The sequence below is a fragment of the Arvicanthis niloticus genome, chromosome 3 (genome assembly GCF_011762505.2).
Source record: "Arvicanthis niloticus isolate mArvNil1 chromosome 3, mArvNil1.pat.X, whole genome shotgun sequence".
In the NCBI taxonomy this organism is placed as follows: Eukaryota; Metazoa; Chordata; class Mammalia; order Rodentia; family Muridae; genus Arvicanthis; species Arvicanthis niloticus.
In genome coordinates, this window is record NC_047660.1 from 56,881,133 (window position 1) to 57,006,112 (window position 124,980).

General features: G+C 44.2%; 2 protein-coding genes across 15 annotated transcripts; one reads left to right on the top strand and one right to left on the bottom strand.

Annotated features, from left to right (window-relative positions):
• Window positions 1-1,888: 1,888 nt before the first annotated feature.
• LOC117705549 (guanylate cyclase soluble subunit beta-2) lies at window positions 1,889-55,846 on the top strand. 7 transcript variants are annotated; one of them, XM_034498278.2, is made up of 16 exons: window positions 1,889-1,906; window positions 8,305-8,378; window positions 19,926-20,020; window positions 28,874-29,034; window positions 31,743-31,842; window positions 32,712-32,908; window positions 34,613-34,724; window positions 35,931-36,034; window positions 37,710-37,926; window positions 40,313-40,633; window positions 43,363-43,511; window positions 44,246-44,392; window positions 45,845-45,999; window positions 47,556-47,707; window positions 50,218-50,313; window positions 55,544-55,846. In XM_034498278.2, exons 1-16 carry the CDS (start codon window positions 1,904-1,906, stop codon window positions 55,687-55,689), a joined length of 2,229 nt encoding a protein of 742 aa, XP_034354169.1. In that variant the 5' UTR covers window positions 1,889-1,903; the 3' UTR covers window positions 55,690-55,846. The 7 variants fall into 7 exon arrangements, with proteins under 7 accessions (XP_034354169.1, XP_034354168.2, XP_076786997.1 ...); XM_034498277.2 differs by lacking the exon at window positions 1,889-1,906 and adding an exon at window positions 6,203-6,319; XM_076930882.1 differs by lacking the exon at window positions 1,889-1,906 and adding an exon at window positions 7,614-7,723.
• A 14,765-nt stretch (window positions 55,847-70,611) lies between these two features.
• Rnaseh2b (ribonuclease H2 subunit B) lies at window positions 70,612-120,929 on the bottom strand. 8 transcript variants are annotated; one of them, XM_076930888.1, is made up of 13 exons: window positions 120,807-120,909; window positions 117,084-117,190; window positions 104,679-104,750; window positions 102,663-102,770; window positions 100,656-100,732; window positions 97,536-97,650; window positions 94,201-94,401; window positions 92,071-92,135; window positions 91,177-91,282; window positions 87,515-87,593; window positions 85,905-85,947; window positions 80,693-80,773; window positions 78,989-79,139 (listed from the first exon to the last, which is right to left on the bottom strand). In XM_076930888.1, the coding sequence occupies exons 2-13, from the start codon at window positions 117,154-117,156 to the stop codon at window positions 79,026-79,028; spliced, it is 1,134 nt and encodes a 377-aa protein (XP_076787003.1). In that variant the 5' UTR covers window positions 117,157-117,190; window positions 120,807-120,909; the 3' UTR covers window positions 78,989-79,025. The 8 variants fall into 8 exon arrangements, with proteins under 8 accessions (XP_076787007.1, XP_076787006.1, XP_076787003.1 ...); XM_076930887.1 differs by having other exon boundaries at window positions 87,515-87,596; window positions 120,807-120,904; XM_076930892.1 differs by lacking the exons at window positions 78,989-79,139; window positions 80,693-80,773 and adding an exon at window positions 70,612-71,259 and having other exon boundaries at window positions 120,807-120,917.
• Window positions 120,930-124,980: the final 4,051 nt, after the last annotated feature.

Below are 124,980 nucleotides of genomic sequence, written 5' to 3' on the forward strand. Positions count from 1 at the left end.
CAGAGCAAGAACATTTGGCAGGGCCGAAAGAGCTGTCAGCTGAATGTGGTGGGAAGGATTTGGGGAGCATATTTATGGAAATCATCTATCCTGGAGACGTTTTCTCGGGACCACATGTCCTCTCCATAGAGATTCACTCAGCACAGAGTCTTCTAGCTTTTGCAAATATGCAAAATCACTCGTTTGGAGTGAAGACGGGCTTCACTCAGTGCTAGTGTCTTTGAGGGTCTGGCCTCTCCATAGAGTAGATGGAGCTAGTGAAGACAGGAACAATGCACTGGGGAAAGTCCAGGACAGAGATGCCAGAAAGCGTTCTCAGGCAAGCTGCAGCTGGGTGGGAGAGGGCTCTGAGAGGAGACTGTGAGGGGCACTTGTGCCAAGCTGGAGCTCCTGAGACACATGGCCAAGTGCCTTCAGAAGCCTGTCTGAGCACTGATTTCAGTGAACCACCTCAGTCTCCAGCATGGTCAAGTTTACAACATGCTGTCTTAATTGTGAGTCACATTTTAGTAGCTGCCATGGCCCTCCATCCCAGGTACCCAGGAGGGTCTAGCAACCCTCTTTCTTCAGTTTGTAACATGTATTTATTGGTCATCTTGCCTTTGCACCACAGAAGCCAGGTTGGCTGGAACAGCCTCAGGAGATACTCATTGGATCTGGTTAGTGGCTGGGTTTCTCCTATGTGACCTCAAGAAATACTCAGGAAGTAGACAGCAGGCAACAGTTTACCAGGTCCTTCAACAGATCACCAGCCATTCGGTGGAAGAATAAAGTTTTCAAGCCCCAGCGGACTCCACATGATAGCATGTCAGGGTCAAGTGCTGGTTGAGGCAGGCATTTCTTGGATGACATCCAAAGTAGTTTAATTAGAAGCCTCCCAGTAGACAGTATCCTGTAAGAGGCAGCCTTCCTGAGGGGTGTACTTGAAGCCAAGTTCAGGCGTCTGGGAACATGCTTATGACCTGACTTTCAGAAACAACCCTGCAGGACTCAGTCCCTAGTGTCCTCAGGCCTATGGTTCGTGAAAAATGGCTTTGTCAAACAGCAGGCAAGAATTTGTGCATCTCAGAAAGGACCAGGCATGCCTTTGATCCCAGCACTCTGGAGGCAGAGACAGGTAGATCTCTGTGAGTTTTAGAATAGCCTGGTCTACACAGTGAGTTCCAGGACAGCCACAGCTATTTAAAGATCCTGTCTCAAAGGAAGGAAAGGAAAGAAAGAAGGAATGAAGGAAGGAAAGAAAGGAGGGAGGGAGGGAGGAAGGAAGGACAAATGGACAGATGGAAGGAAAGGAGGATGGGAGGAAAGAAAGGAGGGAAGGAGTGAGGGAACAAAGGAGAAAGGAAGAAAGAAAAAGAAAGAGAGAAAGGAAGGAAGGAAGGAAGGAAGGAAGGAAGGAAAAGACACTAGGGACCAGAGACCCTGTGCAGAGGAAGGGGCATGCACAGCAGAATCAGTAGGAAGAGTCACCATTGTCTTGAAGGTCCAACAGGACTGGGGCACTCTTCCTTCAAGACCCCTGACTTGCCACACACACAGGTGGTAAGGTAGTATGGCCAGCCCCCTGGCACTTTGCTGGTCTCTGCTCCCTGGGGTACAGCTTCTGCAGGGACAGCATGGCATGGTTATTGTGTTGACACCTCAGGGGCATAGTTTGGGCTTTACACTCAACTCCTGAGAGAGCTTAGCATTGGAGATATGAACCCCTGGGATGCCAGGTGGCAATACTGCTTGCTCTCAACAGGGGCAGCTCAGCTTTTACTCCCTGGGCAGGGATCAGCAGAAGGCCTAGGGCAGTTCCTAGCTTCACTGTGAAGTACCACAACTGCTGCAAGCCGACTTCCAGAGACTTGGTAAGACACTGGGTGTGCAGCTCTGGCCTAGAGACACATCGCTGGACATCATGGTAAGCAGCTGCCAGTGGCCTCTGTCCTGCTGAGACAGAGTCTCCCTCACCCCAGGTCTAGGTTACTTTACTCAAGATTTTGACAAAAATGATCCAAAAGTAATACAACTCTAGACGGTAAAAGTCTAGATGGGGACCGGGCGGTGGTGGCGCACGCTTTAATCCCAGCACTTGGGAGGCAGAAAGAGATTTCTGAGTTTGAGGCCAGCCTGGTCTACAGAGTGAGTTCCAGGACAGCCAGGGCTACACAGAGAAGCCCTGTCTCAAAAAACCAACCAATCAACCAACCAAACAAACAAAAAGTCTGGATGGGGAATTTCAAAAGAACAGTGATTTCAGCTTCAAGTTAAAAGTCAAGCACGTTTTATGAGTCCTGAACGCTATCTGCCTTCCTAAGTCCATTGCTTTTCAAGGTCAGTCTGCCAACTTGGCTCTTCTCTTTGTCACTGAGTATGGTCCCTGGATCGCCTCACTTTCTGACTTCTTCATGTCTACCCATCCTAGATATCCTGTTAAAACTAAATGTCAATTTGAGGTGCAATTCAATTCCTCTTTCCAGAAGAATCCTAAAGAAATAGGAAATCACCATTGGATCACACAGTAGCAGCTGCCACTAGCAAGCTTTGCCAGGAGATGGTAGGAAGAGGGGCAGATTTCCAAAAAATAGGACATTTGCATCATCTCAAATTACCTTTAGCAAATATTCAGTAATTACTGAGGAAATCGGGGTAGGCTTAGCATGGAGAATCCTAGTAGATGTTACTGTAGAACAGTGTGCTGTGTGCAGCACATTCGTCATCTACGGTACACCGTCACAGGGTGGTCAGTGGAAAGTGATCCTGAATAGCTCAAAGGATGTTAGCAAAGCAAACACACACAAAACAACAAAAGGTTGTCCTTCAGGGCCCTGGGTGAGCTAACACTGACGGCGCTGTGAGAGAGGAAGTCCTCAACTCTGAGAGACGCTTCAGTTACACATGATGTTATCAAGTGGAACTGGACAGGGGTACCCAGGAGGATTGATTGGCATCCTCACAACGCTTCTGAAAGTTTAAAATTGTGACTCGTGACTCATTTAGAATTCTAACACGTGTGTGTGTGTGTGTGTGTGTGTGTGTGACACATAATATATTGTAAAAAATCAGGAGTTGGTGGGTTGGCATTGGGTCAGCAGTGTGTAGACGGGAAGGCTGTCTTTGGAATGAGTCACTGCCTCGCTGCTGACAGGGCTTTAAAGTTGCTTCTCCTACAGTTTTATTCTGAAGTATAATTCTCTGGGTTTTACTGAAAACCTTTTAAAAACACTACTATATTAGGCCAAGAAATATTGGCACCAGGGCTGAGAAAGAGCTCAGTGTATGGCTTGCCCGGCACACACACAAACCCTCAGTCTTGATTCCCAATAACGAAGGTCTATACCTCTAATAGCAGCACCCATAAAGCAGGGAGAAGGGTCAGAAGTTCAAGGACAACCTATGCTACAAGTTCAAGGCCAGCCTGAAGTGCTACTTGAAATTCCACATCAAAAATACAAATAAAAATTAAAATACTTTTTATAGAAAAATCATGCAATACGTTCTGATCATGGTTTCTTCTCCCTCATCTCTTCCCAGATCCTTCTTACCTACCCCCACTCAACTGCATACCCTTCCTTCTTGCTCTCTTTAGAAAACAAACAGGCAAATAAAATGAACCAACCAGAATTTAAAAAGGAAGCAAGAAAAAGCACAAGAAACACACACATACACATATACGCACACACATATGCACATACACACATACACACATATACACACACATACACATAGATACACACACACACACCCAAACCTATAAAAACCACAAAATCAGAAACCATAATATATAAACAAGAGACAAGAAAGATTAAAAGTGTCCAAACAAAGCAATATGAGACAAACTAAAACCAAAACAACCAAACAAACAAACAAGCACAAAAAAAGAATCGACAAAGGCGCCACTGAGTTGGTTTTGTGTTGACCATCTACTGCTGGGTGTGGGACCTGCCCTTAAACCATGGTTAATGTACCCAGTGATATTCCATTGGAGAAAACTGATTTTTTTTCCTTCACAAGTGGTTGTTGATTAGATACCTTCTCTGTTAAGGATGGGAACTTGTGTCTACATTCTCCTCTTAGCCATAGGACAAAAAAAAAATAAAATATTCTTAAACAGAAAATTCTTTAATAAAGTTGTCACATTTTATATTACTTACTCTAAACATGAAACCCAGTCAATAATTTTGTTTGTTTCTGGATAAAAGTTCTCTTGTAGCCCAGGCTGGCCTTGAACTCACCATATAGCTGAGGATAACTTTGAACTTTGATTCTCCTATCTTCACGTTCCAAGTGCTGAGACCACAGATGTGCACCAGCATGCCTGGCTTATGAAGTAGTAAGGATGAAATCCAGGGCTTTGTGCACATTAGACAAACACTCTACCAACAGAGACACATCCTCAGCCCCCAGCCAACATTTTACTGTAATTCTTCTCATTATATACTGTGTGTATTGATTTGATTCTATACTTGAGTGGAAGATACAATTCTTGATTTGGTGTCTATATATATCTAGAAAAATCATTTTGATATCTTACTAAGAAACTTCTGGTTTTGTAAAAGTAGATACTATATACTAGAGCAGACCTCACTTTAAGTATAAAAGATAAATTACTCACCTGTGAGACAGAATCTCATATAGCCCAGGCTTGCCTTGCATTCATTGTGCACACATGGATGACCCTGAATTTCTAGTTCTCCTTCTGCCTCCAGAGTGCTGGGAGGACAGGCATGGACCATCATGCCCAGTTTCTGTGAGGCTGGAGATCAGTCCCCAGCTCTCATGCATGCTTAGCAAGTGCTCTACAGAGTTGCTCTGTCCCCAGCTTTCTGGTGCATACTCTCTGGAGAACGTAACTCTTGACACAGTTGTCAAGTGCTTCTGTCCTATCCTGTCCTTTAGCTCCAGGAGGAAGGATTATTCTGATCCTCATTGTGAGATTTTGAGAGGGGCCAATGTCAAACAGCACTGACGTTAGCTTAGCAATCAGCCTTGTTGGGTTGACTCCAGAACTACCCTGGGACAAGCCAACAACAGCCCCTCCTCCATGCGCCCATCTACCAGACGCTATCATCTCCACCTTAGCTCACAGAGCACACTGGGATCGTAGGAGTTAGACAATTCACCCTAAATCATGCAGCTCTAAAGTACAGACAGAAACTGTGTGGCTCTAGAGCCTTTCCCTCTAAGCTCCAGGATTCTCCCGGCCTCACTGAAGCTGAATTTCAGGATGGAGCATGTACCCCAGTCAACAGATGGCAGGCACAGACAGCGGGAGAAGGAGTTAGTTAGTCCTCACCATTTTCAGACACCTTAGCACTTCTTTCAAACACAAGCCTTCCGGGTGCGCTTCAGGTAGGATCTGAGTATGTTTTGAAAGACTGGAATAGCACAAGCGAGCAGGAAGCCCTGCTGACTTGTTGATCTGACTGGATAGCCATGCTGGAAGCAGAGCTTCAGGGAACAACGCTAAGGCTGGCCAGTGACTCTTGCCTATTTCCACATAGTCCTTGAATGTCTATAATGGGATGGCGAGAGTGTCCCCTGCAGATTAGGGAGCAGCAGCCCCAGTAGCCCCAGAAGCCCCGGACTGTCAGCTGCGTTATGCTTTCCTCGGCAGCAACATCTCCTGTCTGCAGTTAAGGAGAACATACTCCTTTTATCTTCGTTTCTTCTCAGCTGTATGGTGCTGAGCTAGAACTCTGAGGGTTTGTGCAGACAAGGTCAGCACTCCCTTCTAAGCCCTGGATGCAGCTGACAACATGACAAGCCTTAGAGGCTGTGTGGGATTCTCTGTGACCTATGGGGCTTGGGAACCCCAGGGACTAGTTATGTAACCACCAGGCATTGCTGAAGATCAAAGACAAAAAGCTAGGTCACTTGTCTTACTGGTCAAATATAAGGTGTACTATCAAGTGCTTAAAACCCAAAAAAGAAGATGGGGCTACTATCCAGCAGCTATTGAACTCCCCTGAGCCTCAGTTTCCCTCGCTGTGCACTGGGAGGCATTTATGGTCATTTGGATGCAGGTAATAGGCACAATGCTCTTATCTGATCTTGCATCCATTTGTAAAGATTAATAGTTAGGATCTTTGTTAAGCTGGATTGATTTGGAATACCTGGGGGTATTTAAGGATTTCCGGGAGTTCAGACTTGCGGCTTCAGTTAGGTGCTCACTAGTTAGTGTCTTTATTAAGTACCTTCTGTGTGCCAGGTACTATCTTGGGACTTTAAGTCAAAATTTAGGGAAATGATTCGTGCATCATCACTTTATGGAGCTTATGATTTAGCAAAAGAAGAAGAGGGACCCTTGTCTGTTGCAGGAGCCTGCATGGAGGTGAGCCACGGTTGGAGGAGTGTACACAAAAGTGAAGCTTGTACTTTTTGTGTATGGGTGATTGGTGTCCTGCTAGGGTAAGGGTACATCTAGGGGCTGGGGGAGGGGCATGGATCGGGGAGGTGAAGGAGTGAAGATGACAACTGTTGTGGAAACTGGAACTATAGCAGGACAAAGGTCTGTTTCCAGGGCAGAGCCTGCCAGTGTGGTCCCTCTGTGCTGCAGCATCTTGTCCTTAAAACCTCTGTCATGGGGCTGAGAAACTGGTTCAGTTGACAAACTGCTGGTTACACAAAGAAGAAGGTCCTGAGTTCAGATATCCAGCACCTGTGTAAAAACCTGATCTATATATATATATAGATTGGGGTGAGAGACCTATGATTTTAGAACTTGGAGGTGGAGACAGAACAACCTCTAGAGCTTGCTGGCCAGATAGTTCAGCTAATCAGTGAGCTCCAAGTTCAGTGAGAGACCCCTGTCTGAAAACATAGGTAGAAAAGTGGTTGAGGAAGACACCATACCATACAACTTTGACCTCTGGTCCACACAGAGAGAGACACGCACACCCAGAGACACAGAGACACAGAAGAGACAGAGATAGACAGAGACACTGAGGCACAGATACACACCATACACGAATAGAAGCACACGTACACACATAGCACACCACACACACAGACAAGCACATATACACCAGAGAGAGAGAGGGGGAGAGAGAGAGAGAGAGACTGAGAAAGAAAAATAGAGAGACAGAAACAGAGACAGAGACACAGACATACAGAGACACCAAGGCACAGACACACACCATGCACAAACAGAAGCACACGTACACACATGCCACACCACACATAGAGACAAGGACATATACACCACACACGCACAAGTGCACACACACAGACAAGCATACATACACCACACACACAGACGCACGTACACACACATACACAGAGGACTCTGATGGCACACTACAGCACTTGAGAAATAAAGGCAGGAGAACTGGGAATCCAAGGTCATCCTTGCCTACATAAAGTTTGGGTCCAGCCTGGATAAGAGGAGACCCTGCCTCAAAAACCTAAAACAAGAAAGAGAAACACTCTGTGAGAATCCAGACATATACAGCCAACTTCCAGCCAGGCAGTGGTAAACAAAAAGATCCTTTGCTTTAGGAAGAAAGCTTCTAGAACTCAGGTCATTTGGTGAATAGAACTCAGGCCTGGGGTAGGGGCTGGAGCTGGGGAGGGCAGGGCGACCTGCGTTGGGCACCGATGGGCACTAAAGGGAGGCGCTCAGGAGCCCGTCCTCTGGTTCTGCTGCAGCACAGACAAGAACAGAGGAGGAACCTATTGCAACGTTCTCTGTTTCCCTGTGTTATCTTTTAGGGAGTGAGCAGAGGGGCAGAGTCAGGTTCACTCTTCTAACATTATCTTTTTCTCTTCTCTTCCTTCTCTCTCCCTCCTCCATCTCCCCTTGTCTTTCTTCATTCTAGTGAGGGAACCCAGGCTCTTGCACGCACCAGGCAAGTGCTCAGCCACTGAGCCATACCCCAGCCCAGCTTTCTCAGTCTGTACGTTTGGTTCCTATTTTCTCTACTCTTTGCTTCCTGGACACATCCCCTGACATAGATTCATTTTTTACAGTAAACAATGCGTCCTTTCACTTCTTTTTGAACCTGACATGGAATGTGTGCCCGCGGGTTTCCAATGTCTGATATAATGGCTCTAACTCCTCACCTAACTAACAACCCCCTATTTTTAGTGAGATCCCAGGGAGCAGGAAGCACCTTCTGAGGGCGGTACGATTGGAACTTCAGCTCACAGGAGTGCTGTATGCATGCCACCAGCTGCGGGCAGCTCAGCTTTCCCTCCACCGGGAAAGGGTGGTAGCTTCTCAGCGTATACAGAACCCCAGAAAAAGAAACTCAGTCGGGTCTAGAGTGGAGTTCTTCGTTCTTGGTTCTTCAAATTCTCCCTCCTTTTGTATTCTAGTATGGATTCATCAACACCTGTCTGCAGTCTCTTGTGACAGAGAAGTTTGGAGAGGAGACGTGGGAAAAGCTGAAGTAAGTACCCCTGCTGCTGCTGTTATTATTGTTGTCCTTTGTTTTGAATAGTTCTAGTATTTTATTGACTTCCGGACTGAGACAGTTGAATCTATAACTATAGTACTTTAGCTCTCAGTGAGGTTTAGTGCCTAAGACATCAACTGTAAATGCCTTAAACACACTAGCCAGACACAGAGAAGACTCCTTAACCCATATCTGGGTTCTGTATGCCCATGTGCATTGTATATGTGCATGTATAAAGTGTGTGGGTGCATGTGTGTTTGTAGGCATGTGGAGGTCAGAGGTCACCATCATAGGCCTTCCTCAGTCAATCTCCACTATCTTGTTTGAGACAGGGTGTCTCTCTGAGTCTGTAGCTCACTGATTTGGCTAGACTAGCTGGCCAACAAGTCCTAGGGATATATCTGTCTCTGCCTTCTCCCAGCCCAATGCTGGGGTGACAGACATGGACTACCATGCCCTGCTTTTATGTGGGTTTTAGGGACTCAAACTTAGGTCCTAATGCTTGTGTGACAAGCACTCTACTGGCTGAGTCAGCTTCTAGTCCCCCCCCCCATCTTCGCTATCTCTAAAATAAGCCTAAAACCAGGGACCCCCAAGTGTTACTAAGAAGTCACATGATTCTAACATATATTTCATGAATGAACTTCCATTTGCTTTCTCGCTCTCTCTCCCTATCCCCCGCCGTGTGTGTGTGTGTGTGTGTGTGTGTGTGTGTGTGTGTGTGTGTGTGTGTGTGTGTTTAATGTCTGTCTCTCTCCACCCCTTCCTCTCCTAACAGTAGGTATTAAACTTAGGGTCTTGGGCCATGCTAGGCTCATGGTAGGCTCTTGGCACTGGCCCACACTCCTCTTCCATTGTTTATAGTCACTGATGAGAAAGCAAATCATGTGTTGGGGGAGGCAGAGGGAGAGGGGAGAGAGAAGGAGAGCGAGAGAGACTAGGAATTGAACGGTCTTGAATGCACTAGACAAGCCTGCTCCTCCTAAGCCACCGCCCCCTCCTTACACTTCTTTAGATCGTTCTTAGTTTTCCCTTCCTGATTCATCCAGCAGTTTGTTTTTAATTCTGTCATTTACATCTCCAAATACTCCCTCATTTGATTTCTGCAGTCTTTCTGGCTCGACATCTTCAGGTGTTAACAGATTGGGGTCTAAAATTCTCAGAAATCACCTAGTTCTATAGAGAGAAATAAATTAAAAACTGTGGAAGATGATTGGCTTCCTCAGTTAATCAAGAACAATTAAATTAAGATAATTAGGCACAGCTTTGCTTATTAAGTCTCCAAAGATTTTACATGATAACAGCCAATCCTGGTTAAGATGCAGAACAGTGGGAACTTGCCCATTGGCATGGACAGTCAGTGCTGCCCCATGAACCAAAGGCTATGAGGATGAGTACATGCTCTGACATGGGAAGCCAGCATGTGACATACGATCTTATCCTACATCACACATATGCACATATATGTGGAGGAAGTGATAGCAACACATCCTCTTCTAGCCTAGGCCATGTCTCTGGGTGTGAGCAGAGGCCATCTCTGTGAATGTGCATTTTCTGACCTCCGTTGGTATGTCTGGTGCTGTGAAAAATGCCACAGGGTTAATGAATCCAATAAATCACTTCCCCAGATGATGTCACCATCTGCAGAGACCTTACCTTATAGACCTGGAATGCAGAAAGCAGGGCGTCATAGGTCCATGTCCCATGGGACACTGAGATCATTTGTCTTGCCACAAAATGGTCAGGCAGGAGTCACTTAGAGCTCTATGCCCCTCTATCTCTCCATGTCTCAATCTATTCGTAGCAGTATCAGCCTTGGGAGGAAAATGTGAGAGAGCAAGCTCGTGAAGGCTGAGGGGTACACACTGCAGTAGGGCGGGGAACCTCTCTGAGAAACAATAATTGATACTCCCAGAAGTCACAGCATTTGGCTGTGAGTTTTTATAGCAGTGGGCCCAGGGCTATTGTCACTGGAGGGTCAAAGGTCAGAAATATGATTTACAGTCTGCCTGGCCACAGCACAGTGTCTAACCACTCAGTGAACCAAGTGTTTCACCATAAAAGAATGATCATTGCATGTAGGTGTGGGGGAGGTGTTAGGAGATGTGTAAGTCAGACACCCAAAAAGGTCCTCAGCCAGAAGCGAGCACTCAGCGAACATTAGCTGCTGCCACAGGAGGCATGGTTTGCTGTCAGCTTATTTTCCTGGGATCAGGAGGTAGAGGGACTGTGGTCGTGTGTCCATGAGCCACAGACCCCCTTTACCTGAATCTCTGATTCTGGATGGGAGAAGGCTAGCACACCTGTCTTCTGGAGTAGAGAAGAGGACTGAGCAGAACAACACATCCTGAGGAATCTTGTAGGAACGTCACCGTGTTCTCCCTTCCTCTAAAGCATAGGTGCAACAGGAGGCAGCCACAGTCAACACTGTTAGAAGCTGTTGGTCTGCTTACTGTCTCCACAGCTTCTTCTTTGCCCAGAGATCTGGCTTCCTAAGATCAGCATGGTCAATGGACCTCTTTTTCAGCCTGGTCTCCCTCGCGCTCAGTGTTAGCCACCATAGCCAGCAAGAGGGAAAGAGATTTTTGGTGTAATGCTCTGTATCATCACATTTCTTGTTTAGGACTCAGCTTGGCTGCCATTGTCAGTCCTGCCTAGGAAAAAAGAAAGAGTTTTGGAAATTGCTGAAAATAACCAGGGATTTGCAGAAGTTCTCAGAAGCAAGTCCTGTATTCGGCTCTGCCACTGGCTGGCAACTGAGATGGCCTATCTAAGGCAGGCCTTGCTACCCCTCTTCCATCATAAAGCTGTTGTGCTAATAGCATGGCCACTGACTGGCACTGCCTGGCTCAGTATCCCCAATCCAAGACAGAAGTGGGTTTTCATGTACAAAGATAACAGAAAGGACTTTCCTTCTTTGGCCCTTGGTGTGGCCTCACTAGAAGGATCATGCCATTTCTTTGTGTCATCTTCTCTTGCTCTGTCATTTGGATAAACTACAAAAGATAAAGAATATTAAAAGAGAATCATGGGATAATTTGTTAATCATCAACATGCTTGTATTTAAAAAAATGTATAGGGTATAGACTGAGGTATACTTTTGGGTGTGTCTATGAGGGTATCTGCAGAAAGGATTAATGGAAAGAAAACCCCACCCTAAACTTGATCGGTGCTGTTCCTTGGGCTATCAGCAATGCTAGGAAGGAGCCTGTGGATGAAACATCTTCATCCACCTCCCTCTGCTTCCTGATTGACCCAAATGTGTGCACGTTCCCATCCCCACGTCTCCCCGCTGTGGTGGACTGTCCATGCCTCCCCGCTGTGGTGGACTGTCCATGCCTCCCCACTATGTTAGACTGTCCCCTCTCGGACTATGTTCAAGGGTAAGCTACATTTTGTTGGGCATCTGGTCACTGCAATGAGAAAGAAAAGTTATATGACGGTGTATAAGCCTGCAGGGGGAATGAGGAAACACCACCAGAAGCAGAGGACCTAGCAAGTCAATAGTCAGGGATTGTGTCACCTGGTTTTAGCTCTTTCATTCTAGTCTGTCTGCTTAATCTAGTCGTGAGGATGTGCTCATACGGTCAGAACTAACTAGACATTTATGTGATTGCCCTGGGAAAGCCAAGAGTAAGATATATCCAATAGGCTCAGCTATGAAACTAGATTCATTTAGGGAATACTATTAAAAAGAACTCCATAATACAGAAAGTCAGCTTATAAACACAAACTGAAACTAAGCCAAGATTATTTGCTGCGCCAAAGGATCTGCTTTGGGCTATGTTTAAACAACAAATTCCCTAGTGCTTTTAAGGCAGAATTTTTGCTGAAAGGGGGAAAAAAGCCATCAATTCCCATACAAAATTTAAGAAGAAATGATTAGGCAAAGTGAACTATGTCTCCAGACGTTATGACATAGATTTTATTTTATATGAAATAATCAGAAACAGATGTGTGTCCTCCTCTGCCTGCCTTGCTGATTCCCCTCTCATAGAGTCTAGATTTATAGGTTTCTAATTCTGAGCCACCCTTTTGTAACCCTCTGGCTTAAACCTCAACTATAGAGGCGACTAATGGGCTGGGAAGAGTTGGACCTTTGGGATGAGCTGCATCTCTGTGTTTTGCCCAGATTACTCACTGGCTGTTTGAGCTGGACCACTTTCTCGACTACACAGGTGCGTGTTCACCTCCTAGGATGTGCTGAGCAGAAGTACAGGCACTGGGGAGGGTAGTGATGAAGACACAGGGACTGAGGCAGGGAATGGATTCTAGTGTGGTAGCCATACAGTCGCTGCAGAGAGGTAATGTATGAACTGGCAGGAAGGAGTTAACCCTGGGTCTTGCAAGTGTGTTGCTCCAGGAAGAGGGGAAAGCATGAGCAAAGGGCCTGGGGTGAGCTGAACTTGGTGGAAAACAACCAGACTGCAGTATCATACTTGTGCTGTCTGGCAGAAGGTAACAGTAAAGAAGTTGTTAGGGACCAGAGCATCCGTGTGTGTAGAAGGCAGGAAGGCACTGGCTTTTCCTTCTAGTAGGCATGGGTTACTCAAGCCCCTGGGACTCTTCATACTCACTTATAAGAGAAAAAAAATAAATGGTCCTTGTTGTGAGGTATTCACTAGAGAAGACTTCTCAGAGATGGCTTTAAGCCAATAGAAAGTCTTTATTTACTGGTCAGTGACTACACTAGCTGTTCGAGATCCCAGTATGGCCCCAAGCCTTTCTCAGGGTGAGCTTTTAAGCACAGAAATTCGTGTCCTGGATTGACACATTCCAGTTAACAAGACCTGTTAGCTAGAAACAGAAGTACAGCAGTCAAAAGGGAAAGTTGGTACATTTAGAGTCTTTTCTAGAACTATGGACTTAGGACTAGGCCTTTGTTTTAGTTTTGGTAGGTGGTGCTGTCTACACGCTGAATTTTACAGCCTAAATGGTACTTCCATCATGGAGTCGGTTGTGCTAAGGTCTCAGGGCCTACTGATGTCTGGGGTCCTGTTACAGCCCTCCCTCCACCCTCCCAAGGGTAGGTGAGGTGGTTAACATCTCTTGGGACTTCAGGACTTGCTTGCCAGGCCCTGTAAAAAAATGATTATTAATATTCTGTATATATTAATTAATGCTGAAAATTAATATGGCAGCAGTTATTCCTTGACCAGCCAGTTCCCCAAATAATCAGGCAAAGACTGTTTAATATTTCAAAGCTTAGGCCTTTGCTAGGCATATGCTTGACTAGCTCATCTCAGTTAACATGACCACTGAGTCCCATCCAGCCCATTCAGCCACATGGCTTGTTATACCTTCCAGGCCCATAGTCACATCTGTCTCCCGTTGTGTCTCCTGGTGAAAGCCTTCCTCTTTCTTCTTCCCAGAGTTCCTTTCTCACTCCCAGGAATTCCTTCCTAGCTCTCTCTACTGTTCAATCACAGGCATTAGTCTTTAATTGACCAATTAACCTGGGGAGCAACATTTGTACCAAAAAAAGCTGATGTATGTGAGAATTCGCCCTTGGGGAGACCAGATCTAGGGGTACAGAATTTAGCATTTGAATACATAGCAGCACCAGACCAACCTCAATAAGGACCAGACATCTACTCTGTGAGGTTTAGTTTTTAAAAGTCAGTTCATGTGCCCAGGGGACCCCAGGAACTAAGAACTAGAAGACAGTGGGCTTTCTATACCCCTATGTACAAATTTTCCTGACTCTCTCCATATCCCTCTTTCCTGACTTTTCTACATTCTCTTCTCTCAACCTTCCTAATGTTGTGAGCCTCTAATATAGTCCCTCATGTTGTGGTGACCCCTAACCATAAAATTATGTTCATTGCTACTTAATAACATGTTTCCTACTGTTACGAATCATAATGTTAATATCTGTGTTTTCTGCTGTTCTTCGGTGACCCCTGTGAAAGGGTTGTTCATTCACCAAGGGATCAGAACCCACAAGTTGAAAACCACTGCTTTTGACTCAAGCAGTCACCATCACCGGACTGGCACCTCAACATCTAACATGACATTCTTTCAAACACAGATGGTCCCTAACCTATTGTTGACAAAAAACCATAGCTCTTACCTGAAAGCAATTAAGAAGTAGTTCATTCTGAAGTCAAATATGAGTGACCACTGTTCAGATTACCCTGAAGACCATATGCTAGTGTAGTAACAGTTTCATTAGGTTTTTATAGTTATGAAACAAAAGAAAGTCATAACTCAAGGAACTTTACAAATACAGTGGTAGGTAGAAACATCAGATAGGCAGGCTAGAGCAAAGTAGAGACATTTTTTTCTTACAAGGATGCTGTGTTCTGCAAGGAAATGCATGCAACAATTTCACCTTACTGTGAAACAGGCCTTATGTTAGATAGTGTTCCCCAACTCTTGGCTAAGCAAGTGTTCTGAGTACATTTAAGGTAGGTTTGGCTAATCTGTGATAATCAGTTAGTTGGGTATATCAAATGTATTTGGGATTTAATGATATCTTTCCATTTATAGTGAGTTTATTGAGATTTTGATCCCCATCAAAAGTCAAGAAATATCTTGTCTTATTTGGCTTTAATAGTTAACCTGGGAAAGTCTCTAGTCATGAGAGAAAAGAGCCACAACTAAGGGACTGTCCAGGTCAGGCTGGAGTGTAGGTCTGTCATTAGGGGGTTATCTTGATTATTAAGTGACTCAAGAGGTCCAGCCCACTGCAGGCAGCATCATTCCCTACACAGGATATATGAAAAAGTTAGCTTAGTCTGAGCCTGTGACTGAGCCAGTGTGCAGCATTCCTTTGTGGTTCCTGCCTCCATTTTCCTGCTTGAATTCCTGCCCTGACTCAATGATGAACTGTGGCCTGTAAACTGAACCCTTTCTTCCCCTACCTAAGTTGCTTTTGGTCATGGTATTTGTTACAGGATCAGAATGAAACCAACACACACACACACACACACACACACACACACACACACACACTGATTTGAGCCATCAACAGCAAAATGACTCCCATTTCTCCCCTTCTGGGAGTCTTCATCCTATCCACTCAACATTTCCCTTTTGACCGAAAGCCCCTTCTCCATGATCCTCTAGCTTTCTATATATAAATTGAGTCTAGTGAGACAGCAGCTACGTGAAGCTGCTGTTCTCTCCTGACTTGCTCTGGGGAGGGGTCTCCTTCCTTCTTCCTGGCTAGAAATGTATTTGAATCTTATGTGGCTGCCTCAAACCACAGGCTCACAGAAGGGCTTTGACGTCAATGTAGTCAGAGCATTTTGGGTGGGGATCTGAGCTTCCAAAACAAATTAAAACATCTGAGAGAGCATAACCCTCAAAGCTACAATGACAGTTTGGTTTGGTAAAACTATATTGGGGGAGAATTAAGCAGGAAGAGAAACAGACATTTGAAGTCTGAAGCTTATTTGACAGAGCCCCTCCCTCTATATATGACTGGTAAAGGATGGCAGCAAATTCAATGTCTGCGGGATCTACAAAGTTCAAGGTCAGCACGGGCAAGTTAGTGGAGTCTTACTCCATTCAAACTCTACTTTTTTACATGTGTATGTAGATATTTTAGGAAGCTCCATTTAGGTTTCCATATGACTTTTCCAAAATTCCTTTTGTTTTATCTCTTCCTGTATTTCCTCTATCCCTTTCTCCCATGCCATGCCCCTGTTTAACCTTTCCCATTCAATGGAAGCCTTCTTTAACCATTTACATCACTTCATTCAATCTCTCATCCCCTGCAAGCTCCCACCCCCAAACCCCTTTAATCATTTTCTGTTCCAAATGAAACATACATACCTGAAAATTCAAAATTGACACCCACAACTGAAACATCCAACATTTGACTTTCTGGACCGGGTTACCTCACTCAGACCATTTCCTGTTTCATCCACTCCCTTGGGAACTTTATAATCTTATTTTCCTTAACAGTGGAATAACATTTCATTGTATAAATGATGCTCATTTGGTTATTCGTTCATCAGTTGATGGACAGCTGCAGCTTTTCACTTCCTAGCTCTTGTGACTAGGAAGGTCATGAACCTAGATGAGCAGGTGTTTCTACAGAAAGAGGTGGGGTCCTTTGGGTAAATGTCCAAGAGTGATATAGTTGGATCATGTGGTAGATCTACTTCTAGCTTTCTAACAAATCTTCATCCCAACTTCCACTACTAAGTAACCAACTACTTTGACATATCCAGTCAGAATGGATAAAATTAAACAAAACAAAATAACACAAAACACCTCCAAATCAAAACAAAACAAAAACACTCCAGACTGGCTAGAGTAAATTTAAGGAAAAGGAACACTCTTTTTTGTTGTTGTTTTTTAAAGAAAATATCTGCCAAATTTATAAGTCCAAGTAGCTATAATTCTCTTATCTCTCAATAGTTCTCTCGAGCAGAAGTGATACTCTAATGAGAAGTGGCTAACTGGGTTCCTAAGCCCTTGGCCTTGGTGCCTGTCCTGAGGGTGACTGTGTCACATCCTTGTGCAGTTAAAAAGATTTGTGAATACACATGCCTCACATTTCACCATACACCATGGTCCCAAGATGTGGATATCCAAAGCTCTTCAGACTGATAAAATGGATAGTTTCCCTGCCTCCACCAGAAAAATCTGTACAGAAGTCAGCTCCCCCTCCCTTACTCATACAGAAGGATGCAATGACTATAAAGGATGTGAGAAGCAATGAAGGCTCTTGGTCCCTCTGCCTTGATTTGGGATGGGTACCAGCAGCTTTACCCATCTTTGTATCTGTGCCATTAACTAACATACCAGCCAATGAAAAAGACAATGTTTTCATTTTGCCCTAAAGTCATTTTTACCATAAAGTGTTGAGGATCACACTGCCCCATGTTTTGGGGTTAAGTGCTCTGGTCAAGAGAGAGGGAGTGGTGGAATGGAGGGGCAAGAGACTCGAAGAATGGAGACAAGACAGAATGTGTAGTCAAGTCTCATTTACTGTCTCTTTAATTGTCTCTTTTTGCAAGGAAATCCTGGGTATTTATAAGCACAAGCAGGAGAACACAGCGGAAGACTCTTTACCATGTGCACCATGCAGCTGGGGTCACTAAACAGCAAAACAAGCTATGTGGGATAAACAAGTTGTTTGTCAGACTGTGCTCAGCTGTTGTAGGCTGTTGAAAAACAAGTCTCTTGTCAGGGTATATGGCTCGAGATGGCTGCAAAGCTGATAGCCGATTTCTGCTAAAAGTTGGCTCCCAACAATAAAGATCTCTAAGATTGCCTGGGAGGCCTGTAGGGATGCCACAGGTCACACCTGTAAAACTGCCATTTCAAATGTCAGAGTCTTTCCCAGTGTTTCAGAGGTCAAGTGGCAACATCACCAGTGTCTGAGGAGAACTGGATACCACAGTCTCCGCTCTAAACCTATCATTGTAGAACAAGAAATGGAGGAACAGTGAGATTTGCCCAAGTCACCCTGCAAGAGTGTGGTGGGATCAGAACTAACTCTCAGATCTCTTGAGTGTGAGCCTCTATTGATTTGTATCTTTTATGAACACTTCTGAGACAAAGTTGGCCCTGGAGCTCCGTGGATAGAGTGCTTGCCCAGCATGTGCAGGCAGTAAGCCCTGGGTTCCATTCCTAGCACTACATAACTAAGTGTAGTGACTCATACTTAAAATCCTATGACTCAGGAGATAGAGACAGGAGGGTCAGAAGTTCAAGGTCATGCTCAATTATGCACTGAGTTTGAAACCACCCTGAATTACATGAGGCCATGTCTCAAGAAGGAAAAAAATTCTAGATCAATCTACTTTTAAATGTTTATTGGGCTCCTTTTGGGTACCGAGGGCAATGTTAGATGTTGGAGGGATTAAATCAAGGGACATAGATAGCCCTGATCTTGACTTGGTCATGTAGGAAGCATTGCACAGTGATCCTCCGTAGATGTCAGAAATGGTCCATGCTCAGGCAGGTGCCATGGAGCTTGGCGTGGGATGGGGGTGGATGCATGGCTTGGAATAAGCAGAGGCAATGAGTGATTCTTAGAAAAAACTGGGAAAGAGGAACCAAGCTGGCTAGAGAAAGTGAGCACCCGACTGGTGGAGGGAGCCTGTGGGAGGCAGGGAGGGGCTTGTGATCAGCTGGGAGAGTGTAGCAGGGGCCAGACTGGAAAGTGGAAGGAAGAAGTGTCTAGCTAAGCAGTGTGGATGCTGCCGAGGACACTAGGGGAGCTGGGAGGGACTCGTTAGAGGGACAGATAGTCAGGACAAGATACACACTCCAGTTTTGCACACGTTTTTGTCCCCAGTTCAGCTGTAGGCATGCCTTACTACTTTAAGAGGTTCTCGACAGAACAGCGTCCTGTTGCTTAGATCCATCCCACTCCCTCAGCCTGAGACTTGTCTTCAAGAGCTTCTCATTTCTCCTGTGACTTTCATGACTCAACCTGGACTCTCGGGAACTGTGACAACCACAGTTGACCATCATGTCTCATGTTTCATTTCTGTATTGATTCTAGAAAGCATTGGGGAGCAGTGATTTCTCAGCTTGGAGAAATAGGATGCAAATGGTTAAAAGAAAAAGTGTCTACAGCCTGCTGGGGCTCAAAAGCCTGCATGCTTTTTATTCTCAAGTTATTCTGACCCAAGGGGCCAGCCCTGGCTCGATGCATTGATAGTTTGCATGTCACTGCATGTTACTCAGTAATGAGGAGCCCTTGATGTTCCAATGAAATATCCATTAGTCAATGGCCTTCGAGTGTGGAGGTGAGTGTGTTTGTGTGTATGTGTGTGTGTGTGTGTGGAAGTGAGCTTTGGCCTGTCTGTAAGTGAGCCCCTGTGTGTGTGGAGGTGAGCCCCTGTGTGTGTGGAGGTGAGCCCCTGTGTGTGTGGAGGTGAGCCTCCACATGACTGGCATTTATTCCATGATGCACATCCTCTCTATGTCTCTCAGCACCTGCTGTCTTAAGTCCTGATCTCCCTGAGATGTCTCCAGCTGTCATTTTTCTCTCTCCCTTCTTAATAGAACGACTGCTGTCTCATTTAAAACGTCAATTTGTTTATATTTTTTAAAAGTAAACTATTGGCAAGTATACTGTTTTCCAAAAGCCGTTTGAAAGATTGTGTCCCGGTGTGCAGTGGCTGTGGTGACTGCCCAGCACAGGGTTGTTGAGATCCAAAGCAGGGCTAGAAGCCTTAGCAGTCAGCGTGTCTGCCACCCCAGCAACATGCAGCAGGAGTACAAACCCAGAGAAAGATTTGACACTACAGTATTATCAGGCTAGCCTTCAGGAAAGAAGAGGCTGCATGACCTTGGCAGTGGACAACAGCATGTCCTCTCAGAGGCAGGGACAGTCACAGCCACACATATCATCCTCCAGAGGGCCCGGGACTCACATCATCTCCTTTAGGGCCTTCCGCTGAGATTATGGAAATGCATCCAGTCTAAATTAGGATCCTGCCTGTTATGTCCTGGCTCATAGGCTCCTGTGGTACAAGTGGAGACCACCTCAACAAAGTGGAGCGTACCCCATTTCAGGCAGGGATTGAACAGTGACTGAGTGCTCAACTGCACTTGACATAATTTCAGGGCTTCTGCAGAAGTGCAAGATGTCTTCATGACCTACACCGTGTATGATGACATCATCACCATTAAGCTCATCCAAGAAGCTTGCAAGGTTCTGGGTAAGTCCAAAAGGCTTGTTTGGGTTTCTTAAGGTTGCTAGAAAAGAAAAGAAAGAAAGAAAGAAAAACTCACAGTTGATTCTCCTTACTCACAGTTGCTCTGCTGTGAAGTTGCTGCAGACAATGAAGTAGTAAATACTGATTTTTGGCTCCTAAGGGAAATAGCTCAGTTCATGAGTCTCTCTAGTCACAATCTCTGACAAACAATCAATGTGTAATGTCATTTCTGTGGGCTTCTGTTTAAACACACACACACACACACACACACACACACACACACACACACACACACACGATTCATTGACATTGACTCAGCCATTCAGAATGCATAATGCTCTTTCTAAGGAACTGGGTTCAGCACCCACACTCACACCAGGGGCTCATAACTCCAGCATTGGGGGTCTAACACCAGTGTCCTTATTCTAACATCCTCTTTTGGCCTCCTCATACAATGAGCTTATAGCCATGAATGGATGCACATATACATGTAATTAAAATAAAATAAAAACCACTGTATTCACGACCATTTGCATTATAACGTCATGTCTTTAAAAGCTAATAAAACAAGCATTCGCCATAAGTCAGCATGGCACAGCTTTCTTGTGCCCAGGGATGCTAGAGAGCACTTTGGTGTTACACCTGAGGAATATGTTAAGCAACAGAATCACCAACAAAAATCAGAAAAAAGTGAGCCTGGACTGTAGCGAGGTTTCGTGTACTGAGGACTGAAATAAGCACATAACATATTATCTTGCTTATCTTACCCCAGTCTATCACTGAGGGAAGACAAGGCAGGAACTCAAGCAGGGCAGGAATCTAGAGACAGGAACTGATAGACAGACCTTCTCTTGAACTCCTGGTGATCCTCCTGGGTTAGCCTCTGAAGTACTAAGATTATAGGCATTAACCATCGTATCCCACTTAATGGGACTGGGAATAAAACCTAAGAAAATGCCATAACAATGTCTAATATCTTCTGTGCTAACCTAAAAACATGAAAGAACAAAAAAATTTTTAAATGCACGATTGTGGTATGAAATATCCTTTCCCAAATCACACAGCCATATTATAGTCTTTTTTTTTTTTTTTAGATTAGTTGCCAATTTTAAATTTTTAAATATTTAAATTGTTTAAAGTTTTATCATTTCCAACCCATCCCCTCTCCAACCATCCCTGTATCCCTCACAATTCCTCTTGAATTCATGGTCTCTTCTTTAATTATTATATATACCCTATTAAATCTATTTGGTGTTGCTCATACAAACATTCTCAGGGCTGACCACTTGGAATCGGATAACTTAACAGAGAGCTTGACCCTGGAGAAAATGGAGTCTCCTCCATCTCTCAGCTGCCAGATTGTCTACCACTCTTCATCAAGACTGGGGGCTCCTGAGATTTCTCCCATCCACATTAACAGATCACTTGGTGCTGTCATTACACAGGCATTGTTTAGGGAGCTGTACTATCAAGATTTCATGGGAACAGCTTCCCTGTCATATTCAGAAAGCACTGTCTCAAAGCAGATGTTGTGGTCCCTGGCTTAGACTCTTTTCTGATGTTTGCTGAGCTTTGGATATTGAGATTGCATTGTAGATACATCAAGTGTTGATGGGCACCCCACAGCCAGACCCTTTCTTGATCCTAAAGCAATACTTTTCCCCACACCCCAGGCAAAGTCCTGGTGCTGCTCTTCTAAAGACAATTCTGCAGCTCTGAGATTCCAGGTGGAGGTTAGTGGTCTCTGGGCAAAACCAATCATTTCCACCCATTTGCAATTGCTCCCTCTCTCCTCTAAGTAGCCACATTCTATCTGGAAAAGACACACAATGCTAGGTGAGAAGCGAGAGGTTACTACTGCTTGCCTGAGAAGCTGGAGTCGGACAGAGCTTAAACTATTATAGGACTGGGGCTGAAGTTAAGCTGTCTTTTTAGGCTTTATCTTGTGGGGTCCTGGCAAGGAGGAAACAGCCTTTGATTGGTTTTCCATTCTCTGCTAAAGGGAACATTCTGAGCTTAAGAGGCAGACTCAGGTCTATCCTGACTTTAACTAGAATTTCCTTGAGAGCAGAGTCTTCTCAGGAAAGAACAGTACCTCAGGAAGCTGTGGGAAGGACTTAATTAAAATGCAAAGCAAGTGTAAGCCTTGAAGCAGCATGCAGAATGCTTAGTGGCCTCAGTAAAAGTGATTAAATGTTGTTGAACCTGAAAGAAAGGCGGGCTACATCACTACATCTGAAATGACATTCCTTAAAATTAGAGATGGGCTTTGCTGTTCACTTCAAATGGCTGTGGATAAAATTAATAATAATGCTCCAAGTCCTTTGGCCAGTGGTCAGTAAACTGTCCAAAGCTGGGGTCCTCTCTGGTTTTGTAAATAAAGCTTTATTGAAACATAACCATGCCCATTTGTTTACATGTTGTCTATATGTCTTTTGTGGTCTATTGTTAAAATTGAGTTGGCCCAATGGAACCTATACAGATTGTGATGCTTATGTGTTCCACAAGTACCTTTTAGAGCAAAAGTCTGTCATTTCACAGTCCAGTGACTGCATCACCAACAAATAGCTTGTTTTTGAAGGATATCTATACCTATACGTATACCTATACTTGTATCTACAATTTTGAGTTAAGAGCTGCTATGGATTGAACCGTGTCATGACAAAATTCATGTCTTGAGGTGTTGGCTGTCGGGGTGATGGTATCTGGAAAATAACTAGGTTTAGATGTAAAGTGTCCCACTAAGAATTGACACTAGAGGCTCACCCTGTCTTTTCTTTCACATGAGGGCAGAGCAGGGTTAAAGTTCTGTGGTGAAAAGCATGCCTGTGCCATGTTGTTACACAATGCCCTCGTAGACAAAAACTCTAACAAGTATCTAGATCTACAGAATGATGTAGAACATTTGCCCTGTGAATTTGGTAACCACACTGTAGATCGCTTGGCCTGAGTACTTTTGGTAACGATGCTATGTAACACTCTTCAGTGTGGAGGCAGTTTCAGTGGGAGATGCCATCACACACCTGTCCTGGTCCTGTTTCCAACCCAAAAATACATTTAGAAGCAGCAACACATTTGCTGGCCCATGTGTGAACATGACTGTGTCCATTCCTACACAAAACTATCCTCAACCACAATGATTTCTCTGTCACTCACTTCAAACTATCAGGCATTTTTCTCTTTTTGTTATCTCTAGAAAATCCTTTAGGTCATATTTCAAAAGAAAGACAACCATGGCAGGTACATTACACAAACAGAACATTGGGATCGTGAAATCTCACTACACAGGGGGCTTGAGGAGTAAAGTACTTTCTGTACAAAGGTGAGCACTTGAATTTAGACTCCTAAAATTTCAGTAAAGGCCGGCATGGCCACATGAGGCTATAATCCCAGTGTTGGGAGGTTGAGACAGTCGGATCCTAGGGCCTCACTGATCAGCCTATCTGGCCTGACCAAAGAGGTCCAGGTTTAGTGAGAGACTTCTGGCCTTCACATGCATGGGTACATGTACCTCCAGATACATGCATACCTGTTGCTGAACCCAAATAACTCTACTGAAATTGTCCCAGAAGTGGCAGCGCGTTCTTTCACATTCTTTGCTTCCTGCCCCAATGTTCTGGGTTCCCAAATGAAAGACACACACACACACACACACACACACACACACAACTTTATATTTTAATATGCCTAAAACAGCTCAATGGTTGGGCAACTTCTAAACGTCTACATGGCCAACACTCCCCTCCAATATTCTTGAGTTATGACTTACTAAAACCTATACTCCATCTTAGCTGTTTCAGACCTAGACCTGCAGCCCTCCTGGGCCACCATCCCCAACTTTTACGTGATGGCTATACTCTCTCTTCTGTACCTCTCAGGCCTGGTGTATACTTCCTCCCAGGCATGTTGGCTATCTCCTTCCTTCTCCCTTGGTCCCTTGCCTGGCCGTCTAAAAGTCCCGCCTCTGTCTCCTGCCCAACCATTGGCCGCCAGCAACTTTATTTACCAATCAAAACCAACTGGGGGCAGGGACCTCAGCATCTTACTTGTGGATATGTGGATTCTTATGCAATTTGGGGAACCCAATTAACATAATACAAGCATTAAATCAAATCCATAACACATACCCCTACTCCCTCTTCCTCTCTGTCTCTGTCTCTCCTTTTCTCCCTTTTCCTCTCCCTCCCTCCCTCTCTCCCTCCCTTCCTTTCCAAAACAAACACAAGTGATTTGGAATGATGGTGCTGTGGGAAGCTTGCAATTTCTCTGTATTTGTACAACTGCCATGAGTCAGAGAGAGGGAGGCCCAGCCAGGACATGCATTTCCATGTTTAATAAATTATGCTGGTCAGTTGAGACTGGCTCCATCCTTTGACAGAGAGAAAAACACGTTTCATCACCAAGAAGTCAGTGCTGTGCCTTTCAAGTGGCCTCTAGAAAGTCATTCGCCTCCCTGTTTAAAGCAATTTTTGGAACTCTCCCACAACTCTGTGAACTGCATAACTCTGCTTTCTAATTAGCATAATCAGGATGGGCCCAGATGGCAGGTTGAGCACTGGACAAGTAATTGTTCTGTGTAAGAGTGAGAGCCTACTTAGGTTATTAGTACATAGTTATTAGTGACCTGAAGTAAAGACACCCAAAACACCCCCCACCAGGCACTTGGCACAACTGTGCTTGTCTAGACATTGCCTGCTACGAAATCCAGAGTAAAATGCATTTCAACAGTGAGCCATCAGCAAATGGTAACAGCCCTTCTCTTAACTTACTTCAAAATAAGAGTACCAATGGGAAACCTAAGATTAAAAATGTACAGAGCCAGAAGCCAGACATTCAAGCTGGGATACACAGCCAACAGAAAATGGAGACGTAAACTAGGGTCTCAACATCCCAAGACCAGTGCAGAATTTCTCAGGCTGGAGGACACACTGACACCTTCCCAGTGTCCATTTAGGAGTCAGACAAAGGTGGGCTGGCCTTTAGCTTTATGTCTCCTAAGGATGAACCTAGTGTCATCCTCCTTGGTAAAATAGCAGTGACACCTGTAATATCAGAGATTGTCCTAGAGACCAAATCAAATAATGAAGCAAATTGGGTACTTGGCAGAATGGATCCTTCTTCTCTGCCTCCACCTATCACCTATCTATACATCATCTATTGATCATCTATCAATAGATAGATATTGATCTCTCCTCTACTATCTGGTTATCTATTATCCTCTGATGGGCTTCATGGTTTTACGTCATATCTTTGTGTGTGTATGAATGTGGTGTATGTACTGTATGTGAAAATGTCCTGCTCTATCATTCTCTGTCTTCTTTTTGTGTATTTTTAATATTTTACATTCATTTATTTATATTAAGTGTGTGAATCTGCCATGACTTGTGTGTTGAGGGGTCAGAGGACAAGGTTTTGGCAGTCTGTTCTTTTCTTCCACCATGCAGCTCCTCACCAAACTCAGGTGATTGGGTTCTTGCCAAGCACCTTTACCCAGTGAGCTGTCTTGCCTACCCATGCTTCTTTTTAAGACAGGGTCTTCCACTGAACCTTGAGCTAGACTGGTGACCAGTAAGCCCCAGTGACTCCTGTCTCTGCCCTCCTTTACTGAGTTATATCACAAGCTCTCTAGTTTTTATTTTGTGATAAGGTCTCATTTGGTTGCCTAGGGTGGCTTTGAACTAGTTTTGTATGTGTAATCCAGTTGATCCCTGAACTGGTGATCCTCCTGCTTCAGTCCCTTGAATAGCTGAGATTACTTCCTGAACATTAATTTGCATTTGTTTTCTGCCTCGGCATTCTCCTCTATCCTTATTCACACACGTGAATAGTAAGGGGATTCATAGCACTGAAGCTATGCAGAGTCCATGAGAGTTCAGCTCCCCCCTTCACAACTCTTTGTCTTCACCCCATTCCTGCTGGGTCCTTTAGGTAACTAATCTCAAAAGTCCCCGATTTATACCGTTGATGTTTAATTGTGTACAGATAAGCGAAGAGATGCCTCCCTTTTTTATTTGCCTCTTATGGACAAGGATGCAAAATTTCAGATACTAGAGATCTTGTTTTGTTTGGTTGGTTGGTTTTTTTGCACTGCCAAATAACATTTTAAAGCTGATGTGTTTCGGGCTCTCTTCAATTGCCTTCCCATTTTCCATCTGTCCCTGGTCTCCTGTGAATCAGAGGGCTCTTAAAATCCTAAATTCACAGAGGTGAAACTGTATAAAACGTATGACAGATGTTGATTTTAAGAAGAGGCCTTTGTCCCCTTTCAGACAGGCATTCTGCACTAGGAGTCCCAGAAGTAGCTCAAGGCCAGCACAGATGGAAGCTTCCCACCCAAGCCCAGGTTATGGTTTAAGGAAGTTAGCCTCAGACAAATGTCCTGTCCCATTAACAGTGCCAGGGACCCAGAGACAAAACTGCTGAGACCAAAACAGCCAACACTGTGGGCTTCTGCTTCCCCAGGTTTTCAGCTTTAAGTCAAAGGAGCAGGTCCCCAGGGAGAAGGAGAGGGAGCACTTCACGGTTCCTGGCAGGTAACAGGGTGCACCTGCATAGAGCACCAGGCTACACGCTGCGTAGCACAGCTGTTTCATCTCAGCTTGAATGAGCTGAATTCATGCAGCGGGGGTGGGGGTGGGGGGACTAACAGTTCCACACCTGTCTGTGTACTTCCCCAGGGCTGGAAAAGACCTGAATAGAATGTATTTCAGTTCATTTAGGAGTGAGCAGGTGGCTCCTGAATTCTGGCATAGACAAGCTTGTTGTCAGCTGGAAGGGACAAAAGAGACCATTCACACAGGCCCTGGCTTACTCCCACCCTTCCATCCATACCTTTGTCTAGACTCAGAAGACCTAGCTAGTTGTCTTGGCAAAGTATGTTTGATTTATCTGTGCAAGATTCCAGAAGAATTATCTTCACAGAGATCTGGCTATGGACAGAGAGCTGTAAAGAACCTGCTATTCTGGCTTGTGTGTGTGCACTTGTATGTGCACATATTGTTAGTGATTGAGCCTAGGGGACTCATGTGTGTTAAGTGACCCTCCACCACGGAGCCATATCTCTATCCTTTTTATTTTCCACTTTGAGACAGGTCCTTACTGGATTGTCCAGGTCAGCCTTGAATTGACTCTATAGCTCAGATGTGCCAAAAGTTTGAGATTCTCCTGCCTTGGCTTCCTGAGTAGCTTATAGCTGTGTATAGGCTTGTACCACAAGGCCTTCTTGTTCTGACCATTTTAAGTTAGCATAGGCTTGGAAGTAAGGACCACTCTGCATCCCTGGCAGTCTGTAGTACTCTGTATGGAAGTGCTCAGGAGAACAGGGCCCTCCTCACTGTGAGCTCCAGGTCCATCAGGAGAAATAGAGTCCTTAAAGGATACAGTCAGGAACTATGGCTCCGATAGGAATCCCAGGGAGGTTCCTCAGCTCCACCAGAAGTCAGAACTCTACTCTAAGTAAATGAATGTTCTCAGGGATCTCCATGCTGGTCATACCAGTGAGGCCTTTACCCTGTATCCACAATGACGGCAAGAGTAGCCTTTACCTTGTTTGGCTGTGGGATGTAGTGCAGAGGACATGGGTTCAGTCAGAGTCTCTCAACTTGCTTCCATGACTCATCCGAACAAAGAAGGACACACTAATACGATCATCTATTCCCAAGATCCTAGCATACTCTGAGAAGAGTAACTGGTCATATAACATTGCAGGGATATACTGGCCCCATTATGCACATGGGGAATAGGGAGACTGGGCCATACTCCTATAAGGATCCATGATTCATGGAAGAATGATGCCCCAGACTCAAACAATTTGTAAATGCAAAGAGTGTTTTATTCTGCAGAAGTCCAACATGCTGGGGCCTACCATCTACAAAGATGGAAAAACCCTGAAGTGAGCTCTCAGGCCAGATTTAAAGCACATTAGGAGAATTCTGGGGAGGGGTAGGTGACCTCTGTCTTCATTTGTTGGCTCTATCTTTAGGGGCATTCCAGAACCATTGCTGGGGTCTGGGGGGCTGGAAACTGTTGACTATTGCTCAGGAAGTCTGGAAACTGCTGCTGACCAATTGTCCTTGCCTTAGGCCAAGTGGTGGGGTAGCTTCTGAAGCCTGGATTTACCTGGACTTGTCCAGTTCTTGGAAACAGAGTTTTAGGCCTAGCCTCCTGAACTGGCAATTTGAAGTCTGTCACTGAGTCAGCCTAGCCTGTCTCACTCTACCTCATACTGTAGCTCTATTTCAGAAATTCATCCAGCACTTACTTTGTTATCTAGAGACAAGATGAAACAAAACAAACAACAAACAAACAAATAACAACAAACAAACAAGTAACAACAAAAACCAAGTAGGACCTGGTGCTGTTCACAAAAATTCTCTGGTAGGAAGACAGAAATGTAACACTCAGGGAGAGCACAGTCAGGGTGGCCTAGAGATTGACAGGGAAGATTCTCATGGAATTAGTGTTAGGCAGTTCCCAGAAGCAGCCCTGAATTCCACAGCAGACTGTTTTTTGAAGGTATGGAAAGTGGTGGGAGACCCTGCCCTGAGTTAATCTGGCTTAGGATCAGTGGTCAAAGGAGTGTTAGCTCTACAGCTCTCTCTTGGGCCACTGGGAAATGTCTATCTTAGATGTGACAGAAAAGGGAAGGATTCATGGCTAACATGCTCCCTGGGTTTTTAATGACACTGTGTTACACTGAGGTGATTCTTGATGTGTTGCTGATGATGAAAGTGAAGAATTAGATGGTCAGCAAGTATCACAATGGCAGGATTTAAACACTTTGCATATGGATAGAAATTACCCAAGGGATAACAACACCTTCTAGGGGTCTGACTTGACAGGATATGTATTTCACAGATGTATCCATGGAAGCCATTCTGAAGCTCTTTGGTGAATACTTTTTTAAGTTCTGTAAGATGTCCGGCTATGACAGGATGCTGCGGACACTTGGAGGAAATCTCACAGAGTTTATTGAGAACCTAGATGCCCTCCACAGTTATCTGGCACTGTCTTATCAGGTAAGGCCATCTGGGCTTTGTCTTGGTGGTCCTAGAGGTTAAAAAAAGAAAGTGCTCCCCATCATCCCCTGCAGATGAGCTGAACAATCCTGACTGCTGGCATCAGCGAGCCCAGGAGCTCTCGGGAAAAGAGAATAAATACCCAGTGGTGTCCGTTATAAATGGGCAGACAAAAAGTCAGAGTTCTAGCCTTGGGGTGGTGGGGGAGGGGAGTACTTCTGAAGGGTGCATGCAGACTTAGAATAAATCTGAGAAGCCAAACACAATGAGAGCAAGGGCTGAAAAGCAGGTTGGGGTGGATTTTCACATCTCTCTTCAAGTCTCCTGGCCTGGGAAGAGCTGATAATAGCTTATGCAACCAGATTAGGGTTGGGAAAGTACCAAAGGGGAAAAACTTGGCAGGGCCAAGAGCCAGAACTGGGAGCCATCCAACACTGATTAACCCATGGGGTGATGGACTGAGATGTTAGAAAACTAAATTCCCAACTGGGATGTGTCCTTCTGGAGTTTATGCCTTGCTGGTCTTGGTAGAACTTACTGGAAATTCAAATGCCTAGACTTTGTTTTTAGACATCAAAATGCTTTACTGTAAAAAAATTTTTTTAGTCAGTTATTGGATGCAGTATTCAGCCATAGCATAAATAATAGTTTATTAACTTATGTAAAACAGTTCATTCTTATGGCCCTTTATAACTGACCAAGATCTTTCTTAATTATTTCTGTATTTTGTGTTCATCAGCACCCTGCACGGGTGGTCCTGTGGATAAGATGAGACTGTGCTTGCTAACGTGCCTTCTTAATTATTATGATAATAAAACTGTTAACCTGCTGTCTTAAAAATGTTCACTGAAGCATAGACTGTTTCAGTCTGTGAGGAAGCTGAATCACTACCTACACTAACATACTTTTAGAAATATAAAATAAGTATTTGAAAGTCGAGAAGAAACCCGTTTGCACTAGGGGCCCAGCACCAGGAGGGACAGTACCCTCTTATACCTTTTCCCTAACTTAGACCAAAGCCCAGTGTCCTGGATGCTGAGTTGTTTCTGAACAAGCAATAGGGGACTCCCTGTTCATTCCCTCAGAGAACCCTCCAGAGACTTTTTCCTCAAAAAAATTTCCCACCTGTCATAAGAGGGCTCTGTTGAATTGTCTACAGTTATTTCTGGACAAATAATATTTCTTCTGGCATGTTCTTGAGGAGTCTAGTTTTCAAGGGGGAACCAACCTTGAGGACAAAAGTGAGCTGATTCTTTCCAGTCATGAGGTCTCTGAGCCACCAATCTTCTAGAGTAAGAAGGCTCCCATGACTTGGTCACAGGCCAAGTCTGGCCACAGCTAATCCTTGGGGGTAGATAGAAGCAGCATGGCTAAGGATCACAGAGGCTCAGCAATTGTTCTCTCCTTAATCTCATTTTAACTTCCCTGGGTGAGCCCAGTGGCCAAATGCCAAATGTTCAGGGGGTGAGATGCAGGGTAGACTTACTCAACAGGAGCTGAAACGGTCATGTTATGTGACTGCAGAAATGATGGTGATATGGCTGTATGTGTGGTGATTCTATCTGTATAGTAAAGGGCACACACTATTGTAGTTCTGGGTTGCTAATGGGTACATACCATTGCTTCACAGCCCGTAAAAAAACGTAGCTCATCACACAGCTATACCATTCTTGAGCATATAACCAAGAGTTCTAGGTCAGCTAGAGAGACACTCCATGGTTATCGCTGCACTATTTTAACAGCCAGGAAATGAAACCAGCCTAGATGCCCATCAATGGACAAAGAAAATGTGGTACATATACACAATTCAGTTTTATGCAGCTACACCGAAAAATAAAATGTTTTTGGGAAAATGAGTGCACCTGGAAATAATTATGTCAAGTGAAATAAACCAGACTCAGAAGGACAAATATTAATGTGTATTGTGGCTCCTTTAATCCCAGCATTCAAAGACAGAGCTGGGCAGATTTCTGTGAGTTTGAGGTCAGCTTGGTCTATACAGTGAGTTATAGACTAGTGTGGCTCTACAGTGAGATCCTGCCTCAAAAATAAACTCTACAAGGAGGAGACTTGTAGAGTCTCAGTGACTAAGGAAGCTTACTGCTCTTCCATAGGACCTGGGCTCAGTTCTCTGCACCTCCATGGCAATTTACAACCATTTGTAACTCCAGTTCAAGAGGATTCAATACTCTCGCTGACCTCCACAGGCACCAGGAACACATGTGGTACACACACACACACACACACACACACACACACACACACACAGAGAGAGAGAGAGAGAGAGAGAGAGGCAGAACACTAACACACATAAAATAAATATGAGTAACTCAAAATATTTTTAAAACTTATGTACATGTACATATACATATATGTACATATGTTAAAACGTATGTGTTGGCATCACAGAATAGGAAACGGGATCATGAAAGAAATGAGAGCTCTTAAGGAAGCAGAAGTGATGGAATACTTGTAATAATTAAGTCAAAGGGTAAAATGAGGAAGGATGGGAGCCAGCTGGAGGGGGTGGAGGACCAGTCTAGGAGGAGACTGAATAAGAATAAAATATGATGTGTAAAGATGCTGTGGTTGAACCCACTACTTTGTATGATAACCTAGAAAAATAAATATATATTATGAGCCTATAGAAACCATAATATAAACAATGTGTATTCCCTGTGGGGAAAATGTGCTTGTCTGTTAATTAGGAAATGAATGCACCGTCCTTTCGTGTGGAGGGAGGAGCTGACGGGGCAATGCTTCTCCATTACTACTCAGACAGACATGGTCTGTGTCACATTGTACCAGGTAGGAAATGGATTAGCCCATCCCATAGCTCTCTAGAGTGGCCACACATCTGCGGTGAGCAGGGTACTCCACCTCCCGTAGTAACTGACTTTCTTGTCATCATGAGCTGAATGATCTGGGGATTTGTAGAATTTCTGGAACACCACTGAGAGACATGTTCTTTAACTCTGCACAGTTGGTTGCATAGCTATGATAATTCTGTGGAGACTTTTATATCTATTGACTTCTTTGGTTTTTAAATCAGCATTGTAGAAAAGTCTTGGTACATAGACTGTTTTTGTTATTTTACTTCAAACCCAATTACTTCTATATTCTAAGTCCACACAGTCCTCCATGGAGGTGCATATCCAGCCCTAAAGCCCTATCTAGGTGCTTGGGTGTTGCATACTCTCCTTAAGTACCCTGCTACTCTGTTTGTAGATGTTGCTGATCTTTTGGTAAACACTGTGTTGATGGGCAACTTCATACTTCATACTTGCTTTCTCTATATTTTGTATTTTACGCCTGAGATGAATTCCCAAAGTAACAATTTTGAATGCATGATCTTTTTAATGTATTTCTAGTGGAATTTTGCTTCTATCATGTATGGAGTTTGCTTAATGAGTTAGATGTTTTCCTGAAATAAAAATATGAATAGATGTTGAAGTAGAAATTATAATGACAGGGAGATATTTGGTATTCAAACTCACAAAACTTAAATCTCTGAATGCTCTTGACCCTGAGCCTTCATAGGATGCCTATCTTGAGGCATGAGCTAAGGCTTGGTAATCTGAAGGACACGCACCAAGTTGTACACCAGGGTATTGTGGTGCCTTGTGTCAGTGTGCAGGCTTCTGCCATTCCTCACCACGGGCGTCATTCTGTTGCAGGCATCATTGAAGCTGTGGCCAAGGACTTTTTTGACACTGATGTGGCCATGAGTATCCTTGATATGAATGAAGAAGTGGAAAGGACAGGGAAGAAAGAACACGTCGTGTTTCTGGTTGTGCAGAAGGCTCGAAGACAGATAAGAGAGGCAAAGGCAAACCGGCTGCAAGACAGTGAGGACATCCAGGCAGACCAGGAGGTACTGAATGTGTCTTCAGAGAGCACAGTTCCCTAACTCTTGAATAGTGGAATTCAAGGCAAGCTTTCCCAGGCCTGGCTTTATTGACCCCAAGGACCAGGTTATTCTGGGTTGTGATGGGCTCCACTTTGTGCTGTAAGATCCTTCACTACAGCACAGATATCTCTCTACCCAAGATAGATATCCAATGTAACTAGACCCTTACCTCTTAGTTGTGGCAATCAAAAATGTTTCCAGGCATTGCCAATGTCCCCAGAGTAGAGGGTAAAAAAATCACTCCTAGCTGAGAATCAAAAAATCAAGGTTAACTTAATGCAGACTTTTTAGGATATACTTGAGCCTGTAAAATGTTCACATATAGAAATAAAGCTGGATATGGCAGTTTATACCTAAATGCACTTGGGATGCTGAGGCAGGAGGATTGCTATTATTTTGAGGCCAGTTTGGGATAAAGAACTTGAAACCTCAACAACAACAAAACATGATAAAGGATTTGAAATTGGAAACTTATATGTTATGTCTTAATCCTCTTGTTATGAGTGGGCCTATCAGGTCCTCAGTGCCCACATAGCAAGTGGAACCAGTTACAGGTCTAGTGTGCAGACAAGAGCCCGTCCTTGGCCACCTTAGCTACAGCTTATAAGGCGATCATTGCCAGTTTAGATGCTACATGTGTTAGGTTAAAATCTCACTGAATCCATGTAGCCTCTTCAAACACACAGGTAAGACTGGGATTCCTGAAGACCTTGGGGGTTATGTCTTACAGTGTGCAAAGCTGTTAGTGTTTGCTCACTGGGAGAGTGTTCAACCCCAGGGAGAGAGGGTTTTTTTTTGAGAGTGGTCCCAGACAAATGATAGCCACCAAAGCCACTCTGAGCCAGTAGCTTCTGAGTTTGTTGTCTTAGATCCAAGAAGGAAACAAAGAGCTCCTGAGGTGGGGGAAGGGTTTCAAGAGAGGAATATTGATTGACTTGCTGCTTGTCTATGGGAAGTAGATAGACACTAAAATCATCTTTTTTTTTTGGAATAGGCCATTTTTAATGTATCACAGTCTGAACCATTAAAAAGTCCACAGACCCCCTGCATATTCACTTGGCCCAAGTTGAGTATCCATCTAGGGGAGGACGATGTATGCTGTGTGATCAGCTTCTGGTCCACCAAGAGCCATGTACTTTCTGCCTAGGGAGAGGCATCCCCTGTGTCAAGAGGATGTTCATTTTGCATGTGAACATCTTCCGTCTGCCAAATGTTTCTTGTAGTTAACTAGCCCACCCCTGTGCATCTTCAGTTGCTACAAACCTTTTGCTACGGTAAAGGAAGACTGAGGAGAGCATCCTTCCAACTGCTTTCTCCACATTTTGTACTCAGCACTGGGACACAGTCTCAGAGCAACACATAGGAAAGCATGAGCCGCTAAGCATGCCCTGGAGTTCTTGCAGAAATACCTAGCTGCCTTTGGTAGAAAAATGGGGTGAGGATTAATTGGGAGTACATCTGAGAGCTCCTGGCTCTCGATAGAACTGACCTTGAAAGCACTCACACTATCCTCCAGCTACTGTCATGCTTCAGTGTATACAGATGGCTCAGCAGCCGCAGCAGAGGCAGCCTCTGCTGCCTCCGCCTCTGCCTCCACGGTTGCCGCAGGGCTTGTTCATCTCCAGTCCTGTGACCAGGTACCTGAGCCTCTTTTCCTTCCCTCTGCAGACTCTCCAGGGAACACTCCTTAGGATGAAGGAGAGATACTTAAACGTCCCTGTTTGCCCTGAGGAGAAATCTCACTTAGCTGTTGTGAGAGCATCAGTCCTGTTTGGAAAAGGTAAGCAGGCTGCTCCGCTGGCTCCAGCTCTTAGATCAGAACAACTGCCTGGTTTGCAGGGGAGGAGCCCCATACACAAACAGGGCAAAGCTTTCTGCAATTTCAAAGCCCCTGATTCCCACAGAGCTTGGGTTTGGCATCTGTGGTCTTAACTTTTAAAATCAGCTTCTAACTTGCCACAAATCAGCTCTTTTGTTTGTGCTGGGTGACATGGAGACACTGTCATCTCTGTAATCAGGAAAGCCACTAGCTTGAACTCAGTCCCAGATACTGACTGTGATGCAGAGGCTGGGCACAGACATGGTGGCCATAGTGAAGTCTGCATTGCTTCTGGACCCAGACCTTGACTGGGGTGTGTTTCTGGACTGGAAATCTGTGGCTAACCACAGCTGGCCAGCAGTATGAAGGACAGAGGGCAAGAACCAAGAAAGTGCATTTCTGTCTCTGTCTCTGAGAAGCTGTGACATGGGACAATGGAATCCCTTCCAGCTTTCCATTCACAAAGTGAAGGTGGTAAGCTCATCACACCGGGTCTTTGGGCACTGAGCTGACCTGCCAGCCAGCACCTAACTCAAGTCTGAATCAGAGCTCTGACCCAGTGGAAGAAGGGAGCTAGATGCTCCTTGTCATGGCCTGGTAGGTCAAATGACAGGCATCTGGGTGAAGGTCTGCAGGGCTCAAAGAGCTCCATTCTGAGTCCTTCAAGCTGTAGCAAACACAATTGACATCCTTTGTCTAGGAGATTTTCATATCAAAAAGGTTCCATTGAGAATCCACAACCCCTGCCAAATGGGACTGTTGGTTAAATTTTCACGTGCCACCCTAAACTGTCAGTCTAAAAAGCTCCATGGCAAATGTCCCTGATGCAGGGCCCGGCACACACTCGCTCCTCTTCTGGCGCATTGTCTGCTTGTCACCGTTTCAATGCCAGCTCTGTTTTCATGGTGAGACATACTCAATTGGACCAAAAACTAACTCTTCAGCAGCGGGCAGAAACTTGGCAGGGGGCAGGAGGGCTTCTCAACCTGGTCGCAAATTTTCTGTTTGTTTTAATTTGGACAGTAATTGCGGTGGCCATCTGGAGAAGCTGGGGGAGCCTGTGCTAAAGAGTGGGAGTCACACTTACCCTGTGACACACTTAAGATTCTAACCCTGTCCAGGCAGCTCTGTGGGGGCTGCTCATTAGGGCTTTCTCTCTGTGTCCAGGGCCCCTTGGGGACACCTTCCAGCCTGTCTATCCTGAGAGACTGTGGATTGAAGAGGAGGTCTTCTGCAATGTTTTTCCCTTCCACATTGTCTTTGATGAAGCAGTAAGAGACCCTTTCCCTCAGAAGCTTAGGATAGGGAATAAATCAGCATTGGGGAGTCCAGTTCATCACTATTACTGCTGGAAGGTCTTAGATCCCTGGGTTCACAGGGCTTAAGAGACTAGACTTTTCCCCCAGAGGGTCCCCTGACCTTACTTTATGTTATAGACTCTTCTGGAATTCATGATCTTCTTAAGGTAAGCATAGCAAGGAAGTTGAACCAATGAATAAATGGAAAGGTTTATGATCAGAAAGAAAAGTTGAAGGAGGACTTTAAAATTCGCTTCAGAAAAACACATCAGACTACAGCCTATACCCATGGTCCTAAAGGTGACCTGCCACCCTCTGTGACTGCAGCAGATTCTCAATACCACCATGCTTTATTTCCTGCATCTTAGTAAAGCTTTCTGCTGTGTTCTCTCTCTCTCTCTCTCTCTCTCTCTCTCTCTCTCTCTCTCTCTCTCTCTCTGTGTGTGTGTGTGTGTGTGTGTGTGTGAATGATCATTTAAATTTGATTGCTATTCATTTCCCAGGATAAAAATATCTTTTTTCTAGAGCTTGTGTGTGACAGCTCACATCCATAATCCTAGCACTCAGGAGGCTGAGGCAAGCATCAAGTTTACAGTCAGCGTGGGCTACATAGCTAAAGACAAAACAAACCAGATGTAGATATAGATGAGATAGACACGGGAACTGAGTTGACTTTTAAAAACTCACCTAAAGGGCATGTAGGCAAAATGAATTTGGTCAAAATGAATACCAGTCAAAATGTTCAGCCACTATGAATTTCTCTAGTGTTTATTGGAACTCATATGCATATCTCTGTCAGCTGACTGGGCAGCATGAACTCTATGGCATATACTCACCTAAGGATAGTATCTTCCCTCAGACAAGCAATGGAATCATGGCGGTAAATAAACAGCCCTAGGCAGGAAACAGAATTTTAAGTCAGTGAATGCCAGCGCTTCTCCAACGCCGTAAGATTATCATTACTTGTGCCATTAATGTTTTCAGTCCACCTGGATCTAAATGTTCCCTTTTCAGGTTTTGTGTATAGAATAACTGAAATTGAATGATGCATGAGGTTTATTTCTGTAGCTTACCTGAGTTCTTATGGTTAATAAAGGCTCTGAGGCACTGTGCTGGTATTTGACATGTGATGTCAAGGTCCCCATTCCACACTTCCTTCTGGGCATTCTTTAGAGAGAGCAGAGAAACATTGCCCTGGTCCCTGGATGAACTGGTGACAGGTCCAGAATTTGCTAGTTTATGACAGGGGTCAGGGGTTGTATGGGGGTGGGAGGTATAGGAGACAGAGAGAGAGAGAGAGAGAGAGAGAGAGAGAGAGACAGAGACAGAGACAGAGACAGAGACAGAGACAGAGAGAGACAGAGAGAGCATAGAATGAAGAACCATTGGCCTTGTTGAGCCTGAATGTCTCTTGGAAGTCAGACTGTGCTTCTGAGCCCCTTCCATGCTATTTCATGCCTCTTCCAATGTCAGCTGCAGATCTGACTGCATCTGACATTAAATTATAGTTCTGTTGTGTTTATTCCATTATTGGCCTTCCTTCATCCCAGTGAGTCACAAAACAGAGCCACATTGTCATATCTAAGGGAAAGCTAATGGTGAAAGTCGCTTCCTGTTCTCCAGACTGACATGTGTCCTCTGTGGATAGCTAAGGGTCAAGCAAGCCGGAGTGAATATTCAGAAGTATGTCCCTGGGATCCTAACCCAGAAGTTTGGACTGGATGAGTATTTCTCTATCATCCACCCTCAAGTCACTTTCAACATCTCCAGCATCTGCAAGTTCATTAATAGTCAGTTTGTCTTGAAGACACGAAGAGAAATGATGCCTGAAGCATGGAAGAGCCAGCCGGCACTCAAACTCCGGGGTAAGAGCCCATGCCTTTTCTTTCTCCCTGTTAGGTCAGCCAGAATGGGAAGACAGCTTTTCAACTTCCCCCAAGCCAGGGAAGGGACTATATTGAGAACAAATGGGGCTTCCCCCCTCCCTGATATTTATACTTGGCCTGATCAGTAAATAACATTTTATATTTTTAATCATTGCTGGTTTAGACATAAGTGGACTAAATAATAATTGTATATATACATATAAGCATATTATGTGGAAACATATATATTTCAACAGTATATGATATGATTATACTGTATACTAAAATATGCAATTGTAATTATAAATTTTATAGTTATAAAATTCTGCTCTCTGTTACATGAGAGATAATATTATATTAATTTAGTGTTTATCCTTTCTAAAGCAACAAACTCATCTAACATACTGGTAAGGAACACATTTTTTTGGTTTTGTTTGAATTATGATAGAAGTTTTTCTATATTTTAATCTACACTACAGATGATTGATATTAAGAACGCTCACAATTTGTACACACACTGCTCTAGTCATCTCCAGAACATTTTAAATATCTGCAAAATTCAAGCTCTGTTGTTTATTAAACAGTTGCTTCCAGTTCCTCTGGTGACCAACTTGCTCCATTCATCTCTGGGACTGTGGCTTCTCTAGGTACTCAGTAAGGGAGTGGAGTCTTCTAGGATGTGTTCCTCTGCAATTGACTCATTTCCTTTTTCTTTGAGGCTGAGCAATGGCCCAATGCCTCCTTGTCTCTACCCATTCATCTGCTGATAGATCTGCCTTACTTCCTCTGGTTCCTGTGGCTATCTGTGACTATAGGTGTCCAAATGTCTATCTCCTTCAGTCCTGTATTTCAGTTCTTTGGAGCATGTAGAGAAGTGGACTTGATAGACCATATAGTAAGTTGATGTTTTTTAACTGAAAATGTTTTCCATTCAATGTATTTTCATCATGTTTTTCTCCTCCCCCAATTCCTCTCAGATCCTCTCTGCCTCCTATCCACCCAACTTCATGTTGTCTGTCTTCAAAATATATAACCAAAAAGAAAAGAGAAAAATAAAACACCAAAACCACATGCAACACACACACACACACACACACACACACACACACACACACACACGAAACCAAAATAACAAGCAAACCACAAACAAGACAAAGAAAGTAATAACAATAAAGTAATAACCCCAACAAAGCAAAATGAAATAAAAAGTCTACAAAAATCTCATTGAGTTTGTTTGTGTTGGCCAATTACTCCTGGACATGGATCCCACCCTGAAGTGTGGTTGATATACCCAGGGCGACTTCATTGGTAGCAGGTATCAGTTGTAGATAATTTCTTGGTTAAGGCTAGGAGATTATGTTCACCTCCCCCTCTCAACACTGGGTCCCCATTGAGCTTGGACCTATGTAGGTCTTGTGAATGCTGCTGGTTTCTGAGTGTTCACATGTGCATCAGTCCTGTGGTGTCTGGAAGATGCCGTTTCCTTGGAGTTGTCAATCCTCTCTGGCTCTTAGAATATTTCTATCTCATTATCCCCTGAGCCTTCAAGGGAGGGATTTAATAAAGATGTCCAATTTAGCACTGGGCGATCTAAAGTCTCTTACTCTCTGCACATTGTCTATTTCTGCATCAATTTCTCACCTGCTACAAGAATCTTCTCTTGATGTGGGTTGAATGAAGAATTGATCTGTGGCATTATATAATGTACATATGTATGTATGTATATATGTATTGTATATAATGTATATATGTATGTATGACATATATAGCACTGTGCCATTAGAAGTCATTTTATTGTCATGCTTCTTTAACAGAATAATAGTATTTATTATGTCCATGACCTATCTAGTCTCAGGTTCTTGGCCAGTTTAGCAGTGTCAGATGTGGGTTCTGTCTCAGGGATTAGGCCTTAAATCTCATCATGAAGTAGTTGGTTCCTCCCATGACATTTGTGCCACTAGTGCACACATACAAAAAAGTGTATCTTGGAGGCAGGAATAGGGGTGGACAAAGACTGAAGAAAACCTTCAAAGAAATAGGGAACTCTAGAGAGTTTCATCCAAGACTGAAAGCCTCAGGAAGCAAGAATTCCAGAGGGAACATTAGGTTCACACCTAAGACAGTAGACGAGCAAAGCAAAGAGAAGACCTAGCTGCTGGGGTTGGCATCTCAAGCTCAGAACTGCAGTCACAGGAAGAGCTGCTGTGTAGAGTGGCAGTGAATGAATGGAGAACAGAAGTGTAGATGATTCTCGTGACACATGGCTAAGAAGGATGGAGCAGGCTGTGCACTGAGTGGCTAAAGGGCATGTGGTATGGGTGATGCTTGCCTCTCGTTCCATCTTGAAGACATTCCATATTGTCATATTCATCTCTGTGATGGGCAGGCCAGATGATCTGGATGGAGTCTCAGAAGTGCATGATCTTCATGTGTTCTCCAAAGCTCCGCAGCCTGCAAGAGCTGGAAGAGAGCAAGATGCATCTTTCTGACATCGCTCCCCACGACACGACCAGGGATCTCATCCTCCTCAACCAGCAGAGGCTGGCAGAGATGGAGCTGTCCTCCCAGCTGGAGAAGAAGAAGGAGGAGTTGCGTGTCCTTTCCAATCACTTGGCCATTGAAAAGAAGAAGACAGAGACCTTGCTATATGCCATGCTGCCTGAACATGTGGCCAACCAGCTCAAGGAGGGCAAAAAGGTGGCTGCAGGTATGTATTCTTCCTCTTAAGGTGATCTTGGAGTATAGGGAAGATCACACTCATGATAAGTGGTGTGAACTTTCAACCTAGGCAGATCTGGACACGATTTCTGGCTTCATCACTTAGATGTGGCACCTTCTTGGGCTAAGTGGTTAACCTGTATCTCCTTCATTTCTCTTCTCTATATTGGAGATAATAAAAATGATTCAAGTTGAGTGTGGATTGTTTCCAGAGCAGGACATGGACAAGGAGGCTACAGGGCTGCAGTGATGACTCTGGGTTCTTATAGAAAAGGAAATTGTATGCCATTTTGAACACAGTGAAGATGCACTGAAGTGTGTGTGTGTGTGTGTGTGTGTGTGTGTGTAGTATAGGCATGTGTATATGTCAGTGTACTTGTGCACTTGGAGATCAGAGATGTCTGTCTCTTTCTATTTCTCCCTGCCTTCTTCCATTGAGACAAAGCCTCTCACTGGTATCAGAGTTATGCTAGAGGACAGCAAGCCTCAGAAATCCTCTTGTATCTAACCCTCCCCACATTCAGGCTTTTGGATGGCTGTCCATAGATTTCTATGTGGGTTGAAGACTTGGACTGAGATCCTTGAGCTTACTTTTTCAACTATGCTCACTGGCCAGTGAGATCTTGCGTCTACCTGTCTCTGCCTCCTCCAACCCCAATCCTAGGACTGTTACTTACAGCCCTACACAGTAAGTAATCTTACCCTCTCAGCCATGTCTCTGCTCCCAAGTTTATTTTCCTTATAGTAGAAGTGGCATGACTAGTTCCACATATGCCAGTTTTGACTGTGTTGTAGTGAAGAGGGAAGACTGGGTGCTTATCACATAGCAGTTGGTGATAAAGGCCTGTGCTAAGACTCCATGAGGGGGACCAGCAAGATTTTATCTTCATGTAGTAGGAATGGTCAGTGGTGAGGACTCTGAGGTTGCTAGTCTAGAAACCTGTGATGATTTATCTCAAGATGGAATAGAGAGTTGGGAATATGTCTCAGGGTAAGAGCACCTGCTCTGTAAACATGAGGACCCAAGTTCAAATCCCCATTACCCACATAAACAGTGCTATATGACCACACAGAAGAAAGTGAAAAAAAAAAAAAAAAAAAACTGAGCCATACAGTGAGAAACACTTAGTTCAAATCCTGAGCATCCACATAAAAAGCTATATGTGCCAATAACCACAGCACTGGGGTTGGGGGAGCCACAGACAGGTAGATGCAAGAGCTCACTGCCCAGCCAGCCTAGGAAAAGGTGAACTTCTAGAGTGGTAAGAGACCTTGCTTCAAGGCAGTAAGTCAGAGAGCAATAAAGGAAGATACCCAACTCTTTCTTCTGGTCTGTGGGCTCATGCAGCTGAACTTTCATGTATATGCCACACACACACACACACACACACACACACACACGCACACGCACACGCACACGAAGGATGATCAGGCCCGAGGCAATGGCAGTTAGGTCAGTATAGAAGTGTCGAGTGTGAGATATCTGCAGAACCTGTCATAACAAGAGCAGTACGTGGTAGGAATTGTAGGCATAACTAAAGGGAAAATTCTAGCATAGAGCTATATAGGTCTGGAATCTATGGCACTGTGGGTAATAGCTGATCTCGGGCTCTATGAATGGTTTAAGACTATCTGATTAATTTTTTGTCAAGTTGACACAAGCTGGAGTCACCTGGGATGGCTGGGGAGATGAGGAGGATCTGGGAGGAGATGAGAGAGAAAAACCATGGTTAGAATGTATTGTATAAAAACAACCTTATTTTCAATTTAGAAAATGGCCATAATGTAGAATAATAAAAAAAAATCAACCGAGATGAGAAGGCTGAGAAAAGTGGAGGTAGGAATGGCGGTCATGTGGCAGAGATCGGTGGCAGAGGGATACACAATGAAGAAGTCGCCCACGATGTTCCTGGTGTCAGCTGTCCACTTAGCACATAGTTCTTGAGTAATTTCCCATGCCAAGCCCTGCTCTGCACACTAACAGGCAGCAGGTATCAGTACAGACAGTCTCCCATCTTAGTTCTCACTGAGTTGAGAAGAGTGCTCAGGCAAAGGGACAGCAGATGTGCAGGCCCCAAGGCCTGAGGTCCTCCTCACGCTGAGATAGCCCCAAGAAAGACTGTGGGCTGGATTAGAGCAAGTCAGATGGAGTTGCTGAGACATAGGATCAGATAGAAGGGTCCCATTTGTAGGGTATGCTAGAGATTAAAATGAAGTGAGGATTATTAGTTTACTGAAATCTTTGTCTGCCATGTAGAAGTTAGTATAATTAGGGACCATGCTAGAGAAGGAAAGAAAGGAGAGAATGTAGCAGCCCTGCCGTTTACCCGGGCAGACATTCCTATAGTTCAGGAACTGCTTTTGGACCAAAGCAAGTGGACCCTTGCTAGGGGCCATTTCTCTTAACCCATGGCACTTGTCACGTCTCAGTGGGAACATTTGTGTACTCATCTGGTTGCATCCATCACTAGCCCAGGAGCTCCTAAGGCCCAGAGCTCCTTTTGCCTATTTCATGATTCTTGTGATATGCCGACTTTCTTACACCAGGAACTCAACGTAAGTGCTCACATCTGTTGACTAGATGGGGAGCCATGAATAGCAGCCAGCTCAGTTCCCCCAAGGCACAGGCAGGCTTGGACTTCAGAAGACACCAAAATCAAAATGCATAGAATTATTATTCGGTATCCTTGGCTACCACTGACATAGTTTCTGTTGCAGGAGAATTTGAAACATGTACGATCCTTTTCAGCGATGTAGTGACATTCACCAACATCTGTGCGGCCTGTGAACCTATCCAAATAGTGAATATGCTGAACTCAATGTATTCCAAGTTTGACAGGTTAACCAATGTCCACGAGGTCTACAAAGTAAGTGTGTGTGTGTTTGTGAGAGAGTATGTGTGTATGTGTGTGAAAGAGAGACCATGTGTGTCTGTATCTGTGGTGTGTGTGTGTGTGTGTGTGCACGCACAAGTGTGTGCTTGTGAGTATGGATGTGCATGGTTATGGTGTGGCCTGCTTCTGAGATCAGACCAGAGAGGAACCACTTAAGCCCATTTTCCTTTATTGTATCTGCACCAGTCTGAAAAGGAGAAGACACACAGGAAGTGACAGAAGTGCTTTAGGAATCCTCCCTTTCATAATACCCATGCTCAGATGGTATTTTGGTGCCTCTTGAGCAGCAAACAGTACTTTCCCAGGCATTTAGTCTCCTGCTCAGCAGAGAGTTTCATCCACATAATTTATTATCTAATATAGAACATCAAATGACTACCCAGAAACTATCGTCTCTGGGATTCATTTTTTTCCAAAATCAGATATGAGGTCGGGGGTATGGTTCAGAGGTAAGTTGCTTGCATAACTATGTGGGACCCTGGGCACTGAAAGAAAACAAAAACAAAAATCATAAAAATCTTTTGGCTCTCTTGTGTTCCTTCTTCTGTGTTCCTGCTCTTTATTTCCCCAGCAAAGAGTCAATAGCTTAAAAAGATCTTATTGGCAATGTCTGGGAAATGGCAGCCACATGTAGGTGTTTGGTGTTGTAGTTGTGTTGGTAGCTGTAGATGTCTAAAGCTCACTGAACACTGTCTTTGCCCCGGCAGGTAGAAACAATAGGTGATGCTTACATGGTGGTGGGTGGAGTACCAGTACCCGATGAAAGCCATGCTCAAAGAGTCGCTAATTTTGCTCTGGGGATGAGAATTTCTGCAAAAGAAGTGATGAATCCCGTCACCGGGGAACCCATCCAGGTAGGGAGCAAAAGAGCTCTTCATTTAAGACAAATATTGCACACAAACATAAAGTTCTAGTCTGTCCAGGTCAGGACTGGGGATGCTACAGGGTTCACAGAGCATCGTCTATCCAAAGTCCTCCCTTCTCTGGTTCATGCTCCTAAGCAAGAAAGCTACAGAGAAGGCTCAGCTTCCCCAGGCCTCAGAGGAGGCTACTGGCTCTTGAGCTTTTCCTGTGGCTCAAGGACAACCTTCTTTGTGATAGCATGGTGCTGAGCACACCTCATTTGCAATCTGTAATTCTTGCTCTTTTGGTCAAGCATCACAGTGGGGGCGGGGGCGGGACTAGGCTTTACTGAGCAGTCAAAGATTCTGGCTTGGGGAAATACTTGTCTCGAATGTCCCGCATGTCCCGACAGCTCAGAGCCCAGCTGAGGTATATACTGTTACTGATAAAGATGGAGACCTGGAGAGGCAAACTTGGACTATTTGGTGGTTTGGTTTTAGTAAAAATTAAACATGCATTTATTTTATGACACAGGTGGCATCTACATTTTTAGGTTATTTTGCCTGAAAAGAATTAAAACACATGTTCACAAATGTATTTCACAAACTGTTTGTAGCTACAATATTCATCATAGCCCCAGATTGGAAATAACCTAACTATTTACAAAGAGGAGCATGGAGGAATGAACTCTTCCATCCTTCCTATTGGGCAATAAAAATCATGACTATAGATATACATGCCACCATAAAGGGATCTGAAAAAGCATATGTTGTTTAAATGAAACCAGATATAAATTACTCTTTATAAAGTAAGAAATCAATGATCTCTTTTAGAAAGAGGGTGGGGTTGTGAAACTTTTCCTGAGAGACATAAACAAATATTGATCTCATGTGGGACACCAGTTACAGACCAAAGGAGAAACTGACCTAAGACTAGCTTTGTGAGTTTATTGGGGTTACTTGCAGGATCATCAAATGCAGCTGTAGCACTATGAAGCCTACCCAAGTATTAGTGGCAGCTCATGGAAGCTGTCCCCTGGACCCCAACTCTGACACTGGTTTCAGGTAGCTCCTGCAAAGATAGTCTCCCTTTCCCACAGCCACTGCTACTTTTACAACCTTTGGGGGACCTTGTGAACCTCAGGGCTTTCTGAGATTCCCCGTCCTTCTCCACTGCAGTAGCTTTCTGAGACTCACAGGTTTCCCTTCTCCCTTCGATAGAAATGCTTTGATTCTGCTTGTAGCAGGTTGGGGGAAGCTAACTAGAAAAGAGCACAAGATAGTGTAGAATAGTTGTGGACTATTCTACATTTCATTTTAGAAATGGTCGCAGTGATGTGTGCACTTGTTAAACCTCACAGGGCTCGCCGCTTTAATATGTGTATTTTCATTTGATCTGAACTGTGCCTTCAAAGGAAAGGCAGAATTTAATGTTCCCTTTTCAATGAAGTTCTCTCTATACAGATCAGAGTGGGAATCCATACTGGACCAGTCTTAGCAGGTGTCGTGGGAGACAAGATGCCTCGGTATTGCTTGTTTGGTGACACTGTAAACACAGCCTCTAGGATGGAAAGTCATGGCCTTCCCAACAAGGTGCATCTGAGCCCTACAGCCCACAGGTTGGTTATCTGTTTACTTAGGCCCTCATTGTCCTGCCAGCTTCCCCGAGCCACCCTCTGCCTAGCAGCATGGGGAAAGACAGAAAAGGAAGGGGCTGTTTCTTCTCCGGTGCTGCAGGAAATATTGTATTACAGGCCTTCTACCATAACTTGTTTGCAATCCTAGAACCCCTGGGCTAAGCCCAATTTGTTAAAAAAAAAATAGAAAAAAAGTTTTATTGGGATAAGACAGTGGGACTTTGGGAAAATAACCTGTGTTGAGCTGGATGGAGGAGCAGTGTGTGTGTGTGTGTGTGTGTGTGTGTGTGCCCGTAAATAGAAGGTAGAATTAGCAGTGAGGTCTCTGTGATACAAGAGCTATGCCTTTATTTACATGCTATCTCTAGCTGATGTCTCTGTGAGTCAGGCAATCATGACAGAGATTGTGGCTCATGGTGCCTGAAGCAGTGACTTCCTGGTCTTCCACAGAAAAATCTTATTGGCTTGGTTTAGTGAAGGAAGAAAGAGAATTCATAGTTGTTTTTGAAACAGAACAGATGTAAAGGCGTAAAGAACACTGTCTCTTGAACAGTTAGAGTTGGGCACATTTATATTTAAGCTCCTACTGGTTAACTGCTTTGCTGTTGAACAGCTCCATGAAGAAAAGCCACTGTCACTCTTACTCACATGAAACACATTTAAAAAACATTCCAGTGGGTTTTTGTTGGGTTGTTCCTTTTGGTTTTTAATTTTTCTAAGAGAAAGGGAGAGAGAGAGAGAGAGAGAGAGAGAGAGAGAGAGAGAGAGAGAGAGACAGACAGAGAGAGAGAGAGAGAGAGGGAGAGGGAGAGAGAGGAGAGAGAGGAGAGAGAGGAGAGAGAGGAGAGAGAGGAGAGAGAGGAGAGAGGAGAGAGAGGAGAGAGAGGAGAGAAAGGAGAGAGAGAGGAGAGAGGAGAGTGGAGAGAGGAGAGAGGAGAGAGGAGAGAGGAGAGAGGAGAGGAGAGAGAAAGCATGGAGTTGGATGGTGGAGAGGATTTTGTAGGAGATAAGGAAGGGAAAACTCAATCAGAATATAGTGTGTGAAAAATTTATTTTCAATAAAAAAAGAGCAAAGGAAAAAATCTGAGATTAAGTAAAAACAAAACAAAACAAACCAACCAACCAACAACAAAACAATTTGCCTCGGCTCTGAGAAGGCCAAGGTTCTAACCATTCTACTTCCCCACCAGAAGAATTAGAAAGTGGGATATAGGAGGTTAGGGGGGGTCAATATCCAGAAGGGAAGGTTTTATGGAGATGCCTGAGCTGAATCTTGAACAAGGACTTGCACAAAACTAGGTTGCTGGAGAGTAAAAACCAAGCAACAGGGTAGAGACAGGTCTTTGGGTCCCCTGTGGCCACTCCCAGCCTTCGGCACCTTGCTCATTACACTGGTCCTTCATGCCTCTCTCCTTCCCCATTGGGTCCCTCACTCTGATGTCCCCACAGGTGTTACCTCAGATCCTCCCTCCTCTGTGATGGGTCCAGGACTGGTCTGTGGTCTTTGATACCTGACATTTGTTTTTTTTTTAATCTAGAGCCCTGGAAAACAAAGGGTTTGAAATCGTCAGGAGAGGAGAGATAGAAGTGAAGGGGAAAGGAAAGATGACCACATACTTTCTGATCCAGAACCTGAATGCCACCGAGGATGAGATAATGGGGCAACCTTCAGCTCTCCCCGCCGGGAAGGGTAAGAAAATCTGCTTGTCTTCAGTACTGAATGCTTCTCACTGAGCTCTTCAGAGGTGTCTGAAGTGGTCATTGGGTCAGACAGTCAGCATCCAGGCAGTGGAGCCGCAAGGGTCAGCTCAGCAGTCTTTCCTTGTACATCCTGGAACCCGTGGACTCATCCTCACAGGATGCATCTGCATCAGTTTTGATGCACTAGTCTACCAACGAGATGAACTTTCCCACAGATGCTCCTGTGCTAGGAAACTACTCTGATTGCTTTCCCTGCCCCCTCACCCTCAAAGAGGCTCTCAAACAGGCTCTCCTCACACACTAGAACCTTCCGCCTTCCTCATGTTTTTCTTATTGTCAAAATTAGATAAGAAACAGAAAAGTCATCACTCACTAAGCTTCAAAAATGACAAGACAGTAGGACTTTAGGATAAAAACCTGGTAGTGAGTTGGACCAAAGAGCCACTGTTTTGCTTGTGGTGCCCATAACAAAAGCTGGAATCCAACATCGAGGTTCCCAGTGCTTCAAAGAAAACCTGGTCCATCCCCTATACTTGGGGCCTGCAGCTGCTGCCCTAATTAAGAGAAAAATGCTGGCCTCAGAGGAAACCCTGTAGCAGGGACAACCTCTGTCACCTTTGAAGAAAGCAGAAGGAAGTGGGTTCAGCCTAACACTTGCTAATCTCCAGCTGCTTCAAGACACCCCAAAGGAAAAGCTCTCAATCCAGGGGCCTCTTGTTAACATAGCTAATACATGCAGGATGACTCTTGACATGTGACACTTGACAATGACACATGAGCTACAGCTCCTCTCTTTGAAAGTGTTGTGGGTCCAAAGAAGAGGTGGCTGTTGGTAGAGCTTTAGGGGTGGACTCCAGGGCGCTTTTTTCCAGCTTCCATTCAGTTAAGCATCCCTGGGAGGTGAGGTTAGTTTAGGCTAGGTTTTTCTAGATGGAGACTGAGATGAAAGGGTCTAATACAAAACTATGACAAACCCTGGTTTCAAACACCAGAGGCACTGCTCTTCAGTGTTTGAAGCCCCATTTCTACGCATCACGCCTCTCTCCCAGCAGCATGCCATTGTCAAGGGACAGAGAATAGTTTTGCCTTTTCTCTTCTTGATTGTTGTGTTTGAAGTGGGTGGAAGAGGCAGTGCTATGCGGTGTGACGTGTGACAGTGGGAGTGACAGGGGCAGGGCAGAGGTCTCCAGGAGGTTTGCCTGGCTCAGTCGCTGCTGTTCGGGTCTATGCCACTCACTTGCAGGGTCTCCCATTGCTTTCCAGGCCGAGACTGGCTGCTAGAGGCTGGTCATGGCTAGCAGAGCTAAACCCCTACCCAGTTCTGAGTTGGGAGAAGGGAGCCCAGAGATAAGCAAGAATGTCCTGTCTGGAAGACCTTAATATGGAGCCCAAGAAACAGGCTGGTGGGAGGATGATGGAAAGAGGGACAAGTGGTGGCTCAGTATCAGGCCTGAAATAGAACTCTATACAAATTAGGAAAATGTACCCCTTTGGAGGGTGGGGGCTAGATGGTCACCAGGGATAGCGCATAACAGAGGGAAAAGGCACCCTTTCTTCTGGACAAAGACCAGCCTACTCCCTATTCCCATTGGTTAGGTAGCGCCGTGCAGATAAAGTGTCATGCACATCCCCGTACAGCATCCTCCAATGGGACCAATCATTTGCTTTTTACACACTGCCCCTGCCATAGCCCTTTCCTTCCTACAGTCTTGAGTTTCCTATCATAAACCTTCTCCTAGGTTCCAGGCCATGGCATTCCTGTCTCTTGGACTGTCCTGTAATGCATGAAGTACAGTGACAAAGCCTCCAACAATGGAAAAGCTTGGGGCTCTCAGGAGACATCTAGAAAGATTCTGATTCTTAAGGAACATGGTAGCCTCAGGGGTCCTGGGCGTGTTCCCCCAGTGACCATTGCTGTATCTGAAGAAATATGATGGAGTTTCTCAAAGCCAGCGATGGAGGAAGGGACAAAGTACCACTACTACTTTTCCAGAGCCCACCTCTTCACTCATATGTCCCCAGGTGATACACATGTTGGTGATTTGCAAGATGCAAGGAGGGTGGAGGTTCAGTGAACTTCAGGCGGCTCCAAGATGCATGGGGTCTAATCCTCTTGAGGTTCAGAGCTGGGAAAGAACAATCCAGAGTGGAAAATAAGACTGTAAAAGAGACAGACTTAGCAGTGTCTCTTCTGTGCCTCTGTGAAGGTGACAGCCTTACCAGACACTACAGACCAAAAGAAAGCAAGAACTTTTGGAGGCAGCTGTCTCCCAAACAATGCCCTTTCCCCAGCAGTCAGAAGCAGGCACATTCACGCAGCTTTTAGGGGCATGAGGATATTTTCTATGTGTCTCTCAGCCTTCCTGACCAGGCATTTTACCATTGGACCTGCTGTCCTTCATTGGATGACATGAGGTCACACTCGAGGGTTTGCTGCTGATAGAGACATCTGAGGTCCCCTCAGCCTCATGGCACCTTCTCTCGTGCTTTTTTTTGCAGAAGCAAGTACTCCTGGAAACCAAGTCAGGAAACCCTGTGTTGTCCTAAGGAACACAGACCATCAGCAACAAGTCTACAACTGTGATCCAGCAGATGGTGAGTGTACTGAATACTTTCACCAGACACCCACAGTCAGCTCTGTAACCCCATGTAAGACCACAGATTAGATAGGGTGTATCTCACTGGGATCCGTGGTGGAAAAAAACAGGAAAGGCCAGTCTGAGTAGAATTTAGGATCCTAGAGGAGAATGCACCTGACTTTCTGCTTACTGTGACCTGAATGAGCTTTGCTTTTGAGCTACTGCTACCCAGATGCTCCTGTTAGTAAGGACAGCTTCATCCAATACCTGCAAAGAAATAAATGCTCAAAATACGTTGATATCTATGTGCCCACCAAGTGGCACCAGAACCCTCAGTAAAGTGCCTTCTTTTACTACAAAGTTCCAAGCTCTATATGACCACTCCTTGCTGGCCACTCATACAGGACACAGCTACAAAGCATGGCCCTGGGAACCTTATGCTCCACTTTGCTCCCAAGGTAGGGATGGAAGAGCTTTTCCGGTTCACACTCACTCATCTCATCTTGAGGAGTCCTTTAGCACTCTTAGAAGCCAGTCTCAAGAATAGCACACTATGTGGCTTTCAACATATAGTTAGAGGAGGAATGGAGACCCAGGAGTGGGCCCAGCATGGTGGCAATCACTGTCCACCCTCTAGAAACCAGGTTATTTACATTGTCTTAGTCGCTTTTTGTGTTGCTGTAATAAACCACCATGACCAAAACAACTTACAGAAGGAAGGGTTTCTTTGGGCTTATGATTGCAGAGGGTTAGAGTCCAAGATGACAGAACAGAGGCTACGGGCAGGGCAGCAGGCATGGCAGCTGGAGTAGTGCCTGAAACCTCACACTGTTTGTGACAGGAAGCTGAGAAAGTGAACTTGAAATGGCATAATGCTGTGGACTAAGTCCTCTAGCAAGGCCACACCTCCAGAGTCTCCCCAAACAGCACCTCCAGTTGGGGACGAATTGTTCAGGTATCTGAGCCTATGGGGGACAGTCTCATCCCAACCACACAAATCACTATGGGATTAAGCTTTGGAGGTAGGCAAGGCTGCCACAGGGGAGTGCGGCATGTATCTTTTCAAAAACCTTGGTTGCTGAGACAGTTTCTTAAGACAAGCGAGACGATCTATGAGAAGAGTTAGGACAGATTAACATCTTAGTAATCTGTGTGAAGAGCACAGCTGCTGTCATTTTTAGCAGATAAAGTTTCTTGAGTGACAGGTGAGCCCTCATTATTAGGCACTCTCCCAGAACCTAACGATTCCCCTCTGGTTTGATCCCAGAAATCAAGGTTGAGAGATGACCATCCATTCAACTCTGGAAAGAGATCACAGAGAAAAACTTGTTTAGAATCAAGGATGAGGGGAATTTGGGGTCCTGGCTTATAAGAAACCAAGAAGAGGTCATCCATGATGGCCAGGGGGCATTTCTCTCTCTTCTGTGCTCCCAGACTTCCTAGGCCTGCACACATTGTCAGTTCTATAAAGGACAAGATTATACCATCACAGATACACACAACAAATGTTTCTCTTCACTCCAGAAACAAAGTGACCAGGCCAGATACTGTCCTAGGATTGGCTGGTTCTTGCTAAACTAAGTGCAGGAGATCGTCTGCTTCATGTGGATTGTGTTTATGTCAAGAGGACCAGGTAGAACACATGGAACACAAAGTCAGACTGTTTCAGATAGGGATGAAAGCCAGGGAGGAGACTGAGTAGTGGAAAAGACCACGGAAGGCTCTCTAGAGGTGCCACACTGAAGCTGAAACCTGGATGCAGGTTGCTGCATGCCTCCTTAGACTGGAGCTGCCCAGCAGCACCGTGTACTAAGATGTCACAGGCTTAGAGATTTCAAGGGAGACCAGAAGCTGGCTTTTTTGTTTGCTTGCTTTGTTTTGTTTTCCTGGAAATCTTTGGAAGAGGATGGGAGTGGTAAGGGATACAGGGAAAGAGATAGCTCAGGACTTCCAGAAGCTTTGGCCTTGAGCCTCCTCATTCATATGCAGAACGGATGAGCATGAAGTGTGGGGTAAGTCAAGGCATTGCTGGGCACTTAGGAGCCTTTCAAAGGGAAGAGATTTCAAGTATTGGAACTCTTAAATGGACCACACATTGCCCAGGAGAGCAGGTCTCTAAGCTTTTCAGGGCCCCAGGAAGGTCAACAGTAGAATTTTCAAGACTTCTGTTACACAGAGCTCTTCCATGGCAGACCACCAGTGGGGCCAGGTAGGGCTGGGCATCTTGTTTAGAGGCAGGAGTCAAAGTAACTCTCTGCTGCCTAGATTCTGTGTTTCATCTAATGGCTGCTTTTCTGCACACAGGCCAATGGGAGGAGAAAGAAACCAACTCTACTTGGGAAAAATTGGAAGGAAGAGAGCTAGTAGCATTTGATGGATGATTTTACAGTAGGGATTTTGCTCACTTGTCTGATTTGACACTTCACTCATAGGACACAACAGTGGTGCACCCAGTCCTACAACAAAGGCAGGACACTTGGAACTCAGAAAGGCTCTGTAACTTATATAATGCATATAACTGGCGAGTGAGTGGAGCCCACCTTGAGCTTTAGGATTGGCTGTCATGGGCAGACCACATGTATGTTAATCTACTTTGGGTTACAAGTCAAGACAATAGTACAGTTTTTCCAGATGCTGGACTGTCCTATTTGACCTTCTTCACTTTCAAGTGCTCAGTTATGTCTCCTCATATTACTGTGGGCACTGCCTGAGACAGTTTCTCTTAACTAAGTGTGATTAATGTAGATGTTAATGACAGATCACATGGAATGTAGCTCCACATGAGAAGCAAGTATCATACATACGGTGGGTGAGTGATAAACCATCAGGTGTGTACTAGAAAACCCATGGAATGAGCAGACAGCCATATGGGTCATGGCCCCAAACCCACAGCTTTTCACAACTTTCCCTGTGTCTTATTTAGAGTTTCTATTGCTGTGAGGAGACACCACGACTTACAGCAACTCTTTCTTATAAACAAAACGTTTCACTGGGGCTGGCTCACAGTCCATTGTTGTCATGGCAGGAAGGATGGCAGCGTGCAGGCAGACACCCACTGCTGGAGAGGTAGCTGAGAAGTCTACGTCTGGATTGGCAGGCAGCAGAAAGAGACAGTGAGACACTAGGCTTGGATTGAACTTCTAAAACCTTAAAGCCTGCTCCTACCACCTCCCCCAACATTGATACACTTCCTCCAACAAGGCTACACCTCCAATAATGCCACTCAGTCCCTATGTGTCTATGGGGGCCATTTTCACTCAGACCACCACCCCCTTGTAGTATGACATAAGTGTCCCATGGTGTAAGCAATCTCCTTCTCTCTGGGGTTGGCAGTAGATGCAGCTCTTCACTTTGTACAGTTACTCCTGTGCATAAGGTGTGATGTCATCCTGGTTCCACTGCTAGTCTTGTAGGTTTGCAGGCCCGCTTAGCTCTTAGGCAGCTATGCAGTATTCCCTGAGGAGACATAACTCCAGGTAGGGCACCGATGATAAAACAAAGACATGATTTCATCCAATCACAGAAGACTTGACGAGTCACCAGGAGCCACGTAGTCAAAAGCCCCATCCATTAGTGATGATCCCTACAACCATTTGCCCAACGGCAGGCAGCTCTACTCAAGAGTCTTCTCTCACTCTAGGCTTGGGGAGGCTGTGTGAATCATAGCCTTCAGAGCTTCCTCATCCTTTTAAGCTTTTGAAATTATAGTAAATATCAGGTTTCCAAGAAACCTAGTAGTGCAATAAATTCCATAGTTAAAAATGAAAGAAATAAAGATTATTAAAAATAATAAAGCCAGGCAGTGGTGGCGCATGCCTTTAATCCCAGCACTTGGGAGGCAGAGGCAGACGGATTTCTCAGTTTGAGGCCAGCCTGGTCTACAGAGTGAGTTCCAGGACAGCCAGGGCTACACAGAGAAACCCTGTCTCAAAAAAAAAAAAAAAAAAAAAAAAAAAAAAAAAAAAAATCAGCACAAAACAAAAAAAAAAAAAAAAAAAAAAAAAACCAACCAACCAACCAAACAAACAAACAAAAAAAACGCACAACCCTATTACTTGCATGGGTAATAGTTGCTGGCTGGACAGCATTCAGTGTTTGCCTCATGCGTGCTGAGTGGTGGCGGAGCGGGAGATGCTGTGGATATCAGGTGAACTTCAGCTAGTGGCGTCTGTACTTAAGCCACTCCACTTGGATAACACTCCATAAGAACACCATATTTGAAAACAAACGTGTACATCTGAGAGTTCTGCGGACCTCCATTCTGTGTCACTTCCTAGGCCCATTTAAACTGCACATAACTGTTCCCCTGTCGCTGCCCCGAGGCAGGTTCTATAGCCCAGGTTACCCTCTTTGCTCCATCTTCACCTCTTCTGAGGACACAAGGCTGGAGGGCCCAGAAGCCCCAGATTTCGAGCCACCTCCTATATTCATGAACTACTTTATTCAACAGGACCGTTCACATGAATACTGCCCCATGCTCCTCAGCTCTTAAAGTGAAAGTGATCACAATGCAGATCAGTGAAGCCTAATGGCCCCCACCCCACGCCACAGAAGCCCACTGACGCACATGGAGAGGGAGAGCAGATTTGATTGATTGCTTTCTGGGATGCTAGACGTATGCAGGCCTCAGTCCAACATAGGAGCCTGTTTGAACTTAAGCGTTTCTGGAACAATGGGTGCTATAGAGAAGAAAGTGGAGATGACATGTGACGGAAACCAGAGATGCTGCAGGGTGGGCAGGCAGCAGGGCTGGGGGCAGCCTCTGTCATCCAGCCTCCTGTAGCCATACCCCTCTAACCCTACTCTCCAGGCTCACACCCCAGAGGCATCCTGTCCCAGCCTGCTCTCTGGTTGGAGTTTTTTCTCTTCGTGGGACCCTGTGTTAATCGCTTGGTATAAATCATCAATTCAATTACTAGTTTCTCCCATTTTACAGATTAGGAAACACAAGACTCAGAGTAACTTAGTCACGGGCAAGCAGTGCCACATACCCCAGTACATGACACCGGGTCTGAAGCTCATCCCCTGTGAGTTGTGCTGCAGTGCAGACGCAGTGACATGGTAACTCAGCACAGCAGAACAAACGGTAGAGGGGTGAAGCTTGCAGAGGTATAGTTGTAGCTGTAAAGACTTTCTTATACAGAGTGGCCAAATTGTGTTCCCAGGGCCCTGGCTCCAGTGGGGTTCCCCTGCAGGGAAGCCAGCTGGAGTCCTTATTCACTGACATTTCTGTCTCGTTTTTTTAGCTTCTGATGAAGTCACACTTGCCGGCAGCCCAGTGGCAGGGCAAGACTCCACAGATGCAGCCACCAGCCAGCCACCATCAGACGAGACCAAGACAAGTGTCCTTGCTAGTGGCCCTGTGTTGTCTGCCTTCTGTGTTGTGCTGTGATCAAGAGAAAAAGTGAACCTCTGGGATCCATTCCTGTGTTCCATGGCAGGAAAGAAAATTGATTTGTAAAAATGCAGATGTTCAAACTGTTTTTGTTTCCATATCTTCCTTAGGACCCTTTGAGAATAAAAAAAAAAAAATTAAAAATGAAACACAAGCCTGGAGGTTTAGAAAATGCTTTTCAGTGATGCTTCAAGGCCAACCTTCAACTGACTTGGGTTGTATTTGTTCTAGATGTTGACTTTGCCTATGGGTCGGTTTCTATTTCCTTGCTCTCAGTTCCACCACTTCCCAACCCTTGCCTCTGGACAGGTGCCCTGAGGTCCACTTTCTCAGGACACCGTGACCTTGGGCTCCAGTGTGCCATTTAACTGGTAGTGGGAGGAGAGAGGAGGAGAAGTTAGAGACCCAGACCCTGCAGTTATGTTATCCCTAAGAGCTGTGCTGTGGAAGGCACTGGGCCAGCAAGATGAAATGTAGCCATTTTTCTATCCCGGTCCTGGGAATTCTGGGAAGCAACAGAACAGAAGCCAATTTCCCAAGAGTTCTTTCTCTTAAAAGTAAAATGAAAAGGAAAAAAAATGTGAAAATGGCCAAAGGAAAGATTTGGGAAAGAATAGAACCAAGGCCAAGTCCTGCCCAACACCCAGGTCCTGGACAGGGCACCCAACACCACTTCTAATTTTAGGTATAGAACTGCTTTCTGTCGACAGGGGAGGATGTACTCAGAGCCTCTCTGACCCGTAGGCCCCTGGATAGGAGGTAAGTAAGGGCAGACAGAAGTTGTCTATGCTCTACACATCTCCATGTGGATGGTAAGAAAAGATGCTATGTTTGTATCTAAAAAATAACTATCTTACTGGCACAGAGAACTGTGACATACTGTCTGGTAAGTTCCTGGTTCCAAGAGGCATCAATACATCAGTTGCCTTTAGCACCTCCCAGGAGGGCATGTATCCTGTCCACAGCCAACCCCAGGGATGGGGAGGGAAGGCCACAGAGCTAAAGTTCTTGTTCATATCTTGGCAACCATGTCTTTGTTGAGAAATGGACAGGTGTCACTTGTAGCCCAGCAAAGCAAGACGGGGTCAGACTTGAGTGCAATGGGCAGCATCAGTAACTGTGGACTCCATATGCAGTTCCTCATGTGTTGTATCCATTTCATTTACCATTCGGGCATGTGGCTTAATGGTAGAGTACTTGCCTAGCCTATCAAGGTCCTATGTCACATGACAGTACACTCTTCCCTATAAGCTACATCAACAATAAGATGGGCTAGTGGCAGCCATCTTGCTTACATCACAGGTTTTGTGTGCATAAGTGCAAGTGAGCGTGCACACGCGTGCACATGCGTGTACACACATGTGCAGTTGTGTTCAGGTCTTAACTTTGTGTGTCTTCCTCTATCACTTCCTACTTTATGCTCTGAGACAAGCTCTCTCACTGAATCTGGAGTTTGCTGGTTTGGCTACACTGGTCAGGCACCCCTCCCAGTATCCACGTCTCAGCTCCCAAACTGGCGTTACAGATGTGCATCTAGCATCCTGATTTCACATGGTCCCTAAACTTTCACAACAAAAATTTTACCCACAGAATCTCTCCCCAGTCCTACCTCACAGGCTTTGTTTGTGAGAATTCCATGAAGTTAAGACGACAACAGTGTTCATGGTAGCAGTGGTTGGTAAGAATTGTTAAGCGTCCACTGTGCACCGGGCACTGGCTCTGCATGCACACGTTGCCTGTACCAAAGTTACTAGAGACAACCCTGTTTGACAGCTCATCCAGTTTTACCTTGATGGACCAGGAAGTGAGGTCATGGCATAGTTAACAGTCTAAGTTCATATTTCTGGGAAACAGTCTGACTCTTGCTTACACCAGCAAGAGGTAGGGCAGTTTGGAGGAGTGGACCCAGGAGACATACAGAGTCATGTTGCAACCCCAACTCTATGTTGGAAGTATCATCGAATCTACTGTGTTAGGGATAATCAGATAACTGCCTCATGGGGCATTTAAAGACTGATCCTAAGTGTGGCATCTCCCTGCTTAAGTGAGGGGAAAGAAAGACAACAGAGTTCATGGCTCATTGCTGTCTCCATGTACTTTCCTTTGAAACTCTCTAGCTGTGTCATGAGTGAAAGCCACTGTGAGGCAGTGGCATCACCTGGGAGCAAGGCAGGCATTTGGTGGGAAGCCTTTCCAGTTCAGTTTGGGAGGAGAAAAACCAGAGTCCGTGGTGTTGGATTGCAAGCTTGTTTTGCTGGGGTCACAGTACATTATACTACTTTGCTGAACACTGTATTTATAACTGCCAGAATTGTGCAGCAGGTGCCATAGTCCAGGCCAAAATCAAGGACAGTTTTTGTTCCACATTTGTTACAATTTAAATAGTGCTTTCCAGCTATAAAAGAAAGGCGATCCCTCCCTGCGTTTGATACCACCCTGGAGCTGACATTCTGTTAAACACTGCTGGAGACAATCTTCCTGGTGTTTGGGTGTGTCTGTTACTCTTCTATTGCTACGTTAGAACACTACAACCAAGGGAACTTATAGAAGGAATGGTTTATTTGTGCTTATAGGTACAGAGAGAGAAGCGTCCATCACTGTGGGAAAGGTTGGCCATTCTCATCCAAACCACCACACTTGGGAAGCTTGGCAAGGCTGATAAAGTGTTCACTCACAGGGCCTCTACTACCTCAAAAAGCACCTTCATTTGGGCTGGAATTTTCTGTGAACTGAGGCCCGTGGGCCCAGGTGAGGTGTATTAACTCCTATTGAACTGATCAGCTCGTGCCCTGGCACACACCATCTGGTGGTCTGCCGCATGGCCAGCAGCAGTCCTGGGCTGCCAACCAAACAAGAGGCTTGCTCATGAACAGTGAACGCTGTGCTTGGTGGACTCTAGGTAGAGCCCTTCCCAGAGCAGAACATTCCAGGGAACTGCCCTCTACAACCACAGCTTGGCAGGCTCATTTTACCCCACAACCCCACCTTGCTCCAGCCCCTCCTAGCTTCTTCCACTTCAGGGCACCTGTCCCAGGCACGGCCTATCCAGATGGTGGCAGATGGCTGGTCCTCAGACCAATGACTGGCAGACTCATTGGCCTCTAGCCATGGAGGGAGGCGACAGTTTCTAAATAAGAAGTTGGGAACACTTCACTGTCTTGCTTTGGGAGCACAGAGCTCAAGCCTAGGCTTGTAAAAGCCAGGCTGCTCCTGACCCCACTGTCCCACAGACCACAGTCATCCTGGATGGCAGAGGCAACATTGTTTCTGGGTACTAAGGAGGAGAGGGGTCTGCAGCTTTCTCTTCCAGTGGCTCTCTTTGTGCCCAGCTGATGCTTCCTGACACTTCCTTCAGTCTTGGTGTCTTATCCCTCTCCTAGGCTAAGATGTTTTCATTCCTCACATACGCCTGGTTTTCCCCCATCCCTTCTTAGGCTTTCTTTTACTTCCAAGTTTCCTTCAGCTCACGTTGTGAGAAAGAAAGAGAGTGATTCGCTGGGTTGCCTGGCTGAGGGGTGAGATCATTGCTGTCCCTGCAGAGTGGCTGCTGTGTGCTAGCCTGGAGACTGAAGAAAGCAAGCAGAGGAACGCTCTCCTCGGAGGACCATCTGGCTGAGACAGCCGCATGCTAATCTGTAGCTTTCATTTTTCTTTATTCCTTTTGGTTTGTTCTCTGGGAGCACTTCATCTGCAGCTGTACATTCAGACCCGGCCGCTGTGAAGGCAAGCGCTCATTTGGGGAGCATGTGTATTCACCCCTCCCATGCTTCTTATAGGTGTCAGGAAGCCCTTGTTATCAATAGTGGGTCTATGTAGCTTTAACGTCAGGGCTGCACTTTCAAATGGAAATCAGGCAATTATGTGCCACATAGAGAAACCTGACAGATGCAGAGGTTTTACACAACTGGCCCTGTCTGTGTGACAAAGGCACCTGGTGCTCCCGAGAGACCATTAAATAAATAGAATATGTTCTGAGAGCACGGAAAACCTCAAGAATAATGAACTCTGTGATGCGCATTCATAGACTCTGTGGCTGTTTAACTTCAGAATGTGATAATGATATGTCAACCAGCTGCCTGGATCATTCCTTAAAGGTGGCTTGAGAAAATCTGTCTCCACATGTATTGAAACAGAGAAGCTGCTCTGAGTTTCTGCATGGTGCAGTCCAAAAATTTTTCAGAGGATCTTGAATAATTTTATTTCCCCTCAGGGGGTTTGACTTGATGTGAGGTGGGGAGGAAACTAGGGCGGCTCCATGTCTGCATCCAGTGGGGTCTAACGATGGCACTCTCTGGAGATCTTAGTGGTGTCTCTAAGTCATCAGCATCTACCCAGGAACTTGGGTTCACATATATAACAGTATCATTGTGGTACCCAACTTAAGTCCTGTGAGCATAACACTGGTATGGCTATTAGCCACACTGCACAGACTTGTGGCACAGACTTGGCCTTTAGACCCATCCTACCCAACTCTGATCTTAGCTCTCAGCCATTGGCTAGAGCCTTCTCTGTGTTGGAAGCAAAGACTGTACTCCTGACACAGCAGCTCAGGTCACATATGTGCTGTCAGATATGAACCAAATAGGAGAGACCTAAAGAAAAGTTACAGTTTGACTTTCACTTGAGACGTCCAGCTATTAAGAGACTGAAACACGAAGTAAGGTTTTGCTTTAAATGTCCCAGTGTAGATTTATAGTTTACCACAGGCTAGGGTATCTCCAGGTAGTAGTCAGGGCTCCTGTTGGCTGTGGAGAAAATACTCAGAGGTTTTTGACCTTTTGACACCAGCAGAACCTGAGGTCTCCCCCAGACCCCTGAGCTGTGGTTTTGGCTTATGAAAAGCTGAGGCACTTTAGAACAGAAAAATATCGGGGACACTGTATCTCTCAGAAAAAGCACAGTTTAAAAATAAAATATTTTTATTTGTCCCTTGAGGATTTCATACATGTATAAAACGCATCTTGATCATATTCACCCCCCACTCTTCCCAAAAGTAATGTTTCAACTCAGCATATGATAAACAAATTAAGGAGGCTTACTCAGGGCTCTTGGTCCCTTTGCAAAGCTACAAATGCTATGACATCGTATAAATCTAATAAAACTGGACACATTAGGAACAAAACAGATTTGCAAGCAGTTAATAAACAGAATCCATGATAACCTTCCAGTCCTCCGTGTCTTCCTCTGTGCTAAGTAGAGAGACAATGGAGGCTAATCTGAGCCTCCCCAGTGTCAGCATCATTGGTGATGGGTAGCTGGACACTACACAGAGAAAAACATGTACCTTTCCCATCTCAACTGAACACACCCAACTCCAGGCATTACTGTAAGATGCCAGCATCACACATTTTAAAAATATTCTTAGTGTCTTGTTAGGCCTTGGGGAATGACACCCCCACATACTATAACTTGTTTGGCTCTCCTTTGGACAGTCATGTTGGTAAGACTTTATGGGTAGCTTCTGAGATTACGAGGAGACACAGTCTCACAGAAAACTCCCTAGTCCTCTGGATCTTACAGGCTTCCTACGCCTTCTTCTGAAATGTTTCCTGAGCCATAGGTGGGGTTGTCCTTTGGGACTTGGCTTCAGAACTCTGATTTGTGGAGTTTTGTAATGGGCTCCATCTGTTGAAAAGAGAAATGTCCCTGCTGAGGAGTGTAGCAAACACTCACTAACCTGTGGGTATAGATATGTTTATAGGTTGTTGTTACGGATTATGCTGTTTAGTAAATTAGTGGCTGTAGCTTCTTCTCCAATAACCAAGACTTCGCTACCATTGAGTAATTGGCTAGGTTTCCAATACCAGGCATGGCTTCCCTCTTGTTGAGTAGGTTTGAAATCACAACCAAGGTGTGTGTGCCATGTATCCTTAGGGCTATTATTGTGGCAAGCTGGTTGTGTTATTTTACGTACCTCCCACCTTCTTCTGATTTACCTCCCAGCCCAGCTCCAGGTTCAGTGAGACACACTGCTTCAAACGTGCAAGGTGGAGAGTGACTCAGTAAAGCACCCAACACCCTTTGTCCCCACGCGCATGTGCATATGCCACCCATCCACATGTGTAACATCCCCCTGACACACTCAACACACAAAGTTTGACCATCCAGAAGAAGTACAAGCCAAACAGGTTAGAGAACTCATGGTGAGAGACCCTTAGCCAGTTTCTAGCTACTTCTGTAGTGGAGCCAACATGAAATACCCAGACACAAAGCGAGAGAGCCTGCAGAGGACTCTAACCCAGCCAGCATGGTTATAGCCGCACATACATTTCTAAGTGAGAACTCCCAGCAGAGATGAATCAGCCTATGGAGCAAGGAGAGAATTATGCACTGTGGTTCTAGCCACTGAATTTAAGGTAGAGTGTGACATAACTTAGATAACTTGAAGACATTGTTCTGACACATCAGGATTTAGCTCCTCATTGAGGAACTCTATAGATTGCAGTCTTGGATAGCTTCAAGCAGTTTATATGAATAAGCCTGTGCCACTACATACTGTGATAGGTCAATAGATCCCCAGAACTGGAGTCACTGTGAAAGGAAAAATACATTTATGACTTGGAATTATTTTTCTTCTGTCCAAACTGTCCACCTCCTTGTCAGTTATTTGTTATTTATTTTAAAAGGCTTATTATTAGGGTTGGCAACGTAGATCAGCAGGTAAAGGCACTTGGTGTCAAGCCTGATGACCTGAGTTTGATTTCCAGGACCAACATAGTGGAAGATGAGAACCAGTTCCTAAAAGTCCTTTGATGTCCACATATGTCCACATGCACACATACACACACACATGCAGAGAGAGAGAAAGAGAAAGAGAAAGAGAGAGAGAGAGACAGAGAGAAACAGAGACAGAGAGACAGAGACAATCAACATGAAAACTTGGAAGAAAAATATCCCCAACCCCTCAAAAAAACAAAACCAACCAACCAACCAAACAAACCAGACACACAAAAATATGGAGTCCATTTTGTGTGGACATGGGACCGTCTCTGGAACATGGTTGATACTTAATGAACCTCCACAGGAGAAAATTGATTTTCTCTTTGTCAGTGGATTTTATCAACACCATGCTCACAAACATTGTAACTAAAACAGTAAATTTCACTACCTGAGATGCAAAAATACTTTTAGTCGTTCTTGTTTTAAACATTTGCCTGAAGATTCATCCTTTTTTTATTAAATGAACTTTTAGTATCAATTTCTTGCATTTCAAATATCCTGGTAGCATCTTCTCATTGGCCTTGGGAAGATAGAGCTAACATTCCCATTCAGAACCCTGGTTCACAAAGGAAATGCCTGATGCTATGTAGGGTTGTGACTACAAATATTTAGTTTAAGGTAAACTCAATCTGCCTCGAGAGAAAAAAAAAAGGAAGGAAGGAAGGAAGGAAGGAAGGAAGGAAGAAGGGAAGGAAGGAAGAAGGGAAGGAAAAGAAAGAAAAAACCCTAACATTAAATAAAAGAGGAATTTCCCAGAGATTAATTAATATATTTGGTTGTAGGATTGTAATGAGATTATACATGTCACAGTAAATTTGTGTTTCAAGGAGGTTGTGGCAAGAGGAAGAATTTATTTGGAATAAGTGAGATGGGTCACATAAGCTGCTGGATTCAGCATCTCTGATCGTGGGGACCAGAGGCAGGAGTTTGGATACCCCACTTCTGGGTGCTGGCTTTCACAGAGCACCTTACCCTAATTACTTCCATCTCTACGAACATTAAAGTTGGTAACAGAGATCCACGATGCCACAAGGCAAGCAGTAGACCATGAAGGAACTTCTTGTGCCTTAGACAGTCCTTGAGAAGGTAACTGTCTCAGACAGGCAAGCACGAGCTGTCCTCCCTCATGAGTTCCCAGTTCCAGTTTTGTCCCGGTCTGATAAGAAAGATTCTGTCTTGTCTTTAGCAAGTTCTACAGCCCTGTCACCTCTCTTTCTACAAATTAGTGTGGGAGAGTTCTTGCTGCCCTGGTCCCTATGCTGCTCCCACAGCTGTCATCGTGAGATATAGACCCTGCTCCTTACCTCACCTGTGTTTGCAAGCTCCTCCTGTTGACTCAGTCTGGCCTCTGCAGCCCAATACCCTTCCTTCCTCTTTGATCTAATGTCCCGATGCTTTGTGTAGCCAGTGCTCCCCTTTGTTGGTTGTGATTTTATTTTCCAGTCTTGTTGAAAATGAAATTAAAATTAAAAAAAAATAGTCCTATTATTTTTAGTTATTTCAAAGAAGAAAAAAGTAAATACTTTTTTGGAGGCAAAAGAAAGCATTTTCTAACTGTAAGTGAGATGGTCCCACAGTCTGCTGGATACTTTCTACCTCTGCATGTAAATAAGAACCATGGACATAAAGACTTCAAACTTTCACATGGATTGTTAGAGAGTTAAAGGGAGATCATTTTTAAAGTGTGTGGTCACAAAAAAGTAGTGAGACATTACAGAATGTTTGAAGTATCCAAAGCATTCTCTCACTTGTCACTGGTTTATTTTATTTTATTTTATTTTATTTTATTTTATTTTATTTTGCTGTTGTTTGACATCTTTGTTTTTCCCTTGGAGAAGTTTGCCCATAGCATCCTAAACAAAGAATGTGCACAAGACAACTCAGGGCTGAGCTCATGGAGATGAATCAGGAATGGTGGGATTTAAGCTTGAGGGTACTTGGCATTGGGAAAAGCTGGTGCCTTGAGATAGAGGAGAATTAACTGCCTTGGAAAAATGATAGCATGGTTGGCTGTGTGCTAAGAATGAACTTTGTATGTACCAGTATCCCTGGGAGATAAACAATACACTGTCAGTTCCTCACAGAAAAAAATGCCTAGTCAAGATGGCAGAGCAAGAATGAAAATCCTGGCCTCTCTGTATGTAGTCTCGTTCTTTGGTAATATATGTAAGTGTGCAGGCCCATCCCAGTTGAAATCCATGGCAGTCTCTACTACTGGCCTCTGTGCCCTTAACCGCTGTACCATCCTCATGATAAGTTGTAATTATTTTAAGGCAAGACTTTTTAATACTCATAGTATTGGCTTGGTCTCCAGTCATGACTTCACTCATATAAATGGATCCACTCCTCACCTTGGTGACTGAACCCATGCTGTGAGACCTGCTCTCAGGCAGCTCAGAACAGTGCTTAAAAAAACAACCACACATCAAGTGGGAAGGAATTCATTTACTGAAACGTGAAGACAATAGTTCCAGGAAAATTACTAATTTAAAAAAAATAGAGTCATCTTTGAGGGTCTGAAGAAACCTTATGCAGATCCTCTCCTCACAATAAAGCTCCACACTGGGTACGGTGGCAAAAGCCTGCAATCTCAGCACTTTGAAGGCTGACATAAGGCCTGCCGTGAGCATAAGGCTAGCTTGGGCTACTTTGGCTAAGACTTTTGGTAAGACTTTGCCCAAACAAAAACAAACAAACAAACCAAACCAACTAACCCACCAACAAAACAACCAACAATCCTCCCCCCCCCCAAAAAAAAAAAAAGCAAAGCAAGGAAGCAAAAAGCTAGTTGGGTCCTGTTCGAATTTTGAAAAGATGCTGGCTTGTGGTCATCCATTTATGGCTCACGGGTGAAACTGGTGCCTTATGTTTAAAAATAGTAAATCGCAATTCCCAAGAATCATTGCTGGGAGGCGCTTTTGTCTTCAGACTTCCTTGGTCTTATAACCATTAGTGGAGACAGGAGAGCACCAGAGGCGCTCTCCTGAGTGGCGCTCTCCTGAGTCTTTCCAACAGCAGTGCCTGTGTGGAGAGCACTAACTAGGAGATGGGCAGCAGAGGGACCAGGTTCTGGTCGGCCATTAGTTACCTCTGTCCCCTGCGAACAGTGGAAAGCAACGTGTAGCTTTAAAGATGACACGGCTTTCTTTGCACTTGGGTAAAAGAAACCTCCTGACTTCCAACATGCCTTGCCTAGACTTGTCCAAGCTCAAGGCCTCTAGAGACCTGCCAGCCTACTGGGCTGTCCCTGTTGGCAAGTTAGCCAACTATTGTTCTGGTCTAACTACAACTTAAACTGGAATATACTGGTGTGTTCAGGATCTACACTAGGCAGAGAAAAGAGAAGAATACCCAGAAAGAAGGGTGGGGGCCAAGGCTTAAGGCCATTTGCCTCCTGAATTCCTGTTGCATCCTATGCTGAGGGACTAGTAAGTAGACTGTATAGCATAGATTAATGTGGCCCTGACTTAGGTGTCACCCATTGAGTCCCATTTGTTCCAGCTAGGCCCACCTTCTCCACAGAGAATCTGACCTACAAACTGACAATTTTGTGTTACCCTGCCTTTATTTTTTTCTATTGTGTTTGGAAGACCACATTTCCATCCATGTTGCCTGGCTCAAAGAAGGCACAAATAGCCTTACTTCCCTCAGCTGTCATTGACTGCTGCCAAGCACACCGTGGATTCCCTGAGCCCCCATGCTGGGTGCTACATAGCAGAGAGATCGAAGCTCTGGCAATTAGTCCTTGACCATTTATCTCACACTTGGAGAAACCTGGGAAGATGGTGAACAGATGGAAGAGCGAGCTCCCCTGTTGAATAAATTAACTCCACACCCCATGAAAACCAAGTGGGTACTGCCAAGGGAGCACTGACAACAATGTGAGCCATTGTTAAGATGGTTCTTCCTGAATAGGTGTTCTGTGCACTCCCACCCAGTGGGGGCGACCTGGAGGCCACCTGCTTGTGCTAGTTACCCTAGTCTTCTTGAGCTGTTGAGACAGTGTGACTGCTTGCCTTAGTGGCTATGAGCTCAGAAACTAGAAAATAGAGACTTTTAAGAAGCAAAAATAAGAGGCGGGGGTCTGGCTTAGTAAGAAAGGGCTTCTTGTGCAAGCACCAGGACTTATGCTCAGAATCCCAACAGCCATAGAAAAGCCAGGTGTGGTTGAGTGTGGTGTAGCTCTGGCTGAGGGTTAGAGATGGGTAGATCCCAAGAGCTCACCAGTCAGCCGGGGGAGTCCAAAGAGCAATTTCTAGATTCAGTGAGATACCCTAACTCAAAAAATAAGGTGGAGAAGAGACTGGGGAAGATATCCCATACCCAACCTCTGACCTTCACATGTGCCTGAGTGGGTGCATGCACACACAAATGCGCCATGCATGTGGGCAGACCCACATACCATGCATAAACTTGTGTTGTTGGAAGTGTGAATCTTGTGATGTCTGTCAAAAGTGGTTGTGGGAGGAGGGGGAAGGGAATAGAGGTAGTGTGAGCTACACAGATGAACACACCCCTTACGCAATCACAGCATGGTTGGGCCTGGAGCCTCAGCTCTGATTTAAGTCTCACAAAGTATTGTATGGCCAGTGCTGAAGCGCAGATTCTGCCCCTTACAAAGCTGTCATTCTCCGTGACTAAAGTGGACAACCACAGGTGGTGACAAAGCCCACTGCAGTCTTTACATCCAAGTTGCTGGCTCATCTCTCCCTACAGTCACTCCTGGTACAGGGACTCCATCTTCACAGGAAAACCATCCCTGGAGGGCATGGCTGTGTGGTGTTCCCAGGACCACTCTTATTTTGCTTTTCTCAGAAAGATGCATTCTTCCATAAGCCAATAGGACAAAGTTATAAATTATAATACTTCTAGATCATCTGAGTATTTCAACAGGATAGACTTAGCCCTGGATCCCTGAAGCCCTTTCTATCTTATTTTTACATTGTAATGCCATGTGTGGGCAACCTTTGAAGGCTATCATGGATGTGGAGGGTCACCAAGATATTCTCATGGCTGAGTATCTGCTATAAAGACTCCAGGGAGTTGGTGTATACATGTATTCCATGGCGTGCTGGATGCAAGGCCCAACCAGGGGGAACAGGGTTATCAGCAGAGTTTGGGGCAACTTACCTACAGGTTTCCTTGTTGTCTTATTCAGTGTCGATTGCTGTAAAGAGACACCATGACCACAGTAGGTCTTATAAAAGAAAGCATTTAATTGGAGGGCTGGCTTACAGTTTCAGAGGTTAGTCCATTATCATCATGGTGAGAAGCAGGGCAGCATGCAGGCAGACATGGTGCTGGAGAAGGAGCTGGGAGTTCTACATTCACAGGCAGGAGAGGGGGACAAACACACACACATAGATCCACAGGCAGGAGAGACGGAAGAAGACACACACATACACACACACACCAGATAGAGAGAGAGAGAGAGAGAGAGAGAGACAGAGAGAGAGAGAGAGAGAGACAGAGAGAGAGACTGGGATAGGCTCTTGAAACTTCAAAGCCCACCTCCACCGGCATACCTCCTCCAACAAGGCCACACCTCCTAGTCCTTCCAACCCTATCAAAGAGTTCTACTCTTGGTGACTAAGCTTTCAACTATATGAGCCTATGCTATGCAGGCCACTGTCATTCAAACCACCACACTTATGTAGCTATGACCACAGTGTAAATCCAACAGTGTGCAACAGTGAAAGTAATCACCGTGAATCTGTAACTCCAGGCTGGTCTCTCTGCACGGCATTGGCTCAGCTGTGTCATCTAGTCTAATGAACCAACCTTTGCAGCTCCCCCAGTGCAGCCTGATCTCTTGAGAGCCTGATTTATATCACTGATGTTACAGGAAATCAGGAAACATCAGCTTCATAAAATCTCCTTACTATATCAAACCCTACAAACTATGAGAGCAAGAGCAATATAGATTAGGATCATGCAATTTTATTTGCTTCAAGAAGTGGCCCAGATAGCGTCAAAACCTCTAACGGTGTAGAAACAACATGGTCTGACTCAGCCCCATGAAACTCCATGGAGAAAGCCATCAGAAGCATTGGGAGCCGAGTTCCTAAAGCAATCTGTTTACTATCTGCTGGGAATTTACTGACAGAAAAGGTGAGAGTTATTTCCCAGGCTCTCCTGGGGTAGTTGTGTCGTAGACAGGAGCAGTGGCTCTCAGCTTGGCTGTAATGTACCCTAGGACAGCTGAGATTCATTACAAAACTGAGAAAACCTCAAAGCAAAATTACCCCAGCCTCTACCTACATATTGACACAACTTAAGCCAATCCTGCATTTCTAATTGAGAAAGAGGATTGAGGAATCCCACCCAGGGCCTCTAAGGCTGTGACGGTGCAGGTCCAGAAGACCCACTATTTTGCTGATAGCATTTGCTGAGACACACACTGGAGTAGGAGCCATAAAACAATGAAGAACGTGTGACATGGTTTCCCAAGAAACTTACTGAGATACAAGTAAAAATAAAGATCCTGAGCGAGACTTCTCAAGGAACGACTGCTCTGAAGAAACCAACAGGAATGCTCGGCTGCTTTGATATGAGTGACACATGTGCATATAAAACATTCCCAAACGAGGAGGAGTAAGGCAGGGAGACGAACTGGCTACACTTTCACTATGAAAAGTTAAAATAATTTCTTTCCAGTAAGTTTCCTCCCAACTTAGATCCTTTCCTCAATAACTTTTATGAGAAGTCTTACGTAAACTGGAGAGTTGGCTCAGTAAGTAAAGCGCTTGTCAGCTGAGCCTGATGTCCTGGGTTTGGATCATCAGAACCCCTGTAAAAGCTGGACACAGAAGGCAAATGTAGGAACCCGAGACAGGAGACTCTCTAGAAGGTTGGGACCAGGTGGTTGGCTTACACAGTGATGGATGTGTCAGACACAGAGAAACGGTGAGGATGAGTGCTGAAGGCTTTTCTCTGGCTTCCACCCAACATTCACACATGCACGCACACACACACACACACACACACACACACACACACACACACATACAGACACACACACACTTCAGTGGCTAGTTGAGTATGAATTTGGAGCACAGCTAAGAAAGGATTTCTAGGGATGTTTTGTGCATCACCAGTGTCCAGTGATATGTGAAAGAGTAAGAGGGAGGGGAGGTCACTACAGAAGCAGAGGGTAGGAGACACGGTTGAGAGGTAGAGCTTGTGTTAGAAATGATTACACCAATGGGCCAGTCATAAGTGGGCCACCATCACACTTCCAGACCATGGGGATTACCTGGGAGGCTTCCATGATAAATCTTCAGAGGAAAGAGAGAACAATTGGGCCTGTCTGAGCTGAGGTCCTGACAGGAATGATTTGCTCCAAGGACAGAGCTGACTGTAGGAGCATTCTACTGGTGGCTGGAGCCTTGGGCCAAAATATGCCCTGGCTGCCAACCACAGTGCTTGGAACTGTACATGGCAGAAAGGTTAGATTCTAACTCATCCCTGTGTCCAGAACAATGAGTTATCATAACAGCCTGGCTCACACAGATAATTCTAGGAGCAGCCCCTCCTGGAAACACGCCCCACTTCTAGATTTACACATTGACTTTATTTCTGGAGCAGAATCATATGCATCCCAAGCTGGCCTCTAACTCTGTGTGCAGCTGAGAATGACCTTGAAAATCTGATTCTCCTGCCTCTATCCCCTCTGCACGCCCCCTCCAATGCTGGCATTACAGGTTTATGGGGTGCTGCAGGGGATCAGGGCCTCCTGCATGTGAGGCAGGCAGTCTGCTGACTGAACTATATCCCAAGCCCTTCACATTGGCTCTGTAGTGCTGGATTAGAGAGGCAGGTTCATTTCTCGGTCAACAAGGCACTGAGAGCCTCTTAGGGTTCATGGTCATTTCTAAGTTGGGAATGATGCAAGGGGAAACAAGACTGGTGGAGAACAAGGCTCGACTTGTCAGGACTCAGGACCATTCCCTGAAGGGGGGGGGTGGTACTGTGTGAACAAAGGAGGTCAGCTGAGTGGCAGCCAGACTGCCCTGCTGTATGCCCAATCCTAGTGTCACTTGGACCTCAGACACTTCTGCCCCAAACCTCTCACTCCTTCCTTAAGAGCCTCGCTGGGCATTCTCCACTGAACTGCTCTCTGGCATTCATTCCCAACTCTCTCTCATATACTCTGTCCTGGCTCTAAGAAATCACACTAATACACATACTGGACAAACCTTTTAAAAATGAAGCTATGTTTATAACTCCACGAAGCTATAAAATGTACATATTTGGGCACTGTTATTGCATTAGAAGCTGCCAAGTTGGTAAGAAGGAAAGAAGGGTCAGGTTTAGGGTAAGTATTTTAAAAGGCTAAAACTCGGTTTGCCTGAGCCTGTAGTGTGGATGCTTGTGCAACCACGCAGGCACCCCAACACATGGGAAGCAAGCAAAGTCAGGCTGGAGGAATGACCTTGGTTTCACAGGAAGCCTTCTCATCTGGACATTTTTGCAGTATGAGGTACTATATTGGAAAGATATGCATGCTTCTGCCAACTGGGCTGGGGCAGAGGGCAAAGGGGAAGCTACACTCCTCAGATCCACACTCTGGGGTAGCCTGAACTCCAGCATGGAACACTCTGCTGAGAACTTCCAGGAGAGATGACCATGGTTGATCTAAGAAACAACACGCTCATCACTGGTCCTTTAACTGCCACCTCTGGCAGATGGTGGTTTCCCTGAAGTGGCAGAGTATTCTTGGAAGTGCAGAAGACTTTGTGGCAGGCATCTGAAGTTGCACAGGAAGCAGCCAGGCCTTGCAGGGGGTGAGTTGGGAAGAGGCTGCAGTACTTGTCACTTGCCTCTTTTTCGTCTTTGTGCTGCCATCTAGAGAGGAGAGGAAATGGGTCACCTGAGCACCCAAGCACCAGTTACAGAACAGAAAAGCTTGGATCCCAAGAACTAACAATGGTGTGTGCTCCCAGAGATTTCCCCTGCCCACCCCCACCCCAGTTGACTAAAAAGAAGTTATTCCTCCAAGGTGCACTACAAAATAATGTTTAAAACATAATATAATGTTCATGTCACTTGTGGAATGGATACCATCACTGAAAAAAAGGCAAAAACACAAGAAATGCATGAAAACATGATTCTAAAGAGGATAACTCTTATGTGATTTCAGTTTTGCTTTTCTGTCTTCTTTTCCCCTTAAAACAAATGTCTTTCAAACATGAGCCTCACATAACTACATCTGATTATCTGGCAAAATAGATAGGCACAGACTTGCAAGGCCTTAATATGCCTGAAGAATGTGTAGCAGCTGTAAACTGGCTTCTTATGGAGGGTAAGACTACCAATAATTTATTCCGAAGCTGTAAGTTACAACTGACCTTGTTGAGAAACTGATTTTAATGCCACAATATAGATGTGACATAAAGGAAGCAAGGCCTTCCTTTATTTTTCCGCTATCCACAGCTCTTGTCCAGTGTCCACGTGGCTTTCCTCCATAATCCTGCACCTGACAGGCTATCTGCCTGCCCACCCTGAAATGGAAACTTCTCCAGGGCATGTTTTGTCTTTTTTTTTGATTGTTTTTTGTCTTTCACATTGTCAGCTTCATATCTAATACCTAGAATCATGTTTGGCACACAGTAGGTACTCAGATCATGTCCTTAAGGAGTAAGAAAATATAAGCTTATTCCTTGGTTTCTTTTGTGAAAACTATCGACAGTATTTTAATTTTATATGCCATTTTATTCTAACTAGTAGTTTCAAAAAACTGCTATAGGATAAATGGCTATTGTGTAGCTATTTCTTCTGTGCTGAACCATTCCTCTCTGGGGGAGTTTATTAAGACTCAAGAGGGAAACAAAACTCACAAATCTCAGCAAGTTCCTAAAACTTACAAGTTTCTCAAGGCTGCAGGCAAAGTTATAGAAGCTGTAACAACTGCTAGAGTGAAGGGCCTGCCCTTGTTCAGGGGCCTCTGTATCATCCATGCTCCTATGGATGTCATCCAGGTTCCTAAGGGTCCTCCACTCACTGTTGCAGTAAATATTTAAAATGGCCGATGGTCAAGCCAACTATCTAAGCTGCAGTGGCTCTGCCTAGCTCAGCTGCCATGTTCCGCACGGCTGGAGGCCAAGTGCATGCTGCAGCTAGAAATGGCCAGCCAGAAACACCAGTCCTGCCACCCATGAGATGCCAGCGTGGGAGATGGCTCTGTCAATCTCCCACGCTGTCTCCACAAATCTTGAACCCCAGACAATACCCACCATCCATGCAGTATCCAGTAGAAATGAGACTCTAAAGCTTAATTATTATCCAAAGACTTTATATATTTAGAAATGCTCAATTGACAAGATGCCCACACAATTAGAGTTGTTTCTCAATATCCTTAAGATATAAATCGTTACCCAGGACCATCCTGGACCCATTCGTGGTTCTCCATGGCTGCTACATCTCTCTCTCCCTCTAGCTCCTCCTCTTCCTCCTCCTCTTCCCCTCCTTACTCCTCCCACCTTAGCTCCTCCTACAACTCACAGCTCTGTAAGGAACCTCCCCAAACACCCTGGCTCACAAGGCTGGACATGAATAGAATCATAGCCTTAGTTTGTTGTTGGTGTCCTGTTGGGGATGAACAGATATTTATTCATGTCTCCTCAGGAAGAGCTATGTGACAATTGCTGTACTGGTTTCTTTTCTTTTTTTTTTTTTTTTTTTACTTATTTTTTTCTGTCAGTTTGATACAAGCTAAGGTTATCTGGGAAGAAGAAGCTTCAATTAAGAAAATGGTGAGCAGGCTAGCTTGTGGTAAATTTTGTTGATGAATGATTGATGTGGGAAAGCCCAGTCCACTGAAGTGGGGTATAGCCCCTGGGAAGGCAGTCCTGGGGTGTGTAAGAAAGCAGGCTGAGCAATCCATGGAGTACAAGCCAGTAAGTGCTTGTGGTTTCTGCTTCCGTTCTTACCTTGAGATGCTACCCTGTCTTCTTTCTAAAATGGACTGTAAGTTGTAAGATGAAATAAACTTTCCTCAAGTTGCTCTTAGTCATGGTGCTCACCATAGCCATAGACAACAAACTGGTACAATGGCTATCAGATATACAGAGAACAGGGGAGGAAGCCAAAAGGAAGAGGCCTGAGCTTGTATTTCAAAAAAGGATGCTATCTTGGCTCTGTTACAGATAGTCTGCATGGCCTCACTTTGGGCACCTGTAAAACAGAAGCATTATCTCTCTTTGGCTCTCTCTAGGTGGTTGTAAAGACTAACTTAAAGAATGGTATGTGGCTGCTATGGAAACTATAAAAGTCCTATTAAACATATCTAGGAAAACTTTGGTCCAGTGTGACAGCACCAAAGAGTACATGAACCTGAACAGTGTGTAAATCTCAGTACATAAGAAGGTATGAAAACTGAATCCTTCCAATTATTCAGACAAACCAGGTCTTCTATGTGCTTAATTAACATCTTGCTACTGCATGCATTGTGCAAGACAAAGAACTGAGCAGCTCACAGCTCCTGCTGCTGGGAGCTGGTCTCCAAAGGGCAAGAGAAGAGTGTCATTGAAGCAAGACAGAAAGACAGGAAATTTAAAGCAACACCAGAAAGGAAAGGACTAATCACTCTCTGGATCCTGTTTGAGCCTCTTATTGGTTGTAAGTCAAGAATTCTACTACAGCTAGCCAAAACCCAGCAAAAACTTTCATTACCTACATAGAGAAAATGCTTCTTTTTCTGAGGGATTTCTCAAACAATGTTAAAGCAGCCAACAAGCCATGGTTAACCTTCCCACTCTGATGCCATCTGTAGTGTTAAGTTCTATAAAGGGTTACATTTTAAAAATCATTCATGAATAAAATTGTGAACCAAATTTACACATAAAAGAAGTACCTGGACCTCTCTGTGAGCCATGTACAGCAAGAATCCCTTTGACATACCAAACTTTGACTGGACCAAAGTTTTCCTAGGTATGTTTAATAGGACTTAGTACACCTGGTTACTATGGCACCTTGTTCTGCAACTCTAATTGTTACAGAGATTAAATGAGTTATTACATGTCAAGCACTTAGACCATTGCCAAATGCAAAAACTATCCAGTGTCTACAAGACTAAAGTTAGATGTTCAATGGATGACCACACAAGAGATACAACAGTAGCATAGTTCAGGATATCTCAAAAAGCAAGGAGCATTCTCAGAATAACCAACCGTTATTCTCAGACAGGGCCAAGGGCCTTGGGGTGTAGTGGGGGGTAAAATCCATGAAGGAATCCTGATTAGAAAATGCCGAGATAGGGTGTCTCAAAAAAATATAAGATCATGAGATAGACTCTGGAACAAAAAATCCTAGAAAGATAAAGCTCTCACAAAGCTACAGATTAACAGAATGATGTCATGAATTTCCTGGCTTTGATCACTGCAGTATGGCTATATAAAATACTATGATTGTGGAAGGCAGGGCTTCAACTTCTTACTATTTTTGCTTCTTTCCTATCAATCTAAAACCATTTCAAAGGAAAAAAGACTGGGATGTAGCTCACTGATAGAGACTTGCCTAGCATGCTCATGGAGCCAAGTTCAATTCCTACCAGCGTAAAGAAGTCAGTCAGGACAAATACAATATGTTTGCAAACTAAGAGGAAAGAGAAAATCATAAACCAGCCCAGAAACAACCAAGGCAGCGGAACCAGCAGAAGAGAACATTTAATGTTCTTGCAACTGTAACATAAGAAACAGCAGGAATGGGAAGACACAAGAACCAAAGGATGCCTAGAGGTAACGGTTAGAGTACTTGAAAAATAGCACCAATCGAGGTTAATAGAGGATGAAATACCACAAACCGGAGAACAGCTGAAAACACAGAGGAGCCGTCTAAAGAGAAAAGGAATAAAAAGAAAGCAGACACTCAGTGTCAACACGATGGTCAAGTGGCCCAGCACACATTGGAGTCTCCAAATCTGAGGGTCTGGTGAACAAAGAAGGAAAACAGCAGAGAAATATTTGAAAAGCAATTAGAAAAAAATATTTCTAAACCTGACAATTGTAAACCCAAAATTCAAGGCGCTTGAGCAAACAAACACCAAGACGCAGTCTGAACAGCCAGCTTGCTGCAACTGCTCCAGAACAAACAACAGGAAAGCCAGCCACTGCAGGTGTTCCTGCAGACTGCACAAGCCACGTGACAGTGGTGCTGGGGGATAAAAGGAGCTGGTACACTACCTGGGCTAACCAATAACGGGAAAATGAAGCAAATGACCATTAGGAGACGTGCAGAAGGGCACATCACAACCGATGACATGCAGAAGGTAACACAAAGATGGGCGACCTGTGTCAAGAAATTTGACAAATTTAAAAGATGTCACTAATCAAACACAATTAAACTCATGAGCCACAAAAGGGAGGAAGGAGGTGAGAAAGCGGAAGAGGTGTCTGGGTGAAGGAAAGACATCCAAGGAACGGAGGGGAGCAAGAGAGGGCGAGGGTGGATATAATCAAAACACATTATATGCAGAGATAGAAACCTAGTGCTGTTTATAACTGACATATTCTAATAAAAAAGGAAAAAATGGCAAATTACTAAAACTGGCACAAAAGGGCGGGGGAGGAAACGGCCATAGTGCTATGAAAATTAAAATGTAATTAAAGACTTTTAAAGACTCAGAATTCCTGGCCAGCAGTCACTGATGAATTCTAATGCATAAGGAAGAAACAAAATATTTTCCCAAATTCCTTCTGAAGACAAGTCATTAAAAAGTGTTTTTTGGGTTCTTCCAGATGCCTGGAAATGTAAGCAAAATAAAACCTTCCCCCCCCCCCCCAGCTGCTCCCTAAGCCACAGTATCTTTATTATAGCAATAGAAGGTAAACTCAGACAGGCCAGTTTTATACTGTTATCAAAGGCAGGTAAGAGCATTACATGTAAAGAAAACTAGTTGGTATCCCTCACGGACAGGGATATAAAACTCTGTAGCAATATTAGAAAGTAAGACTCAGTACTGTATATAGAAAGAATAAACACAATCCAATCAGCCTTATCCTAGGAATGCAAAGAAGCTTTATCCTTTTCGATAAATTCTGATATTGAGATATTTCTGTTAAAAGAAATTTTATGATCATCTCAAAAGACACAAAATTTGATAAAATTTAACATTAGTTAAAGACTTGAGGCACTAGGAGTAGACGAAAGCCTTTACAACCCAACAAGGGATCCCCAAACACCAATATACATCTGCAGGAACTGACTTGGAAGTATGAGTAAGTTTAGAAGTGTATATACAAACAGTGTACACAGAGTCATTTCCTAGACACAGATACTAAACAGCAGTGTGCCGGAACACTGGGCTTACCTCCTGTCTAGACTGCAGTTTCTGACTCCTTGGGGAAAGGCTGATTCAGAGTTATGCAGCCAGAGTACGAGAACCTGACTGTCGAAAGCAGCAGTGGTGGCAGCACACTACAAAGGCAGAAGAGTGGGGGTGCCTACAGTGCACGCATGAGGACCCTGGTCCAGATTTCCAGATTCATGTAGGAAGCCAGGTGTGGATCACACATCTGTAATCCTAGCCCTGGAGGTGGGAAGGGGCAACAGGTGAGCCCTAGAGCTCGCTGTTCAACCAGCCCAGCTGCACCAATGAGCTCCAAGTTTAGTGTGAGTCCTTGCTTGAGAAGGTAAGACACAGATGGAGGAGGATGCTTGATACCAACTTTAGACTTCCACACACCCACAAACACAGGCATATACCACACACACACACACACACACACACACACACACACACACACACACACACAAAACCCCCCACAAACCATAGTATGATGTCTTTTAATCTAAGAACCATATACATTACATGTTAACCCTTTTGTGATGTTTCCACAAATATATATGTAAATATGTACATATATACATATACATTACACACATATATATACATTGTATTATATATATATACACATATATACATACATATATATAAAACAATTTTAAAAACTACTTTTAAAAAGTAATAAAAGATGTAGATATATTTATATCTACTATGACATTTCAAAAAAACTGAAGTTTTTAAAAACATTTTTTGAAATTAAATTATAACTGCATAATTTCCCCCTTCCCTCCCACCACCCCCATGTACCCCTGCTGGCTCTCTCTTAAATTCTCTTTTTCTTTACATACATGCACATTCTTAAATATATAAATCAACCTGCTCAATCCGTATAATCTTATTTGCATTTGTGTTTTCGGGTCTGACCAACTGATAATGAATAGCCAGTTGCGCTCTTCCTCGGAAGACTTTCTCCAGCTTTCAGCTTTCCTAGGTTCTCTGTCTAAGGCTGAGTGCCTGCTTCCCTCCTCCACAATAAGATGCACATTAGTGTTGCCCCAGTCAGGTCTTGTTGAGGCAGCTGTCTTAGTTAGGGTTTTACTGCTATGAACAGACACCATGACCAAGGCAACTCATAAAAACAACATTTAATTGGAGCTGGCTTATCGGATCAGAAATTCAGTCCATTATCATCAAGGTAGGAACATGGCAGCATCCAGGCAGGCATGGTGCAGGAGGAGCTGAGAGTTCTACATCTTCATCTGAAGGCTGCTAATGGAAGACTGACTTCCAGGCAGCTAGGGTAAGGGTCTTAAAGCCCACACAGTGACACATCTACTCCAACAAGGCCACACCTACTTCAACAGGAACACACCTCCTAATAGCGCCACTCCCTGAGCCGAGCATATACAAACAGTCACAGCAGCCATGCTGGTGAGACTTCATGGTGAAGCTCCCCTGCCATTTCTCTAAGATACAATCTCACAGCAGAGGCCTGCTCTTCTGGCTCTTACGACCTTTCTGCCCCCTCTTCCTAATGACCCCTGAGCCTTAAGTGCAGGAGTTGCATAGGGAAATGGTCATTCAATAATTCAATATCTAAATACTTAAAAATTATACTGTAATTGACAAATTACAGTTCCAAATTATTTTTGGAAGTACTGGAGACTGAACCTAGGACCTCAAGATGAAAGGCAAGTACCCCATGACCCTCCCCACCTAAGCTACAGCCCAGGCCTTCACAAGCCTGTCTATGAACACCCAGGATGCTGGGGAAATGATCACAAAATGACGGTCTCTAAAAAGCAACAAAATTATGATTAGAGTTCTTGAAAATATTTTTATTTTAAGAAAATTATCTAGTTGTGCCTGCATAATGGAAAAGTCAGAGACTGCAATTTTGTTTTATTGATTTTTATTTTTACAAAGAACATGAATTCATAGGAAGATATGGCTAATTATAACATTTACCAAAACACATGGTTTTGTTGTCCAGCTCATTTCAGCTGAAGCCACTCGGGACAGAGCAGGGAACAGCTGGACACCGCTCACACCTCCCTGGGGAAGCTGTGACTCTGTGACCTGTTCACTTGATGACTTTTCATTATGGCAAGTGTTCCAAAGGCCCCGGACAGCAGCTCACACAATCACTTTCCCACAGTGACTGTGTGTGTCAGACATAGCCATAGCCCAGTAAGTGTCAGCAGGGTGTGAAAGCACCTCAGTTCTCAGGGTAGTAACTTAGGGTGGAAGCAGTGGCAAGAAGAGACAAGACAGAATAGGCAAGAGGCAAACTTCTGTTTCTGCATCACTGGGTTTTATTTCCGATGCTTCAAATTTTTCCAGTTTTTTTATTCTTTGCACCAAAAAAAGCATCAATACTTTTCATTCCACTCTTGTCAACTTTAGCCAAAGCCTTCTGTGCTGCAGTCATTTTGCTATTTTTCTGTTAATAAAAATAAAGAGAGATTTGCAATATTTGTAAATCATGATACATGCAAATCACACAAGCCTGAGTCTGGGTTCAATGAGCACGTGAGTGGCAGAGTGCAAACAAACCTGCTACCTACTCAGAATCCAGACTTGATAGTGGGGTGCAAAGGAAAACACACCCCATTCTGAGGAACCGGATGCTCCAAAGATGGTTCTCTCTGGGGATCACTTTGAGGGTGCATTAAATGTAGTGATATAGACATGGCAGCAATGGTAGTATACTGCCTGTGTGAGTCACCCACTGATGAATGATTCACAATGATTTGTGAATCCTTCTGTGAATTCACAGAATGGGAGAAAGAGCTATTTAGGCAAAACTTAAATTGGAATTTCTTCTGCTACCAAAGCCCAAGGAGTAAAATTGAAAAAGCAACAAAAACAATATGAGGACTAAGCATTGTTAAAATCTAAATGTGAGGTAATATGTCTTGGGATGAGCAAGCATGAAGAAAAAAATGGGGAAATCATAAAGAAATACAAACTATATACCTAAACTCAGAAGAAAAAAAAAAGAATTATAACTGTTTAAAAAAAATCAAGCAAAATGGCTAAAAATATGCTGGGAAATTTCTTGTACCCTGAATGTGTCATGAAAAGAGTTACTAGCCTTTATTTAGAATAAATTCTCACAGATCAACAGAAAAGCATTGCTTTTAAAACACAGAGACAGGCAAGGGTGACGACAACGGACAGTTTGTACAAATGCAAAGGGACAGTAAGCAACCTGGAAAAACAGACCTTTCTAGTTAAGGAACTGTCTCACCTGACAAGCAAAAATTTCAAAAATAAAGGTAGCATTGAGGGCAGACACGGATGCAGGAAGGACACTTGTGGCAGCATCCGGGAGTTAGTTTCCCTGCATTTCTGGAAAGCATTTTAGCTGTCTATTTCAATTGCCTGAAACTCTGAGCTCTGAGTCTTTTTCACTGTGGGTAATAAGTGGTCAGAGAGACAAACAAACCTTGGTCACTAACCTGAACGTCTGAACACAGGAAATGATAAAATTACGACTGTGTGTCATGCCCCACCCCCATGTGGCAAGTGGGGGGGTTAGTGGCACACACATAACGCTAAGACCTAGGTTATAAATGCATCACGTGACTCATGACACATGCGTAACAACCCCAGCAAGGAAAGTTACTCAGCAGACAGCTGTGGGATGCTGAGTGGTGAACTTCGAAGTTTCTTATTTACTCTAATTTCTGAGAACCCTCTCGGCAGGAGTATTGAAAAAAAACGTCTCCTGGAGAAGTTGCTTCCCTCTTATGCACTGTTCTATAAACACAGGGTAAAATTCAGGCTCATTCTGTATGACCATGGCTTTACTTGGATTGGCAAAATCATGTTCACTATTGTGAACAATTCTGAATGAATTATGATGATAGAAATGCAATTTAATCACTTTTTCTGGTCAGAAGTATAAGTGCAGTCAACAGTGCAGCCATTCTTGGAAACACGCAAGGCCACTGGGGCTGCCAGCATGCCACTACACCTGGACACACATACCTTGCCGGTCTTCAAGTCTTTAGTGTTAAATTTAGTGTAATCTTCTTTTGCTTCTACAGGCTCATCTGATAACTTTAGTTTCTGCAATGTCAGAGCATTGAAGCATATCAGACCTGTTCTCTCACCATCCTTTCAAACAAACATACCCCTGGCACCCATACTTTACAAACTCCTTTACATTTTGACAAGCACCTCAATAACTAAGCCACACATCTCTTCCAAGAAGCAGCCTTGGTGATGACTGGCCACAACTGAGTAGGTCATGACTTGGCTCCCACAGCCCTTCAGTGATATAAACCCACTCTGTATGTATCAGGGGGCTTCTAAGTGGTTACAGACTGAGTGGGTACAGTTGAGAGGCCAAATAAAAGGAATAGAAGTTGGAGACAAAATGCCCCGTCAGGGCCCTGTGCCAGGCGTCCAGCCCTAGCCTGCTCTGATGGCCACTACTGAACACGGCAGCATTATTCTGTCACCAGCTTTGCACAGCTTCCTGCCTCACTTTCTCCTTTCCATTCGGCTCCTTCCCCATTCATCCACACACAAACCTCACACAGCAGGCATCCTGAGGACAGGGGACCTAAACAAACACTCCAAGTGGAAACAGGACTGTGGAGTTAGATCTCAAGTAAAAACTGAAAACAGAAACAAAGCTAACCAAAGTACATGTACTTACTCACTTATGTGCATGTGTGGGTATGTCCATGCCACAGCACATACGTGAAAGACAATGGACAACCTGAGGATCTTGGCTCTCTGCTTTTATTACAAAGATCCTGAAGATCAAACAAGCATTGGCAGCGCGCATCCTTATTCCCTGAGCCCTCTTGCTGCCCTGCCTCACCTCTTTTTTTTTTTAAAGTGACATTTACATATATATGTACATACATGTGTATATGTGTTTGTGCATGTGTGTGTCTGTGTGTCTATGTGTGTATTAATTTCAATCTTAATACACACATCTTGTCCGTTAGGCCCAGTACAGTCAAACCTTCACATATTTTCACCATTCACAAGGTCCCTTTGTACCTAAGCATGTGTGACTTCTGTGACCAGCTGGGCCATGCCCTTAGCATCAGGTGATCACAGTGTAGAAAGGAAGTCCCACCACAGTCTACACAGAGAAAGCACAGCAGGGTGGATGGGCCTTGCTGCTGTGCAGAGGGCAGACCGCATGGTATTCACAACTTGGTCTTACACAGACTTTAGCTCCTCTGGAAAACCAGATACATACACGATAGCACCAGAGCCTTGAGGATGCAGACTCATGCTCACTTCCTCCTTCACAGCCCCCAGGACACAAGATAAAGACATGAAATTTCTGAAATTCCTTGTTTGCCATAAGAAACAGGAAGAGGGATTTCCTTGGCCACAGAGCAATCTCTAGCAAAGAAATTGTCAAAAGCAAAGGTAGGCTTACTATACAATAATGACCCACCAGCACAAAGTAACTGGCTGCCTGCCAGGTGTGGTGGCACTTTGGAGGCTGAGGCAAGCAGACTGTTATGAGTTCAAGGTCAACCTGGACTACAGAGTGAGCTGCAGCCTAACTTGAACTATTGAATCAGACTCTGTCTAAAGATAAGACAAAAGAATACGCCTTCCCATCCAGGTATGGTATGGAGGTGCACATGCACCACACGGGCCTTCAGCCAGAAGAGCCTGGGTAGCTCACCAGCTGCTACCCAGCTGGCGGCTGACAATATTAAGACTGAACATGAAGTCATGAAGATGCGTCCCTTCTCTATGGCAAGTATGTCTCCATTGACTCAGGGTGGTGTCCAGCTGCTTGGAGACCTAGCAGAGGCTGCAAAGGCTAAGAACATGTCAGAGATGACCCTACGTTAGTACCATCCTTTACCCTGACCAAAGAAACTTCTCTTTAAAGCAATCATGGCTAATGTAGACTTGTGGTGCTGAGTCAAAGTTCTGAGAGCACATGGCTATTGAGTGCTCAGCCTTCTGTGGGACAGCCACACTCCTGTAAGGCTGTCTTACATGCAGGGGGATGGCTGCCATGCACAAACTCATGACAGCTGCACAGACTTGCAGAGGGAATGGACACGACATAGCCAGTAATCATTCGATTTTTGACAAAGTGGGACTTGTAGGTCCCGGTCCCACCTAGGCCAACTAATGGCAGTTGGGGACTTGGAGGAGAAAGTTATTGTCATCGCTTGATGTAGCAACTGGTGAGCAACCCAGGTTCCAGGGGACAGCTCCACATACATGCCCACAAAGTTGGGGAGTGCAGGTGGGGGAAGGAAATGGTTAAACCCAGTGGGCTACAAAGCAATACCAAGGATCGGAGGAAGGAGGGGGACTGGTGGCAGTGGGGGAGGCTGAATAAAGGAGTGGCAGCAGAATATATTACATATATGCATATTAATTATATGCATGCAAATTAATTTAAAAATATATCACAGAGAGATGGCATTATAAAGCACTTGACATGCCTCATTTCACTGGAAAGTCAAACACAGAAACCTACTGTTGTTCACTGCTGGTACACGTATGTACTGTACTAAGGACAAGTCATACACATGTTCAACATGCAGTAAGAGAAGAGGAGCTTCACAAATTCACATCCACAAGAAAAACCAGTTAAAGTATCTATTAAAGGAGAACAGGAAAAGAAGAGGAAGGGATGGGAGGGAAGAGAAATAAGGGGGCGTGAGGAGGAAAGTGAAGGGGGGAAGGCAGAGAGGAGGGACTATCTTCTGCTTGTGACTTGTTTTTAGCTAATTCTGGCATTATTCTTCTAGATACACCAGGAAATAATGAAATGTGGTATTTCTGTTATTCTGGTATATAAAAGTCTGAATCATTAAGGACTGTACAGTTGCTTCTGGAGACTTGAATAAGTGGATCAGAAAGACATACAAAGAACAAAAAAACTTGACTAAACAAGCATGTTCCAGGAAGAGAAGGAGGCGGTGGTCCCTAGACCAATGTCCTCTGGTCTTCAGCTATCACAGTACAGATGCTAAGTTCCATACAACCCCTATAACTATATGCACAGACTCCTGAAAACAAGCACTCATCTTATAAAAAAAACAGCCAACTCTTGGACACAATCAAGTGCTGCTTAATGGGTTTTGGGAGGTGGGGTGGAGCTGGGGGGTGGTCCAGACAGGGTTTCTTTCTGTAGCCCTGGCTGTCCTTGAACTCACTTAATAGACCAAGAACTCAGAACTCAGAGATCCACCTGCCTCTGTCTCCTCAGTGCTAGGATGAAAGGTATGAGCCCCCACACCCAGCTGTGCTAAACAACAGCATATCCTCCAGCAGCGTGTTCTCTGCACACTAGAATCCCGAGACGGCAACAGTCTAGAGACCGAGGCTCAGAAGCATGAGATGCTGAAGTCTAAACATTGGCAAACTAAGGCCCATAGCCAAATCCAGCCAGCCCTGAGTTTTATGAAGGAGATTTTCTTGAAGCACAGACTTGCTGTGTGCCACAGGGGCTGTGCTCTCACTATGCACCAAAGCTGGGCAGTCTGACCACTCACTGTCTGCTTCAGTCTCACCACTGTCTAAAGCAGTGGTTCTCCACCTGTGGATCCAGACCCCTTTGGGGGTTGACCAACCCTTTCCCAAGGGTTGCCTAAGACCATCAGAAAACACAGATAATTTACATTACAGTTTATAACAGTAGCAGAATTACAGTTATGAATCAACAGTAAAAATAATTTTATGGTTGGGGTCACCACACATGAGGAACTGTAAAAGGGTCACAGCATTCAGAAGGTTGAGAACCACTGCCCTACACTAACACTGATGACTTCCACCTTCCCAGAAGATGCTTCTAAAGCTGCCACCACCCTGGCCCAGCAACCAGGACATGAAAAGGCCCTGTGCATGCTGGCCAGCCTGAAGGCCAGAACAATGAACACTCGGGAGAGTCGTTAACCACAGCATGCCATCCTCAAGGCACCCATTCTTCTGCTGTTGTTTCAGACTCTCAAGCGTGTATATCTGTTCCCATCTTGGGAGTAACACATAGGGATCTAAGATGTGGCCAGCTGTGAGGCAGGCTACAGTTGTGACCATGTATAGCTGACACCTGGCTTCTCCATTTGGATCTAGGAAATTAACACAAGCTGTGGGAGAAGTTAGGGTAGCAATTCTGAAAAAGGAAGGTATCCCCAAAAGGCCAGGGAGATAAATGCTTGCCACGCTAATAAGAGAACTGGAGTTCTCCGGAACGTGGAGCAATCCAGATCCCTCATAACAAAGTAGATACAGTGACACATGCTTGTAATCCTAGCAATGGGGGGACAGAGACAAGTAGATCCCCTGGGATTTTGAGGGCCACCCTGGCCTACTTGGTGAGCTCCAGGACAGTAAGACACAAACAACCAAGTAGGAAAACAAGGTGGACAGTGTTTCCTGAAGGACCGTCCTCTGGCCTTTGCATGCATGTGTGTACATGTGTGAGGACACATGCGTATACACATGAGCACAAACACAAAGAATTCTATTAACAGATGACAATCATACACAATACTCATTTTAAACTCAGTGAAGAGCTTAGGTCATTCTTTCTTCAAAGGATTCTTTATGTTAGAAAAATCATGCTCTGTGGCCCTTTGTGCCAAGGACAATTACATTTGGCCAAGTGACTTTCATGTAGTCAATGCAAGAAGATTTCTGCCAGCATGGTTGACAGACACTAATAATCCCAGACCCGGGAGGCTGAGGCAGAAGGACTAAGATCAAGGCCAGTCTGAGCCACATGGTGAGACGCTATCTCAAGGAGAAAATAATAATAATAATAATAATAATAATAATACAATAATTATATATCTGTAATATATTTATAAAGACTTACTTTATTTTTATTTATGTATATGTGCATGTATGAAAAGGTATGTGCCAAGAAGGGCATCAAATCCTCTTGAGCTGAAGTTATAGGTGGCTCACAGCCACCTATATCTTGGGTGCTGGGAACTGAACTCTGGCTTTCTGCACAAGGAGCAAGCACCTCAGCCCTTTGGCCTCGACCTATGTGTGCTAATAGTGCAAATGTACTAATGTAGTACATTGCTAAATGTACAAATGAAGACAGTCATATAATCCAGAGTTCAAGAGATACCAAGTCATGCAAGATAGATTCTGCATAGTTTAAAACAGATAGTAAAGGCTGAAGTAATGGGTAGTGTACAGTGTTTTTCTAAATCCCTAAAGATATCTTATCCCAGTTTCTTACCTTTGATGGAGGGTTAGACAATGAAGCTGGAGGTTCTGGAAGCCTAAGGAAGTTAAAAATAAGAACCATGGTCATGGCTTCTCATAGACAAGGCCAAGGGAATAGAGTCTCATCGGGTGGGGAGTTCTGACTTCCACACACTGTCCTGCTCACCCCAGTGAAGAAGGCAGTTTCACTGAATGAACAGATGGAGATGTCTATGAGAAGACACAGGAGAACCATCTGCTGAAGTGAGCAGCCTTGCTTTTGCCACCATGATCGCGTTTTGGTGGAAGGGCATTGTTTCCTTCATAAATGACAACGCAGTATTTATTTAAAAGTGAAAAGTATTTAACTGTTGGGAAAACCACATGAGCGCCATCTTTTTTTCTACCAAAGAAGAGTTTACTTTGCATTATCTTTCACCCAAAATATTTAACTTAAATTTCAGTGGAAAGAAAAGATCAATGCAAGAAATGGAAAGGAAACAACAGCCTCTATCAAGACTTGGGAATCCAGAGAAACATCAAGCAGAAAGACAATAAGTGCAAGCTTTCCACATCTGTAACTAGTAAAGGAACCAGCTTCCCCTATAATTTTTTGAAGTAGGTGTGCTGGATAGTTTTTATTGTCAACTTGACACAACCTAGAATCCCCCAGGATGAGGGAACCTCAACTGAAGAACTGCCTAGAACAGACTGACTGGCCCATGGGCATCTGTGAGAGACTGTCTAGACTGATGAAAAAGGGCCCACTTCAGGCAGCTCCATCTCTGGGGGGGGGAGGGCGTAAGCAAGCTAAGAAGCAGTGTTCTTACTACCATGGTTTCTGCTCCAGGTTCCTGCTCAGGTTTCCTTTGAAAATGGGCTGTAGGATGAAACAATCCCTTCCTTCCCCAGGTTGGTTTTGGTTAGTAATATGGCACAGCAACAGAAAGCAAACCAGGACAGTAGGACCTATACAGTTTGCTGTAAGTAGCAACTATATTATTATCTACTACAGAGCAAAGAAGAAAAAGGATTTAATCAGATCAGGAAAAACTATAAATCGTCACACATAAAACTTTAATACCAACTACTAATATCTTGAAAATTAACAAGAAAAAGAAAGTCTTTAGAACATATTAAAGATCTTTTTAAAGGAAGGCTACAAATCGCGTCGTCCTCAAAACCAGCCACTTGTCAGCCCTCAGGACACTGCTCTGCCGTGACCTGCGCACTCAGCACCATGAAAGTACTTGGTGAAGACCTTGTAACTGTGAATGAGACATACTATGGAACTTTAAACAAATTTAAAACTATTACCATCTGCTTTTCACTTCCCATCTCTCTTAAAATGACCACAAAGAACCAAATTAACTGTCATAGGAATAAAATTTTAATACATAACTTTTTCTAAAACTGCACAAAATAATAATTTTAAGGCTAAACTTAAGTTGTTAAAATCAGTTTCTACCCAATCAAATCATTCTACTTAATGTTCATTAGAAAAAATTTCCAGTTTACACAGTATGAGACAGCCTATGGATAACAGCCCACTACAACCTGCCATGCCATGCCATAGAGAAACCTCCTGTCAGAAAGAAACACAGAGGAGCTTGAGAATTAGGACTGAAGATGGATGACACTTACTTCAAGAACTTGGATAAATCATCACTTAATTCTTTAGGGATGTAATCAGAGATCAGACCATGGGCATATTGAACATAATCTTCTGAAACAAACAGGATAGGGAATGAAAGAAAAATAATTAGTAATAATTAATAGTGGCTTGAGTCAAACTGATTCAAAATCAAATTCTTGCTCTATGCGGTTTTGGAAATTCACTTAAACTTTAGTTTCAGTTTCTGCATTGAAGAAACAGGGTTACTAAGACCTACCCATTAGTAGCGGAGACATAAAGTGGATCAGATGCAATATGGGATGTTGCCACAGATGTGACTGCACAGAGGATGGGCCTGAATACCACTGCACACGTGAATAACACTGGCCACACCCAGGCCAGCTTTCTTAGCTGAATTTCCAAATGTAAGCAAAACTGCACACCAGCTGAAACTGTATGAACTATTTGTGTGTCTTTTTAATGGCTTCTTTTTCACAAACTTACTTTAATAAAGAAGAAAGCTAGAGGAGGGGGAGGGAAAAGAGAGCCAGTTCAGATATGGGAGATAAGGGAGAAGTACAGAGGGTCAGGAATTTGAAAACAGGTGTGTAGCAGTGGGAGAGGGGCAGCTGGGGGTAGCCACTAGAAAGTCCCAGATGCCAAGGACCCAAGAGGTTCCCAGGACCCAACAGGGAAGACTTTAGCTGAAATACCCAACAAAGGGGAGATATAACCTACAGAGACCATATCCAGTAGAAAGGCACAGCCCCTGGTTGAGGGTCAGGGCCACCTACCCACCTCAAAAATATTAATCCAGTATTCCTTCTGTCAAAAGAAAATGCAGGAACAAAGAATGGAGCAGGAACTAAAGAAAAGGCCATCTAGAGACTGCCCCACCTAGGGATCCATCCCATCTGCTGACACCAAACCCTGATACTATTGCTGATGCCAAGAAGTGGTTACTGAGGAGCCCAGTACAGCTGTCCCCTGAGAGGCTTTGCCAGAGCTGGACCAATACAGATATGTGGATATACATAGCTAAACATTAAACTGAGTGTGGGGACCCCAATGGGGAAGTTAGGGTAAGAACTGAAGGGGTTTGCTACCTCATAGGAAGAACAACAATATCAACCAACCAGAACCCCCAAAGCTCCCAGAGATGGAACCACCAACCAAAGAGTAAACAACAGGTACCCATGGCTCCAGACGCACGTGTTGCAGAAGATTGCCTTATCTGGGAGGAGAGCCCCTTGGTCCTGTGGAGGCTTGATGACCCAGGATAGGGGAACGCTAGGGTACTGAGACAGGAGTGGGTGGGTGGGTGGGTGGGGGAGTACCCTCATAGAGGCAGGGGGAGGGGGAGGTAATACTGGGCTTGTGGGGGGGAAACTGGGAAGGGGGATAAAATTTGGAATGTTAAATAAAAAAATAACCAATAAAAATGAAAAAAAAATAAAGCTAATTATTGAACAGAATGAGTATGCTCCCTTCAAAGAAATAAAGCAAAATAAGTAAAATCATTTACATGATTTTTATCTTCTAGGCATTTGCTTTGTAAGAATTCAAACATTTACACACACCCACACATCCACACTCTCCCACAGCGACAGAACAGGAAGAACAGTGGACTCAGCAGAATGTAGAATCATTAACAATTCTAGTGTTCAGAACCATGCAAACTACAGCTCTAACATCAATGGGATACAGTTAAAAAGAATGTTTCCAAACGCCAATCATAGCTCAGTATGGGACCCGTATGGAATACAGGAAGAATGCTGTGTGCAACAAAGGATGGGAAAAGCACACGGGCACACGTGTGCAAAGCCATGTTCAGGTTCATTCCCGCCTTCCTGGTAAGGGAGCCGCGTTCATCAGTATTACTTTTAAAATGACAGTCTGGCCTTTAATCAGTTGATACAAAAGTGAAAATTTTCATCAGACTCTCCTCAATTCTGGGTAGTAAGTACTCACTGGGAACAGGAAGTGCCAAACTACTGTACGGAAGCCGCAACCCAGCCAGCTCACTTGCTGCTTCTAACACCATGCTGTTAGGCTGGAGTCTGCGGTGTCCCATAGACTCTCATGTTCTGGGCACTGTTTATAGAGTGGGTGGTGTTGGTCTGAAGGTTGTGGAGCCCAAGGGAGGTGGGGCACATCAGCAGTGGAGGAGGGCTTTGAAAGAAATGCCTGCCCTTGGTTCGGGCTTCACTCTGCTTCCTGTCTGATACCACTTGGCACAAGTTCCTGCCATTATGGATGGATCCATTTGACAGAAACAGTGCAAAGTGCATAAGGCAGCTTCATGGTGGAAGAGTGAGAACAGGCCAGCCAGAGCCTCTACTGGGGAGGCCTGCTGCCAGCACTGCACTCAGAGCCAGACTTACCAGCCAGAAGTCACCTACCTCACTGGGACCACAGGTTTCTATCTTTTAAAATTAGATCTATCTAAATAATTTCTAAGATCCCTCTTCCTACTTAAAAAATAGTACTAGTTCTTAGTAATTGATTGGTTTGATCTATCCACCCATCAAGCAACTTGACTCAGACTTCTGTCTGACTTGACTCTTCTTAAAGACACTAAAGACACTGGTTACTGGTGCACTGAGTCCAGCAAACATGCTGCCCACCACTCCCAGCACAGCTCTGGCTACAAGCAAGGTGTTGGAAATCAGATGCAAACGGATACGAAGCAAGCACTGTTCCTTGTGCTGTTTTGTGCGTCGGCTTTATTAGTTTCCCACAGTGCCTGGGGACTCTTCCCAGGGCCTTGTGTGTAGGCAATACTTGATTTGTGCGCTACATCCCCAACCCATGTGCTCATTTTGTTTATGGCTGATGTGAGAAATTGGGAATTGTAACTCAGAACAAGTAAATGCTGATTTGAATTTAAGGTCAGAAGAATTTCTGTCCCACCACTGAAGAATGTGAACTGCATTACATAGCTGTTTTTATTTAACTACACATAGAAAGATAAAGGGTTTCTATGTAGGAAAAAGCAAACTAAAGTACCTTAATAATCTGTAAGAAAAGGCATTTCTAATGAGGTCTGGTCTTAAAATACCAAGCAGGATGGCTGAGGAAGCAGGGCAGTGGTGGAGTCTGCCCAGCATGCCTGAGACTCTTGGTTCAGTCCAGATGGATACGGAAAGAAAGGAAGGGAAGGAAGAAAAGATAGAAATAGAAACCCAAAAGAAACATTTGCCAAGTGAGTTAATTTTCACTGCTAAAACATAAAGAACCCTCCCAGGAGGACTGAGATACTGGGAATGTAAACAGCCAGCTTCCACTGAGCCCCTGAGGCAGGATGACCTTCAGGCCAAAGGCCAAAGGCCAAAGGTCATGCAGTCTATCTGAGAGCCTCCATCAGCAGTCCTGTGGCTTCACTGTTTGCCATCGAGGAATTTGGCACAGCCTTACCTCTTATGACGTGCCTGGTATACCTGTCATGTTAGAAACACTTTGACTGGGATACTATCACCATTAGTATAAAACATTATTCACCTAACAAATGATTCAAAAATTTGTTTGGTCACAATTAGGCTTCAAGTAGTGACTTAAGGCTGGAAACAGTGTCTGAGATCAGAGGAACACCTGCTCACATGTGTGAGCACACGGGAGAACAGGAAGCTCCTACAGTTTGGAACCCTCAGAGAGCTGACAGAGGTTAACTTGGCGACAACCTCTGGCTTACCTTCCTTGTCCCTGGAAACCTGAACACCAGAGAAATATGCAGATGACTGTACCCGGGCTCCAACATTGACATTATTGGCTTTCAATGCCGCCACAGTTTGGTTGACCTAGGAGGTAAACACAAGGATGTAGTTCCAACCTAACTTTAGAATGCAATGGCTCTTCAGATGGCTTTGGCCCACCTGATATCCAGGAAATACTTAAGCACCTAAACTATCTTTGCCAGCTGTGGTAGTTAAAGTAAGAATGACTCCATAGACTTATATATTTGAAAGCTTAGTCACCAAGGAGTGAAACTCTTGGAATTAGAAAGATTAGGAGGCATAGCCTTGTAGGAGTAGGTATCATCTTGCTGGAGGAAGCAAGGTTTCGAGAGCCCACGTCAGGTCCAGTCTCTTACTTCTGTCTATGGATCAGGATGTAGTTCTCTGCTACTGCTCCAGTGCCATGCTCACCACCATGATGATAATGGACCAAACCTCTGAGACTGTCAGCCCACCTCCAATTAAATAAATTCTTTGATAAGAGTTGCCTTGGTCATGGTGCCTCTTCACAGCAAGAGACCAGTGACTCAGACAGCGGCTGTCAGAAGAGGTGGCTGCACAGTCAAAGGGAGCCTAGTGCTGAATGATCTCAACACAAGGGCTTTCTGAGACCGACACAACCTAATGGGGGTCACTGTGAGAATGGAGAGAAACGACTCTAGAATTAACCTGCTCCACTCCAGTTATGTGAGTAACATCTAACAACAAGAACTCCTGGCACTCAGGGGCAGGACCAAGCAATCAAAGAAAACCAGGTTCTGCTCAACCTCGACTCTCTACAGGCATTTTTTTTTTTTCTGCATGTCAAGGTGGTCCCGGATCTGGTCTTGTCAGCTTGCGAGGCCACACACCTTCTTCTCCAGCCACTTCAATGTCTTCTCTGAGCTGTACTTATAGTACTTCTTGCTGTTCACTTCTGCATTGAATTAAAAGAGAAAAGTAAGGACCTCAGTACAATGCATTAAACTAACACAAACCGGAAACTTCTAACACAAACACATACACAAGTCAGTAACCTCGACATTTCATAGCAGTGTGCATTACTCAGAAACTCAGACCTGAGAACATGCTTGAGATAGTTTAAAAAAAAAAAAAAAAATCCTAAGCAGAGCTGGCTGCCTTGGAAATCAACCAGCACCAATCGAGCAAGAGTTAAAGGAACCCAACTCATACAAACAACCCAGAAGAAAATACTTTTTAAAAGGCAGCCAACTAACATGCTAAGAAATCTTATTTTTTATGAACAATCCACTTCAATATTTTCAATAAAACACATTCCTTTTCAATAAGAATGGAAATCCCAAGTTTTGGGGTGGGAATCAAAGTAAGACAGGCAGCTGGGAAAATCACTGTACATATTTAAAGGGGGTGGGGTCAAAATCTTAGTATCTACTGAGTGCTTCGCTGGTGGGATTCGTGACCCCCTAAAAGCACAGACATATCTTCCTCTTGATGTATTACCAATATAATCAGGGGGATTTAGATCTGTGGTGACCTCAGCGTGGTCCTTGACAGGGATGAAAATTCCACGGCTTATAAATGACACTTCCTTTCTTCACAATGCACCTGGCTTTATACTCCGAGTCATTAAACAGGGACCTCCCGTGTGACACATTTTATTTTGAGGCTCTCTTCCTCCTCCCAGCAGGCCTTCGCTACAGCCATGCAGGAGTCATCTTTATGACTACTGGAAAGCCTATAGCCAGTGCAGACCCACGGGGAGCCACACGGAATGAGCTCTGCTCTCCTGCTCTGGGCCTTAGGAATGGAACCTGCTTTTCTAAGGTAGTTTACTGAAGTCTATTAAATGATCCTGAGCCCCATGTCAGTGTGTCTCCTCCCCAGTGCAGCATGTGGCTGACGGCATGAAGGACCAGATGAAGCAGGACAGGGAGGGGTCGCCCTACACAGCATCTCTGAGGATGTTACTGGAAATACAACAAGGAAAGGCATTGTACCACAGGGCTAAGAACTGTTGCTCCTCTAGGGCCAGGGCTGCCTGGCCACATGGCTCACTGAGGTACAAGGCTATTAGCCTGGACTACACTCCTCGGAGGCCGTCTCTCGCCCTGTACACAAGTCAGACACTGAACACTCAGCCACTCCACACAGGCATACAGTTTGGTGACTTGTTAGATGCTCCACTCACCCTAAGAGACTTCCTAGAAACCCTCAGTGCTGAAGCCTCTTGTGAAAGATTCACCTCTCTTGTTCACTTCTTTTGTTCTGATCTCCAAAAACTTAGAAGAACCCCTACTTCCTGAGCTCCTTGAGGTAGGCTCCCCTACCCTTTTTGGGTAGAGTCAGAATGAGCTGCCCGTCTGGGTTTATGTACATCTGGCTCACATTGTCACCGTGGAACCATCACTCTCAGACTGTGCCCTTCCCCCAGGCCTGAGCAGGCCTGCAAGTCATTTACCACAATAGACCATGCAACAGTAGGACCTAGGAGAGGCATTGCCTTGCCAGCCTCAGCGCCCTGGAGTCTGCTACGGAGCTAAGAAGAATGGACTGCCTGCTGAGCTAGCCTTGACACCTTCAGGACTGCTATCCCCTTACCCAGCCCCTGGGCTGAACTGAGAAGAGACTCTGGGGGGCGGGGCTTCCCCTTTATATGTGAAAGCAAAATATTAAACTTCGGGCCTTGATCAGAATACTTTGTCTTGGCCCCATGTTTCTCTCGAATTCCCAGGCTTCCTCGCAGGAGAACCCAGTATCCATAGCTACAGACAGCTACATCAAACCTTCTTACTCCAGTATAAAGGAAGTGAGGATTCCTCAGGGGACTGCTGTGAGCACGACAGGAGATAGTACACACAAATCACAGTACAGTGCCTGCCACAAACTTAACTGAAAACAAAACAAACAAACAAACAAACAAACAAAAAAAAAACCAAAAACAAAAACCAGACAATGGCATTTGTAAACAGCAGCAGCGGAAACTGACAAGCTTTTTATATATATCTTCTTGAAGTAAATACCTGCTATGCAGGGTATCTGATACATGACCCTCCCAAAGAATCGAGGAGACCCACAGGGTGAGAACCACAGTTCTAGAGCTTCATAGAAAGGGGTCGTGCAGAGCGTGCTCGACAGTTTCTGAGCGGTATATCCGTGCCGCTGTCCGCTGCAGCTCCATCCTTCGTACAGTGGTGTGGTCCTGGCTACGGAGGCTCCATTTGCTGAACCATCAGAAAGAGCCATTGATTTTTTCCTACATTTGGGCTATTTTGGGATGGTTGCTATTTAAAACAAAACAACAGAAAGGCCATACCTTCATTCAAATTTTTACACTGACACACACTTTAATACGCCTAGAAAAAAAGAATTAGGGGTAGAAGAACTACTGAGTCACATAACACTGTCGAGTGGTCATAACTATGTCTTAAAAATATTTACTAGATGAAAGGCAAGATACACTTTTTTATACCGGTGGCTCTGTGTCTTAAGAAATACTGGAGTTCTTCAGGATCATACAGTTTTGTCCTTTTTCTTCTAGAAGTTAAATCATTTTTGCTTTTGCATTTAATCCAAGCTACTTTGAGTTTCCTTTTCTACCAATGTCCATTATTTTTATGTGGACATATGGTTCAAAAGTCCCTCTCACACTGAACTTCATAACATGTACACGCAAAGCTGTTATCTGTATGTGACCTTGCATCCCAAGACCTTGCTTACTCTAAATCCTACTGTTTTGTGGGTCACTTTGGGTTTGTACACACACAATTCTGTCTACAAGGGAAGAAAGGTATTTTCATGGTGACTCTTCAATCACCTGCCTTCTCCCTTCTTCATATTACTACTGAACCTTCTAAGACATCTTCCAAGAGAAGAGAAGAGAAGAGAAAAGAATGAAATCCTTATCCGAACTGGTCTAAAGGAGAACATACATTCGTCTTTTACAGGATGATATAAGGAGCCTGTCACAGACATCTTCATCAGAGTGTGTCAGTTCACTTCAAATGTATTCCAAGACTGCATTTGCCAACTGCCTTTTCTGTATTTACTCACATGGTTGCAGTTTTCTTTTCTAATATACAATTTTGTGAATTATCCAAACTTTCTAATGTTCAAGAAATTCAGCAATTGGATAATTGGTATGCAAACCTGAATTCTCTCAATGATTTATCGAACAAACTGCCTGAAGTGAACAGAGATTACAATCTTGTTTCATGATATGGGTTTCTGAATTTTGATTCAAGATGACCATTTTAATACAGAGCTAATGACAGAATTTTGCACATGAGTTAACTGCGTTTTTTCAACTCATACTAAAGTGACAAATTGAAAACAACTTGTAATTATTCTTTATTACTTTAGCATTCAAAAGCGGTTATGGGAAGCTTCATTTATGTTACTCATGAAAAAAGAGCTGTCCATCCCAAATATAGCATCAGGGAAGATCTGTAATGAGATGATTCTGACAATTTTGGTACCATATACCTCTAAGAGCCAAAATGGAGCCTAAAGGTAGCCACATAGGAACTAGCAGACCCTCAGATGTAACATTGAGTGCTTCCCCCACAGTGTTTGCTTCTTGGCATCATCACTTTCTTACTTCCAGGAACTGTCACAGTTGCCAGACCATCTGTGACCCTGAACTGCCAATCAGCATGTTCTGTCCAGTGCCCATACTTTTTTTCTTAGCTCTGAAACTATTAGGGTGATTTTTGAAATACTGACACCAAGTTTGCATAGTGTTTCTAATTCGTCAAAACACATTCACAAATGAAAATGAAAACACGATATACCAGAAACTGTGGGACCCAGTAAAAGCAGCTAGAGGGAAGTTTATAGCTAAAAATGCCTACATTGCAACCAACAGCCCCAGCCAGACCTCAAATACTAACTTAATGGAGTACCTCATGTTCTTAAAAAGAACAAGCCAAATTTAAAATTATTAGACAGAATGAAAGAATAAAGACCAGGACAGAAATTAGTTAAAAATAATTCAAAGATCTATATAAAGGATCAAAAAAATAAAAATAAAAATTGGCCTGAAAAGATAAGATTGACAGAGACTTTGCCAAACTAACTAAAAGAAAGAGAAAGAAGGCCCAAAGTAATAAAATTAGAGGAGAAAAGAGACATGACAATATGCACCAAGGAATTTCAAAAGATGGTCACTTGGACCACCTATATTCCAGTGCATTGGAAAATCCTAAAGAAATAGATAAATTTTTAGATCTGTAGGACTTATCAAAATTAAAACAAGACAATATACACAACATATCTACAAGTAGAAATTAATTTATAAGCAAAAGATTTCAGTAGTAATAACATGTCTCCCAACTGAAACCCGACCCAGGTGATCAGTTGCCGAATTTTCAGGCAGTGCTAAAGAATGTTCCTCAAATTATTGCATAAGACTGAAAGAACAATACCGAAGTCATTTCATGAAGCCAGCACCTGACACCCAAACTGAGCAGGGGATACAACAACAAAAGGAACATCACCAGACAGCAATGAGCGTGGGCCTAACAATTCTCAATAAAATACTTGTGAACCAAATCAACAGCATATTAAAGATATCATTCTTCACGATCAAGTTAGCTTCATCCCACATGCAAGCTTTATTAAACATATGAAAATCAGTAAGTTTAATAACAACATATAAATAGACTCAAGAATAGAAATCACATGATCTTCTCAACAGACACAGAAAGAGCCTTTGACAAATCCAACATCTTTTTATGAAGAATAACAAAGAATATAAAGGAGGAATATATTTCAGCACAGCAAAGGCCATGCATGGAAGATGACAGCCAATATTATACTAAATGGGGTAACCTCAAAGTATTTCCTCTAAAACTGGGAATGAGGTGAGGGTGTCCACTCTCTTCATTCTTACTCAAGACAGTGCTTGAAGTCTCAAAGCGCATGAGACACTTGAATGGAAATGTCTTTATGAAGCCCATCACTACAGGCACCAGCATGTGCATCCTTCACTTCCTACTTTCAGAACACCTGGGACTAGGACCTACAACCTTCTCCCCAGCCTGCTCCTCTGGTCCACATTCTGTCTCTTGGATGCTACTGGTACATGTCTCTTGGGCTAGGCTGAGGCTCAATCCCAGAGACATTTTTGACTGTTGCCTTCATATGAGCACCATTACATCACCAGATGCAGATGGTTCTATATCAAAACAGCTGCTCCCCGTAGCTCCACCCACTAAGCTCAGAGCAGTCTTCCAAGTGGACGACTGGCTAAGCACCTTAGCTTCTCCAGAATATACTCCATCCGTTAACTCTCCCTACTGAAAACCTCACAGATCCACACACCCACAGCCTGATTTCAAAGGCTTGTACACCATACCTTTTTCCTCTGTCACATGCCAAAGTGACTTCTCAAGCTCAGGAAATTTCAGCAGCAAGATGCAATCTGGAAACGTGTCATCCACTACGACCTGATCCAAGGGCTGATACTTTCCCTGAAAGAAACATCTGAGTCAGTCAAGGGGCCAAAAACCTAGTCACAGAGCTTCCACACACACACACACACAAAAAGAGGGGGAAAAATGGACCATTCCACAGAAAATCTTTACATAGAACCTGAGCTTCTCATTCCACTGAAGGAGCCTCTGAACTGGGCAAGGTTCATGGGTCATGCCTGTGCTTCTCTTGTGAGGAGGGATTCCAAACAGCAAGCTAGCTCTCTTGAGGGTACAGTCCCTGTGTGAAAAAGAAAATCCCAGGAAAACATAGAAAAGATAGTGGGGACTACCTGAGGATGGTCCAGCTATTCCACATAAAAAAGAGCCAGCTGAGGACTCAAAGCAGAAGTTCCAACTGTCACACAAGCCTAGAACAAGCCCAGACCAGACCCAGAATGTACATCTGTTTCTCTGTCTTCACTCCAGGGCTGAAGAAGAAGAAGAAGAAAAGCCCTCTATTTCAAAAAGAAAAATTCCCAAAGTGAATCCATTCCTCCGAGAGCCATTAGCTGAGGCTTCCAAATTAGACAGAAATAAAGGAAAAGGCGGCTGAGATGTAAGTGCAAAGAAGACACAGGCAGGCTAAGACAGGCCAGACAGACAAGCTGACAGCCTGGCTGTTAGGAACGAGCCATGCAAGCATTCTCAGGTGCAGTTTCTCTTAACTCTACTAATGGCAGGGGAAAGCGTATCTGATGAAGACAGTCTGATTAGGGAGCCAGGCTTGGGAGCAGATGCACTGTCTGTCCAGGTCCCACTCTGCCTCTGTTTTTGAAACCAAACTTCTAGAGACAGACAGTGCGACTGATCGATTTTCTCTGGTTTTCAAGGTGAATCCTCTCATTTCTTTCACAGTACACGTGATAACTTGTTATATTTTTCCATTAGGCTAAACGGCCAGACATGCCTGACTGAAATGCTCCACCATCTAAGCCAGGCTCCCCAGTGGTGCATTCTTTAGGCTTCTACTTGAACACTTTGTTTTCTATGACCAACCAGTATTTTTATACTTAGCTGCTTTAAATAACACTGACACACACGGCACTACAGTCTCGATAGAAGTTTTATTATTGCTATTGTATTCTTATTTTCCTTGCCACATGTGCATAAAAGAGCAAAACAAGAAATCTGTTTTAAGTATAAAGTTAATAAGAGTTGGTGTGAAAGGCTATGCTTAAAAAGAACAAGTTGAATTCAAAAGTGGGAACAAAAATTTAATAGCTAAATTAGACATGACCACATCTAAATGTAGGGAAGAAACACTAGACACCATGTGTTACACGTCCAGGACTTAAGAAGAAAAGGCACAGAGGCTCTGGAGAGCATCATTTCTGCTTCACTCTGCATATGTCACCTTGAATTTAGCAGCTCCCAGAAGACCAACCTGAGGAACACTAAACCCAGGTCTTGCTCTTAACAGGAGATGGGGAGACAGTGTCGTGTGCTAGCTGCGATACACTTCTCCCTGTTAGTTTACCCTAGAGAACATCACCCTTGTGAACAAGCCCAAGTTTTCAAATTCATCCCTGAATCCTCCCACAGCTTCCTGGCAATAGTCAGAAGCATCTCTATGGCTCAGAGGCATGAGTCTTAATAGCCTCACTGCCCTGTGTGTCCCCCAGTATACTGGCCATCATGGCAGCTCTCAGATAAGAGCGAAGGGAGTGAATGGAGGAGAGAAGAAAGTGTACAGAAAAAAAAATAGGAATAAGAGCTTTGGGTGAGTTTTGTGATTTTCAGTATTTGTAACAACTTAAAGTCAATTAACCTATAAAATAGTTTTAAGAATTTGGTTTAAAGAGCAAATACAATGAACCAGAAGCATTTACTCTATATGAAAATATGAGAGTCCAAGTAATAGATTGTTCTATCTAAGCAGTTCAACTAATACTCATTAAAGTTGTGAACTCAAAGGTTTCTAAGCTGACTAAGGGACACTTGAGTGTCGTCCCCAGTTTTCCTTTAGGAATTCCCAAGCTCAAATCTGTATTCATAATAATTCTAAGAAGCTACCTACACTCCCATCAGGTTGACGTGATGCTGGTACCCGAAATGATGTTGAGGAAGATCAGACTCCTTAGCTGGAGTTAAGGCAGAGACGCCACAGCACCCCAGATTTCACCGTATTCTTACAGTTTTTAAATTGCCAGTTTCACTTAATATATCCTTGCTCAGAAGGGCGGGGGGGGGGGGGGATTAGAGAGATGGCTCAGAGGTCAAGAACATTTGCTGATCTTGCAGAGGACCTGGGGTCAGTTCCCAGACCTAGGTGGAAGCTAACAGTTGCCTGTAGCTCCAGATCCCTCAGCAAGAATACTCTCTTCTGGCATCCATGGGTACCAGGCACATATACACATAAAAGATATCTTCTTAAACATACACACAAACAAAAACAAGAGACAACCAAACAAACAAGTAAAAAAACCTGATATCCTTGCTCAAGTAGTAAAAGCAATGAATTTTACTTAAGTCTGGACCCTGAATGCAGAGTCTTCACCACTCTGTGTGAGGGAAGTACACTTACAACTTCAAGGCACAGACATCATCACAAAAATCCCCAGACTGAGAACTGAGAGAAAGGAGTGCTTTTGCTCTGGGTCCTCAAGTCCTAACCGCACACACATAAGTTCCCATTAGACGGTGATTACTAGGCAGAACCCAGTTTACCTATTTCTCAGACACTCACCTAAGAAAGTAAATCATTCCTTCCTAGCCAAATTCTTAACATTCACAACTAAGCACTTAGTGAAAGGTTTTCATTGTTATTCATTGCTATGCTTGGCTACCACTGAAGTACGGAGTGGCAAGCTAGGCCACTGAGGTCACAGTAACTTGATCAAACCTGATCACCAACAAGGTGCTGCTTCTAGGGGGAGGGCAGGGTACTCTGACCCTCACTGGTACACTAATGGCTGAAGTACACCTTGAAAAAAAAAAGAGAAGCACTGTCTCCCCACTCCACACCCACACTACCCTGCAAACACCCCATGTGGAAGGCTCACCTCCTTGTCAGCCTTTATGAGATACTGAAGGAGCAGAAATAAAGGATCCATGGGTGTAGCAAAGTGGAGAAGGCCCCCTGCAGAAGAAAAAAACAGAGAGGTGTATGCCTTACAAGGACCACTTGGTCATCTCACCCCACAGGGGGAGCTATACATGAAAACCCACATTCGGACATTCTGCCCCTGTAACATCTGCCCCTGTGACATCTGCCCTTGTGGCGGCACCTGTGGCAGCTCGTGCTGTCCATCAGCAAACTCAGGTGTCAAGAAATACCTTGGTTTAAACACTCTCATTTCCTACAGTTAGATTGCCTTCTTCAGTCTAGACTCACCACCATGAGCTTTCACTTTAAACGGCTTCAAATCCCCAAGTGACAAGAGCTAAAATGACTTTTCATCTCAACATTAGAATCATTTTCTACAGGTCTCATTGAAGAGGAAAGTGTGGGGGAGCACATGTGGGGAGCACGAAGAACTGTGAGCCAGAGAGCTCAGGCGGCCATGTCAGACAGCCTGTACAACTACAGACCCACTCACTACCTCCCATGCATGAGGGTGAAGCCCCAGGAAAGCCCAGCATGCTCTGGGACTTCTACTGTGGCTCATGGTTGTGGACTGTGGGTGATGAGCAAGGCTCCCTGTGCAGTCCACCATCCCAGATGACACCCTCCAGGCAGAGCTCTGCGTCTTCCTCTCTCATACTGGGGGAAAGGTGAGGTCATCAGTGTAGCTCTGAGCAGTTCTCTCGCCTCTCCCCAGCCTTTTAATTTTGGTTTCAGGAAAGACATGTGCTTATCTTTAAGAGCTAACAAAGAAACCTATCTACACATGTAAGAAATCCCAACCTAAGTTGTGTCAGTGTGTAGGAAGCAAATAATTAACGTTATGATGCCATTTGATTGCTTTGAAAAGCAGGTCGGCCAACAACCCACCAGACACTTGGAGCTATTTTAGGTGACACTTCCATTATCTGCAGGGAATGGCCGGAAATTCAGTTTCTAATCTGAATAACCTCCTAGTAGCCAGGACTAACAAAATAAAATCAAACTGTTTTTTAAAAGTCGATGAGAAAGAGTGGCCTGTGAGCCAGACCGTCTAAGCTCCATCACTGTCTCCCTACATTTTCTGGTCTCCATTTGATGCTCTGCAGCCATCAGCCAAAGCCAGATGACCATGCCAGAGCAGAAGCTGGAGCTCTCACGTACTACCTCAGAGTAGGCATGGCTACAACAGTGGAGGGGACAGTGTACTTCCCACCTCCAGAGCTATACAGAAACTCCATTTCATTTCTGAAAAGAAATTAGGTTTATACTCTATTTTAATTACGTACGTATGTACGTATGTATGTATGTATGTATGTATGTATGTATGTATGTGTGTGTATGCATGTGCACTTGAATACAGGTACCCATAGAGGTCCAAGAGGGCAACATTAGATCCCTTGAAGGGGAGGAACCATGGGGTCTGTCTCCCCCCACCTACCTCCCCCATTCTTGGCCATGAAGTGAATGGTTTGCCACATGGTACCACCATGAATTTGTAACACAAAACCAACTGGCGCAAAGAACTGTAGACTAAAACCTCCAAACTGAACCACAGAACAACTTCTCTTCTGATGAGTGGACAGTCTAAGGTGTGTGTTTATTACACAACAGTGATAGGAAAACAGGAGACACCATCTGTTTAAAAAGTTGTTACATTCTAGTATGTTTTAGAAATTGTATCAGTTTGCTCAAAATGCCTCTAAAGGAAGTGTTTCCTATCAACCCAACATGCACACATGCCATCCAGCTCCTGCAGAGGATGTTGTTGGTGTTTTAGGAGATAAATCAAGATTGGCAGTTTAACATGTGACAACCTGACTCAGCTTCACTTGATCCAAGTCCTTTCTAATACCCAGGAAGGGTCCCCAGTGACACACCCCAAAGTGGGAGGATGGACCCATAGGCCCACATGAGATGAGAAGTATGTGATTAGCTAATGATGGGAATATAATTTGTCACTTACCTGATTGAACTGATTGATTTATAAACCAAGAATGGTGTTTTTCCTTGAAAACTTTTATTTCAAACAGCTGCTGTAGACACGTATCAATTAAGTAAATGGCTCCTTCCCCTGTAACACAGGTGGATTTAGTATTCGTCACTTTTCACACACACACACACACACACACACACACACACACACACACACACACACACAGACAGATATAAACTCACACAGATATGCACATCAGAAGTCTGTCTAACAGTTCCGAGGAATGCTCCAAACAGGAACCTAAACATTCGGACTCCTGCTCTGTGCTAGCAGACCCCAAGCTGATGGCTACTGGACACAGACACTGAGTTCAGCGCCAGAATCCTCACTGAGCGTAAACCATCAAAGTGAAATGCACAAGTCTCCTAATGGTTTAGACAGATGTGTGAGCTAGTGCCTGGGTCTGTTCCTATGCCAGCATGTAGCTCTGTAAACACAGGAGCAAAGACTCGGAACAAACCTTCAGATGCCACCGGCCACTCTTCACGCTTAGTCAATTGAATATGATTTTCCATTTTATTCTTTAAAATTGGGGAGGGGAGAGCTAGGGGTCAGCTCAGTCAGCAGTAGCGCACTTGCCCGGCATATGCCAGATCTGAGATCCAATCCTCAGCAAGTCAGATGTGTGGGAGCAGGAGGGGTGAGGCCTGTGCATACCTGAGGTTTTACCCCTAACTCAGGGCCTGTGTGGTGGGGCAAGGTGGATAGAAGGGGTGCATAGATGTTTTACCCCTCAATTCATGACATCGCTGTCTAACCACAGAGCAATCTCTGGAATCGCTGGCATCACATGCTGAGTGTGATATGGAGAAGTTACATAATAACCCTTACTATTCCCTCTGCTGCTTATCTGTATATGGAGCAGTACTGAGTCTGCCGCCTCAGAGGTGTTTTGTGAAGACTGAAGAAAATGACAACAGCCGTACATTTCCTAGAGTACGGCCTAACCCTTGTTTTCCCTTTAACAGCCATGAAAATAAAACATGCACGTCCGTGTCTGTGAGCAACTAGATGGAATCTGAGCTGCAGAGTAAGCAGCTTCTCTTGCTAAGAGCTTTAGAACAGGGCCACCTAGAGCTTCTCTCAAATCCCTCCTCCCTGCTCTGGCCGTTCCAGTCCAGTGGCTCAACAGGCATATTTAACTTCTCTTTAAAGAAAGACACTAGAGGGAGGAGCAGGGTGTTTGACTTTGTTCTGTTCCATTTCACTTTCTCTGCTTTACACGTCTTTCCAACAAAACACTACTCATGGGCTTGCCCTCATTCTCTGTGCAGTTACACAGTCACCAGGAGAGCCATGACTTAGAGGCATCAGGGATTTACTCAGATCCTTAGAAGTCAGAAGAAGGGAAAGCCTGTGTTGCCATGTGGCTGAGTGCACTGTAATACTTTTGCCTTCAAATTAGAAAACTGAAAATATGCTGAATATAAAATTAAAATGGACTTACCTACCAATAAGACATAAAGCTTTTCAATATGCGATGATTTTAATAAAAGAAAAACCATCATTTGTGTGTGTGTATGGGGGGGTGGTGGTGGTATCTTTTTTGGTCAGAGTGAAAGAACAGCTAAAAAGGAACCAGCCAGAGGTATGACATGTCAAAGACTGCCTTCTGCATTTGCACTCTGGTTCTTTACTGCACACCACAACATGAACAGAACAAGCCAGGCTGGTGTTGGGTGAGCGCTCCTAGAAAAGCTGGCATGAGAAAGCCAAAGAAAATCAATCTGTTCCCAGAAAGAGCACAAACACGTTACTTTTCTATGTTGCCAGCATTTCTAATGACAGCATTCTGTGGATGAAAACTAGAGAAAAAGATATTCTTTGCAGTGTTAAACATAGTTTATCTTGGAAAATTAATCAGCTTGGGTTTTCACTGCAGGATGCTGTCTTAAGACACACAGGCAGGCATGCACTCCATGGTCTGCACAGTGCTGGAAACACTCAAAGACAGATGAGGGAGAGGACCAAGGGGAGCGGACCCACCTGAGTGCGGGCTGGCCAGCTTTACAAACAGGAGGCTGCTCTTCTTCTTCTTTGAGGCATCTTTTAAATATTCTGAAAGGAAATGGTGAGTGGGAAACTTAAAGGCACTTTCTCTGCCGTGCCCTCACTTTATCCTGTCTTCCACTGTTCCACTTACTCAATTTTTCTTTTTAAAAATTATGCTTTATCACTTATCAGCCGTGTGATCCTTAGTAAACAACTGTTTTCAATGTAAGCTACAGTGAAATTTGAAGTGGGTTTAATTTGCCTCTAGGGGAAGAGATGAGGGGTAGGCTCTAGAGTCAGATGTCCCAAGCTTTGTCAACTTGGCCAGTGCTCTTCTCTCCAGTCTTAATCTCCTTTTTGAAGATGCTAATGGCAGTATTTAAAAAACAAAATAACAACAACAAAAAAACCAACCTTAAGCTAAGGAGTCAAAGACACCATAACTGAACAGAAATATAAAATGAATCCTAAATATTATTATGAAGGCCATTTAAAAAAACACCAGTTACTAGACCTTTCTAGGTTTCATTTCTGACACCAATTAATCACATTTTCTCAGTGGGGTTGTCACTTTTTAAAATAAAAACTATCTTATGAACAGCCTTTATACAATAAAGACAGTAACTGTATTTTAGCTCTATTTTTATAACTATCTTTGCCATATTAAGTATATTCTTAAGAATATTCATATAACCCTATTTTCCATTATGTTTGTATCTTTTGTGTCATACTTTAGAAAGTCTTCTTCCTCAAAAATATGTGCATTTCTTACATTTTCTGTGGATACGTTAAATTTATATTTAGGCAATTCAGAATATACCCTGGGTAGAAGATACTGTCAGTAAATCTAAATAATTTTCAATGGGCTGGTCATCTGTATCAAAACCCACTGAGTGGAAATCTTCACAGTAACCACTTAAGTTCACTATGGTCTGTCTGCAGACACTCTGCTTTGACCCACTAATCTGCAGGTGTAATAGTGTCAGACTTCAGGACTTTAATTATAATGGATTTACTTTATTCTGTAGGAAGCAAGTTCCTGTGCTGTTTCCTCCACAGTATGTGACTGTCAAAGTATTAATTACATAGATTAAAACATGAAAACCAAGATGGATGACACCTTCAATAGACTGAGCAGCCCAGTCAAAACTCAACACAGACACCAAAGAAACCAGGGACTCTAGGCAGCCAAGGAACACAACCCATCTACACAGGAGCACGCCAGGAAGGTGGCCGAGGGGCACTGCCCAGCTACACAGGAGCACCCCAGGAAGGTGGTCAAGGGGCACCGCCCATCTACACAGGAGCACGCCAGGAAGGTGGCCGAGGGGCACTGCCCAGCTACACAAGAACACCCCAGGAAGGTGGTCAAGGGGCACCGCCCATCTACACAGGAGCACTCCAGGAAGGTGGTCAAGGGGCACCGCCCATCTACACAGGAGCACCCCAGGAAGGTGGTCAAGGGGCACATCTCACCACACAAGAACACCCCAGGAAGGTGGTCAAGGACACACTCACCTACACAGGAGCACCCCAGGAAGGTGGTCAAGGGGCACACTCACCTACACAGGAGCACCCCAGGAAGGTGGTCAAGGACACACTCACCTACACAGGAGCACCCCAGGAAGGTGGTCAAGGGGCACACTCACCTACACAGGAGCACCCCAGGAAGGTGGTCAAGGGGCACACTCACCTACACAGGAGCACCCCAGGAAGGTGGTCAAGGGGCACCGCCCAGCTACATAAGAGAGGTCTACCCAGAGAGGTCTTGTGAGGAGCCGAGCTTATTCTCTTTGCTCTGTCTGTTCCACATGCACGTAGATATTGGAAGCAGGTTCAAACATTGGCTTAGCCATAAACAGAACACAACTTTTTCTTGAGCTAACATTAGTGGGCTCACTGGCTGCCCTGGCTTACTTCTTTGAGAGGTTTTCCTGAGGCAGAGGAGGGAGGCAAAGCCTGGCTGACTAAGAGCTGAAGTGATAGAGCAGAGAGCTCCAAAGACAGGAGGGCATAGAAATGTATCTCATGCATAACATGTTAAAGGGACAGAAGACTTCTAAATTGAAATGCTAGAGAAGAAAAACCCAACAGAAAAAACTAATAGCAGAAGATGAATGAACTTGAAGATTTGGTAACAAAAATACTCCAAAAGCAAACAAACAAACAAACAAACAAGCAAACAAACTGATCTGTGAGCCAGCTTCAAAAGAGGAGCAGCAAGAAGACAAACATATCTATCTGAAAAAGCACATAGGAAATGTTTCCAATTTGAGGTGATGTGGTGTGTGTGTGTGTGCATGTACGTGTGTGTGTGTGTGACAGCATCAAATGAGCAGAGAGGAAAGGCCAAGAATGACAGCTAAGCATGTGAAAACAACACAAGCCAGAAGACAATCCAGAAACATCCATAAAGTAAACCACCACAACTGTAAAGAAACTACCTTTGCAAAAGGAGAGTGGAAAATAAAATTTCAGACACACAAGAGCTGAAAGAAATAATCAGGAATGCTCACACACGCACGCACGAGTGCATGGACACACACATACAAGCTTGTGGACACACACACACACACAAACATGTGCATGCATGCACACACACACATACCATAAGGAATGTTAAGGGAGATCCTTCTGGCAGCTGAAGCCAGACACAGGAACCTCAAAAGGAGAATGTATGACCAATAAAGGGGGGTTGTTCTTATTTTAATCTCTTTAAGGACTGTTGACTGCTTACGTTAAAGTAATTCAGAGTAGTGTTTACATTATATATACACAGAAAATGTATGATATCAACTTAAGTCCAGAAGCGATGTAAGAAAGAATATCTTGTGAGTCTCTTGTGCCATTTGTGAAGTGATACGGCAGACACAACCAATTAAGTGTGTACAAGAAACCCTATGGCAGTCACTAAAATTATAAAAGCCCCAAACCATAGCAAATAAGACAATAAAGGAAATTAAACTGAGTTGTAAAAAATACTCATTTAACTAAAAAGAAAGAGGGCAAATAGACACAAAGAACACACATGATAAACGAGAGAGAGCAGGACAGCAGACCCAACCCCAGCTGCATCAGTAATCCCATCCACCCGGCAACGGTCTGAACATCCCAATGATATGCAGAAACTCAGACCGAATTAAAAAGCGAGAGGGAAACTGTATGTTGCCCACAAGCACCACACAACCACAGGCAGACATAGAGATCGAAGAAGCAGAAGAGAAGCAGATGCTAACAGACCTTACCAGGGGACTTTAAAAAGTCACTCTGTAAAGATTGAAGGGTCACTTAGCTAAGAAGGTGTGGCACTCCTAAATGCTTCCTCACCAAACACAAGCTGCAGAACACACAAAGCACACACAGACAGGAACCCCTGGACACCTCACCCTGATAGGCACTAATCTGTCCCCCAGATCCCCAGTCTGTTTTAAGAATGTTACATAAAGAGAGTGGTGAGGTTCGACTGTCAGAACTGGGTGAGATTCATTCTGGAATGACACGTCTAGCCTCAAATGCAAGTTACAAAGTTTGGTCCTATTAGAACTTTCTAAAATATCAAAGTTGCCTCCCACTCGCATGTTTCTTGCCTAGCAAGTACTACTCACCTCCCTGTGTCTGAGGCACAGGGAGGCCGCCAGCCTTCCCACACAGCTTCCTCATGTTTCACCACAATGACAGGCCATTCACTGGGGACTGAAATTATTCTGACTACTTATTTTTATCATGAGAAAACTGTACTGAGTGTTTCTCTCCCAGCTTCCCTATTCCTCCAGAGCCCCAAATAATTAAACATTAAAACGCCAAGTCAGCTAAACACACCACCATTTCAAGAAACTCTTTGAAAGCAACGGTGTTTTTATCTTTGCCACAAAGAGCAGTGAGAAGGGTGTTGAGGACATCTGCAGTACAGAGCACAACCGCAGAGTCAGTATGTCACGCCCACAGCACCGACATTCTCTGGGAGCGAAGGTGGGCAGCATGAAGATGCCCCACTTGTGGGGAAAATGGTATTTCCTCACACAACCACTCGCTGCTGGGCTGAATCAATATGAAATCAACTCCAAATGGGCTAGAATGTTCAAATGTGAAATTTCTTCTGGTAAGAAGAAATACCTGTGTTTTGTTCTGATCAAAGACTTTCTGGGATCTAATTCCAAAAGTACAGACAACAAAGGCCAAGATAACAGGTGGGATTACATCACACAAAAGCTTCTACTCCACAGCAATCAGAGAACAATCAAAAGAGAAAAGACAAGCAGTCCGTGGAGACGTTAATGGCTGTGCTCCCTAAAGAACTCAGATGCCGATATAAAAATGAAGTTCTTGTATATACTGTAGAGGTTTCAAAAATAAATATATTTCCTCCAAATTTGAAAAAAATTAGGCAATGATTTATGCCTGACCAAAAATCCTAGCAACAAATTCACAATGACAAGTGCCACCAGGATCCAGACTCTTTGGCGTCTTTTAGCATCCTAATGGGACAGTATCCACTGCCTAGTGGCCTTCCACAGATGCCTTCTCATGGACAGACTGCATGCGGGCACAGCAGGATGAACACCAGCCCTCCTGTCCTGTCCCACCTTCTCCCTCAGTGGGTCTCAGTCCATCACTTTATGCTGCTCTTTCCTGTGCTGGGTCAGGCTGGGAATACCACACAAACAAAGCTTTTCCCCACCACACCTCTTATCTCTTGTCTACTTCTCTATGTCTGCCCATCAGTCCCTCTGGTCCCTCATCTCGTTTCATCTAGTCCCCATTGGCCGGTGAAGGATCCACCTGCTGCAACCTGGCGGCCCTGGAACAGAATTGCATTATCCAAAGGAAATGAAGAGCACTCCATAAATTCAGTTCCATAGGCAACTTAAAATTTCCTAGAAGCCACCTGAGCATAGGTGAAATAAATTTTAATGACATACATTATTTACCCAATTTTACCCAAAACACTTTCACAGCCCCCCACACACATAAGATACATGTTATCACAACCTTGTCTGTGGCTTTTTATCAGATGGACACAGTGCCCTGTTCTTAAACTGCTGAGGACTTCAGTTGTGAAAGGACGTTAAGACTTTCTAAAATGCTCTTCTTGTGGCTGGAATGATTGTTTGCTTTTACTCTACCAGCAGGGCATATGTTACAATTTGACTCAGTCTTTTCTTTCCAAATAAATCCTACTTGCTCATACATAATTTTTCCTCCTGGATTTATTTGCTAGTTGTTTAGGATTCTTGCATTTATGTGCGTAAAGTATAAACTGACTTTCCCTGTAATCCTTTGTCTGCTTATCGGGGTAAGATGAGCCCCATGGAGTCAGCTAGGAAGTATGCCTTCTTTTCCTATTTTTTTTTTGAAAAGTCATATTTTTATTTTTAATTTTTGATCTTACTTTTCAGTGTCTAATAGAATTCTCCAGTGAAGCTATCAGGAGCTGAGTTTTTTTCTGTGGAAAGTAGGCTACTAATTTAACCTCGTCACTGTGGTCTATTCAGATCTCTTTCTTGAGATCTGATTTTGTAACTTTTCTATCCAGGAATCTGTCACCTACAATACCTATGTCATTCCTGTAATCCCTTCCCATTTCCATAAGGTCAGTAGCAATGTTCCCCCTTTCATGGCTAAATTAATCTTCTTTACCCCCTTGGTCAGTTTGGGTAACAATTTGTTAACTGCTTTCCATCTTTCAAAAGGAACCAACTTCTGCTTTGCCGATGTTTCTGGTGTCTGACTCTATTTCTTTATTTTCTGTGCCCATATTTACTTCCTCCCTTCTGCTTTGCTGTGGGGCTAGTGAACTTCCTGTGGTGGAAGGTGAGGTTCCCGGTCCCGAGGTCCTTCTACTTTATTACCTTCATAATGTGCAGCTCTGGATCTTACTGGGTAAGCACTGTCACGAGCATTTCGTAAGTCCATGTTTTATTTTCTTGCCCCAAAGTATTTTTTAGTTTCCCTCATATTTTTTCCTTGGCTTCATTGGTTAATGGGGCTGTGTTGTTTAATTTCTGTATATTTGTGAACCACCCAAATTTCCTTCTGTAATTGTCTTCCATTTTCATTTCATTGTTCTTGTATTTGGTATATTTTTGACCATTTGAAATGTTTGTTTTATGACCTGTTAGGTAGGACTGATTTACAGTGCGGGTTAGGTCTTGTTAGAGAGAAGCTGGGAGATCCTCTTGTCTGGTTCCTTTTAACACACCTCTGTGTGTTCATTTAAAAATTCTATTTCTACCCTGTGAGGTTTCACAGTTATGCCTTCACTATTCAGACGGTTTGCTTTAGTTCTCAAAATAAATCCTAAATTCTGATTAAAACCTTGGTAGAATAAACTCTAGGGCAGGCTCATCAACTGCTTGGCTCACCCTCAGGACATATTTCCTGTGAACGCACATCTCGTGTTTTTAAAATAACTCAACATTATGTTAGATAAAAAATAATAAATGTGGCAACTCTGGAAATTAGCTTGTCATCCCCTAACTCCTAGAAACTGTTGCTGGTTTTAAGTCATTTCAGTGACTTTCCTGGACTAACTCTGTCAAGTCTGTATTCTCTGCAGCCAGTTAAGACTGCTCTGTTCAGCCACTTCAGTGATTAACACTGAGCTCCAGTAAGTCTTTGCTAAGGGGCTCTGTGTGTATTGGGGCAGGCTTCACTTTGTTTTCCCAGGGCATCAGTCAGTCAGAAATGAGAGACTGGGGCCCTCTCAGGCTTTTCCTGAGTCTTAAATATACAGTCTTAAATATGTGTACAGCCTTCTCATTCCTTATAAGTAAATCAAAGTCCCCCAGGGCATCATGTGGACACCTAGTTCTCTACATGTTCCCTATAACATTTTGTTCAGGTTACTGTTTGCCGGACTTGTACAGTCCTTGCAGAAGCTATGATGTTTTTGACAAATGACCTAGGGAATAGGACCTTTCCCAGAGAGCAAGCTCTGAGCCCCAAGTCAGCTCAGATAATAACAGTGTCCTGAAGCAGAGTTTTTTCAGGAAGCCACAAGACAGGTCAAATAAGGACAATGCTCTCGAAGTGGGTTTTGTTGTTTTTGTTTTTCCTTTTCTTTTCTTTTGAGCTTCAAAACACATCTGGTCTGTTCCTTTATTGGCTGCTGGTTTTTGATGCATACTGGGAAGATGGGAACAGTTTCCAGCTTTCTAATGAGACTAGCTGGGAGAGCCTGAAAAGGCTTTGGCTGTCCCACCTGTGCTTCTTCATGGCTTCCAGGAGGCTGGCTGTCACTGGTAGTCTGAGTAGGAACGGCTTCCATAGACTCCTCTCTCCATAGGGAGAGGTACTATTAGACCTTGTTGGAGTGGGTGTGGCTTTGTTGGAGGAAGTGTGTCACTGTGTTGGTGGGCGTTGAGGTCTCCTATGCTCAAGCTACACCTAGTGTGGCACGCAGTCTCCTTCTGCTGCCTATAGATCAAGATACAGAACTCTCAGCTCCTTCCTCAGCACCATGCCTTCCTGCATGCCTGCATGCTGCCATATTGAGAATAAACTGAACCTCTGAAACTGTAAGCCAGCCCCAATTAAATGTTGTCCTTTAAGAGTTGCCTTGGTCATGGTGTCTCTTCAGAGCAATAGAAACCCCAATGAAGACACTGCACCTCAAAGGCCAGTCATGAAAAAGAACTGTACTGCTGCAATGTCCCATACGTCCCTGAGTCTCACCTTGTATTCCACAGAGAAAATTGCTCCTGCTTGTAGATTAAAGGCTCTACCACACTTTAAGAGTTTTTGTTTAAATCTGGAAAATTCTGAGTCTTGCCACAGCTGGTTCTTTGCTTGCCAGACTTGAAAATTCCATGTTTTCCTCTTAAATTTCTCTTTTACTTGTATCCAGAATAAATGAAAAACATAAAATTTGGTTAAGAAAAAAAAAAGCCCACATTTACACTAAAGGACCCACTTTTAGTGCAGTGGGAAATGGTGAACAAAGAGACTCTGCAGTGTCCCAACTATTTCTCCAATGATGTCAGCAGAAAACATGGGACCTGGACTCATAAAGATCCATGGTCAGTCTCAGACCAAGTAGTCTTACCAAGTAGTGTAACCTTGGACAAGATAGTGAACCTGCATGTGTCTCAGTTGCTTAACAATAAAATGGGTATGAGAACTCATTTAGAGGCATTTGCCAGGTCAACACACACATGAAAGAACCCAGAGCACAAAATAATTAATTCAGTTTAGAGTTATTCTGTTTCCATCAACTTACGATAAAGTCAGAAATACACAGGGGGAATACACACACACACACACACACACACACACACACACACACACACACTTAAGTAAGTTTTCATACTTAAAGTGAAACGTCACTTTTCTAGGAACTCTCCCCTCATGAAACTGCTACCACAATTAGGAAGAGCAGACATTCTACACAGTTCTACTTCAGGGAGAGAGTTACAGCACTAGCCAGAGGTGGGCCATAAAACAGTGAAGGAAACTGGTACCACAGGGCAATGTTTTAAGTTGTGACTTAAGTCCTCTCCATAATCAAAAAAAAAATTTTTTTAAACCCACAAACTGTAGGTTGTTTCTTCTGTAAGTGTCAAGTTGTCTGTCTCCCTCTTGACTTGTGATGCCAAGCCAGACAGTAGATTAATACCAGGAAGCAGCAGAGGAGAGGAAGAAGGATCCAGGAAAGCCAGAAAGAAATGAGTCAAGATCAAACAATAACTAGAAAGATGGTAATAACTAGCAGTCTGTTATGTGATGTAAGAAACACTTAAAAACATATGGAGTCAAGTTTCATTGATGGTAAGGAAACCAAACTTTCTATTAGAAATTATATTTTCATCTACAGAAACTCTAAGTTATCTGAGACACTTGAAGAGTACATGGTGGGCATCGATGCAGATGTCAACACTCCACAACACAGGGCATGCGAGACAAACCAGTGTCGTGTTCGAGGTCCTTGCAGCTTTCAAGATACTAACTTCAAAAATAACTACATGCTTTTCTTCTCAAGATTTCAGGACTACCACCAGCAAGATCTAGCTCATGTTCCTGGCTTTGAAGCTGTTTCTTCACAGGCTAATGAATAAAAAAGGTACACACCAGGAAAATGCTTCCCACTGATGGGTTTCTCTAAATATAAATTTCCTGTGAAGCTTTGGAGGCAAAAAGAAAACTAATCTCCACCAAGACCATAGCAAACAAAGGCTATGATTTTTCCAGGGCTGTCCCTATCAACAGCAATGTTTCTAGGATTGGCTGGTCAGGGAAGAGGAAGCTGGTAAAAAAAAAAAAAAAAAAAATCAGGTCCACAGTTGGCTCAGAGCCATCAAGACCAGCAATATATACACTAGGAGCTTGAGATATCTGGGATACAGGACAATTTTGGAGGACAAGATGGGGCAGATCTGACTACAGTACCTGATACCAAATAGGGCTGGCTCCAGAAGAGATGTGTTCTCTGTTCATTCAACAGAGCAAAGGGAATCCTTCCCCGCATCCCCGACCTCTCATGTAAAGCTGCAATGCTACCATGCAGGCCGGAGAATGGCCTTGCGGCAAAGAAAAGGCCCCGGAGAAGAGCTTGAAGGAGGTGACAGTCTGTGGCACTGAAATTCTACTATTTGTTGACTAGCTGATTTGACTTTTGAGTCTTGGTTTCCCATTATGTAAAGCAGTGATAATAAAGCCTTATTTAAACTGCTGCCTAAGGTCATTGTGAAGATCAAATACAGTATGCATATGTATAAGTGTGTTGTGAAGTTATAAGGGTTGGCTAGGAGATCAAAAGGTTTTCTAAAATGATGTAATCCTTGAGAAATCAAGAGATGATTTAAAGTATATAGGTATATTATGTAGGTTATGCAAACTCATAGATTTGAGTTTGGTGACTATAGAGCTTCTGGAATCAACGCTTTCCTACTTATCCTGAGGGACAACTCTGCCTAACCGCCACAATCCTGTTCTCCACACAAATAAAGCTCTGGTCCCCTTGGGAACCTAAAAGACTACCTTAAGAGACACTTCAAAGCAGGACAGGCCACATAGGGAGTCGGGTGTCAAGGCTTCTGGTGCCAATGGTGATAGAGGCTGCTTCTGGAGCTATCTCTACAAAACCTTTCCTCCTAGGAGAGCCCCACACACTTAAGTCCACTTCTCCCATCCTGAACCACAGTGTCTGCCTCCTAGCTGCTGCTATGGGTGGTGGGAGGTTGGGTCACAGGGACCCTTGGGTGTTAATCAGAAGACTGCCTTAAAAAATGACAAGATGGTAGTTCCTTGATGTTCCGGTTCAGGAAGAGGAAGGAGTGGAATTGATTTAAGAAGTTATCAATGTTCAGAGAGGCAGAAAACCCAGGCTACCTGTTGCTAAGACCCGAGTGCTGCCCATCCTCACGTGCTCCGTTCAGCTGCCCCATCACAACACATGGCCGGCCCCACCTAAGAAAATATGAAGCTGCCAGGAGGCCCTAGAGAAGTTCATGTCAAACGTTGCAGTGGAAAACAGGCATACAAGGCAGGCTTGGACCATTCAGACTAGAATCCTGTTCATGCCAAGAGCACAGAAGGAAGTATGTAGGGGGCTGACCTCAAACATTCAACATGTTTTGACGGCTCTCACATACCATGTCAGAGATATCTGCTCATCACACTCATCACAGTTCTGTGAATTTTCACCTTTCTTGAAGAGATCTGTTTTTCAATCTATTCATTTTAGAGATAATCCACCCCAAATACATACTGTCTTCTGGATGAAACACCCCTTGTTTGTTTGTTATAACACAAATCATGACCCCTCATCACCAAAGTATAACTTGTAAAAGTCTAAGCTTTGTTCATCTCATTGTACCACCACACTGACAATGCTGAGACAGCTTCCAGCTCTTGGGTGAAACAGCAGGGCTTTCTCTGTTCTCCCTCAGCCCAGTGGCTCTGAGTGTTAGTGTTACGGTGCATATGGAGGACGTGTACAGAATGAAGCGAAGACAAACAGGAAAAGAAGAAAACAACATCATTCATCTTGTGATCTATACAACAAAAAAGCACTGGAAAGAGATCTCCAAAGAGTTTCTGGGTGACAGAATCATGAACAATTCGCTTTTTTTTTTAAGTTATTTTTTAAAACAGAAAATTTGTAACTGAAAGTTAAGGATAAAAACTGAGATTAAGGAGCTAAAACAACAAAGTCAAGTTTAAAATCAATAAAGTAGACTGGCATGGTGGAGCACCAGAGACGGGGCAGCACAAGAACAGCCATGAGTTCCAGGCCAGCCTGGGCTACTGTGTGAGACCTTGTCTACTGATTCCCCCACAGTAAAATAAAATAAAATAAAATAAAATAAAATAAAAACAATTAAGTGGGAAACCCCACAGAGTCTTAGCAAACCTAGGCCCTCATGAGAGTTTGCTCTAGTAGGAGAGACCTCAGGCACCAGCCAGCTACTTCATGGGAGGGACTGGGCACCAGGCAGCTCTGACTGCTTCACATGCCCATCCCCTTCGACTTCAGCATAAGGCAACCAATGAAGTCACAAAGAAAGTTCTATACAACTAAAAGCAGCCTGCTTCTGACTTTCAGAAACATCCTCAGAAGCTGAGGCCAAGGTCACTGCTGACAAGCTAATGGCTACTGAGGGAGAACATGCCTGGATTCCCTGTAGCTCCTGGATAGTTCAACACCTAGTTATTTATACAAAACTGGTAATCACAGGCTAATAAGAAAGGCCCAATGAGAAGGCTTCTGTGTAGAGGTTACCTTGAAGGTGGGTTTCAAGAATTTCCCAAGCAGAGGAAAGTGGAGACAGGATTACAGGCAGATAAAAAGCCACCAACATTCAGAGAAAGAAAAGTTGGGCTGGAGCACATAACTTGGCCTTGTAGGAAATAAAGTTGAACCTTGAAGCCAGAGTAGAATCTGACACAAGAGCAAAGATAGTGTTATGGAAAACAGTGCAGGAAGAAACGGAACTGGGTGTTCTTTGAGTGAAAGACCTACTCAGTCCCTGGCCCTGCTAAAGGTGGACAGAGCGTGGGAGTTAATTCTAGCTCACCACTAACCAGCCCACCAGACTGGCTCTGCTCTCCCACTGTAGAAATGAGGAAGACAGACTCTGCATGAAGGCAACAATTTGTCCAAGGACACAGAATTGATAAAGCACACAAACCACACACACTTCCCAGGTGTCTTTCATTACAGCCAGGCTTCAGGCAACACTGACTGAGCAGTTACCTAACATCCTTGGTAAAGCTCTATGGTATGGCAAACCTTTGCTGTCCCTAGGATGCTATTCAAATTTTAAGACCATGGCTTACTTTCCTTTATGATTTTTTTTTTATTCTGCCCTGGGGGATAAGTCTGTGGGAGCCATAAGATGTTACTTGTTCCACGTCTCTTGGAATGATTACAAAGAGGACAAGATTCCACCAACAGATTACCAACTGCCAACTGACTGATTCCGTCCATCACTTCTGAACGTGCTCCACAGTCAGAAGCCGATCCAGCAGCCATCTGAGAAAGGTCAGCGGGGCCTCACCGAGAAATGCTATATAAAGACAAAGCCAGATTCGTGTGGAAAATGTTAAATGTGCTCCATGCTGGACAACCCAGAAACTGCCTGCAGGAAATAATGAGCAATCTTCCAAGAAACTGAGCTAACTTATTTTGAGGCCACACATGGATTGGCCAGGTTCTCTACTACCTGCCAAGGGAAGGGCAGCTTTCAACCCACAGGCTTGTTTCTAAACACAAACATGCATGCACACAAAGGGAGAAAGGCCCACTTCTACTTCTACCCTGAGTTCATGTGCCAACCGTTAGGTAAGAGGCAAGTCATTTGTTTCCTAGGGTCTCTGACAGTCTAGAGGAGCCCCTCTTTACCCTGATTTCATACTTTTCTTTCTTGCCTCCAACCCCCAACAAAGATATGTTTCTTTGGTTTTACAAAGCCATTAGTCAGAAATAATGCTAACATAAAGTTCCCCCATCACTAAACAGGAAAATTCGCTTTCCCTTCTATATCTGACTTTTTTTTTTAAAAAAAATCTTTTTATTGAGAACATAATTCTAAAATGGGAATTCCTAGAATAGTTTTAATTCTTGCTTTGTTTTATATTTAGATGACATTTGTGGTCATCATGACGCCCCAGCTAAAAAGTCACTGTACATGAATGACCAGGATGGCGGGCCTGGGACTCCCTAAAGGCTACTGTCCGTTAGCCTCCAAAAGAACTGGCCATTACACCTGTGCTCCCTGTGGAAATGACAAACAAGGAAGCTTCCTCTGGAGCTTTGAAGTACCCAAAGGGAACTCAACAGAACTGAGGATTGGCTCTAAAGCCCAGTTTGATCTGGGGACTTCTTCACTCAGGGGTGGGAGGATGGGTGGGAGGATGGTTGAAGGTGGGTGGCGCTGATTAAGGACATTTTTACTCAAGCAACGTGGACCTATACACAAGAGTCCTACATGATTTTCATTCTTCCTTTTTTTTTTCCCCCCTCATAGAACTCTAGGGTTTTCAATCTGTAGAATTTCCTGGGAGGAGAATCCTGCTAACAGTCCCCCCATAACAGCCAAAGGCAGTCTCCTGCATACTCTGCAGTCACCTGATATGTTCCTGACTAACTCTCACATCTGACCCAGCTCAGTAGAACTGACAAGTGTACAAAAGAAAACAAGTATTAAAAATATGACCTACCATTTACCTTCTTTTGGCAGCAAAGAGAAATGGAACCTTATAACATGTTCCAAAAGTAACTGGTCTTAGAGTAACTAAAGAGCAGTGTAGCATTCCCAAGCTACCTTAGAGAAGCATTACGCTCATTCTAGAGGCAAAGACGTATTCACCTTGCTACAGCACCCACCTTGTCTGTGAAAAGGAATCCAGCACGGTCCAATCCCCACGTTCTAGCTTTCATTTGTTTAGTAAAACAAAACTGAGAAGTTACCTGACCTGCGACCAACTTTAATGTATGTGCCCTGGATGTATACAACAACCCTTTGCTCACTCTCATAGCAGTGAACCCTCAAACAGCAAAACCTAAGGCTTGGGTACCCACAGCCCCAGCTCCCCAGGCTGGTCCTCACTGCGGTGGTTCCAGGCGGTATTAGACTAGCCAGCCCAGCAGCAACAGTGCTTAGGACTTAACTAGATGAGCACATTCTTGGGTCTTAGCCCAGGACCTACTGGTTCCGGACCTTCACAGATGAAGTCTCCTTCCCAGGAGGCTGGTGCCCTTACATTTGAGGGCAGACACCATAGCGGCTATCAAACGTGTTTGCACTCTTAGAGCCTGCAGGTGGCACTAAAGGCCATCTGGAAGAACAGAAGACAGGAAGCCCAAGTTTTTACAGTTTCAGAACCCTTAACCATATCAGCCTAATGAGTGAATGGGTGAGAGAACACGTCGCCTAATTGGGGAAAAGAGAGAGAAAGAGAGAGAGAGAGGACACCTCAGCTTTGAACAGAAACCAGGTGGCAGTGCTTCTCACTCCCCACCCCAGTAGATTTAGTACACCTGTCATTTTGAGGGATGCATTCAATATTGAGTCTTCAGTTTTGTGCTTGATAGGATTATGACACACTTTAAGGATGAAATGTCAAACAGCCAAGAAAACATAAAACCTCAAATTATGACAAACTACTACTGTGTGTATCTATATAGTATCAACATGTCTGATTACAAAAGAATGATTAAGGCTCCCATTATGAAAATCAAATTATACTGATGTAACAGAAGGGTGAAAGGAGGCTCTCTCCTCCCCCAGCTAGCCTTCTGATGGATCACCAAAACCAGGAATTCTCACGAGCTGCTTTACCAAACACCTTCAGCGAGGGTATGGCTTAACAGGAACTCTTCATGGGCAGCTGGAGTCAGTACGAATCAGTATCAACCACTCCAGAAAAACACTTTGCAGTATTAAAGCTAAACCAACAAGCACCCAAAAGCAGCTTCCACCCCAGGCTTCAGACACTCTGAAGAAACGAATGTCAACGTCCACCAACAGCCTCAAAAGAATGCTGCCAGAGGTGTGTGACTCCTAATAGCTGCAAACCAGAAACACCTAATGTCATCCCTCCTCAGGAGAGAAGTAGTATTGATATGCAGACAACCAACCAGAAGCAATTACGAAAACCATCCAACAAAACCTATGGTACAGACAACATGCATAGATCTGGTTGACAGATAGATACAAAGGCACAGGGCTCCAAACAGGCAAAACTAATTTGATGACAGAAAGCCTGGGGTTCTTTAGAAGAGGTATGTACGAGCTGTTTGCCAGAAAGCTACTCTACTTGAACAGCAGCATACCGGGTTCAGCTGCGTGAGTTGCGCACTCAAAATCCATACACTTGACTGTGTTTAACTCTTTACAAATGAGAGAAGCTATGTATGCAAAAGAAGTGTCAAGTTGTTATATCAAGATTATAAAAATCTTCACCACTGGATATCTGTACCCTGGTGAAGTATATCTGCTGTAAAAAATTCTCTATTTGCTGAGCTAAAACTCAAAATTAAAGTAACTGGGGAGTGTTCCTCTTCACCCTTATTGTAACAGCAAATGTCTTATCTGTAAAAATAACAGAATGTTTCTAGCTTGCATTCCTTAACCGAAATTTATTTCATTTGCCCTCCTTATATGGCACCGGCTGCCCCATGTCCCTACATGCCCTGATAGCTGGTCACCATCTACAGGGATACTGAATGGTTTGGTCCTGGGATTTTGACTGTCACTATGTTCTGAAATTGCTTCAAACCACGCTCGGCTACACCCCATCCGGGATCCCTTAAGCCTGGCCACCTAAGCCTTTCCAGAGAAGCCGAGCTGCTCAGCACGGAACTACTGAAGCTCTGGTTTGGACCAGTAAGGTTCTGGATGCTGAGCTGCAGATACCCAGTAACTCCCAGGAGCAGCAGAGTACCAGAACCCCCGCCGCTCTCGACAAGCCGAGAGGCTAGACCCGCCCCAGGGAATCAGCGCACTCTCCTTTCGCTTCCGGGTTTGGAGTTTCCCGCGTGCTGTGACACGTGACCAGGACGCGTAGCAAAGTGCGGGCCACTGAATCCCAGCCCGCGCTTGCCAGGACCTCGCGGACGGATGCTGGCATGGGCCAAAACCTCGCGCCGCTACCGCCGGTCCACGCGCCGCCCGTGTTTACCTGGAAGTAGGAACACTAGCTGCCTGGCACCCAAGTCCCCGCGGTCCCGGCCTCCAGCCATGTCGCGCGCTGCCGGAAGTGGCGCCAAGGAGCCCGCTAGCCAGAGCCACCAGCCCGCCTTCGTTTCCGGGCCCGCCCGCTCGGCTTCCTCTTTGAAATCTGCGCCGGCCCTGCTGGCAGTGGAGGTTGGGGAGCTCCGCGGCTTTCTCACTCTCAGTCTGCGGGCACTGCTCGGGGTGTATTTCACACATTGAGGTTCCTAATACAGGCGAGCAGTCTTCAAACTGGGTTTGGGGCAATTTTGATAGTTAAGGTAATTCTTTAAGATACAACCCAAAATATGTTTATAACCTGGGGTTCAACATACGAATTTGTTATTTAGGTTAAAGCTTTATATTAGTAACAAGATTTCGTTTGGATGTGGTTTGGATTTGACACAGGGTCCACCACCTAACGGAGACTGATCTTCAAAGTATGACTTCCTGGCTGGCTTTGAATTCTGGATCAGGAACCTCCCAAGGGGCTGAGATGGTTATGAGCAAAGGTGGTTGTCTTGTTTTTGTCTTGCTGCCTAGGGCTCGCCTAGGGACAATAGAAAAACCCTTGACAGGGGAGATGGAGAGAGGATTCATCTCTCAAACAGCCAGCTACTTAACAGGGACAGAAGCTTGTCCTGAACTGTTCTTTCTGGGCAGAATATATCCTTTATGTTCTTCGTTATCCAGTCTAGTAGTGGACTTTATTTTTTTTTGTAGAGGGAATAATGTGAGACAAAGGCAGCAAAATGCGGAGGTCTGACTTACAGCATAAAGGTGGATGAAGCCTTTAAGAAATGACATAGAACAGCCCATGACACCAGAAATTGGTCTGGATCTTAAGAAATGTGCTGAGATTTCCTCATCAGACATGAAGCTCTTAAAAATACCCACCTCTGACCAGACCATTCTAGGACCATGAAAAAAAAATAAGACCAAGCAGGAACATTTCATGATTTTCTCAGACAAAAGCACAATCAGTGTCATTTGTGCAGGCAACAGTCCCGGCACTGGGCCCCAGTGAGAGCTGCGGCTTTACCCAGTACAGTTCTATTGTGCTAGTCTCCCCTAGCTGTGGGTAAGAGTCATGAAGATGAGGCAGGATACAAAGACAGAAGAGGACATTGGAGGGAACGACCCCCCCCCCCCCGGACCTGCTTTACTTTTCATGTTGGCTGAGAATTAAGAATTTTGACCCAATTGGACCATCAAGGTGGCTCAGTAGGCAGAGGTGTTATAAGGTTAATAAGCCCAGCCCCACAGAGAAATAACTGCACACTGAGAGATTAATAAAGGAAACGGTGTGTGTGTGTGTGTGTGTGTGTGTATGTGTGTGTGTGTCTGACTGGCTGGCTAATGCTCAAAGAGGAGGCCTTGCCTAGAAGGTGTTGTTAACTTACATGCACTTTAGGCTTATGTGTTTCCCATAGGCTATCATCCACAAATCTTTGAGGTTCCAGCCCCAGGTTACACTTTGAACAGTTTAAACAGAAACAGGAGACTGCAGGTCTGGTGGCTTGCTTGGACAGATGGGAGATTTACTCAGCAAAGATATTGCCAGAACTATTTAAGCACACTAGTGTTGTTCTTGGTCTTGCCCACCTGACAGAATTATGATGAGAGCACAGAGAACTTAAGGACAGACCAGGACTTAATGGTGGCTGTGACCCTTTGCTGCTCCCTTGAGCTACCCCTCAGAGGAATGTTCTTGGATACAGGGAAAGGTCTGATGGCCAGTTGTAAACCTAGGCCGTCTCCTTTTGTTATGGTACTAGAGCCTAACTGGAAATCAACCTTGGTGACCAGGTTTTAGCAGAAACTTTCTCAGTAATCCTAAACTTCAACTGTGGTACAGAATTTTCTTTCCTGGTTTCTCACAAGCCTAGTTAGAGCACTTATCTTCCAGTCAGAGGCAGAGCTCCTGTAGCTAAATTCTGCTCTGTTTAACTTAGTGTTTCCTAAGCCAGTTTACTAGTTAATACATTTTATTACTTTGTTATTTATTTATTACTACTTAATTTTATTACTTTGAGTTTCTCCCGAGTTCACTAACAACCCAAACGATGGCACAGGAGAGATCTGACTCCTGAAAGTTGTCCTTTGACCCCCACACATGTGCTGTGGGGCGGGCACATGCTAAAGACAGTGACCTTTAATACTATGAGTCTTTTAGCCAGCATTTTGCTCAATAACAAAACTAGGAAATGGTATTTAAAGTGAAAACGGTGAAGCTTCTGCAAGCCAGGGATCATATCTTGTTGAGAGTTCTGTAATTCATATTGATGACTAAAGATCCACACCCTAAAAGCTTTATTTATCCCACTCTCTCTTCACTGGTTCATCAAAAACCTCTAATGTAATTCAACTAGTAAGAGAATGAGTTTCCACACATTTGTGGTTTGTATGTGTGTTCATGTATGAGTACATGTGTGTGTACAGGTATGCATGCACTTATGTGTGTTTACATGTAGAGACCCAAAGTTGGCATCAAGTGTATGGCTCAGTCGCTCTGCAGTTTATTTACCTGGTAAGATCTTACTGAACCCAAGACTCACTGATGCCAGCTACTCTAGCTAGACAGCTTGCTCTGAGGACCCCTTCTCCTTGCCTCCAAAGTGCTTGAATTACAAGTAGCTGCTGTGAATGCCCAGCTTTCTACATGTGCTCTGAGAATCAGAACTTTGGTCCTCATACTTGTATGATAAGCAATTTATCCACTGTGCCACCTCCCAGCATAAAAATATTTTTTTAAATGCTTGTAATTTCTCTAAGCATAAAAAACAAAGTGTGTTTTGATGTTGTTTTTAATGTCCTCATCAAATTTCCAGCCAAAGCAAATCAGCCTTGTTTGTTTCTTATTATGATCATATCTAGGCTCTATGATTTGTTACAAATGAAATTTATGCTGTTTTGGAGTTGTGAAGATTTTAAAAGGATATAATATTTAAATTGTGAAAAGTTGCCCCTGTATTTATGGCCAAAATATTTGTCCTTAAACTTGAACAATGATCAACTAAGTTGTCTAAAAATAACTAGATAGGGCTGAAGAGATGGATTAGTCGGTGACTGAGTATCTGGATCCAGTCCCCAGCATAAATGGGAAAGCAGAGCCGAGACAGGAGGATCTCTGAGACTTGCTCTCACAGTCAGGCCAAACTGATGAGCTCCAGGTTCACTGAGACAGTCTAGTAGAGACTGAGTGGGGAAGACACCTGACAGTGACCTTTGAACTTCTCATGTGTACATGTACCCTTGCACATGCACGCCCCCATGCTCGTCCAACATGCACACCAAAAAAGAAAAGAAAAAAAAAGGGATCTGTAGACAGGAACTCTGTACATGTTTCTGTTTTAATACGGGAGGTTTCAGGAAGCATGAGGAAGCTTGAGAGTTAAGCATTATGCTAAAAGGAACCTACCTTACTGTTGAATATATGTTCAAAATGCTCAACCTGTTACATACAAGGCTACAGAAAGGAAGTAAGGCATGCCATATGCTTTAGAATAAGAGTCAAAACATCAATTTCAGGTTTTCATAGAATTCTAAAGGTATGCAAAATAACCCACAGGCTAAAACAGACTACTGAAAGAGAGTAATGTCCTCACTGAATTTTTGTGAAAGCTTTGTTCACGTGGTATTTGTATGACATCACTCCAAGTGAAATTGCTTTTTCTTAAAAAATTACTTTTGATATCCGATGTGTGGTCCATGATCCAACACAAATGATGTTCCTAGAGTAACTGTTGTAACAAGACCCCAGACCTTAGCAAACTGATGTCATAATGGAAGCATCCTTTAGGCCATGAAACCCAGCACATCCTATCACCAGTCAAAATGAAAACAAAGACCTAATCCATCCAAGACCTTAGTTCTGGGAAAGTCTCTAAACGTACTAACCTTGATTTTTGGCTTTTGTAATTCTGCTTCTAGCTAAATGTTCTTGCTAACTGAAGTATGTCAACCCAAGATATGGTTTTGTTATTAAAAGCTCACTCTGAGAAACCTCAAAGTTACACTGGGATCCCAGACACCCAGTATAGTTGCCAGTTGGCTAATAAAGACTTGGCTTAAACCCATGTCACAGTGGTCTTCTTTTGTGGATGGAGACCCCGAAACAGTAACTATGCGCACCATAAACA

Bases quoted from the DNA above. Each gene is read 5' to 3' on its own strand.
- LOC117705549 (XM_034498277.2), top strand. From the start codon at position 6,233: ATGATTCGTGCATCATCACTTTATGGAGCTTATGATTTAGCAAAAGAA. The intron at 8,379-19,925 runs GTAAGTACCCCT...ACATAATTTCAG, and splicing joins GAGACGTGGGAAAAGCTGAA to GGCTTCTGCAGAAGTGCAAG. The intron at 31,843-32,711 runs GTAGGAAATGGA...ATTCTGTTGCAG, and splicing joins TCTGTGTCACATTGTACCAG to GCATCATTGAAGCTGTGGCC.
- Rnaseh2b (XM_076930887.1), bottom strand. From the start codon at position 117,156: ATGGCTGCTGGATCGGCTTCTGACTGTGGAGCACGTTCAGAAGTGATG. The intron at 104,751-117,083 runs GTAATCTGTTGG...ATTTCCTTTCAG, and splicing joins AATCAGTCAGTTGGCAGTTG to AATATTTAAAAGATGCCTCA. The intron at 102,771-104,678 runs GTGGGTCCGCTC...CCTGTGTTACAG, and splicing joins GCTGGCCAGCCCGCACTCAG to GGGAAGGAGCCATTTACTTA.